The sequence below is a fragment of the Papio anubis genome, chromosome 12, assembly GCF_008728515.1.
Source record: "Papio anubis isolate 15944 chromosome 12, Panubis1.0, whole genome shotgun sequence".
Lineage (NCBI taxonomy): Eukaryota > Metazoa > Chordata > Mammalia > Primates > Cercopithecidae > Papio > Papio anubis.
Window position 1 is genome coordinate 111,497,501 of NC_044987.1, and position 122,717 is coordinate 111,620,217.

General features: G+C 51.0%; 4 protein-coding genes and 2 pseudogenes across 7 annotated transcripts; 2 read left to right on the forward strand and 4 right to left on the reverse strand.

The window, feature by feature from the left end:
• Positions 1 to 4,898: 4,898 nt before the first annotated feature.
• On the forward strand, positions 4,899 to 41,577 carry MYRF (myelin regulatory factor). Its single transcript, XM_017948321.3, is given in 28 exon segments — positions 4,899 to 5,083; positions 18,427 to 18,514; positions 18,773 to 19,036; positions 22,450 to 22,511; positions 23,426 to 23,705; positions 24,700 to 24,742; positions 24,744 to 24,951; positions 25,030 to 25,153; positions 27,146 to 27,341; positions 29,289 to 29,365; positions 29,554 to 29,664; positions 30,020 to 30,110; positions 30,497 to 30,697; positions 30,964 to 31,075; positions 31,589 to 31,698; positions 32,444 to 32,604; positions 32,679 to 32,751; positions 33,037 to 33,125; positions 33,417 to 33,485; positions 33,909 to 33,989; positions 34,157 to 34,242; positions 34,336 to 34,527; positions 34,771 to 35,022; positions 36,616 to 36,718; positions 36,960 to 37,034; positions 37,382 to 37,487; positions 38,882 to 38,956; positions 39,143 to 41,577. Coding segments are annotated over 28 exon segments (3,456 nt in total). The 5' UTR covers positions 4,899 to 5,037; the 3' UTR covers positions 39,224 to 41,577.
• Positions 41,578 to 42,193: 616 nt separating this feature from the next.
• Positions 42,194 to 53,108, reverse strand: TMEM258 (transmembrane protein 258). 2 transcript variants are annotated; one of them, XM_009185864.4, is made up of 4 exons: positions 52,970 to 53,108; positions 43,551 to 43,660; positions 42,838 to 42,974; positions 42,194 to 42,301 (listed from the first exon to the last, which is right to left on the reverse strand). In XM_009185864.4, the coding sequence occupies exons 1-3, from the start codon at positions 52,994 to 52,996 to the stop codon at positions 42,848 to 42,850; spliced, it is 264 nt and encodes an 87-aa protein (XP_009184128.1). In that variant the 5' UTR covers positions 52,997 to 53,108; the 3' UTR covers positions 42,194 to 42,301; positions 42,838 to 42,847. The 2 variants fall into 2 exon arrangements, with proteins under 2 accessions (XP_009184128.1, XP_003909771.1); XM_003909722.4 differs by lacking the exon at positions 52,970 to 53,108 and adding an exon at positions 45,586 to 45,678.
• On the forward strand, positions 45,181 to 50,234 carry FEN1 (flap structure-specific endonuclease 1). 2 transcript variants are annotated; one of them, XM_009185865.4, is made up of 2 exons: positions 45,181 to 45,359; positions 48,342 to 50,234. In XM_009185865.4, exon 2 carries the CDS (start codon positions 48,363 to 48,365, stop codon positions 49,503 to 49,505), a length of 1,143 nt encoding a protein of 380 aa, XP_009184129.1. In that variant the 5' UTR covers positions 45,181 to 45,359; positions 48,342 to 48,362; the 3' UTR covers positions 49,506 to 50,234. The 2 variants fall into 2 exon arrangements, with proteins under 2 accessions (XP_009184129.1, XP_003909769.1); XM_003909720.4 differs by lacking the exon at positions 45,181 to 45,359 and adding an exon at positions 45,672 to 46,059.
• Positions 53,109 to 55,898: 2,790 nt separating the features above from the next.
• Positions 55,899 to 69,778, reverse strand: FADS1 (fatty acid desaturase 1). 2 transcript variants are annotated; one of them, XM_031652725.1, is made up of 12 exons: positions 67,069 to 67,087; positions 66,615 to 66,725; positions 65,853 to 66,050; positions 64,343 to 64,444; positions 64,120 to 64,248; positions 59,989 to 60,049; positions 58,325 to 58,401; positions 57,304 to 57,401; positions 56,999 to 57,095; positions 56,668 to 56,747; positions 56,431 to 56,556; positions 55,899 to 56,092 (listed from the first exon to the last, which is right to left on the reverse strand). In XM_031652725.1, exons 2-12 carry the CDS (start codon positions 66,675 to 66,677, stop codon positions 56,041 to 56,043), a joined length of 1,083 nt encoding a protein of 360 aa, XP_031508585.1. In that variant the 5' UTR covers positions 66,678 to 66,725; positions 67,069 to 67,087; the 3' UTR covers positions 55,899 to 56,040. The 2 variants fall into 2 exon arrangements, with proteins under 2 accessions (XP_031508585.1, NP_001106097.1); NM_001112627.1 differs by lacking the exon at positions 67,069 to 67,087 and adding an exon at positions 69,575 to 69,778 and having other exon boundaries at positions 56,041 to 56,092.
• Positions 69,779 to 70,047: 269 nt separating this feature from the next.
• Positions 70,048 to 88,540, reverse strand: LOC108582115 (annotated as a pseudogene).
• Positions 88,541 to 89,552: 1,012 nt separating this feature from the next.
• On the reverse strand, positions 89,553 to 90,213 carry LOC103877449 (annotated as a pseudogene).
• Positions 90,214 to 122,717: the final 32,504 nt, after the last annotated feature.

A 122,717-nucleotide genomic window follows, 5' to 3' on the forward strand; every position in this document is an offset into this window, starting at 1 on the left:
GCCAGCACAGCCCAGGAACCCCAGCCCAGCCTAGCTTCGGGGCAGTGAGGCCTGGGGAGTGGCTGGAAGGCCCAGGTGGTGGGGCCTGCCCCCTCCACACAGCAGGTGGCGCTGTTCATCCAGTCAGTCCTGCCTTGGCCGCAGAGTCAAGTCACAGGCACTGACCCAGCCAAGCTGACCGGACCTTTCCCTTCCCCCTACCCTGCCCCCATCTCAGCCCCCAGTGTGCAGTGACCCTACTTGGTAAGGGGCTGGGGAGGGTGATAGAAGAATGCCCTCGGCCTTAGAGCCTGTCTTCACCCACAGCCACTGAACAGAAGAAGAAACGGGCCAAACAAGGGTGAAGACCTGCCCAAGGTCGCCTGGGAGGTGGGGACAGACTGGGGACCAGAATCAGGGCCTCCCAGCCTAGGACTCCAGCCTCCACCACACCTGATGATTTTCAGAGGTTCTTTGCCCTCAGTGGTCTCATTGGTCTGCAAATTATCCTGTCCAGTGAGCACAGCACAGGCAGAAGAAACTGAAGGCCAGGGAGGCTCTGTGGCTTGCCCAGGGCTGCAGCCAGGGTGTGGCATGGGGAGGGTCTTGAGAGGTCAGTGCTGGGAAGGGCTAGAGAGGCACTCTGCCTGGAGCTCCACTCAGTACCTGCAGCAGCTGCCTCCTGTCCTGGTGCCGCTGCAGTCAGGAAGGGGATCTACCCCGCAGGTCCCCACACTCAGGTGCACAGTTGGGCCCTAGTCCAGGGAAGCTGGACCCCCAGCCTCATGGCTTGCTGGATTGACACTCACCCCACTTTCAGCCCTCCTCTTCCTCTGTGAAATGGCCTGATGCCAGTGCTGTGTGGGTCCATGGGAGGGCAGGAGAGTCCCGGGGTGGGGAGGACAGGGCTCTACCTTCTCCTGGGCTGGCCTCTACACCCATTACCCATTAACCTTCAGGTCCCAGCATCCCTCTCCCCAGTGCTGCCTTCTGTCTCCCACCTCCTCCTGGCCCTGCTCCCACTCAAGGCCCAGTGATGGGTGCTGGGAGCTGACTGGAACTGGAGAGGGCACCATTTACTCATCACTGACCTGGCACTTTACCTCCACTGTGAGGCAGGGATACTGAGCACCCTTTAGAGATGAGGCCTCTGAGGACAGAGGGCAGGCGTTGGGGACCAGGTGGAGCTGGCCACAGGGGACAGCCATGTCTTCTGGGCCAGGGCTGAAATCTCAGCCCCTCACTCATTGTGGCTCGGTAGGGAAGCCAGGGGCACAGATGGGGACTCATCTCCATTGATGGGCCCCCTAGGTCCTGGTGTGCAAGTCCCCTGGGCCCCTTTCACCAGCCTAGCCACCTTCCTGCCCCAGCGATGCTTGGGCCCCAACTTCATTATGGAGTTGGCAGATGGCAGCCTCGACTCTTGGCTGAGCCCTTGAGTCTGGGACATTTCAGTCACCTCTTTCCTCCAGTCCAGAGATGAAAATCCCTGGGACAGTTGCTCCTTTGCTCAGTGACCTAGTTGAACAGGGGAGATGGCAAGGCCTGAGCTCCCTTGGCCAGATCAGCTCCTATGGGGTTAACAGGAGGCTCCATTCCACCCCTTCCAACTTCAAGGCTACCCCAGAAAATGAATAATCTATAATCTTAATTGATTATAATTCAGTGGAGTTGGAGCGTTAGGGACAAAGTGCGAGTCTTCCCTCCTACCTCCAGCCCTTGCTGACCAGGACAGGGACAATGTGTAGCTCAACGGATGGTGGTGAGAACTTAGATGATGGTCAGTTATGTAGCACGTGGGATATGGAGGAAAGATCCATGGGTGCGTGGAGGCTTATAGAGAAGCTGGTTCTGTGGCTGGTCCCAGGCAACTCATAATGTAAATCCATTTTTAAGAATCGCATGGTGTAGGCGGGTGTCTACTTTGTCCGCAGGCAGGCCTGACCCCGGGTGGAGGAGGGGCAGGGTGGAGAATAACAATTGTCTTAAGGGAGTCTGCGGAGGGAGAAAAACCTCTGGGTGCATCAGCTGGAAAAGAATAGGAGTCTCAGTGTGGCCCCTCTCCCCCCTCTCAGCCCAGCCCCTGCGCAGGCGGTGGGGGAGCTGCGGTCAGCACACACAGCTGGGGCCTCCAGCAAAATCCCATTCTATATATCTAAGAGCAACAGCTCCGAGAGCGGCCCCCAGAGGGACAAAACCTCATTGTGAGGCACCCGCCGGCCTCAGCACCCCCTCCCCCAACCCCAGAACTGTCGTGGCATTGACCCCCCTCGGCGGGCCACCACGGGCCTGCTGACTGGGCCACATCTGGGACTCAGGCACTGGCTGCCCCTCCCCCACGGCTGGCCACTGAGGACTGACAGGGAGGCTGGGGTGGGAGCGGCTTCCAGGCCTCTCACCCCATCCCCACGGGGCGGCCTGGCTTGTGCCCCGCCCTCCCCAGGGATGCTGCAAGGCAGAGGTGAGAGTCCGAGGTGGGCTAGGTTGGCATCTTGATCTGCCAGCAGTCCCCCACACCTCTGGCCTCTGTTTAGTGGCTTGTCAAACAGTGGTTGGGTGAGGTAGGTTTTTCCAGCTTTTACGTGCTGCCTTGAAGGGTCCTGAGAGGCTTCAAGTTGAGCCACTCTGAAGTGGGATGATTCTCTAGGTTGGGGATTCCAGAATTATCTGCTCCCAAGGTTTCAGAGGTCTGGGATTCTGTAGATTTTTGTTTGTTTGTTTGTTTGTGTTTGGAGACAGGATTTTGCTCTGTTGCCCAGGCTGGAGTGCAGTGCTGCAAACATGGCTCACTGCAGCCTCAACCTCCTGGGCTTAAGTGATCCTCCTGCCTCAGCCTCCTGAGTAGCTGGGATCACAAGCATGTGCCACCATGCCTAGTTAATTTTTTTTATTTTTTGTAGAGACAGGATCTTGCCATGTTGCCCAGGCTGGTCTTGAACTCCTGACCTCAAGCGATCCTCCTGCCTCAACCTCCCAAAGTGCTGGGATTACAGGTGTGAGCCACTGGAGCCTGACTGGATTCAGCAGTTTGAAGATGCCACCATCCATTCATTCAACACATTTATTGAGCACCTACTGCGTGCCAGGTCATGTTCTTGGTGTTGAAGTTATAGCAGTGACTGATACAGAAAAATATCTTGCCCTCATAGGGCTTCCGTTCTAGAGCAAGAAGGATAATAACAGAAACTAAATAGGAATCATTTACATGGTGAGCAAGAAATGCCTAGGTAGGGAGAACTGCTTTAGGTAGGGTGGTTGGGGACATGACATTTGAGCTGAGACCAACTGCTGCAAAGAACTAGCCATGTGGAGACAAGCATTGTAAACAGATGGAATAGCATGTGCCAAGGCCCTGTGGCAGATGCGGACCTTGCATGTTTGAGCAATGGCAAGGAGGCCTTAGTAGCTGTTATTCAGTGAGCAATGTAGAGAAGGGAAGAGCTGAGGTCAGTGGTAGAGGTGGGGCCTGAGAAACCAGAGCAAGACATTCAGATGTTGTTTTGAGTGCAAAGGGAAACTTAGTTTTGCAAAGGAATGACATGATTGGATGTATGTTTCAGAAAGGGTGATTTGGGAGGACTGAAGGGGAAATCATTGAGACAAGAGGCTGTGCAAGTTGGGCGGGACAGAGATGCGGAGGCAGTCAGTCATAAGGGTGAAGGCAGGGGCACAAGGACAATGGCTTTATTCTGGACTTACATCGAGTTAGAATCTCCAGGTTTCATTATACCAGACAGGGCCACGGTAAAGGAGAGCTTGGATTCTCGGGGCAGCCAGGATTTGACTCTGAACTTTAATGACCTCGAAACTCTTGGCCAGGGCCGGGAGCCGTGGCTCATGCCTGTAATCCCAGCACTTTGGAAGGCCAAGGTGGGAGGATCACCTGAGGTCAGGAGTTCAAGGCCAGCCTGGCCAACATGAGGAAACCCCGTCTCTACTAAAAATACAAAAATTAGCCAGGCATGGTGGCAGGTGCCTGTAATCCCAGTTACTCAGGAGGCTGAGGCAGGAGAATCGCTTGAACCCAGGAGGCGAAGGTTGCAGTGAGCTGAGATCGCGCCATTGCACTCCAGCCTGGGTGACAGAGCTGAACTCCATCTCAAAAAAAAGAAGCTTTTAGACCTGCATTGTCCAATACCACAGCCACACGTAACTGTTTAATTACAATTAAACAAAATGAAAAAATCAGTTCTTCAGTCTCAGTAGGCACATTTCCAATACTCACTTGTGGCCAGTGACTACCATACTGGACAACCCAGGGAACATTTCCATCATCACAGCCACAGGACAGGACTTCCTGGCAGTCCTTAATGCATTAAGCCTCAGTTTCCACATCTGTAAAATGCAGGTAACAACAACGTCTCCTTGATAGGGTGCCTGTGAGGACTACATGAGATAACGCCTGTGTGGCCTGGCATATAACACACGTTCCCTAAATGCAGGTTGTTATTGTTGCTGAGCTGGGTGGGTGGCTAATGAGAGGGATGGGGGCTGTCTCTGAGGTTTGGATTCAGAATCGTGACATCTTGTCCTGTGCAAGACGAAGGCGAGGACGGCGACAGAAGCCAGGTGGCCCTTCGCCCCCATCCCGACCCGGGAAGGCCCAAAGCCCTGCAAACCTGGGACGGCCCCGCTCCCCCGACCCGAGACGGCCCCGCGCCCCGCAAACCTGGGACTGCCCCGCGCCACCCGGATCCGAGAAGGCCCCTCGACCCGCAAGCCTGGGACAGCCCCGCGCCCCCCAACCCGGGACGGTCCCGCGCCGGGACGGCCCCAGGCCCCGCAAGCCTGGGGCGGCCCAGAGCTGAGCGCCGCCTGCAGGAGTCGGGAGCGTGGTGCCCGCGACCGGGATGGGCGCGGCGCGGGCCGGCAGGGGGCGCTGGGCGCGGCGGGCGGGGCGCGTGGGGCGGGCAGGGGCCGAGCGCAGGCTGCGGACTCGGGTCGGGACCGCAGCCGGAGCCTAGCCGGGACTATCGCGCGGGCCGCGCCGGCGATGCCGCGCCCCCGGGCCGGGCTGTAGCGGGGCCGCGGCTGGAGTGCGCGCCGGGCAGGCGGGACATGGAGGTGGTGGACGAGACGGAGGCGCTGCAGCGCTTCTTCGAAGGTGAGAGACCGCGGGCTGGCGGCGGCGATCCTCTGGCTCTGGGAACCCCCTGCTGATCTCCCCGGGGGCTGGGGCCCCCCGCTGTGCTTCCGCCTCCTCTGGCTGGGACCCTCCTTCAGGCTAGCACCAGCCCGCCAAGACAGGCTGCCGGGGCTGGAAGTCCCCTGGCGGTTACCACCCGCCGCCGCTGAAGTTGGGCTCCCCCTCCCCGCTCCTCAACTCGCAGCTTCCTTGGGACTGTGTCCCCTTCCAGGTCCGGACCTCCTTTGAGCCTTCCAGGACCCGGAACTTTCCCTAAATTGTGACACTCCCGCCCCCAGCAAACTTCCCGAGTCTGGGGACCCTCCACTGTTCTTCCCCAGACCCCAAGCGGGCTAGAACCCCCTTCAAGGCCCAGACCCCCAGCGTGCCTTCTAGGACCTTCCATACCTCTTGAGGCTGGACTCCAGCCTGCTTCCCAGAATCTGTGACCCCCACCTAGAGACCAAGACCCCCTGTGTGCCCTTCAGGTTGGCGCCATCACCCTTGACTTCTAGGAGGAGCTGGGACCTCCCCACTGTGCTTCCATGAGGGTAGGACCACTTTAGAGACTGGGACCCCTTGGAGACTGCCACCTGTTTTCCACAATGCTGCCTCTAGTGACTCCTCTGCTGTTTGGGGCTGGGACCCCCCTCCCTAGCATGCTCTCCTAGGGCTGGAACCTTCTTGAAGCTGACATCCCTGCCACCAGTTACCTCTGCTCTCCGAGACCCTTCTAGTGCTGTGAACTCTGTCCCACCAGCCCTCTGAGGCTCCTCAGCACTGTGTCCCCCCAACCCTGGAGCTGCGCCTCTCTGACCTCACCCCCTCAAAGAGTGACCTCACCCCCCCCCCTTGACCCTGAAAGGAGCCCTCTGGGGTGGAATTGACATACACTCCATAATATCTTCTTCTGCCCCCATCCCTACACTGGTTTTGGAGGTCTGCTCCTACATCTAACCAACTCCCTGTCTTTTCCTGGACGGCCCCTGCCCCTCCTGCGGGGCCGCCACTCCTCCTGGTGGTGGGTTCTGGAGGGATGGGACAGCCATGGGAGGGGGAGGGGAAGTGCAGGCTGGCGCCTCCCAGCTCTCTCCACTTCTCAGAACTTCCCTGGAACATCTAGCCAGACCCTCTGGCCCCCTTTTGTGCCCCTGTCTACCAAGGTAGTGAGCCCAGCCCCTGCCCCGAGCTCCCCCTAGTCCCTAAGGCCACATCCTGCTGCTTGGTGCACTGAGAACATTCCTTCATGTGTGAACCTATCAGGGCTGCAGGGCAGGGAACCAGGGTCGAAGTTTCAAGCCCCAGATTCCTGTGGAGTCCTGTGGAAGAGAGAAGCAGCTCTTCCAGTGCCTCAGTTTCTCTCCCTCTGTGACTTGGGAGGTGGGAACCCTTATTCACGCCTACTGGCTGAGCAGCCCAGGCAGGGGCACCCCCAAGCCTCAGTCATCCCACTTCAGGATTCTGGACACCCCACAGACCCAGACCCCAAGAATTCAGGCTTGGACTAGATGGAACGGTTGACTCTGTGCCAGCTGGGCCATCTGAGGGTCTTAGGCAGCCCCCCATCTGTCCCGGGGCTCTGGCTCTCCCCAGACACTGTTGATCCATAGGAGCTCTCAAGGGGCCTGACGCGGTTTGAGGCCTTCAGGGAAGAGGGGACCAGACATTCGTGCCTGCTTGGGTTACTGTTTGGGGGGCCTTAAGCCTGCTGGGTACCCAGAGGACCCGTAGGCCAGGCTCCCTTGACTTCCACACTGCCTTCCTCAGGACCCTGGACCTGGACAGAGAGCAGAGGGGTGGGCCTGGCTGCCCTGGACTCCCTGGCTCTCTCCTGACCATGGGTTGGGGGGTGGGGGCTGACGCCACGGCTTAGCCATGCAGCGGCCTGGCAGCCTGGCGGGGGGAGGCTGCGCTGCTCCCTCCAGAGAGATAAGAGGAGACTCAAGAATGTCTGTGGGGAGCAGGGGAGGGGTGTGAAGCTGCCCGCCTAGGAGGGCTGGGCTGGAAACAGCTCCCAGCCTCTGCGATGGGGGAAGGTGTGGGTGGGCCCTGAGGGCTAGGGTCTCTGGGCCACTTGGGAGGGGAAGGCCCATGTGGGCCTCACACTGTAGGTGAGAGCGGGCCTGGGAGCGGCAGGGCCTGGTGTGCTTGTGAGTGTGAGTGTAAAGTGCGAGGGAGCGGGAAGTTGTGCTTCTGAGCCGTGGCTGCGTCACTCTTGAGTGCTCTCACACTCGGGACTGGGGCTGGGGACACCTGAGCTCTCCTCCTGGTCCCCACTTGGCCTTGGTCATCCCTCTGGACAGTTGATAGCGGACCCTGTGATCTCGGCTCTGGGCTGGGAGACTGGGAAAGGGTTTTACTGAAGGGGCTGCAGCACAGCGCGCCCCCTCACTTGATGTGGTGCCCCTCCCTGGGCACACCAAGCATAGGTGCTGGGTCCTGCCCTGTGCCGGTGGTGGGCTGGGGGCTAAGGCGCTTTGGACCTCGGGTGGGAGGCCGGGACAGGGCGGCCCCCTCGAGGCTGGTACAGCCGGGCCCCCGTGACCGCCCGGCTAATCCCCTAGAGAGAGGCAAGGCAGCCCAGATTGGCGGGCACAGGGCCTGCAGAGAGGGGACCCACCGGGCAGGATGCACTGGCTCCCAACAGGTAACCGGGCCACAGTGTAAGGGGGCCTTGGACCCCAGAGCCAGGGCAGGCACGGGACAGGGCAGCATCTGAGAATCTGGCCAGGATCTCAGAGTTCTAGTGCAGGCTGGACCACTGAGAGCGGGGTGACTGTCTTTGCCTGGCAGGGAACCCCCAAAGAGCTCTTGCCCTCTCTAGGTCCTTTTTCCTCACCTGCAAGACAGGAGAGGGTGGCAGAGAAGAACCTCAGCTCTGAAGAAGCTCACCACCCAGCCCTGGGGAGGAGGGACATGTTAGAGTATGAATGGCCGAGCCTGGAAGGGGTGGCTGCTGGCCCCAGATTGTAGGGGCACATGAGGCTGGAGTGAGCAGCCCAGTGCCCCCCAGAAAGCAGGTGGGTGTGCAGGGAGCCTTGGAGGATGGAGGGACATCGCCTTCCAGCAGGTGCTGGAGAGACCACTTGGAGTTTAGTGGGGCCTCTGCCTGGCCTCTGGAGCCTCACTAAGGCCAGAGGAGGGAGGCCTGGGATTTCACCCCTTCTGAAGCTGATGGGTGGCCTGGACTAGTGACTTCCTTCTCTGGCCTCATTCCCCTCCCAGGGTAAGTAAGTGTGTTGGACCAGAGCAGGGGCTTCCAATGTAATTTTTTTAACCATCAAACAAACTCATAGTCTCCTGATAGGGCAGATACAGTGGATAAGGGGGGCTGGGCTCCCCACAGCCCCTGGAGCACCAGGATACTGGTTCAAAAGCCACCCTTCCCAGCTGTGGGATGGGTGAGGGGAGGGGAATGGTGCTGGCTGAGGCTCAGAGAGAAGGGAGTTGGCCAGAGTTAGCCAGAGCGGACACCTAGCCCCCAGCTCCCTACCCTGCCACCAGTACCTTGGTGTGGGGGGCTACCTGTCAGGTACAAACATCTCTGCCTCTGGAGGGCAGGAAGAGGTCCCAGGTAGAGACTACCTGACGATTTGGAAGAGAGGACCCCCACCTGGACAGGAATCCGGGGCTGAGCTGGGCTGTGTGATGGAGGTGGCACTGTGGCCCATGTCAGCCTGTCTGTCTCTGTCTGTCCCTGGTGCACCCAGGGAGTAAGTAGATGGGAGGGGTGGCCAGGCACAGGGTTTCCTGACCCCTGACTCCCAGGGAGAGGACCTGCCTCCTGGGTCCATCCAGAGCCCCGCTGAGGACTCCGGTCCTAGCCTCAGTGCATGGAGCTGATTGCCAGACCTGCCCCAGGCCCTGAGCCTGGCAGGAGAGGAAATGGTAGTGGGGGGTCTGACTCATCCCTGTGTCCCCAGCACCCAGTGCAGGGCAGGGGTGGGGAGTGGGCAGGAAGTGTTCTCAGGGTCAGTGGAGGCAACAATGGGTATGTGAACAGAGGCAGTGGGGGTGGGGGACGCACCCCAGAAAGCACCTCTCTGGAGGGCTTGGGGTCAGTGCAGGGGTAAGAAGCAGGCAGTTACTAACCCTTTGGCCTCAGGGACTCTCCTGAGACTGGAAAGCTGGACGGAATGCTCCTTGGGGTCTTAGGTAGAGCCAAGGAGGGCATTTGAGGGCAGAATGGCCTTTTCCCTGGGGGCCTGGCTCCCCACTTACAAACTCCCAAGGGGTTACAGACTGGAGGGCCCTGGTAGCGGAGGCTGCTGGGTAACAGCCCAGCGGGGCTGCTGATTGGCTGTCACCCTTGGACTTTGCCCTCCCTGATAAGGAGCAGGGAGCAGAAATTATTAACTGAATCATTAACCGGGTGGCCCCGCCCTGCCCAGGCAGCCTGCCTTACCTTCCCACCTTCCTCCTTACGGACCTAGCACATTCCTGGGCCTCAGTTTCTCTCATGGCCTTGGGTGCTGGAGTATATGGGGGCCTCCTCTCCTATTTCCAGGGCTTCAGCCCCTGCTGCCACAGGGTGTGGGTACCTCTTGGTTGGGTCTCGGAGTGGGATGATGTAATGGTTCTGTGCATTTGCCAGCGGGGGCAGCTGGGGTCTGTTCCTAGCTCTGCTGCTTACCCACAGTCCTTCTCTTGGCCGTATCAGGGCACCGCTGTGCCTCCGCTTTCTCATCTGTAAAATGGGAATGCAGTTGTAACGGCAGGGCCTCTGTCCCAGGGTTTCTGGGGTGATTAGGTAAGATAGTGCCTGGCCTGCTGAACACTCCATTGGCCCATGGCAGGTGTTCTGCGTCCTACCTTGAAGATTACTGGTCCCCAGGATAGGTCAGTGCCCCTAAGCTTAGGGGGCTTGTTGAGCATGTTCTGTGGTTCTGTGCCCAGGGCCTGCACCATGACAGCTTTGGCCCAGCGTGACCTGGTCCTGGTGCCTGGCACATCCAGTAGGCCCACCCCACCTCCCCCTCTGAGATTTGGGTCCTGTTCTTGCTGCCAGCAAGGGGGAGGGGCTTGACTACATTGTGGCTTCATCTGCCGCACCCAGGCTCTTTGCATGTTGTCTTCCTGGAGTCCTGGGGTGCAGTGGAAGGGTGGGTGATGTCCTCCCATTTCTGAGGCATGCTGTGAGGCAGGAGAGGAAGGCGATGATGTATCAGGCTCCCTCAAGGTGGCCACAGCAGAGCTGGGACTGGAGCCTGGGTCCCAGCTGGGTACCAGCCTGGGGTGGGTAGGGAAGGGGCCTCTCCTCCTGACATGCTGAGGAGTGGCTCCAGCATGGGTGGCCACACCAGATGACATCCATGCAGCCTCCTTGACCTCTCTAAGACCTCAGAGTCCTCACTCACATGGTCAAGGTTGCATGACGTGAGCAGTTAGACCCCATGAGTGCCAGGGCCTGGAGTGCAGGGGGAGGGGCAAAGCCCCTGGATGGGGAGTACAGTTGGGTCTGGAGCCCCCTGCCGGCCTAGATTATGGAGGGGGTTCCCGGGCATTCTGTCCTCCCTGTGCCCCAGGTCACATCAGTGAGGGAAGTTCTCTCTCCAGCTGAACCGGGTCCCTGCAGCCCCCGGAGGGCACACCCACAGCATCTGTCTCTCCTTTGTGGAGTTTGAGGATCCTATCTCCCTCTGGCCTCCCTCACTTCCCCTCTCGTCTCCCTCCGTGGCTGGGGGAAGGGGATCCCCATCCCCTGCCCTGCTAGCTTGGAGGCAGGGGGCTGCCTTTAGGGAGTGGAGCTGCATCTGTGACACTGAGTTCACTGAGTGGGGCCTGGCTTCAGCCGGAGCTGCTTAGGGAGGGTCTGACAGCAGGTCGGGAGGGGGCTTGGAGGGAAGAAGAGGAGGCGGGAGCTCTTCCTGGGTGGCCACTAACCTAACCCACACATGGGATGCTGTGCCTGTGGGCCTGGGCCTGCTGTCGGGTCAGTGAGCACTTGTGTACATGCGTGTCCTGGCATACACGCCTGTGAAGTCTGCTGAGGTGTGAACATGCACAGGCATGCTCGTACCTCAGGGCTTTTGCACCGGCTGTCCCTACCATCTGGAACCTTCTAGAATGCTAGGCATTTTACTGCTCTTGTCATCTGACTCTGCTCCCTAGAATGTCAGCTCCATGTGGGCAAGGCTTTTGTCCCTTTTGCTCACTGCTGTAGCCCCAAAGCTGGGCACTATGCTTGCCTGACACACAACAGGTGCTCAGTAAATAACTGCCGAATGAATGAAGGCACACAGATGAATGTGGGTGTGCGCATGTGTGTGGGTATGTGAGTGGGGCGTGCTGCTGTGTGTGTCAGTACTGTGTATGCGTGAGTAGGGGGCATGTGGTACGTGATCATGTGCATGTCAGTGGATACCTGACTGCAGAGTGTACTCTTATGTACACGTGTGTGTGTTGCAGTGTGCCTGCCTGGGGTCATACCAGTGCGTAGGCACAGATGGGCACAGGTGACCCTGGTGGAGACCTGTGTCCACCCCAAGCTGCAGGGTCTCTACCTGGCACCTGGTGGCCTGCCTGCTCTGGTCCCTGTGGGAGAGAGTAGGAACAGGTCCTAGCCGCTGGCCTTGGTGCTGTTGGACCTGGCTTTGGAGCATGTTGGGGCTGTGAGTTCAGCCTTGTGTTGACCTGAGGACAGGGTGGCAGCTTCGTGGGGACTTGGAGTGGATGTAGCCATAGCCCAAGGGTGGCTAAAGATTTCTGGGACTCGGGCTGGGCGTGGTGGCTCATGCCTGTAATCCCAGCACTTTGGGAGGCCGAGGTGGGTGGATCACAAGGTCAGAAGATTGACAACATCCTGGCTAGCATGGTGAAACCCCATCTCTACTAAAAATATAAAAAATTAGCCGGGCGTGGTGGTGGGCGCCTGCAGTCCCAGCTACTTGGGAGGCTGAGGCAGGAGAATGGTGTGAACCCGGGAGGCAGAGCTTGCAGTGAGCCGAGACTGAGCCACTGCACTCCAGCCTGGAGATGAGACTCTGTCTCAAAAGAAAAAAAAAAAAAAGATTCTGGGTCTCCTAGAAGAGAAGTTTCTCCGGCTGGGCCGGTGGCTCATGCCTGTAATCCCAGCACTTTGGGAGACTGAGGCGGGTGGATCTTGAACACCTGTCAGGAGTTCAAGACCAGCCTGGCCAACATAATGAAATCCCGTCTCTACAAAAAATGCAACAATTAGCCAGCATGGTGGCACGCACCTGTAATCCCAGCTCCTTGCAAGGCTGAGGTGGGAGAATCACTTGAACTCGGGAGGCGGAAGTTGCAGTGAGCCGAGATCGCGCCACTGCATTCCCGCCTGGGCAATAGAGTGAAACTTTGTCTCAAAAAAAAAAAAAAAAAGTAAAAAAAGAGAGGGGTCTCTGTAGGCAGCCTGTGGGGGCTCTTCTGCATTTTTGGTAAGAAGTTGGGAGAGAACAAAGACTACTGTGACTCAGATTGAAGAACCTGATAGAAAAATGGCTCAAGAGCCCCATCTTTGTCAGGTGTGGCTACTGGGCCCAAGCTGACTGAGGATTTGATTCGGAGAGGCAAAGGGTTGCTTACACAAGCAAACATTTGACCTGAAGGCATTTTGACTAAGAAGGCTCTGGTCACAAGTTGAAGCCTAAAGCAGGACAGCTAGCAGTTATAGATCTTTTTTTTTCTTTTTTTTGAGACAAAGTCTCGCTCTGTCACCCAGGCTGGAGTGCAGTGGCACGATCTCGGCTCACTGCAACCTCTGCCTCCCGGGTTCAAGTGATTCTCCTGCCTCAGCCTCCTGAGTAGCTGGGATTACAGGCATGCACCACCACGCCTGTCTTGATTTTTGTATTTTTAGTAGAGACGAGGTTTCACCATGTTGATCAAGCTGGTCTCAAACCCCTGACCTCGTGATCTGCCCACCTTGGCCTCCCAAAGTGCTGGGATTACAGGTGTGAGCCAACGTGCCTGGCTATAGATCATATTAATAAGAAGACAAAGTCCAAACCAAAGGAGCTGAGGCCTACAGTGCCTTGCCCCCATGTAAACTGGTTGGGAGATGAGCCACAGCACTAGGTGCTCTCTGTGACTGGGAGGACAGGAGGGGCTGCCTGGGCAGGCAGGGAGGCAGTCGCAGAAGGCTGACCCACTGGAAGGGATGACTGGGGCCGAGGCCGACAGGCTGGATTATGCTGTGCGTGTGTAAGAATAGCAGCAGAGTGCTGGCCATGCCTCAGAGGGACTTAGGAGAAGGCACGGAGGCCCCTCGGAGGCTCCGGAGCAGGTGTGCAGCAAGGTGGAGGGGCCTGGGAGAGAGGGGACAGCCTGGGTGGAGGCGTGAGGGCAGGAAAGGAGATGGGAGTCCCAAGAGAGATGGAAAGAGGGCGGTTCACCCTGACTGCGGAATGGCCTCGTGGGGGTCACCTCGTTTAAGGCTCACTCCATGGCAGGGATTCGTGCTCCATCTGATGGAGAAGGAAGCCAGGTCTCAGGTCGTTTGCTGAGGGTCATAGCCATGAAGTGGGGAGTCCACATTAGCAACCAGGCCTCTTTGACTCTGGGGATCTCTCTGGGCATCGCAGTTATGCCCAGATGGGCTGTCCACTGACCGCTACCACCCTGGCCCTCAGCTGCTGCCTGAAGCTAGGGCACCCCTCAGGTTCAGATGCCCCGAGTGGACACTCAGAGCAACTGGGGTCTTTGGGAATGCGCCTGGGCCCTGGTGCCCTCTGCACCCCAGGTTCGGATCGACCAGGCCTGGCCAGCATCCTCGGGACCCGGCCCACCCTACCCACAGCCACGTGGCTGACGGGATTTCCGCCATGTTTGGGGCATGAATTGACAAGTGCCCCATTGACGGGGCAGGGGAGGGGGTGGGCAGGGCACAAGCCTCCCACTGTGCCGTGTCCCCACCCTCCCCCGTTCCCTGGGACAATGGCCGAGACTCAGCCAGCGGCCACAGCTGGTGGGGGGCGGAGGGGGCACATGAGCACAAGGAGGGGCGGAAGGGAGGGGTCCTGGGTGGAGGGACCACCTGGGCCCCTGCCTGCTCTCATCCTGCACCTGGCTTGGGTGGCCTCCATTCCTTTCGTGGCCAGCTGGGTGGCCTTAAGGAGAGGAGGAGAGAAGAGGAGAGGAGAGAGGAGGGGGTGCCTTCCCATAGTCTGGATCACAGCCTGCCTGGGAAGGGGCAGCGTCTGCCTCCTGTTCCAGGCAGGTAATAAAGGGCCTAATTAATGAGGAGCAGCTGAGGCGCATAGCTCAGCAGGGCAGGGGCAGGACCTGGAGGAGCCCTGGGTAGCCCCAGCCCTGACCACAGCATGGCCTGGCCGAGGTCCCTCACTGGCCACTTGGCTCATCCACTTCGTGAACATTTCCTAGGTGCCTGTTGTGTGCTGGCATACTATATCCCAGAGAGACAGAACAGGGCAGCGCTCATAGCCCAGCACCTGCCCCTGTAAGCTATGGGCACATGCCTATCCTTTCTGAGCCTCAGTTTCCTCATCTGTAAAATGAAGAAAAAGAAAATCACCTACCTTGTAGGGTTGGGATGAGAATTCAATATGAGCCATGTAAAGTGCATGGCACAGGGCTGGGCACAGAGCAGCCACTGGGCGAGTGAGCTGTGGTTGGTGGGTGGGTGGTGGACAGACGCCCATCCTGCCCATCAGGGTGTGTGTAGGCGGGAGGGTAAAGAGCTGATGAGGAATTACAACGCCCCTGCCCATCCCTTGCTAAAGAGAATGGGAGAGTCAGAGATGGCCTCTTGGGGGAATTTACATTTAAGACAAAACCTAAAGCGTGAATAGGAACAGCATGGAACGGCACGTGTGAAGGCCTTGATGTGGGATGGAGGATGGAAAGGAGGCAGGGGCTGACCGCAGGGGCCAACCACTGAGAGGAGGGGAGGGAGGGGACCTGAGGAAGGAGAAAAGGCAGTCAGGGGCAGGCAGGAGACCATGTCAGGCCTTGGACTGCCAGAGGGCTCCAGATTTCTCCCAAGCAGTGGGAAGCTGTTGAAGGGTTTGAGAAGCGAAGGACAGAGATCCTGGTTTGTGAGCTCATGGTGCTGTTTTTGGGTTATTGGGCCCTGGGCGGTGTCTGGCGGGCCCGGCTTCCCTTCTCTCAGAGAGGTCTTGAGGATCAGAGTGAGCCATGTGGCCCATGTTCCACGTTCTGCCTGGCAGGTACCCCTGGCTGGGCTCCAGTGATGTTCTGGGGCTCTTTTGGGAGCAGTGGGGAGAGGTGCTCCCAAGAGGGTGCCCATGGGACCCTGCCCCCGTCCTGGGTTCTTAGGGGCTGTATCCCAGCCTCAGCAATCCCTGGGCTTTGGCAAGCACCCACCCTCGTCTTGTCCACCTGGAATGTCTGTTAGAAATCTCCAGTGTGGTTCACGGGCGGGCTGGGGGCCGAGCGGCGTGGGGAAGAGACGACGTGGCCTCCAGGGCTTCCAGGAGAAGGTGTGGGGTCAGCGTTCCTCAGGAGGCCCTCCGAGCCCCCAACCCTCAAACTTTTTCCCCACCCACTGGCCTCCCCGCAACGCTGCCCCATCAGTTCCCTCCTCCCACCTCCTTCCTCCGTCCTCCGTCCGCCCGGACCCTGGCACGGGAGGGTCCCTCCTCCCCCAAAGCACATCTGGTTCTCGTTAGGGTCTCCCAGGATGCCTCTGCCTGAGGCCCCCTATCCCGAGGGAGGTGGGCAGGAGGATTAGGGGCGATTAGGAGTGCTCCTGGCCAGGAGAGGAGGGGGCTGGGTCTGTTATAAATAGCAACACTATGGCTGCATCAGCCCATCATTCACTGTAGATTCCAAGTTCAGGCTCAAAAACTTGCAGCTTCAGCGGCCAGAGTGGGGGTGATGCTCCAGGTGGGGTGGGGAAGGCACAGCAACCGCTAGCCACACCCTTCCCCTTGGAGTCAGGCCCCTGCACCTGGCTGGAATCCTCCTTGCTGTGTTGCCTAGGGTAAGAGACTTGACCTCTCTGAACTGTGGGGATGGTGATCATGTACCTATTTGAACATTCCCACTGTTTAGAGAGGGAAAATGCATAAAGCACTTAGAATCGTGCCGGGCCTGGTAGGCAGTCAGTGTGAGCTGCACTCACTGTCACTGTCTTTGTCATCATCACCATGATGAGTTGAGAAGCACTGGGAGATACTCACTGTGAGCCACTGTCAAGTCACTGTCTCTGTCACTATCAAGTCACTGTCTCTGTCATGGTCACCATTCTGGGCTGGGAGGGTTGAGTAACACGCTGCAGGTGAAGAGCCTGCAGGATGCCTTGTGCATAAGAAACTCCTGTGATTAGGCTGGGGACGGTGGCTCATGCCTGTAATCCCAGCACTTTGGGAGGCTGAGGCGGGCAGATCACCTGAAGTCAGGAGTTCCAGACCAGCCTGGCCAACATGGTGAAACCCCATCTCTGCTAAAAATACAAAAAATTAGCCGTGTGTGCTGGCAGGCGCCTGTAATCCCAGCAACTCGGGAGGCTGAGGTGGGAGAATTGCTGGAACCTGGGAGGGAGGCGGAGGTTGCAGTGAACCGAGATTGCGCCACTGCACTTCAGCCCGGGAAACTGAGCAAGACTCCGTCTCAAAAAAAAAAAAAAAAAAAAAAAAGTAAAGACAAGAAACTCCTGTGATTATTAATGTATTTGACTCACAAAGTGCCTGGCACACAGTAGGCACTCAATAAATAGGACCCGTGGTTACGGCAGGGTGGGGCCTGAGCAGAGGCAGGGTCCTGGAACCCAGGCACGCACAGTGGCCACGCCCAGCTGGAGAAGCTGCTCTTGCCCCGGGCCGCACCGCCCTGGACGGCCATTGGTGGTGCGTGGTGGGTGTCCCTTGTTCCTAGCTGGGCGAGCTGGGGGTGGGGGTCAGCAGGAGGGCCCTGGCCTGTCGCAGGCAGCGCGTGACTCCTAGGAGGGCTTAGCCGCTCATTAATCACCTAAGCGGGGCTCAGCATTCTTGAAATGCCGGCTGGGGCCAGGGAGGGGCCTGGGCGGGGGGCTCCCAGGGACCCCAGAGCTCTGGGGCTGGGAAGTGAGGACGGCTATTCTGACCACTGAGCACCCACTAAGTGGCCAGCACTTCACACACCTCATCTCATTTCATACTCAAAACAGCCCCATGAAGCCCTAGCTGTACGTGTCCCCATTGCACGAATGAGGAGACTGAGGCTCAGAGAGTGCGTGTGACCTGCCCAAGATCACTCAGCAGGGAGTGGCTGAGCCAGGATTTGTTCCTGGACCTGTCTGAGCTCAACAGAAGAGGGCAGACCCCAGACTCAGGCTTCAGAGGCCTGTGGGAGGAGCCCTCCTGCCTCAGTGGGGCTGGCCAGCCCGGGTCAACTGTGTAGGTGGGGCTGTCCTCCATTATCGGGGTTGACGCATCTCCCACGTCAGCCCCCTTATCACCCCGCCCTCTGGCTCCCCCCGCAAGGTGACCCTGGGAGGGGAAAGGCCGGCACCTCCCCCGTCCTCCCTCATGATGCCCAAGAGCCCTGGCTGCCTTTCCTCTAGGGGCCCCTCCCCTTGGTGGGGCCGGGGCCAGCGCAGAGGGCCCAGGAGAGGGCAGCAGGCAGAGGAGTGGAGCTCTGGCAGCCATCATTCCCTGCTGGGAGCCCGGGGCAAGCCCTTCCCTCTCTAGGCTTCTGCCTCCTCTGGAAAAAGGGGGCTAAGTTCCCCAGCCCGTGCCCCAGAGGGTGATGGGCATATCCAGTGAGGGTGCAGGGAGCTCTCCTGATCCTGATCCCCACTCCCCGCTGCGGCCAGGGCCTGGGTGCAGGAGGCTCCCACAGCCCTGTGGGCCCCCAGGATATACGGTCCCACTCAGCCAGGCCTCGTGCTCCTGCGTGCCTGGAGCTAGGCCATCTGGACCTGACCCCTGGAGGACAGGGCAGGACAGTGCCTGTTGGGTCCGAGCCATCCCATCGAGGGCAGTGGGCACCCATGGGGCTCTCAACTCAGTAAGCACCTCATTTGTGCCTCACAGCACCCCATAAGACAGACGAATAGTGACCCCATTTGACAGATGAGCGGAAAGGACTTGCTCCCTGTCACACAGCTAGAAAGGGGCGTGGCAGGATCGGCCTCTCTGTACCCAGATCCATGCCCTGGGCCCCTCTCCTCTGAGACTCAAGGGGGCCTTGTGCTGGGGCGGGGGTCATTATCAGCGCTTCCTGCAGGGGTGCCAGGCAGTGGAGGTGAGAGCTGGCCCCCACATGGATACTTGGGTGGAAAGGAGCAGGGGCATCTGTTTTGGATGGCCAGCCTGGGCAGGGATGGAGGGCTGGTCCCAGATGCCCAGGGTCTGCAGGGAGCTGGGCCCCTTCCCTAGCCCACCTCTCCTGCCCTGCAGGCCACGACATCAACGGTGCCCTGGAGCCCTCCAACATAGACACCAGCATCCTGGAGGAGTACATCAGCAAGGAGGATGCCTCCGACCTGTAAGTGGCCCCCTTGCCTGCCCTGCACCTGCCCAGCCCCCAGCCCTTTGTCTCTCTTCTGTCACCAGGGAGGTCTGAGGGCCGGACCTGGGGTCTCCCATGGTCCCACCTGTGGTCCCACCTCTGAAAGCTGCTCCTCGTCCTTTCCCAGCCACTGACTCCTCCGAAATCTCCAGAGTTCCCTGAGGGGAGGGGGCGGCTACTTCCCTGCTGGGGCCGGGGTCCTGGCTGGAGCTGAGCCGCTCCCCTTCCCCGCAGCTGCTTCCCTGACATCTCTGCTCCAGCCAGCTCGGCCTCCTACTCTCACGGGCAGCCTGCGATGCCCGGCTCCAGCGGGGTTCACCACCTGAGCCCCCCTGGGGGTGGACCCTCCCCGGGACGCCATGGTCCCCTCCCACCCCCGAGCTACGGCCCCCCGCTGAACTGCAACAACAACAACGGCATGGGCGCTGCCCCCAAGCCCTTCCCGGGGGGCGCCGGGCCCCCCATCAAGGCCGAGCCCAAGGCTCCCTATGCCCCAGGGTGAGTGAGGGCAGGGAGTAGGGGGATACAGAGGCCTAGGTGCAGGCAGGGAGCAGGGCTGTGGCCATGGCCTGGGAGGTCCTGGACACTGGCCTGGCATAGGATGGGTTGGGTGACCGGCTGTGTGTGGGCAGGTGAGGGAAGGGAGGTTGGGTCCAGGCCGAGGGGGGACTCCTGGGCTTTGTTCTGAGGCACTGGGCAGCCATGAAGCTTCTAAGCAGGGGAGTGATGAGGGCTGACGTAAGTGCTAGAAAAATCTCGGTGCTGTGTGGAGAGTGGACAGGAGGTGGCGGGACTGGAGGCTGTGACTGTTTACCTTCATGGGAACACCTGCATACCCGTGCACACATGCCGGGCCCACTCACTCACGCATCCAGCGGACGTGTACTATGGCCACAGGAGTTGGACCACGGCTCAGATGTGGCACCTTAGCTCCCCCCCTACCAAAGCAAGCCTCATGGAGCCCAGAACCCAGGCCCTTCCCCCCATCTTTCTGAGGAGTCCACACCAGGGGTCTGACCCAGGGCTGAACCTTGGGACTGGCTTTGACCAAAGGTTCCAGGCAGCCACCCGCCCAGCCAGACGCCAGGGCAGCCCCCGGGGCACATGTTCACAGTGGGAGGCTGGGAGCGTGGGTCTGCAGGGGAGCTCAGGGCAAACATAGGGGCCCCTGTCTCTGGGTAGAAAAGCATTAAAACACTAGGTGCATGAACACTGTGTTCAGACAGCCTGGCTCCAACTTCACCTTTCCCATGTACCAGCCATCTAACCCATGGCCTCAGTTTCCTGCGAAGTGAGCCCCCAAATGCTTACCCCTCAAGATTATCGTGGGAAGTAAGCAAGGGCACAGAGGAAGCCCTGGGTGCATGGTGGCCATGGACACATGGCCGGCCGTGCTTCCTGAGCTCCCTGGCTTCTGTGGGGAAGGGAGTGGAGGCCAGGCTTGGGGTGCCAGGGGTGAACCTTTGCTGCAGAAGGCAAACTGTTTGCTTGAGGCGGTGAGGCTGTTCCTAAACTACAGGCCCCTGGGGGCAGAGGGAGAAGAACTAACATTTGGTGAGCGCGTACTGGTGCCCGCTGCTGTATCACGTGCCTATGGTTGTGTGAGCTCATCAGCCTTCCCAGGTATCCAGCTCCTGGGAGACACCACAAGGAGCCCTGGCCACTGCTCCTGTCAGGATTTTAATGGCACACTGAGGCTCAGAGAGGGAAAGTGGCTTGTCCAGAGCCACACAGGGACTCTGTGGCCAGGGCCACTCTAGGGAGGGACCCAGGGCCAGGCCTGGGTCTAGGTGATAAACAAGAGAGACATGAGGCTGGGCGTGGTGGCGCACACCTGTAATCCCAGCACTTTGGAAGGCCAAGGTAGGCAGATTGCTTGAGCCCAGGAGTTCAAGACCAGCCTGCAACATGATGAAACCCCATCTCTACAAAAATTACAAAAATTATCTGGGTGTGATGGCATGTGCCTGTAGTCCCAGTTACTCCTGAGGCTGAGGTGAGATAATAGTTTCAGCCAGCGAGGTAGAGGCTATAGTGAGCTGTGATCTCGCCTGCCACTGCTGGGGACAGAGTAAGACCCTGTCTCAAAAAAAAAAAAAAAAAAAAAAAAAAGGCCGAGCACGGTGGCTCACGCCTATAATCCTAGCACTTTGGGAGACCGAGGCAGGCGGATCACCTGAGGTCAGGAGTTCGAGACCAGCCTCAACATGGAGAAACCCCACCTCTACTAAAAATACAAAATGATCCAGGTGTGGTGGTGCATGCCTGTAATCCCAGCTACTCGGGAGGCTAAGGCAGGAGAATTACTTGAACCTGGGAGGTGGAGGTTGCGGTGAGCTGAGATCACGATCCAGGTGTGGTGGTAAGTGCCTGTAATCCCAGCTATGCAGGAGGCTGAGGCAGGAGAATTACTTGAACCTGGGAGGCGGAGGTTGCAGTGAGCCGAGATCGCGCCATTGCACTCTAGCCCGGGCAAAAAGAGAGAAAGTCCCTCTCAAAAAAAGAAAAAAAAAAAAAAAAAAGGCTGGGCACGGTGGCTCACGCATCCCAGCACTTTGGGAGGCTGAGGTGGGCAGATCACTTGAGGCCTGGAGTTCGAGACTGGCCTGGGCAACATGGCGAAACCCAGTCTGTGTTAAAAATACAAAAATTAGCCGGGTGTGGTGGTGCATGCCTGTAATCCCAGCTACTTGGGAGGCTGAGGCACAAGGATCGCTTGAACCCGGGAGGTGGAGGTTGCAGTGAGCAGTGATTGCGTCACTGAACTCCAGCCTGGGCACAGAGCAAGACTCTGTCTCAAAAAAAAAAAAAAAAAAAATACAGACACACGGCTCTGCAGTGGATCCTGAAGCCTAAGTAGGGAGAGGTATTCACCACTATGTCCCCAAGTAGAGTAATAATCAGATGCCAGAGGAACTTAACAGGAGAGACACAAGGTGCTGTGGACTTGGGGCATGGGACTGCAGGGACTGCAGGGTGCGAAAGCCCTTCACACATTACAGAAGGCCCGGGCATTGTCAGGGAAGTGCAGGATGGAGTGGCAGCGCAGGGTGCCTGAGGCTGTGGCAAGGAGTATGGGTTTGAGTCCCATCCATGTTTTTGTATCATTCACACAAAACCTGCAGAGTCTGTCTTCTTGAATAGTTGCATAGGTCTCTACACGAGGCCCCGAAGGTGGGTGGGTGGCTGGCACAGGGTGCAAGGGGACTCTGGAACCAGTCCTGGGGCTGTGTCCACAACAGGGCCATAGCCTCTGGCAGTTCCCTGGGCATGGGAATGGGGAGTTGTCCAGATGTGGGGACCAGGGATGGCCAAAGAGCTGGATCCCATATGGCCACAGCCTCCCACTTGCTGGGCGAGCTCAGGGTTCACGCAGGACGTGTTGACCTCTTAGGTTGAGTTTGTTCTTTTTCCTGAACACTGATAAAGTGAAACCTGCAAGAAAAAAATAAACCCAGGCCTGGTGGTGCTGGCTCCCTTCCCAGTTCACACCTGCCTCTGGTGGGGCAGCCCCCCGCGACCTGCTGAATGCCCCAAGGCCCAGCCCCCTAGGGCCCTGCGTTTCCAGGAAGCTGTGGGGCTTCAGTGGGTGCAGGAAGAGAGAAGAAGGCCTGGCCCTCGGTCTGGGGCGGGAGTCGTTGAGTCCCTGTGCCATCATCAAGGACACTAGTAACTGCCCCCTAAGTGCCTTGTAGGTCTAAGGGGCAGCCCCCTACCCACAATTCGGCCCCAGGCCCTGCCAGGCACCCCTATGTGGGTGGTGCAGAGAAATGCCCCTAAGGGTGGATGTGAGGAAACCTGTGTCCCCAGCTTCTGGGGGGCTCTGGGACCCTAACATGCAGAGGAGCTGCCCAGCTGGAAGGCGGGGGCTCGGCTGCTCACCCCCCGGCCCCTTCCCCTGGCTCTCACAGCACACTGCCGGACTCTCCCCCAGACTCGGGCTCCGAGGCCTACTCCCCCCAGCAGGTGAATGGTGAGTCCAGCGGGCACCGCCCTCCTGCTTCAGGGTTCGGGCAAGTGGTTGGGGCGGCCTTATCAGGGAGGTAGGGGAGGAGGGAGGGGGCCAGCGGCTGCACAACGGGCTGAGATTATCGCTGGTCAAATACTCCCTGGCGCTTGGCTATTGTTTCCCCACGGGCGGGTGGGGAGCCTGGCCCTGCCTCTGAGCAAGTATCCCCGCGGTGATGCCACCCGCCTGGCCGCCTGCGCCATCATGGACGCACCCTTCAGCGGTAAGTGGGTGGCTGGGGAAGGCCGTGGCCACGGGTGCAGCCTGGGCGCAGGCTTCCCAGGCCGGGCCCACCTCACCTTGGAGGGTGCTCAGGGGTGCCCCGGCCCCCAGGTGGCCAAGAGCAGAACCACCGCGGGAGCAGGCTCCTCGCAGTCCGGATTGGGGTCAAGAGTTCTGTTTATCTTACCAAAAACATCCCTGGAATGCCTCCTGGGGAACAAAGGGAGCTGGGGCCTCCCCACTCAGGCCGGGGGGCTGGCCCCTGAGAGCCCAGAAGAGGGGCTGCCTGCCGGAGGGAGGAGCACTGGGCAGGCTTGGGCTGGGGGTCTCCAGAGACTCCTTCCTGAGGCCCAGAGGAGGAGCAGGCCTCAGAGGAGATGGGGATGGAGGGGGACCTTTGGATTTGACTTGGATCCTCCTGGCCCAGCCTGGGGGCAGGAGGTGGCTAGGATGGGGTGAAGAGCTGCCCCTCCTTGGACAGGGTCGTGCCTCCCTGCTCAGGCCTCTAGTAGGTGGCTGACCAATGGCCCTCCCACCTAGGGTAGGTGGGGGGCAGTCCCCGGGCTTGGCTCAGGACGCAGTAGAAGCAGGAGACTCTGCCTTGGGGAGGACGGTTCGGTTGGTCTCAGATGTCCGCTCCCCCATCTCTCCTGCAGAACCCCATCTCCTGCGCACGATAACCCCTGAGACGTTGTGCCACGTGGGAGTGCCCTCCCGCCTGGAGCATCCGCCCCCACCTCCAGCCCACTTGCCAGGCCCCCCGCCACCCCCACCACCTCCACCTCATTACCCTGTCCTGCAGCGGGACCTGTACATGAAGGCCGAGCCCCCGGTCCCCCCCTACGCTGCCATGGGGCAGGGGCTGGTGCCCACTGATCTCCACCACACCCAGCAGTCCCAGATGCTGCACCAGCTCCTGCAGCAGCATGGAGCTGAGTAAGACGTGGGCGGCTGGCTCCCTGGGGTGGGAAGGTGGGGTGCAGGAACCAGGGTGGGCAGGGCGACGGGCAGGCCAGAGAGGGAGGCAGGGACCGGGATGTGCCCAGGGAGGGCAGAAGGCTCTGCAGGGCAGATGGGGGTCAACATATTTACACACGTTTGCCCAGCAATACCTTGAGGGGTTTACAGCCATGGCTAATTGCTCACAACTACCTTATCTGGTGGGCACAGGTAGGTAAACTGAGGTTCTGATGGGGGAAACGTCCCGCCCAGATCATGAGCTAGGACTGGGCCCGGGACTGTGCTCTTACCCACAGCCCAGTGATTCTGCAGCTGTCTCATGGAACCCTCAGGTTTCTGAGGAGTCTTCTTCCTAGACCCAAGCCCAAGCCCCCCACTCTGATTCAACCTGCATGATTGTCTTTTCTTCTGTTTTACACATGGAGTTTCCATGAAAGATTTAGTTCAAAGGAAGGTTCTGCTGTCAAAGCATTTTGTAAACCAGAAGGGGAAGGAGTGCTGTGCAGTCCCCTTTAAATTCCTTGCCCCAGGAAGCTCCCCTTTCCTGGCTTTTGTCGCCCAGGCCCTCTGTGGCTTGTTTCTGATCACGGGGCCTGCTCTCCGTAGAGCCCCTACTATAAAGGGTGACCTTGAGTGTGACACTGCAGGCAGGGACAAACTCATTCATTCCTCAAGCGATTGCTGTGATTCCGTGAGCCAGCCCAGTTGCTGGGCATGATGGAGACACCAAGTCAGGTGTGGCTCCTGTCCACAGTCTAGGGGAAGCAAAGAGTGATGGAAGCAGAAAATGACGGTACAGAGCAATGGGGAGTAGGAGGAGGCAAAGCCTGAGGGCTTCCTGCAGGAGGTGTCCTCTGGGCGGGGCATATCCTGGCCCAAACAGGCTAGAGAGGGGAGAGAGGTGGATACTACCCAGTGGGAGGGGCTCAGAGAAAGCCAGCCCCCATGGTGCACACTTCTGTCCCCCCAGGCTCCCCACACACCCCTCCAAGAAGAGGAAGCACTCCGAATCCCCCCCCCAGCACCCTCAATGCCCAGATGCTGAATGGAATGATCAAACAGGAGCCCGGGACGGTGACAGCCCTGCCTCTGCACCCCACTCGAGCCCCATCCCCACCCTGGCCTCCCCAGGGTCCGCTCTCCCCAGGCCCTGGTTCTTTGCCTCTCAGCATTGCCCGTGTCCAGACACCACCTTGGCACCCGCCAGGTGCCCCCTCCCCAGGTACATGGCTGGCCAGCCCTTCAAGGTGGGGTGTGGGGCCCAATGTGCAGGGCCCACATGGGCGTTCCCTCCCTCCAGGCCTCCTGCAGGACAGTGACAGCCTCAGTGGCTCCTACCTGGACCCCAACTACCAGTCCATCAAGTGGCAGCCCCATCAGCAGAACAAGTGGGCGACCCTGTACGACGCTAACTACAAGGAGCTGTGAGTGCCTCGCGACATTGCCCACTCCTCCAGCGCCCCCCATCTTGGGATGCCCCAGCCCAGGACCCCATCAAGGTCCTAGAGCAGGGCCTGGGAGCACTCATTTCACAGAAGAGCAAACAGGCTCAGGGAAGAGCCAGGACTGGCACTCAGGGCTCCTGACTCCTAGGCCAGCCCCAGGCCTCCCTGAGAAGGTGATGACTGCCAGGGAGGGGCAGCTGGGAACCAAGTCAGGGAGAAGTGGGCAGATGGGTGCTTTTTCCCGGCTCCTCCTTCCCCGCCTCCTCCCCCTGCATTCCAGGAAGGTAGCCAGAAGCTGAGCCCAAGCGGGACCCTCCCGGCAGCCCCTCCCTAGAGGGAGGGAGGAGGGGCTGGGGAGGATCAGGTCAGAGGCTGCCTGAGCATTCCTAGTGCCCCCTCAACACCAGATGGCTCCATCTTTCCAGGCCCCAGGCCGGGAGCCCTGTGGGGACTACTCCCGTGGCTCCCCCAGAAGGCCAGTGGGCCGGTGACAGGGTAACGTGGATATGGCCAGGCCAGGGCCAGCAGATGAGAACAGCTGCATGGAGTTGGGTGCTGCAGGCTTTGGGGGAATTCTTAGCCAGCAGCCCCAGGGCTGGGGGCATCTGGCTGCTGGGTGGCTGGAGGGTCCCGTGAAGTCCTGCCAGGTGGGGCTGCAGTCGTATGGCACTCCAGCCTCTCTGGCATGGGGAGGAAGCCCCCTACTCTCACCCCCATACTCTTTGGGCCACCCTTGCCACCCAAGGCCCTAAGGCCAGGAAGCTTGGCAGCTGCAGCCCCGGAAGTGGCCCAGGCACTTCCTGGGTGCTTTGCTAGGTCAGGCAGGTGGGTGGAGCTCCGGGAGGGAAGAGGTGGTGAGCCCAGGCCTTTGACAACAATGGCCAGGCCCAGAGGCCTCTTCCCACAAGTTTGGAAGCATTCTCCCTGCCCAGCTTCCTCCGGGCTGGCACTGGGCATCCTGTGACCACTCTTGTGCCTGGTGACCTGAGTGAGGGTGCGCTAAGCCACAGGCCAACAGTTGCTGTTTTTTTTGAGACGGGGTCTTGCTCTGTTGCCCAGGCTGGAGTGCAGTGGTGTGATCTCGGCTCATTGCAACCTCCGCCTCCTGGGCTCAAGAGATTTTCCTGCCTCAGCCTCCTGAGTAGCTGGGATTACAGACGGCTAATTTTTGTATTTTTAGTAGAGGCGGGGTTTCACCATGTTGGCCAGGCTAGTCTCGAACTCTTGACCTCGTGATTTGCCTGTCTCGGCCTCCCAAAGTGCTGGGATTACAGGCGTGAGCCCGAGCCTGGCCCAGTTGCTCTTTTTACTGTCAACTAGAGGTGTCCCAAAGGGGCCAAACGTGGGACACTAAACCCAACAACAGATGGGCAAACTGAGGCTGAGTCTGAGGGAGAGTCCAGGAGTGCCCCTTCCCTCCCCGGGCAGATGGAGGGAGTAGGAATGAGGAGGGAGTGCGAATGAGGGTGTCTGGGGACTTGAGCAAGCTGGTGGGCAGGGGCTGGGTCTGCAGCAGAGCAGGCGCCTGGTTCCACCGTTTCCAGGGCAACTAGCTGTCAGGCTCTGTGAGGCTCTGCAGACACAGTCCCTCTTGGGTGAGTGAGGGGGCTTCAGGCAGCCTTCTGGGAAGGAGCCAAGTGTGGAGAGGGCAGTCAAGCCCTCCCTGGCTCAGGAGTTCCCTCCCATCTGGTGGGCCTCAGGGTCTGGCCCTGCTTCCCCCATCACCAGGACAGGGCGGTGGCCTGAGGCATGGGGTAGAGGAGAGAATGTTGTCTAAGGAGTTTGCAACCCTGTACTAGAATCCTTTCCGGGACTCAGTTTCCATTTCTCAGGAGTAGGGGCAGCTGCAATGGTGGTTTGAGGATGCAGGGGTATGGGGTGGGAAACGGTTTTGCAACCTAGCAGGTGGGAGGCACCGATGTTCCAGGCCTGGCTCTGGGGCTTCAGGGGAGTGCCCTTACCCGTCCCCAGGCCCATGCTCACCTACCGTGTGGACGCGGACAAGGGCTTCAACTTTTCGGTGGGCGATGATGCCTTTGTGTGCCAGAAGAAGAACCACTTCCAGGTGACGGTGTACATCGGCATGCTGGGCGAGCCCAAGTTCGTCAAGACGCCTGAGGGCCTCAAGCCCCTCGACTGCTTCTATCTGAAGCTGCATGGAGTGAAGGCAAGTTTGGGGCTTGGCAAGGAAGGGAGGGCAGGAGGGCCCTTTGGGGGGCACTGAAAGACCCCAGAAAAAGCAAGGGTTGGCTGGGTGCTGTGGCTCACGCCTGTAATCCCAGCACTTTGGGAGGCGGGTAGATCACTTGAGGTCAGGAGTTCAAGACCAGCCTGGCCAACATGGTGAAACCCTATCTCTGCTAAAAATACAAAAATTAGCTGGGCGTGGTGGTGCGGGCCTGTAATCTCAGCTACTTGGGAGGCTGAGGCAGGCAGGAAAATCGTTTGAACCCGGGAGGCGGAGGTTGTAGGGTGCTGAGATCGTGCCACTGCACTCCAGCCTGGCAACAGAGTGAGACTTCAACTCAAAAAAAAAAAAAAAAAAAAAAAAGGCAAGCATGTGTGCGAATGTGTGTGTGTGTTTGTGTGTGTAAACTAGATCCTGCCCTGCCACTGCCACCCCGCCCTCCCTCCTTTTCTCCCTGTGCCTGCCCCTCAGCCTGCCTCCCTCTCGCCCTGCGCCTGCCTCTTAAACGTTGGGTTCCTGAGCCTGCCTCCCTCTCGTTGGGCTCCTCAACCTGCCTTCCTGCCTCCCTGCCTCCCTTTTGCCCTGTGCCTGCCCCTTAAACGTTAGGCTTCTCAGCCTGCTTCCCTCTCGTTGGGCTCCTTAGCCTGCCTCCCTGCCTCTCTGCCTCCCTGCCTCCCTCTCACCCCGTTTCCTGCTCCAGCCTGTGATTCCCAAGTCTGCAATCCCAGTCAAGACCCATCACCTGAGCCCTCTACCAGGTGCCTCAGCTCCAGGTCCCAAACTAAACTCCCGGCACACTTGCCTCCCACGCTGGGCTCCCCTCTCAGGGAATGGGGTGCAGGGCCTTAGTTACCTGAGCCACAAATCTGGGTCAGGGCCCTCTTTCCCCTCTCATCATGCATCTGGCCCTGCTATTGCCCTGGAAGATCCCTGTACCTGGTCCGGTCCTTGCCTCTTTCCTGTCCATCCCCTGGTCTGGGTTACCTCCCTTCCTTGTCAGAATGTCCATGGCAGCTGGGACCCCCAACTCCTGGCCCACTTGAGACTCAGGGGGCCACGGCACTCCCTATCCTTCCAAGGCCCCCAGTGTCTTCCCATCAAAGCCCCGGCTTCCAAGCTGCACCACGGGGGCCTTGGGGGCCCTGCTCTCCAATCCAGCTCTGCCACGTGTGGTACCCCAAACCTCTCGTGCCCATCACAGCCCCTGCCCTCCACCCTGCGGCTCCCTTTGCCTTGGATGCCCTTCCCAACACACATCCCTCCTCTCCGGGCAGACTCCATGCTGGTCCTCTCCCCAGGGCCCCTCCCCTGAGGCCTATTGGGAGGCACCACAGCACAACCCCAGTAGTGGCTGATTTTGAGTCTATGAGCTCCCTGGGAACACGGCTGGGTCTGTCGACTTCGGTGTCATAAGTGAGCCAGGCATGGCACCTTGGCATGGCTTTGCCAGTGCACATGGAGGAGTAGAGGAGACGTGGGTATGGAGAGGATCTGGGGAGTGAGTGGGCCTGGGTGCAAGTGGATGGGCTTGGAGGCTGCTGTGAGGTGTGTAGGTATGGACGTGAGGGAGGGTGGGGCTGTGAGTGTGTGTGTGTGTGTGTGTGCACACATGCAGAGGTGGGGGGAGTGTGTGGGTGTGGAATGGGGGTGTGGGTGTTTGGGGAGTGACTGTGCATGTGCAGCTGTGCAGAAGTTGGGGGAGTATTATGCTGTGAGGGGGTGAGGAGGGTGTGGGTGTGAAGTAGGGTGTGAGGGGGTGTGACCATGCAGAAGGCATCTGAGCTTGTGGGAAACACGGCTGAGGGCTGGGTGCTGCCCTGTTTCCTGGTGAGCTCTAGCTGGGCCAGGCCTGGCTGAGAGGGGGCAGCAGGGCAGGACCACCTGGGTAGCCCCATCCTGAGGTGCCACTGGCTTCACTCCCCGCAGCTGGAGGCCCTGAACCAGTCCATTAACATCGAGCAGTCCCAGTCAGACCGGAGCAAGCGGCCCTTCAACCCGGTCACGTGAGTGTTTGACCCTGTTGGGGGTGGTACCTAGAAGGACCCACACTAAAGCTGGTTTGGGAATGGAGGGGCCAGGGAGGCACCCAGGGTGTCCGCCTTGCCTACGTTGCTGGCCTGGGTGCCCCTGAGCGGCGTGGCTCTTGCAGCCTCCCTCCATGCCCCCTGAGCACCCTGCCTCTCCTCTGCAGGGTCAATCTGCCCCCTGAGCAGGTCACGAAGGTGACTGTGGGGCGGCTGCACTTCAGCGAGACCACCGCTAACAACATGCGTAAGAAGGGCAAGCCCAACCCTGACCAGAGGTGAGCAGGTGGGAGCCTGCCCCGAGCCCTCCATTTCTGAGGCAGGAAGACACCGCCCTGTGTGGCACACCAGGCACACAGCCCTACAGGCTGAGCCATTTCATAGATGAGAGACCTGAGATTTGGAACCCTTCATTGACTTAAGGGTGGGAAGAGCAGAAGCCTGGCTTCTGTGTTGAGAAACAGCCCTGGCTTCTTGCTGTGGGCCCTGGGGAATTTCTGCCCCCTGGTGGAGGCTCGGGTTCCTCCTCTGTAGGATGGGGTGAGATGAACATGCATCTGGCCAGGGAAAGGGTAGGCCAGCCCTGGGGAGGGGGCAGGCCCTGAGTACTTCTGAGACCCCTGTGTGTCCCAGGTACTTCATGCTGGTGGTGGCCCTCCAGGCCCACGCACAGAACCAGAACTACACGCTGGCTGCCCAGATCTCAGAGCGCATCATCGTGCGGGTGAGGGCCACCTCCTCCCAGGGCGTAGACAGCCCTCCCTAGGGCTGGGAGAAACAGCAAGCAGAAGTACCCGGGTCCTGAGAGTCAAGAGTGGGCATGCTCATCCTGCTAGGCACTGGCTGTGTGGCCTTGGGCAAGGCTCCCACCCTCTCTGGGCTGCAGGGTCTCCACAGTAAAGCAGGGAGGTGGACAAAGACTTGGTAGCTTCTGGGATCCCACAAGTGAGAAAAAGTTGTCACAATGGGAGGGACAGTTCACGTTGGGCTTGGTGCAGTGAGAAACCCTGGCTGGAAGGGGAGGGGCTGCTGTGGAGTTTCCCCTGCTCCCAGGGCCCTGCAGGTCCCCTCCCTATCCCCCAGGACTGATCCAGCCCCAACTCGCGGTAGGCCTCCAACCCAGGCCAATTCGAGAGCGACAGCGATGTGTTGTGGCAGCGGGCACAGGTGCCCGACACCGTCTTCCACCACGGCCGCGTGGGCATCAACACAGACCGGCCGGACGAGGCGCTGGTTGTGCACGGGAATGTCAAGGTCATGGGCTCACTTATGCACCCCTCCGACCTGCGCGCCAAGGAACACGTGCAGGAGGTGGGGACAGGGCTGTGGGGGCCGGGCGGGGCTAGAGGCTGGGGCGGGTCGCGGGGGCGGGGCTGCTGGGGAGGGGGCGTGACCACGCGGAAAGGCGGGGCTGCCGGGGAAGGAAGACTGGCCTCGAATCCCGATCTAACGACTCCAGTAGTAGGATCTCCTCTCCACACTGCAGCCTCCAGGTTGCCGCCCTCCTGGGCTCCGGGGCCTGCTCCGGGACCGCCGCAGGAGGGGAGGGGTTCATTCCCGGGCCTGGCTCCCCGCAGGTGGACACCACTGAGCAATTGAAGAGGATCTCGCGCATGCGGCTGGTGCACTACAGATACAAGCCCGAGTTCGCCGCCAGCGCGGGCATCGAGGCCACTGCGCCAGAGACAGGTAGGGACCGGGCTGGCGCGGACTGGGGTCCGGGAACCCAGAAACCTCGGGTCTCAGTGACCTCGCCCCCTGTCACCTGGAAATCCTACTCCCAGAAACCCCTCCTCTTGACTCCTGGAACTGCGCCCCTGGGAATCATGCCTTCTAGAAGTCCCGCCCCTCAGACCTTGGAAAATCGCACCTCTCCAGGTCCCCGGAACCTCGCCCCATTGTCAGTGGAAATCCGAGAATCGCGGCCCAGGGACCCTCGCCCTTCGCTAGATGAATCCTACCTTTAACCTGCCGGAATACTACCCACTCCCCCTGGGATCCTTACCCCCAGGAATCCGCCCCACACCAGCCCGGGAACCTTACACCTGACCCCTGGAATTGCAATTCTGTGAACACTTGTTCGGGGATCCCCCTGCTCCAGGGCTCCTTGGAATCCAAATCTCTGGGTTCCAGAACTTTACCCTCTCCAATCCTGCCCTTTCCCACCCCCCCACCCATCTTTGGCTTGTCCCCCACCTCCAGGTGTCATCGCTCAGGAGGTGAAGGAGATCTTGCCTGAGGCTGTGAAAGACACCGGAGACATGGTCTTTGCCAATGGGAAAACCATAGAGAACTTCCTGGTGGTGAACAAGGTCTGTGGGTGAGGCAATGGGAAGGAGCCCAGAGGCAAGGGGGGAGCCAGCTGGGGGACACTTATCACCTCCATAGATACTGGGGGGGCACTGCAGGAGCAACCTCAGCTCTCATGCTGCTTCCAGAGTGCCCTCTGCACCCCACAGGGAAGGGGTGAGTGTTCAAGGAGATGAGTGGGTAGGGATTTGGCCCCTGGAGCCTGTGTGATCAAGGGCAAGAGAAACCCTGTGGAGGGCCATGGCCTTCCACCCCCAGTAAAATGAGGGCAGTAATAGAACTGCAAAGACATCCTCGTATGGTTACCTCCACGCTGAAATACGTGATTTCTTGTGAGGATGACTTTTGTCCTGTCCTGAGTCTGGGCGCCAAGGAGGCATGTAATGGGTCTCCACCCCAGTTGAATAGTGAAATGCTGACATCTGAGACAGCAGTCATCAGAGGGGGCAGATCCCGGGGCTGCAGCCTTCAGGCTTAGGGGAGGAGAGCTCTGGCAGGGAGTGGGGAGGGCCATTCAGGCAGGTGGGACAGCCCAGGTGAAGGTGCAAAGGTGGGGGTGTTGCTTGGAGACAGGCACAGGAGCTGTGGGTGCTGAGGCTGGACTGGAAGGGCCCGCCCAGGTAGGGAGGCTTTGAGGGCCTCCCAGTGGCCAAGGACAGTGGCCGCCCCTCCTGCCCCCTGAGGTCTGACAGTCTGGGGCTCCCAGGCCTGACTGGGCCCTCTGTGTTGGCCTATGGCCCATGGCAGGAGCGCATCTTCATGGAGAACGTGGGGGCTGTGAAGGAGTTGTGCAAGCTGACGGACAACCTGGAGACGCGCATTGATGAGCTGGAGCGCTGGAGCCACAAGCTGGCCAAGCTTCGGCGGCTCGACAGCCTCAAATCCACCGGCAGCTCGGGCGCCTTCAGGTAGGGGTGCGGGGTGGGGGAAGGTGAGACCCTTCTTCCCGGGGACACCCCTGATCCTGGCCCTCTTGCTGCAGTCATGCAGGGAGCCAGTTCAGCCGGGCAGGCAGTGTCCCCCACAAGAAGAGGCCCCCCAAGGTGGCCAGCAAGGTAAGGGTGAGCAGGCATGGCAGGTGGGTTGGATGGGGAGTTCCCCACCCCTTGTGGCCTCCCTTTCCAGGTTGCAGTTCTCCAGCCTCACGGCCTCTGGTGCTTCCCTCTCCTTGTGACTCTGTAGCCCTCCTAGTCCCCAGTTTCTCTTTCTTCTCCCTTTGCCTCCTGGGGGAATGGGGCACCCCCTTAACCACCACCCCCCGCCCGACCTCCAGCAGAGCCCACTGCGGGCAGCCTCAGCCTGGCCCTCTTTGCATTTGCACTTTTCCTCTTGGTCCTCAGTCATCGTCCGTGGTTCCGGACCAGGCCTGCATCAGCCAGCGCTTCCTGCAGGGAACCATCATTGCCCTGGTGGTGGTCATGGCCTTCAGGTGACTTGTCCCCTGGGCTCTCAGGGTGGCTGACTAGGGGAGTGGAGCTACCCAGTGGAGTCAGCTGCCCATGGGCTCAGGCCTAGGGGAAGAGGAGGATGTAGCTTGGGAGATCAGGCAACTGAGGTCTCAGTGAGGTGGGCCTTTCTGCCTCCTCCCCTCTGGGGTGACCCATTTTGCAGGCATCACCTGGGAGCCCAGCTTCAGGAGCAAGGACCACAGCCTTGTCCTGGAGAGAGGGCACTGGCTGGTGGCTCCAGCTCTAACGGTCACCCTTTTCCGTGGCTCCAGCGTGGTGTCCATGTCCACACTGTACGTGCTGAGCCTGCGCACAGAGGAGGACCTGGTAGACACTGACGGGTAGGTTCCTGGATGCCACGCCAAGCCTCCAGGCCAGGTGGGGCTTTGGTGGGCAGGCCCAGGTCAGAGAGCCATGAGACTGTCTTCTCTAAAGGAGTTCACCCTTAGCCTTTCGGCCTGCTGGGGTGCTGTGGGGGTCCAGGGAGGGCCTCCTTGGAGGGTGGGCAGCCTTTGCCAGTCCCTGCTGACCCCGATATTTGTGTCTGGCCTGTTTAGTGCCCCTCCAGGTAGCTGGGACTGCCAGTCAGGGCTGTCTGAGGGGCTGGGGTTGGAACATGGGGTAGGCAGAAGGAGGGCCAGGGCAGGGCCTTGGGCTCTGTGAGCCCACTGTCACCCCCAGCTCCTGGGGCCACCTCTGACTGTGTCTTCTCTTCTCTCTTCCCCTTTGCCTGTCTCACCCTTTGCCTCTTTGCTGCCCCTTAGCTCTTTTGCCGTGTCCACTTCCTGTCTCCTGGCCCTGCTCCGGCCCCAGCCCCCTGGGGGGAGTGAGGCCTTGTGCCCATGGTACGTGCTGACCGGCACCCCTCTTCTCTGGCTCCTGCTGCCCCTCTTCCTGCCTCCCTCCCCTCCCTCTCTGCCTTCTCCTGCCCTCCTGCCTCTCCAGGACTGCCAGGCCCTCTCCCCTTAGGCTCTCCCAGCCCCTCTGAGCTCAGCTCATCCTTCCCCAGCAGGTCCAGCCAGAGCTTTGGGACCACGCAGCTCCGACAGTCCCCCATAACCACTGGGCTACCAGGCATACAGCCCACTTTGCTGCTGGGTGCGTGTCTGGGCAGGTCTGGGGTGGGACGGGGAGGTTGCTATGTTCTCTCTTGGGGGCTCCTCCGGCTCACACAGCCTCTGGCCTCCTCAGTGACCACCAGCCTCACCAGCTCGGCCCCAGGTTCTGCCGTCCGCACCCTGGACCTATGTTCCAGCCACCCCTGCCCTGTCGTCTGCTGTTCCTCACCCACCACCAACCCTACCACTGGTCCTAGTCTTGGCCCCAGCTTTAACCCTGGCCATGTTCTCAGCCCAAGTCCCAGCCCCAGCACCAACCATTCAGGTAAGGCTTTCTCTGGGCTGGAGCTTGGGGCGAGGGCTACCTGAGTAGAGAGAAAGGCCCAAATACTCATTGGTGGGAGGGTCTCCTGGAGCCCAGAAAGGGGCTCTGGACAATGACTGGGAAGTTCCCCTGAGAGGACCAAGAGACACATGGGGTTCACTCAGTCTTATGGGGCCCTAGAGACAGCTGGACAGGAAGCAGCCAGCTCCCTGCTTCTCAGCCTGTCCCTGGTTCTATCCACAGGCCCCAGCCAGATGGCCCTTCTGCCAGTCACCAACATCAGAGCCAAGTCCTGGGGTCTTTCAGTCAATGGCATTGGCCACTCCAAACATCACAAGAGCCTGGAGCCTCTGGCCAGCCCTGCAGTCCCCTTCCCTGGGGGGCAGGGCAAAGCCAAGAACAGTCCCAGCCTTGGTTTCCATGGCCGGGCCCGCCGAGGGGCCCCCCAGTCCAGCGTGGGCCCTGCTCAGCCCACCTGGGCCCAGGGCCAGTCAGGTACTTGCTGCACCCCTGATAATACCCAGCCCAGCCTGGCAAGGCTCACTGGCCAGGGCCCACCTCAGCCCAGTCTTGTGACTGTCTGGGTTCAGACTTGTCAGTCAATAGACGTTTGCTGAGCATAGAGTAAGGGTCAGGAATCAGGCCCGCAGCCTTACATAAATCATCTCGTTTAGTCCTCACAGCACTCCTGCAAGGAAGGAATTGTTGTTCCTATTGTTCAGCTGAAGAAATGGGATGGAGACTAAGGTGAAGTGACCTGCCCAGGGTTATACAGCCCCTCTGAGGCGGGGCTTATATTTGATCCCGAGCCTGATGCCTCCTTCACCATGCCAGCACCAGGAGGGTGCTATACTGGGTCTTGCCTATTATTTCCCAAACCTCATATCTTTGGTTTTAACAAAGCTACAGAACCTTTTATTCAGTTTTCAAACTGGGTTCCTCTGAGGCACCCTGGGGGCTGCCCTGGGGGTTGAAGGGGAGGGTGGGAGGCTTCCTGGCTTCAACCAGGCAGCTCTGCTCTCACTAACTTTCATTTGATGGGCTTTATGGCTTCAAGAAAAAGAAACCCTGGAACATAATGTGGCTTACAGAGATGGAAATTCAAAGTGATGGGGGAACCCCATGGGGGAGATGTTTACCAGGCACCCATTTACTGAGCTGCCTGCCACTCTGTGGCCGGCTCTGTACAGGGGACTGGGGGTGATGAAGACGGATACGCTCCTGTCCCCAAAGACTTCACAGAGATGAAAACACAGCAGTGTGATGAGGCTCTGAGGGGACATGCCGGTAGCTTTGGGACTGGGGAGGACACTTAATCTGGACACAGGTGGGGAGGATCAGGGAAAACTTCTCTGGAGTTGGTGACATTTGAGCTGACTCTTTAAAGGATCTTTGGAATTTGCCCAGAAGGGATGTGGGAAGGGCACCTTCCATCTCGTCTGTATCTGATACCTGTCCTGGCCACACAGGGTGTCCTGGATCCTGTTGGGGTCCTTGGGTCCCTGGGTCATGCCTCAGAGCTAAAAACATACCAGGTCCAGCAAATGTTGAGTGGCCCCAGCTTCCCCCTTCCTGGGTGGATAGTCAGGCAGCAGCAAGACTGTACGTGAACTGGATGAGCAAGAAGGCCTGTCTCCCCATCTGGCTTGTCACACTTCAGTCCCACCCCTACCCAGCCTCCTCGGGGCGGGGGGGAGCCTCATTTGTGTGATGCTGTCACAGCCGCCGATTTCAAGCTACCAATGTAACTGATGTTTCTGAACCCAGAATTGGGAGAGATGCCCGCAGTCAGGAACGGAGGCCTTGAGCGGGCTCCTGCATACCTGGCAAGGGATGTGAAGACCCATCCCTCCTACTGGGTGTTTCAGTTCTTTTGAGGAGGCAGATGTCAGGTTCATGGGAACTGGGTAGTCCTAGGGCTGCTGAGGGAACGGTGTAGTGTGATTCTGGCCATTGTGGAGGTCTGGAAAAAAATAACTTGGAACTGATTCATACTAAGGTGTGAGTGACTGATCCAAGTCTGGCAAGGAAAGACTTGCCTGCTTCTCACTTGTGTCCTGCCTTGTCACCTTACTCCTGTCCCAACAGCCTCTCTCCTTGCAGAGCCAGTGCCCTCCCTGACCTCCATCCAGGTGCTGGAGAATTCGATGCCCATCACCTCCCAGTACTGTGCTCCAGGGGATGCCTGCAGGTGGGCTGGGCTCCCGGGCTGGGCTCCCTCCCTTCACCCAGGGAGGTCCCTTCAGGTGACATGAGCCCAGGTGGTACAGATTGCCCAGAACTTGCCCCCTCAGTGAGAAGCCTCTCCCATAAGGCAGGGCAGCCCCTTTCCAGGCCTCTGCAGGGCTCCCCAGATTGGGGGCTGAGGAGTCCACGGGTGGGGGGTGGTGGCAGGGTGCCCTCAGGCTAAGGTGCCAGTTTTGCCCCTGCAGGCCTGGGAACTTCACCTACCACATCCCTGTCAGCAGCAGCACCCCACTGCACCTCAGCTTGACTCTGCAGATGAAGTGAGTGCCAGCACGGGGAAGTGGGAGGCAGGAGGGGAGCCAGGGAGAATCTCCTGCAGAGCCTCAGAACAGCCAAGTCTGAGGATAGCTGGAGAGTTTCTAGTATTTCCTACATGGTGGGATGAGTGCTGACTTCATTGCCTGCTTCGTGGTTAATTGGCTAAATGACCTGATCTCATGGCCTGAGGACCACGTGGGATGGTCGATGGGAAAGGTTTTGTTCGAGGGCCCTGGTTATTATGTGGTGTTTCAGGCTGGGTGGAGATTCAGAGGCAGGCTGGCTGGAAGGGGGCTGAGGTTGAGGGACTCCAAAACCTCATTTCTCTGCTATCTGGGCCTGTCTCCAGTTCCTCCTCCCCCGTGTCTGTGATGCTGTGCAGCCTGAGGTCAAAGGAGGAGCCGTGTGAGGAAGGGAGCCTTCCACAGAGTCTCCACACCCACCAGGACACCCAGGTAGGTGGGACTGGGAAGCTGTGAGCTGGCCAGGCCCAAGCTGCTTCTCTCCTGGCACAACTGGGCCCCCAAATGGGCAAGGAGCAGGAGCTGGGAGTTACAGAGTGAAGCCATCTCCACAAGGGACACTCTGGGGCCTGGGCCTCTGTGTCCCAGGGAGGGGCACGCGTGCCCGTGTTTGTTCCTTTCACTCTGCTGAGCATCTCCTGGCCCTGCCATGCTGGAGACCTGGGGAAGAAAGCAGATCACAGGGGCTAATGTGGATGAGTGCAATGATGGAAACAGGTGGGTGTCTGGAAGCCCATGGCGGGGAGGGCTGTGGCTCACTGGAGGTGTCTGCAGAAGCAGGAAGGAGCTGACCTCATGCTCAGGTTGGGGAAGTGGCACAGCTAGATGTGCAGCATTACAGGACCCCTCAGGCTCCATGTTTGGCCACCTCTTCTGGGAGAACTGGATGGCCAGCTCCTCCCTGGCCAAGTAACCGGAAGTTATAGCTGTCCCTGGGGCCGATGGACCCCCAGTTTCTCCTTGGGCCTAAGAGGCCATGGGAGAAGACTCTCAGGCCAAATTAAGGGAAGTAGTGATTTTTTGTTCTCGCCCATTCATGTGTTTACTCAGAAAATATTGACTGGGGCCCCATCTGTCCCAGGCCCTGTGCTGGGTGGGCCCAGCTGCAGGGGAGAGAGGTGGAACAGACACAGGTTTTGATTTCTAAGAACGTACTCTATAGTGAGGGAGAAAAGACGTACAGGAAGCTCCTGCAACAGAGGAGGGGGTGCTTCTCGGGGAGGCTCGAGCCCTGTGGCCCTGCAGAAGAGCCAGTGTCTGAGAGAGACGGAGAGCCCAGCTAGACATGCAGCAGACATGGTGCTTGGGCCTGAAACCACATCACAGACGCACAGCCAAAGCCTCAGGTAGATGGGCAGGCTGCATGCCACCCTGAGGGAGACAGCCAGACAGACCTGGGTTTGAATCCCAGCTGTGTGATTTTGCCACACTGTGATTTTTAGGCAAGTGGCTCAGTTTCCTCATCCAGAAGATGGGGCTAGTAGCAGCACTGTGTCATTGGATTGTCCTGAGGATGGGGCTAATGAAATACTTTGATGTGCCCAGAGCATAGCGGGTGAGGGAACCCAGCACAACAGGACTGGGAAGGAGGCAGGGGCCAGGCGGAGGTGGCCGTGGACCTGCCAGTCCCAGGGACAGTCTGCATGGAGTAGCTGCCATTGCTCCTTCTGCCAAAGCAGAACATGCTCCTTCCCATTTCTTCAAAGTTCTCTGCTTTTTTCCTTCATAAAACTCCCCACAGACCCCAGAACTGTGACGGCTGTGGTGAGAGATGCTGGTTGGGATAGGGGCAGCCGTCTGTCCTGACCCGTCTCTCTTCTCTCCAGGGCACCTCTCACCAGTGGCCAATAACCATCCTGTCCTTCCGCGAATTCACCTACCACTTCCGGGTGGCACTGCTGGTGAGCAGGGGCATCCCACCTACCCCGGAGGTCTGGGTACCCGTCTGCGACGTGGGGCTTGAGGAATGGGGGATTTGCACAGTATGTGGTAGCACTGGGGGCACAGTGTTAAGCAACGTCAGCAGGGAGTGCCGTCTGTCTCGCACCCCCAGAGCTGCCTCACCTTCCCACTGCCCTTCCACCCAGGGTCAGGCCAACTGCAGTTCGGAGGCTCTCGTCCAGCCAGCCACAGACTACTACTTCCACTTCTACCGCCTGTGTAACTGAGCTGCCCTCCTGAGGCAGCACCGCACCAGGGACTGGGGTGCCCAGGCACCCCCCAATACTGGATGTAATGGTGTTACACTGGAGCCTGCTGTAGGCCAGCTCTGCTGTTCACTGGCCCTACCCAAGACTGGTGAAACTGGAAGTCTTCACACTGGAGTTACTGTTCCAGCTGGTCGCCCCTCACAGCACAGAGGGAACCTGAGAGCCGGAGACTTCCTGGGCCTTCCTGCCTGCCACCCCCTAGGGGCCAGGACAGGACCAGTTTACCTCTTTCCAGATACGGTGGTTGGAGGGCTGGTTCAGGTACCCTGGAGGGAAGGGGAAGCCTGTGGCCCTGATTTGTTCAGAGCCCACTCTCCCTGCTTCCCCTTTTGAGACTGGAGCCAACCGTCTTGGAGAGAGGACCTGCCCACCTTTGAGATCAGCAGGGGACTTGGATCCAGCCCTAAGAGACTTGGGTGGACTCCCATGAGTCAATGGAGGGCAGACGGCTCTCCCCCTTAAAGCTGTTCCCTGGGGGATGGCTTGGTAGTGGACTTTCTGGGGTTTGCCTGTTACGCCAGACTCGGATTTCTAAGCTTTAAGTGTGGCCCAGGAGGTTTCTTCTCCCTGGGAGAGTTTGGCTCCCAAGAAGTCCCAGGGCAGCCAAGGCCAGCCCTGGATGGGTTGGAGAAACTGACTTTGTGCCTTAAGTCTACTCAGTGCCTGATGAAGCCACCCTCAGCCCTTCACAGGCCTGAACCAGTAGGGGCCAGTGGGCCAGGTAAGCCCTAGAGCCTTGAACCAGGAATATCCGGGAAGAGGAAATTCCCTTTTGAGCACCCAGATGGTGTTGCAGCTTCATTGCCTGCGTTCCTGGGAGCGTCCAGAGCTCACAGTGATCAGTGACCACATCATTCTCTCTGAGCAGAGGAGCAGGAATCCCTCAAGCAGCAGCCTGGTCTTGGCTGGTGGGCAAATGCAAATAGCTTTTGCTGTTATTAATGAAGTAATTACTAAATGCACTTAAACCAGGGCAGGAAGGAGTGGAAGGATGGAGCTAGAAATCTCCGAGTGGGCCAGAGCAGGGGTGTGACACTTGCAAAGACAGGGCTCTGACTCTGATCCCTCCCAGGGAGCCTCAGACACCCATCCCACTCCCAACCACCAAGACCCTGGGTTAGGGAAGAAGTTGTATCTTAAGTGCCAACTTCAAGTTTCTTAGTGGTGCCTGGTACATTCTGAGGCTACATCCAGGCTCATGGAAGGAGTGTGGTATTCATTTAGCCATGTCTGCCATGGGTCCAGAAATGGGAAAGGGAATTGCTGTCCTTGCCCTGTGGTATGCTGCCACCTCTTTGGGAAGCAGGCCTTGCCCCTGTCCCACCACTCATTCTCAGCTTTGAATGGGAGGCCTTTCTATAGTGGAGCCGAGTCCTTGAAGCCTATGAACTGCAGGCCCCCTTTTGCCACTGATCTCAAAGCACTTGTCCTCAGGATAGGGAACAGCAGGGGGAATGCAGGAATAGCAGGGATAGCTTCCTCCCAGCCCCCTCCCCAATTTGGTTCCGCTGACATAGGAATTTTATGATTCCCATACCATGCAGGGGCTGAGCCTTCTTTAGGATGACTTTGTTCTCCCTCCCACTAGGGGAATCCTCCCTATGCCTTAAAACTGCCGAGCCCCACTCCATGTAATAGGATTCCTGGGCTTCCTCAACGGGACTGCGGCCCCTCAGTCCTTAACTGGAAAGTGACCGTCCACTGCCCCCTGGAGCCCATCTGGACACAGCACAGTCCCAAACCTGTTAGCAGCTGGCTCTGTTTCCATGCCTGGGGAGGGGTTCCTCAGTGCAGGAGTTGGGGCCAGGCTGGGGCTCCGAGCTGCTTGAGGGGGTCAACCTTGGACCAAAGTTGCCTTAAGCCTGTGGTAAAACGGCTTCAGGGAAGGTCAGTGGGCCACCTGCTAGAAGCTGCCAGCTGCCCGGCTGGCAATGGTGTGTCTTGGCCCCAACCCTGCCCTGGGGTCCAGCAGGTCATCCCTCCCTTCTCCTCTCTCCTTTGGTGTTTGTTCCTGTAGCCACTGGGCTAATCTCCCCCTAGCTTCAAGCTGTACATAGGGCCTCCCAGTGCAAATCCTCCTGCCCATTCTGTGCCCCCTTAGAAGCCTGCGTGTGCATAGAGCGCCCCCTACCTTCCAGTTAACTCCCAGTTCTCCTTGAGCTTGGTATTTATCGTGTGCCAACTCTGACTCTGAGGTGGGCAGTTGAGGGAAGCAGCCCCGGGCCTGCTTGCTTCCTGTCCCCGAAATGTTCTTTTCTTCTGAAGTAAATATACATATATAAATAAATGTATAAATACTGCTTTGTATCTGAGCTTGCCTCCTTGTCTCTTCTTGGGATTGGTCTGGTGGGAGAGGAGTCACCTATGAGGCGAGGGCCAACTGGAATTCAAAGTTCTTCCTGAGAAGCCTGGAATCTCTGAGCTCCTGAGCCAGAGGGCCAAATGGATGCTTCATACCCCTTATCCTCTTAGCTTCATACTGGAGTTAGGAGTGGATTCAGCAGCCCCTCCCGTGGCCACACCTTCCCCTCCCGCACACCCGCTGCTGCCCACCTGTGTTAAAAGTAGCCACCGAGGGGAAAAGCCTTCTTAGGGGGACAAGCCGAGCCTGGTGAGGATGCCCCAGCACAGAGAAGGGTGGCTATGTTTATGGCAGGGACTGGCCTAGGGCAGAAAGGACTGATGCGGGTTCCTAGAGAAGTCTGTCCTAGAAACAACAGAAAAGGGTAGGCCCAGACCCTTCCTATCCTCAAGTGAGCCTTAAATTCCAATGACAAAACACCCGTGCCACACAAATCTCATCCCCCTGAAGTAGATCAGCAGCAGGAACTGCGAAAGGCAGATGAGAAATGGGAAAGGGAAGAGATTGGGGAAGGAATGTAGGTCCCAGCACCCCGCCACCCCCGCAGAATGGACCCCAGACAGAACTGCCATACATCTGCCTTTATTATGAGCAGCAGGTGGGACACTTCCAGCAACAGTAAAAAAAAAGTAATTTACAAAAGCAGGGGTTCAGTGAAGCCATCTGGTTGTTACCTAAAAGAGGAGAGGGGTATCAAAATGAGACCAATGGCCCTTCTTTCTACCTTCTCTCCCTGCACCCCTGTGCTCCTGGGGCAAAGGCTGTCGAGCACATGCCTTTGAGGATGAGCCACCAGAGCTGATTCCCAGTGGCCTGTTTGGTGGATTGTCTGCAGCAAGTTTTAAGCCCCGGATCTTGACCCCCTTTCAGCCAGCCAACTTCCCAGCAGCCTCTCCAAGTCACTGGGGTCTGACTTCTAAGAGCATAAATGTACAACCATGGGAAGCCTGCGTTCACACTCCTACGTGGTACATCCCAAAGGCAGATCGAGGCCTTGGGCCATGTGAGCTCAGAATTGACAAAGTCACATTTGGCTCAAGTCTGTATGAGGGGCAGGGAAAGAGGCACAAATGTCTAGTGTCCCTACCCATTCCACTGAGTCTGTCTCCATCAACCAAGGGGTCATGCTGGCAAGAGCTTTAAGGACCCTACTGACCTGCCTATGGGGAGGCTTCCCTGGCTCATGCATCCATCCCATTGCAGCTCTTACCTTTGGGCGCTCACACGTAGATGCCAACCCAGAGCAGCAGGAAAAGGACTCCAAAGCCCATGAAGAGTGAGGCCACCAAAGAGATGAGGAGCTCTTTATAGATATCACGAGTGTACTTGGTAGAGGTGACCTCGTAACTGGGCACAGCAGTTAAGGCAAAGTGAAGGGATGGACTGTGGAGTGCAGAGAGCCCAGCCAGTGGCACTCTGAGGAGAAAGGTATTGGCTCAATGCCTTCTGGGAGGCATATCCAGCCCAGAGCAGCCAGGCAGAGGGGCCTAAGAGATGCTTTGGACTCTGGTGCTCCACTGCCATGAAGAAAATAAGACCCAGAGGAGTTAGGTCACTTGCCCCACGTCACATAGCTCATGAGGGCCGGAGCTGGGACTATCCCTCAGACCTCCCGACACCTGAGTGCACCCTTCCTTATGCCACCTTTCCAACTGTAGCACCCCTATTCCCCACCTCCACTCCAGCCAGGCCCCCTCCCTGCTCACTGTCCTGAAAATCCAAAGGACAAACTGAGCTCACCTGAACTTTGGAAATAAGGCCATAACCTGCTCCTGGGCATAACCAGCCCTCCTCCCCTCCTTACCTTCTCCCAGCCCCAATCCAATGTACAAAACTGGCGGGGTCCATGTACTTAGCATGGTTTCTCCCTTAGCCTCCCAAATCACTAATCACTGGTCCTCTGGCTGCTCAGTGAAAGGATACACGAAGAACCAGGCGGTGAAGAACATGCCGATGGCCAAAAGCACCACGGTCAGATGGGGGAAGACAGCCGGGTTCACTGGGCTGGTGTATCTGCTCATGGCCTCGAGCTCCTAGGGGAAGGCAAGAGATCAGAATTATCAAAGAATTCCATGATTTCAGCCTGGAGAGAACATGGGGTTATCAAGGAGCCTGGTGCTGCTGTGAAACAGAGGCTGATTTTGGCCTGGAAATGTAGCTGCAGATCAATGGTCCTTATCATTTTCTGAGGCCAATGATCTGACCACTATGAATATGTGACTAAAGGTACGAACTCTCTGCCTGAGAAAAACCACATACAAGAAAAAGTTTGCCTACAATTTCTGGAGCTTTGCGGACCAGTGTCTATAGACACCAAGCTGAGAACGCCTGCTATAAGTCACTGGTGGTACCCAGATCTCAATTTTTTTTTTTTTTTTTTTGACGGAGTCTCACTGTCACCCAGGCTGGAGGGCAGGGGCACGATCTCGGCTTACTGTAACCTCTGCCTCCTGGGTTCTAGAGATTCTCATACCTCGGCCTCTTGAGTAGCTGGGACTATAGGATTACAGGTGCGCACCACCACACCTGGCTAATTTTTGTATTTTTACTAGAGATGCGTTTTGCTGTTGGCCAGGATGGTCTCAAACTCCTGACCTCAGGTGACCTGCCTGCCTCAGCCTCCTAAAGTAGTGAGATTACAGGTGTGAATTGCCACACACAGCCTCAATTTCTTTCTTTTTTTTTTGAGACAGAGTCTTGCTCTATCGCCCAGGCTGAAGTGCCTGGAGTGCAGTGGTACGAACTCGGCTCACTGCAAGCTCTGCCTTCTGGGTTCAAGTGATTCTCCTGCCTTAGCCTCCGGAGCAGCTGGGATTACAGGCGTGAACCACCATGCCCGGCTAATTTTTTGTATTTTTGGTAGACACGGGGTTCCACCATGCTGGCCAGGCTGGTCTCGAACTTCTGACCTCATGATCCGCCCGCCTCAGCTTCCCAAAGTGCTGGGATTACAGGCGTGAGCCACCGAGCCTGGTCCTCAATTTCTAATTCAGTATTTTCCTCACTACCTATACTATTATGGAATCTTGTGATCTACAGGGAAGGCATTCAAGTTCTGGTTCTACTGAGTAATCTGAGTCTGAGTAAAGTGATTGTATTATCTATTTCACAGGACTGATGTATAAGAAAGATGATGAATCAAAACTCTAGTGCCTGGCAGGGAAGATTTTGCTCCATAGGTATTTGCTTCCTTCCTAAGATTGTAGGGAACATGATGACATAATGCCTATGAAAGAGGGCTGTAAACGTAAAGATCTCTACAAATGTTAACTTCATTGTCACCCGTCAGCCAACGCTTCTAAAATCCAGAACATAACAACTCTAGAGAAGTAAACTGCTCCCATTGTTCTGAGACACTGGAATTCAATTCAGTAAACAATCACGGCCCCCTTCCCCCAAAATGATAAAGACAATCACTGCCATTTATTGAGCTTCCAATTACAGCCCCTCTGTTTGGCACTGGGAACACAAAGATGAATAGACATCATCCCAGAGCTAGATGCGCGTCAGACGGTGGTCACTAGGAGAAGCGGCCGCAAACAAAGGAGTCCATGGAACGTGTACAGAGGCTGTGGGCGCTCCTAGGAGAGTCTGGCCAAGTGCCTCAGAGTTGGAAGTGCCTCACCAAGAAACAACATTTGCCCAGGGCATTGTAGCATGGGCACGGGTTCGGCAGAAGAACTTTCCAGATAAAGATAACACACCACAGATAACAGATATACAAACTGGAAGGTATTCAAAATACGCCCCACGCCTCTCATTCTTAGAAATCGCGAGCTCAGAAACCTAAGGAGTTCATGACAAGGGGTTTCCCCCTTCCCCACCCTTCAGCCCAAGCCGGAGTTTCCAAGAGCGTCTAGCCCTCTGGATCTCTGGCGTCTGAGAAGAGAAGCGCGGTGTGGGTCAGATCCCGAGGGGTCCTCGCATCTCCGTCGGGAACTCCCCTTAACCCTCTCACCATTTTGCCCCGCGCAGGCTAATCCGCCGCTCCGCCACCGGAAGCACACGTCCGCAGGAGCAGGCGCCTAGCACAACGGGAAAAGGAAGTGCCTCCGGCGCAAGTGGCATTGGGGGACTTGTAGTCCCGCGATTTCGGGTGTAGCGGGAGCAGGGGCCTGCGGGGACCTGGTGTGGGTGGAGTAGGGACAAGCGGTGGAGAAGAGTACGCCACGGTCGCTGAGAGACTCTGTTCTCCCTGGAGGGACTGGTTGCCATGAGAGTAGCCGTCTGAGGGGACGCAGCCTGCACTACACTCCCCAAGAGGCTGTGCGTGGCGGGCAGGTCACGTGATGGGAGCGCGGGCTTTGGAAGGCGGCTGAGCGTCAGGCGACCCGCCGCTAAGCTGAGGAGGGAAATCAGGTTTAGGAACCGCCTGCCCGGGCCAACCCCGAACAAAGCTTTAGCTGCCGAGGCCTCGTGTCTCAAAGGCCAGGTGAGACCCCATGGGAAGCGCCTCCGGGAGCGACGGGGTCCGCTTGGCGCTGGGGCCGTGGGGAGCCGGGGTCTGGAGTGCGCGTGATATGCAGTCAAGCGGTCTGGCCACTTTTCCCCCTGTGAGCCGTGGGCCAGTCGCGTAAGCTCCGAGCCTCTCTTTCCTCCATTGTAGAAAGGCGGTAATAAGTTCCACCTTATGGGGTCGTGTTGTATTTTTCCTAAGACCTTGGACGAGAAAGAGTTCTGACACTTGAGTTGTTTAGCCCTTTTCCTGCCTGCCTGCCTGTCTGTGGGACGCCGCAAGGGGATCAAGGGCTACACGGCCTGGTCCTCAGTCAACATTCCAGCAGGGCCGCCGGCTTGAGGCAAGAGCCGAAGGGTTGAACAGGCCTGGAGAGGGGACATTAGGGGTTTCCGTCTGTTGTCTCAGTTAACCCTGGTAGCAGCCCTGAGAGACAATCATGGTAATCGTTCTTCATAAACCTCAGTGGCTTGGTAATGTCACACGGATGGAAAATGCCGCGCCTGGATTCAAGGCCAGAGCTTTCGCCGTTGCAATTCGCAGGGGAATTATTCATATTAATCAAATGAATAATTCATTATCAATTAATTATTAATTGATTAATAATCCAGGGATGGACCTGGAAGGACGCGTGAGAGGATGGCGAGAGGAGGGCACAGCTAAGGAAAAGTGGAAAAAGGCGGGCCTTATTCCAGCTTTCTGTTGAGATCCCAGAATGTAAGGTTAGGTTGGGAACCAGAACATGAAAGATCGTGACGCCATGCTGAAGTGTTTGGACTGAATTAGAAGGAAGAATTGAACAGTCATTGATGCTCTAGAAAGAACCCTGTGAAGGAAGAATGGGAACAATGAAAAGTCCTGGTGGAGTCTTCCATTTCTTTCTCTTTTGTTTTGTTTTGTCTTTTCTTCTTTTCTTGACAAGGTCTTGCTCTGTTGCCCAGGCTGGAGTGTGGTGGCACAATCATAGCTCACTGCAGCTTGTTACTCCTAGGCTTATGTGATTCTCCCATGATGGCCTCCCAAAGTGCTGGGATTACTGGCCAGCGCCTCTTTGCCTGGCCCTGGTAGAATATTTCTTGGAGTATTGGACACATACCGCCAGTGGGTACAGGATGAGTTTTTATTTTTTGAGACGGAGTCTCACTATGTCACTAGGCTGGAGTGCAGTGGCACAATCTCGGCTCACTGCAGTCTGTGCCTCCTGGGTTCAAGTGATTCTCCTGCTTCAGCCTCCCTAGTAGCTGGGATTACAGGTGTGCGCCACAACACCCAGCTAATTTTTTTTTTTTTTGTATTTTTAGTAGAGAGGGGGTTTCACCGTGTTGGCCAGGATGGCAAGATGATTTTAAATTGCACCTCCTAAAATCCTTTTTAATAGTTATATATTTAACACATATTAAAATATAACTAATAGAACACAAATATTATTGCTTATGAGTTTTCCAGTTTAGTTTTTAAAAAAAAATTCTAAGTGAATGAAAGTACAGGTTTTAGTTGGAAGTGGCAAAAATCGTGAGGGTGATTTGGGAAACACTGCTATCTGGGAAACACTGAACTCTGAAGTGCAATACTTTTTTGAGCCCAGTGACTATAGCATGCCAGACCCCTAAATCAGGACCTGGGGAGGAGCCATGGAGTTAACATTTCAGACTGAGTAGTGGAGGGAAAACGCAAAGGGAAAGACTTGAAACTCTAGTAACATCATAATAAAAGTAGAAACTCTTATGTGCTGAGGCGATGATGAAGAGAGTTTAGAGAAGCTTGTGAGAAAGCCACATCACCTCCATTCAGATATGTTTGCAATCCTTTTTCAAGACTGCCTTATCAGTCAGGGTTCTCCAGAGACTCAAAACAAATCAGATCTATTTGTTTAGCTGGTATTTGCCTTTCAGGTCTGCCATTATGGTCCCTGGACTCCTCAAGCTGGGCTGGGCACCCTGGCCTTCTGTGGTCCTTGATAGAGACCCATGTTGTAGGGTTTTTTTGTATAATAAATAATGCTGCTACCTTAGAATATCAACAATATCTTATTTCTCTAAGCACCTGGTTCTATTTCTGGTACTCATTAAGCCTTACTATTGAGTAAATTCTGCTAGACTGAGTTTTTTGAGAATGAGGACTTTGTCTTGTTCGTCTTTAGCAGTGCTGACTTGTCCTTTTTGTTGTGTGGAATTTAGTTGAAGGCATGAAGTTGGTGAGATAACACCAATTATAACCCTTCTCCTTTCCTCCGTCTCTGACTTGCCTTTCTTTTTTAGTCATTCCTCCTCTGTGTTGCCATGGGAATTCAAGGCCTGGCCAAACTAATTGCTGATGTGGCCCCCAGTGCCATCCGGGAGAATGACATCAAGAGCTACTTTGGCCGTAAGGTGGCCATTGATGCCTCTATGAGCATTTATCAGTTCCTGATTGCTGTTCGTCAGGGTGGTGATGTGCTGCAGAACGAGGAGGGTGAGACCACCAGCCACCTGATGGGCATGTTCTACCGCACCATTCGCATGATGGAGAATGGCATCAAGCCTGTGTATGTCTTTGATGGCAAGCCGCCACAGCTCAAGTCAGGTGAGCTGGCGAAACGCAGTGAGCGGCGGGCTGAGGCAGAGAAGCAGCTGCAGCAGGCTCAGGCTGCTGGGGCCGAGCAGGAGGTGGAAAAATTCACTAAGCGACTGGTGAAGGTCACTAAGCAGCACAACGATGAGTGCAAACATCTGCTGAGCCTCATGGGCATCCCTTATCTTGATGCACCCAGCGAGGCAGAGGCCAGCTGTGCTGCCCTGGTGAAGGCTGGCAAAGTCTATGCTGCGGCTACCGAGGACATGGACTGCCTCACCTTCGGCAGCCCTGTGCTAATGCGACACCTGACTGCCAGTGAAGCCAAAAAGCTGCCAATCCAGGAATTCCACCTGAGCCGGATTCTTCAGGAGCTGGGCCTGAACCAGGAACAGTTTGTGGATCTGTGCATCCTGCTAGGCAGTGACTACTGTGAGAGTATCCGGGGTATTGGGCCCAAGCGGGCTGTGGACCTCATCCAGAAGCACAAGAGCATCGAGGAGATTGTGCGGCGACTTGACCCCAGCAAGTACCCTGTGCCAGAAAATTGGCTCCACAAGGAGGCTCACCAGCTCTTCTTGAAACCTGAGGTGCTGGACCCAGAGTCTGTGGAGCTGAAGTGGAGCGAGCCAAATGAAGAAGAGCTGGTTAAGTTCATGTGTGGTGAAAAGCAGTTCTCTGAGGAGCGAATCCGCAGTGGGGTCAAGAGGCTGAGTAAGAGCCGCCAAGGCAGCACCCAGGGCCGCCTGGATGATTTCTTCAAGGTGACCGGCTCACTCTCTTCAGCTAAGCGCAAGGAGCCAGAACCCAAGGGATCCACTAAGAAGAAGGCAAAGACTGGGGCAGCAGGGAAGTTTAAAAGGGGAAAATAAATGTTTCCCCATTATACCTCCTTGACCCCAGAATATTTGCCCTCTTGTACCCTTAAGAGCTACAACTAGAGAAACCTTCACAGGAGTGGAGAGAGGATTCTAAGGCTTTTCTAGTGTGACCCTTTTCAGTAGTGCTAGTCCCTTTTTTACTTGATCTTAATGGCAAGAAGGCCACAGAGGTACTTTTCCTTTTTTAGCTCAGGAAAATATATCAGGCTCAAACCACTTCTCAGGCAGTTTAATGGACACTAAGTCCATTGTTACATGAAAGTGATAGATAGCAACAAGTTTTGCAGAAGAGAGGAGATAAAAGGGGGAGACAAAAGATGTACAGAAATGATTTCCTGGCTGGCCAACTGGTGGCCAGTGGGAGGTGATGGTGGACCTAGACTGTGCTTTTCTGTCTTGTTCAGCCTTGACTTACCTTGAGAGAGAGCCATCAGGAAGGTGCTTCTTAGCAGATGGGAGGAACTGCTGAGAGAAGATAGGCAGAGAGCTGGAGCCCCTGGAGTTGACTGTGTCTGTGTTTGTGACTGATTATTGGCTATGTCTTGGGTGGGCAGAAACTCGAACTTGCTATGTAATTTGTGTCTGGTTATTCAGAGGAGTAAGATGGTGATGTTCATCTGGCAATCAGCTGAGTTGAGACTGGGATAAGACACTGGTTTTCATGCGCTGTTTTTGTTTTAAAGTTATGAAGAAAAAAGGTCAATAAAATTATAAAAGTGACCAAAATGTCATGTTCTTTGAGAACATTTGAAAATATCCCAAGTGACCATGACTCCAAATAGTTTTCCTTTTCACTCAACATGCTGTGTAATTGCACCCGATTAACAATGGGTGGTTTGAGAGTGTCCACAAGATGGCACCATGCTCCATAAAATGGCCATAGCAGATGGAACTTCAGCCATTAGGAGGAGGATGCTTTATTTCATCTTGCTGGGAGAGGAGTTTTAATACCTTGAATAGATTTCTAGATCTCTCATGTGAGATCAAAGGAGTGCCTTTAAGAAAGTCTCACAAGTTAGATCATCTACGTCATAACATCCAAGCATTTACTTTGCCACTACTTGTAAACTGAAAGCTGCCATTCAGAAACCATTTTCTTGTTCCTTTTGTAAACTGAAATCCAAGGTATTGTTTCCCATAGAGATCGCATGTTTTTGAACTTTGAAAGTTTTATAATTCTGAGAAAGCTTGGTGGGGAACTGGCCCATTTGAATGTCCGATGTTTTAGCATTCCTGTCAGGGCCATTTGAAGTTAACATGGACACTTATGTAACTGTCCGAAATTTAAGCTGGCAATGTCTTGACAGATTAAACAGTTAGGGAGCCTGAAGACCAGTAGTTTTCAAGTTTTTTAATGGAGAAACCTATTCTTCAAGTGTAATCTTATGTGAAATTTCAGGATATACAAGTGCCTCTGGTTGAAGCTGGAATGGGATAAAGTTTACCCAACAATGGCTTCATAACTAGGGTACTTTTTGAAAACTCTGATGCTGACAAAAAGTTCTATCCCAAGGGCAGGTAACTTTTGAAACTGATTTTCCCAGATTATACCAAGCCACACAACTTATTTGAGCTCTGTTTTCTGATTCAGGTAGATTGCTTCTAAGTCTGCAGTAGTAGTGATAGGAACTAAAGATGTAAAGATGGTGCCGGGCGCGGTGGCTCAAGCCTGTAATCCCAGCACTTTGGGAGGCCGAGGCGGGTGGATCACGAGGTCAGGAGATCGAGACTATCCTGGCTAACATGGTGAAACCCCGTCTCTACTAAAAATACAAAAAACTAGCCGGGCGTGGTGGCGGGCGCCTGTAGTCTCAGCTACTTGGGAGGCTGAGGCGGGAGAATGGCGTGAACCCAGGAGGCGGAGCTTGCAGTGAGCCGAGATCACGCCACTGCACTCCAGCCTGGGAGCACAGCGAGACTCCGTCTCAAAAAAAAAAAAAAAAAAAAAGATGGTAAGATTTCTTTTTTTTTTTTTTTTTGAGACGGAGTCTCACTCTGTCGCCCAGGCTGGAGTGCAGTGGCGCGATCTCCGCTCACTGCAAACTCCGCCTCCTGGGTTAAAGCGATTCTCCTGCCTCAGCCTACCGAGTATCTGGGACGACAGGCTCCTGCTACCACACCTGGCTAATTTTTTTGTATTTTTAGTAGAGACAGGGTTTCACTGTGTTAGCCAGGACGGTCTCGAACTCCTGACCTCGTGATCTGCTCACCTTGGCCTTCCAAAGTGCTGGGATTACAGGCGTGAGCCACCGTGCCTGGCCCTTTTTTTTTTTTTTTGAGACAGAGTCTCTCTTGTCACCCAGGCTGGAGTTCAGTAGTGTGATCTTGGCCTTAACCTCCTGGGCTCAAGCGATTCTCCCACCTCAGCCTCCCAAGCAGCTGTGATTACAGTCTCAGGCCACCATGTCTAGATAATTTTTCAATTTTTTGTAGAGATGGGATCTCACTGTTGCCCAGGCTGGTCTTGAACTCCTGGGCTCAAGCAATCCTCCTGCCTCGGCCTCCTAAAGGCTAGGATTGCGTGTGCCATCCTCTCCCAGTGCTGGGATTACAGGATGAGCCACCTTGCCTGGCGAAATGTTAAGATTTCTTAGGAGTTATTGCCTCAGTGCAGTAACTCTTGATAATTAAGGGCTTATACCCTGTGGTAGTCAAGATTGTAGTGGTTTTCTTTTGTCTTTTGAAGGTAAGTTTGTCTCCTATAGAATTTTGCTATCTAACTTTCTGTGTGCACACTGCAGGGAAGATTAATGATGCCTACAAATGTTTTTGCTCAGGAGAGCTGTCTTAGTTGGATGGTTAAGAGGCATTGCTCTGCAGTCCAGCTCTGAGGGATCACACTTGCAGAGAAAGAATTTAGGCAGATAGGACTTAGGGAGACTATTTGGAAACTAGAAATGAGTTTAAAAGTAAAGAGAGGCCAGGCACAGTGGCTCACGCCTGTAATCCCAGCACTTTGGGAGGCTGAGGTGGGTGGATCACCTGAGGTCAGGAGTTCAAGACCAGCCTGGCCACCATGGTGAAACCCTATCTCTACCAAAAATAAAAAATTAGCTGGGCGTGGTGGTACATGCTTGTAATCCCAACTACCCGGGAGGCTGAAGCAGAATTGCTTGGACCCAGGAGGCGGAGGCTGCAATCAGCTGAGATCATGCCACTGCACTCCAGCCTGGGCAACAAGAGTGAAACTCTGGTCTCAAAAACAAAACAAAACAAAAACGATTAGCCTGAGGTAGGAAGATGACTTGAGGCTGGGAGGCAGAGATTGCAGTGAACTGAGATGGCAGCACCACTGCACTCCAGCCTGGGTCATAGAGCTAGACCTTGTCTCAAAACAAGTAAGTAAAAATAAAGAGAAAATAATTCAGAATGGAAAGTTGAAGGACAAAAGGGCAAGGGCATTGCCTCATGAATAGGAGGAATTGATACATGTGAAACTTGGTGAGATTACTCACAATCTCACATTTGAACACGGGAGTCATCAGAAGGAGTTTGCCTTCCTCTTCCTTGCCATACTCCACCCTTGTCTTGGTGTTTTCTCGAGGGTCCTGATGTTCCTTCCTCTGCCCAAGGAGCTTATACAAAGGGGAGTCTAGTGATTAAAGAGCACAGAGAGGTGAACAGTAACTTGTAGCAGAGGCACTCAGGAATCCTGCACACACACAGGAACATCATGGGTTGCAAATGAAGTCTTTTGGTCAAAATTAACTTTATTTTTCAACTTCACAGGGATATGATAACAAAATTGGCACACACAAAAAGGATACTGATATTGGGCCTGATTTACAACCTCTGGCCAGGTTGTAAAAAAAATGAACCAAGATAAACATAGGAGTTGGAGTTGTAAAAACGTGAGTTGGAATTCGTTCTGCCATGATCTATTTGACCAGAGGCAGCTTTTCCTCTCTAAGCCTATTTTACGTCTGTCAGTAGATTTGAGATCACTCATTTTACACTGTAACATTCTGAGCCTTTTGTCACTGTGTGTCCCTTTGTGGCCATGTGAAAGACCACCGTGCTGTAGGCTGAGAAGGCCACAGTGGTTCAGGTGCTTTGAGGACCTGGTCTTGGCTCGATAGAGCCTCACTGGTGTTTGCTCAGATTGGGCAGCCTGGGCCCAAAGCCATTTGGCTAAACAGGCTGGTGACACCACACACAAACTTTAGGCGGCAAATAGGAAGGATCAGCACCTATTTTGGAGTCAGGAAGCCAATGAGGTACAGCTCCTCAATTCTGCTTCTATTTTTTTTTGAGACAGGGTCTTGTTCTGTCACCCTAGGCTGGAGTGCAGTGGTGATCTCAGCTCACTGCAGGCTTGACCTCCTGGGCCCAAGTGATCCTCCTGCCTGGACCTCCCAAAAGTGTTGGGATTACAGGCATGAGCCACTGCACCCAGCTTGCTTCTAATTTTCCTACCCAGGCTGTTTTAAACCAAGTTATCCAGCTAAGTTAAATGTGCCCAAATGGAAAACATCTAAATCTTCTGCTGCCCATTCTTCCTGTGTCTTTGTGTTGACAAACCTCTAACCTTCCACGTCTTTGTGTTGACAAACCTCTCCATGGGTGGTGCCTCTGACCCTATCCCAGCATGCCTTAGGATGCTCATCTCCTTGCTGTCTGCCATCCCCTCCCAAAACTAAATGTAGGCTCTGTCTTTTCTTCCTAGTTTGAGGTTCTTCTCCCAGTGTCCAAAGTGATCAATACGCCTAGAGTAGATGCTGCTGAAGAGGCAAAGAAGTAATCCCCCCATCAGGAAGCAAAGGCTGTGGGTTGGAGGGGGAAACAGGTATGAGGGCTGATGATAAACCCAGGGAGTAAAGGCTCCTGAGGCATATTCCTATGTTTGCTCTCTGGAGAGATGGGCTAAATTGTTTATCTTTTAAAAACCAGGTGATTAAAAAGTTATATTTTAGTATTACACTGATAGGAATTTAGGATAATCTCTTCTAAAGCCTATTTGGTCTCCAGAAGAGTTAGATACTTGAACAAGAGTGGACAGAGTAAGATACCTAGCTATAGCCAACGGCAGTCACAAACTGTTCTGTGGTTTTAATCTTCCTATCTCTGATTTAGAAGTATGAAGTGATCATATTTAATCTTTCTGCTCCTGCTAAAAAATACTAATGCTATAACATCATTTAGGTTATAGAAAGTTTGTGCTTATAGCCCTTACATTCTTTATGACTGAAATGTGTATCTTTCCTCATGACTGATAATTATCTCCCAATTTGGTCACTTATGCTAACTGCTATTTTATTAAACTTGAAATTTTAGGTTGGGAAGCAAAGGGAAACCACCAGGCATCCCCTTTGTTTCTAGGGAGAAAAGACTAACTTGTCCCATCTGCTCATTTGCTTATGGAACTAAAAGTAAGACTCCCAGTCCTAGGAGTGTTCTGTTCCTGTTGGATGGTTAAGACGTGAAAAGAAGTGAATTAAAAGATGAAAGGGCTTTTAAATAGCCAGCAACTCTCTACCATCTGTTTTGGTAAGAGCTAGCACCTCTTGTTCTCTTTAGACCCTGGAGGGAATAAAACAGAATCAGTGGTTCCAGGATCCTTCAGAGCCAAAAGACTCCAATACCACAGTCTTGACCTTTGCCCTTCCTGCTTCTGAAACTGGAGAATGGCTTCTACCAGCAGCCTAAGGCAGACGTAGGTCATACCTATCCCTAGGCAGTGAGCTGAGCTCCTAGAGACTGAGTTGTGCTGGACCTCAGAATTCTAAGCATTAATGATTCCTTGCTGTTATAATTCTTGCTCATCAGGTTCAACTGCTTTATCCCTCTGAGGTTTGCAAATGAGGATGGAGAAGGCACTGAGAAGTGGACCAGTGAGCTGAGCTCACCCTTTGTATGAGTGGATTTTTGGTTTCTTTTTTTTTTTGAGATGGAGTCTTGCTGTGTCGCCCAGGCTGGGGTACAATGGCGTGATCTCAGCTCACTGCAACCTCCACCTCCTCGGTTCAAGAGATGATCCTGCCTCAGCCTCCTGGGTAGCTGGGATTACAGGCGTGCGCCACCACACCCGGCTAATTTTTCTCTTTTTAGTAGAGACAGGGTTTCACTACGTCAGGCTGGTCTCGAACTCCTGACCTTGTGATCTGCCTGCCTCGGCCTCCCGAAGTGCTGGGATTACAGGTGTGAGCCGCCATGCCTGGCATGAGTGGAATTTTAGTGTTAAATCTCTTCCTGACTCTGGGTTCAGTAGGTCCCTCCTCTTCTGTTACCCTCCTGGTTCTCTCTGCTCACCAACCACCTGTGTGTGCCAAACTAGAAAAAGGAAATAATTTACACCCCTGCCCCAACAGCTCCTTCCCTCCTTCTGGGGGCTTCTGTGTCCACCAAACTTTGGGTCTTAGAACTGTGGCTAGAAGATAAAAGGGAGGAGTTTGAGTCAGAGCCTTTATGTCCCCAAACCCACCCCCCTCTGAGTATTAAACTACAGTGGCATTGTCCCTCAAACTCCCCTCTGCTTTGGCTCCAGAGTCTTCCTCCTCTTCTTTCAGACTGGACAGGGTGGCTGCTGTTATTGGTGAAGATAGGCATCTAGCCAGAGCTGCCCTGACTCCTTTAGTGAGCTGCAGGAACAAAATGGGGGCAGACAGTGAGGGAGGCAAGCGGAGCTGAACCCACCAGAGATGCAGCAGTGAGGTTAAGGCCTTCTTCCAGCTGGAGGCTTTCCTCCCCTCTACTTTAGAGAAAGCTAGCTTGGGCCATGGTACTGAGGGGAACCCCAGTGAGGGCAAAGGCCTGACCTGGCCACAGGACCAATAAAGAATCCTGCCTTTGCCATGGTGAACTCCATCCCACACGACTGGGAATACCTTCTGTTCACTCCCCACCCTACATGTCATCATTTCCATTGCCCTGCCCTCTTCCCTCCCTACCGGCCATCTTCTTGGGCTCAGATACTCACTGGATGATGTCGGCGAAGGCTGATAGCAGGGGCTTGGACTGGTACTCTATGCCATGCTTGGCACACAAGGACTGCACCAGGGGAGCCACTTTGTGGTAATTGTGTCGAGGCATCATGGGAAAAAGACTTCAGGGAGAACGAACAGCAGGGAGTCAGTGGTTCCTGCTTCTCTGCTCCCACCTGTACCCTACACTTATACCCTCCCCAGGACCCTGCTTCCCCAGGCTCCCTACTCACTGGTGCTCAATCTGGAAGTTGAGGTGTCCACTGAACCAGTCATTGAAGGCAGACTTGTGGACATTGCATGTGGCCTGGAGCTGGAGGAAAAGGTCAGGGGAGAGCATGTTGAGTATCAGATGGAAAGGCCAGCCCAGCATTCTACAGGTAAAGCTGGGTGAGGCAGGGACGTGAGACTGTCTTGGTCACTCCCTTCACATGGTAGCAGAACAAGAGCCTCAGGCTAATGAGAAAATGCTGTTTGGGGGACTTTTTGTTTTTGCTATTTTCACCTACCCACCCTTTTCAATAGTTATGTTATGCTCCAGTCTTCTGAGTGACTGTCCCTTACCTGGGTGGAAACCCAGTCCATGTTCCGGTCATGATCAATGTGCATGGGTATATGGTTCATCTGTGTCACCCACACAAACCAGTTGCTTTCCAGGAACCTGTTGAATGTTACACAGACAAAAACAGTATACACAGAGCCCAGAATTCGGATTTCCCCCTCAGATAACTGCTCCAGCCTATCTACTTTCCCAAGCCAACTCCTGAAACACCCACTGTTACCCAAAGCCCCAGCACGGCCCCTAGACCAGACTGGTCACTCCCCAACATTTCTTTCACCAGTCCCTACCCGCCCCCACCAAATACTACCTGACTATGAAGTAAAGGCCCAGGAAGGCTTTCAGTCCCAATAGTGGCACATAAGTGAGGAGTAAGCGGATGTAGAAGGTGATCATCCAGGCCAAGTCCTATAGTGAGGAAAGCAGTGAGCATAACAGTCACGAACAGCTCTTCTCTTCCTGTCACCAGCTCTTTCTTTGTATGGTGCAGCCATTCTCCTGGGTATCCAGACTCAGTCGTCTTCAGCTTCTCAGGGGTCCAATCCTGCAATATCTAGTGCCACTGCTCCTTTCTTCCATTCCCATTGGCACCCCCCAGCTCTTCTTGCTGTCCCCTTCAAAAGTACCAAGGCCTACAAGGTCTCCTTGCCTCTAGCTCTTCCCAGCCAATTTAAATCCTTCAGCATGCTGCCAAATGAATCTTCCAGGACCATGGCTCAGTCCATGCCAGTGCCCTGATGAAATCTCTCATTGCTTTTCTGTACACTGAACCAAGCACCATACTCTTCCCCTGACACTAGTCCTCCACAATATGTCTGGTTGTCAAACTTACCCCTCATTTCCAGCTTTTCTGCTTGAAGTTCATCCCCACTGCCCCACCTCTGCCTGTCAGAAACCCCGCCCAGCCTCAAGGCCAGCTAGAAAAGTGACTTTACAAAGCCAGGTGCAGTCAGGCCCCTTTTGGAGTCCCCAGAACCTATTGCCTGTACCTCTTTTCTGATTTAACAACCACATTCTGCTTCATCAGAAGTTTCCTTGAAAGTAGGTATTATCATTCATCTTGCCCATTCCCAACTCAGCCCCCTGGCATTATGCCCAGTACAAGAACCTCTGGAGACACTGGCTGCATGAAATTGCACATTGGGAATCAGGCTGCCTGCTAAGCTCAAATCATTTTGTCCCACTTAGAGAAGGCAAGGATCTGTGTCTGCTTCTATTAGTTTGCTCTAAATTAGGCCTGGAGTCAGCCTCAGTTTCCCCTGGGGAATCCCTATGCCCTACTCTGGGTGCTGGAGACAAGGATGTGGGCTTCTTGGGTCATGGATACTCACCACCCACTTCTTTCGCTGGATAACAAAATAGAAAACATACCACTGGAAGAAGAAAGGCACCAAGGCTGGGGGCCCAACTGGGGAGGAAACCAAGACAAAGAGGAGGCGTGAGCACAAGATGGTCATGAAAGGGCCAGTTGATGCTGGAGAGATGGCCTCTAGCAGGGGACTGCCTCTTCCGATCATCCCTTCTGTCTCCCCTCCAGCTGCTTGAGTGCTCTGCAATCCACTGGAACCAGCAGGCACCGAAGGTGGGCATAAATCCAAGTATGGGGAGGGCAAAAACTCTTAAGAGGATGCCAGGGAAGGTGAGGGGCGTGAGTGGCACTCTTCAGTGACAGGCAGCCTGGGAACTCAGGCCTCACGCATGGGACTTGCTCTGCTCCCACACCTTTATTATTTTTCATTTTTCTTCACTTCCCTATATACACACTTCATGGATCCCACACCTTTAAAAGGGTGCCAATACTCACTTACCTTGGCCACAGTCCTGTCCCTACAGTCATCTGCCCTTTGTTTCTGGCAGCTCCACCATGCAGGTGAAGGGGCAGGAGCAGGAAAGTGTGTGTGTGTTGGGAAGGACCCTATGGATCCTTCACAGGCTGTGAAGCTCACTTCCTTAGACTAGGGAGATGGGCTTGTGCCACCCCAATCTGAAGCCCTGGAGGTCAGTCGTGGGAAGGAACTGAGGGGTCTCTCTTGAAAGAAAACTGGGAGTTGAAGAAGTGTTGCATTCTACATGCTGCCTCATTTCCTTTTCTGTAGCCCTTCTCTGTGGCACCTGATGCTACCCATAACTCCTAGTATGACAATGACCACCCACGGCTCCTCCATCTTGATGTGCCATGGATTCTAAAATCATTTCTTCCAGAGGTCTCTGCTCTACCCTTCTGCCCCATCCACCTTTCTCTATTAGTGATAGTTGGTGATAGGCAGTTAGGATGAATTCCTTCAAACTAAAATAAGATCAGTGGACTCCTTCCCTTCCTTCTTTAAAAAATTTGAAAATTTAAAGGCGTTTAAAGCTCATTTTAGGCATTATGGAGCAGAGTTGTTGTTTTAAGAAACAGGATCTCACTCCATTGCCCAGGCTGGAGTGCAGTGGCACAATCAGAGCTTACTGCAGCCTCAAACTCCTGGGCTCAAAGGATGCTCCCACGTCAGTTTCCCTAGTAGCTGGGACAGACTTTTAAAGCTGGGAATATATGGAATCATCAGAAAGATCTCTCACTTCTAACAGCAATTCCTGTCTCCTCCAGACCCATCCTTCCAGAACTATCCGTACCTTTGTTCCTCTGGGGGTTGGACTGGGCTCTACCAGGTTACCTTGGCCCATCTTGACAAAGTTTAAGATAAGGTTGAGGGTAAAGCAAAAGGCCTCTCTACACTCCAAACACCCAGCTTCCTAGTGGAAACTGGGGTTGGATGGGAGGAACTAGTTTGCCCCCAACCAAATAACCTTCAGCCAATCATCAGCCTAACTTCACTTCACTCAGTTGAAATGGCAAACTGCTCTCAAGCAGGGAGTAACTGGGGGTGGGGGTGGGGTACTTCCTGTAGCCTCTTTCCTTAAAATACCATAATCTCTTGGAGAGCCACATCCTCCTCATTCCCTCAGCATTCCCTCCTGAGGCAGCTCCCCTGTGTTGGATGGGGACACTCACTCAGGAAGAAGTATTTGTGCTGGTGGTTGTACGGCATGTATTTTTTCTTCTGTTTCCCAAGCTGTGAAGAAAAGCAAACACATGAGCATTCAGAGACCAGTGATTCCTCCCTCTGTGACCTTGACCTTTCCCTGCTTGGAAGTTTAGGCCTCCTCCAGGGCTGACAGTTTGTTGGTGCTATTGGAAAGCTCCAAGAGGCCCAGCCTTACCTGCAGCACATGGAACATGAAGCCCTAGGCTGTAATCTGCAGAGCGTGTCACACCATGGCCTGCAGCTGGATGGCCCATGCTCACATGAGGGATGTGCCCAGCACAGTCTACAGGACCACAGGCCCTCTTGTGTTCATTCTCTTTGTCATAAGGTTTCCAGGCCCCACAACCCTCTCCCCTTTCTCCCATCGTGCTTATTTATTTATTTATTTTTTAGACAGAGTCTCACTCTTGTTGCCCAGGCTCGAGAGCAATGGCACGATCTTGGCTCACCACAACTTCCGCCTCCCTGGGTTCAAGTGATTCTCCTGCCTCAGCCTCCCGAGTAGCTAGGATTACAGGCATTTGCCACCACACCCAGCTAATTTTGTATTTTTAGTAGAGATGGGGTTTCTCCATGTTGTTCAGGCTGGTCTCGAAGTCCTGACCTCAGGTGATCCACCCACCTCGGCCTCCCAAAGTGCTGGGATTACAGGTGTGAGCCACTGTGCCCAGCCGCCATCGTACTTTTTGACATCAGAATGTCCATGGACAACCATATCTGCCCCTATACAGGTTAAATATTCCCTCTATATCCAGCCCCTAACCCTCCCCATCAAAATCTTTTGGTCTCTTGACTTCAACATGGTCTCTTGACTTCAGGGGATTTTATCAAATCCCCTGAAGGCTAGTTTGGCAAATATTTCTGGAAAAGACACCAAGAACAATTTGGCAATCTGAAGGTTCCAGCAGTTTTCCCCAGTAGGTGGTGGTTATTTTTTATAAGCCGAGCTGCTGAAGAGACGGGCTGGGGCCACCATGTCAACCAGCCAGCCTAGAACCCCTGGTGTGGGCTCACAAACCAGACAGCAAAGTTCTGCTGTCTCACTCCATGACTGTCTGTATCGCACTCCAATTAGTTCAGGTAACCAGACAACCACAAGGGTATAAGAGGAGCACTCAACCCCTGAGCAGAGCTCTAGCTCACCCTTCCATGTGTCCACAGTTCATTTATTGAGAGCTTATTCTGTGCAAGGCACTTCAGCTAGATGAAGCATGCTTTCTACATTAACAGATTCAAGTACTTGAGCACCTACTGTGTGCCAAGCTATGTTTTAGATGCTCAGGATACAGAGGTGAACAATATAGACTTCCCACCCTCTTGGAGCTTATAACCTTAGGGGATGAAGCTAGTGATAAATTTGTAAACAGAGACCGGGTGCAGTGGCTCACACCTGTAATCCCAGCACTTTGGGAGGCTGAGGTGGGTGGACTGCATGAGCCCAGAAGTTCGAGACCAGCCTGGGCAACATGGCAAAACCACATCTCTACTAAAAACACAAAAATTAGCTAGGCTTGGTGGCACACACCTGTAGTCCCAGCTAGTCAGGAAGCTGAGGCAGGAGAATCTCTTGAACTTGGGAGGTGGAGGTTGTAGTGAGCTGAGGCCGCACCATTGCACTCCAACCTGGGTGACAGAGCGAGACTCTGTCTCAAAAAAAAAAAAAAAAAAAAAAAAAAAAAAAATTGGGACTCAAAGTAGCCTTTCTTCACCCCTGCCAGCTATGAGGCTGAGGATGGGCTGCCTGTTAGTGAATGCCTGGGCAATAGGCTGCTTGGTTCCATCCCTTTGGGGATGTTGATGCCTGTGCTGACCCCATGACATCCACATCAGTGCCTCTCAAAAATTCCTGGAGGACAAGGAGGGGCAGGGGACACTGACCTAAATAGAACCCTTCTGACCACCAAGGGTCTAAACATAATGGGGCAAGTTATAGGGGTCATAAAGGCATTTGCCATTCAAGGAGGAAGCAATGGATGGGGCTCCTTTCCGTAACAGTTCCACAATAGGAGGCCACCCTGGTGGGGTGGGGCTCTGCCCCACTCATCCCACCAAACAAGGGTGCCCCTCTTTCAATTTTCCCTCAGTTAATGTTGCTGAAGATGGGGTGATTCTCACCACCACATCCAGGTCCTCAGCAAGCCTTGTTTACACTGCCTCCAAAACATATCCCAAATCCATTGGCTTCACCTGCTCCTCCCTGGTCTGGTCTGGACTCGCTCCAGCCTCCTCTCTGAGGTTATATCTGTGATTATACCTACCTTCTATAATTCATCCTCTCCACCTCCAGCCAGAGCAAGCCTTTTAAAGTGCAAAGCAGATTGCTATACCCACCAGAAACCCTCCAGTGACTTCCCATTGCTATTGGAATAAAACCCAAACTTCTTACCACACCATTTCCATGGCTTTCTAAGGCCCTACATGATCTGGCCCCTCCCTAGTTTTCTGGTCTTCTCATTTTCTCATTGCTTACTGTCTCTGAACATCCAGGAGCCTTTGTACTTGACTGTTCTCTCTGTTCCAAATGTTCCTTCCCTGAATTTTTGCAGTGCTGGCCCTTTTCATCATTCAGGTCTCAATTCAGATGTCAGCACCTGAAGGAGGCCATATCTGGTCATGACTACCTCTCAGTTTCTGTCATATTTTACTTTTTTAAATCTGTAAGTCACCTTGAGCTCTGCTTACAATATTTTTTGGTTTTAATCTTTTTTAAAAATTATTATTTTTTTTACACACAGGGTCACGCTGTTATCCAGGCTGGAGTGCAGTGGCGTGATCATACTGCAGCCTTCACCTCCTGGGCTCAAGCGATGCTCCCACCTCAGCCTCCCAAGTAGCTGGGACCACTGGCACGTGCCAGTCGCGTCCCTTCATTCTCTATTTTTTATGTCTGCTGATAGGAATTTCCTGAAAACCCAAGTACCAGGAAGCAGTAAAGGTGGTGGTGTGAGACGGTTCCCCTCCACTTAACCTGCCCGTGTCTTTTTTTAAACCCTCTGTAGTGACAGTAGAAATGCACAAGCCCCATGCTACTGCCCAGCAAATAACCACACTGCCCTTGAAGCAGCCACGGGAGTCAGACGGTGGGCAGGGCTGCTTCATCATCCACACAGTACTGACCGTAATGGTATCGGACATATAACAAGCCCAAGTCCATGCTCATGAGATGGGAAAATAAGAGCATTATGGACAGGTGGGGCATGAGCCTCAAGCTATGAGCTCCTCATGCCTGGCCAGCCAGTGCTGCCAAAGCCCTTTCAAAGTTCTCACGGTGAGATGAGAGCCAGGCTACCTTGGACTCATGCCTAGAACTGAAATGTTTTAACGACAAATTAATTCCTGGCAAGCTGAAACATCATAAAGTGGAGGAGGGGACCTGGAAGAACTCTGCAGCCTAGAGGCTTGGGACAAAGGGCTTTAAATTAACTTTCCAAAGATCTCTGCTGGCCTTTCAGAACCTTCCATTGCCTAATGCTCACTAAAAGTTCACCAGATCTCCACCCCCAGGCATTATTCCTTCAGCGGCTACATTATTTCTGCTTACAATCTCAGATGACAACTCAAACCCAATGCTGACCACCCAGGAAGTCAGGCTGGGGATCAGCAGGGTGAGAAGAAGTACTCAGTGAATGAATGTTCCAGATAACTGGACATCAAAGAAGAGTCAGACAGTCCAACCCTAGACAGAGAAGACTGACAAGAAGGCTACCTAAGTGTGGGAGAGAAATACATAGTGCAAGGGAAATGCTTGCCTGGGACAAGAGTCAAAAAATCACCTCCAGGAGGTGCCATCAGCACCTTCAAGGATAGGCCATCTCATCCTTTGGATGCTTCTGGTCATCCTCTGGATCCTTTGCAAAATGAGGTGCCTTTTATGCAGTAACGGTTTGCTGACTGAACGGTCTAGGGAAGATGGTGATTCCCTTCTGGGCAGCCCCCATTTATTGCCTGTTGCCTTCTAGAACTTCCAAAATCGCAAAAGCCCCAGCTAGCCCAGCTCCAGTGTCTTGCCCACATTGACATTGTGGGCACCTTCCACAACCCCCCTATGTTGGCTGCCTCCTATTCCCCAAGACCTTTCCACTGATACCTCCACTTACCTCTACAGACAGGATCTTCCCCAAGGCAAAGAAGAAGGGATGCATGTTGATGTCTGGGTCTTTGCCGAAGCAGTTGGGCTTGGCATGGTGCTGGAAGTGCATGTGGTTCCACCAACTGGCAGGGACCCCCTACAGAAAAGCAGGGACACGAGTATGAAAACCTTCCCCCAAGGCAGCCCTTCATTGCCTGGAGTTTCAGAGAGCCCCTCCCCATCCCACTGACCTTCAGGTGGCCAATCACAAAATGATGTACCAGATGGTTCCACTTTGAGGTGCTGAAGACCGACAGGTGCCCCAAGTCATGCTGCAGCCAGCCAGCCTGGATCTAGGTGAGAAGAGTCAATGCTGAGAGCAGCCCACCAGACCCAGTGTCCCCTTCACTGACCTCTGTGCCTCCTTCAGCCTTTCCCACTTCCTTCATCTGCTAAGGCCTATGATGCACCTCAGGAGTCAGGAAACATGGGGCCTAGTTCTGCCTCTGCCACTGACTCACACGTGAGTTGGGGCAAATCACCATCCCTTCTCTGTTCTTCAGTTTCGCCAGCTCCAAAGCTCATGACTTTTTTTCTTTTTTTCTTTTTTTTTTTGTTGAGACAGTTTTGTTCTTGTTGCCCAGGCCGGAGTGCAGTGGTGCAGTTTCAGATCACTGCAACCTCCACCTCTTGGATTCAAGTAATTCTCCTGCCTCAGCCTCCCAAGTAGCTGGGATTACAGGTGCCCGTCACCATGCCTGGCTAATTTTTTTGTATTTTTAGTAGAGTTGGGGGTTTCACCATGTTCGCCAGACTGGTCTCGAACTCCCAACCTCAGGTAATCTGCCCACCTCGGCCTCCCAAACTGCTGGGATAACAGGCGTGAGCCACCACACCTGGCCTGTTTTGAGAGCGAGTCCCGCTCTGTTGCCCAGGCTGGAGTGCAGTGGTGCCATCTTGGCTCACTGCAACCTCTGCTTCTCAGGTTCAAGCAATTCTCCTGCCTCGGCCTCCTGTGTAACTGGGATTACAGGCACCCGCCACCACTCCCAACTACTTGTTGTATTTTAATAGAGATGGGGTTTCACCATGTTGGCCAGGTGGTCTCAAACTCCTCACCGCAAATGATCTGCCCGCCTTGGCCTCCCAAGGTACTGGTATTACAGGCGTGAGCCACCGCGCCTTTTTGTATGTTTAGTAGAGGTGGAGTTTCACCACGTTGGCCAGGCTGGTCTTGAACTGGTCTCAAGTGATCCGACCACCTTGGCCTCTGAAAGTGCTGGGATTACAGGCATGAACCACCACGCCCGGCCTGAAGCCCAGGAGCTATGATGGACTGACATCTGGAATACAGAAAGGACTCAAACATGAGCAGAAGGCTTGCCAAATGGGTCCTGACAGTCAAGAATTAGTGCTCAATCATTATTAACATGTTGGGCAATGTCAGTGGTGGGGAGGGAGCCAGGCTTTGCTAAAAAACCAGAAATTTGGTTCTTGGCACAGGTGGGCTGTGGCAGAGGACAAACCATGTAGAAATAAGGGAACCCTCGGAGAAGCAGCTAAAAAGGCAGTGAGAGAAATGAAGATGCCCATGTGGCTAAAGAGCAGACAGGCCAAGACAGTGGAATGCATGTTCCTGCACTCTCCCGCATACCTTCAGATCTACCCTACTTGGAGGGCAGGAATTCTTGGCCTTCCTCAAACACCGAAGGAGCTTTCCCCAGGGATACTGAGTGCACTTGACAAGCCAAAGGCTCTCACCTGAGCTGCAGTGAGCAGCACGGCACAGAGAAGGAAGGGCAAAAAGGATGTCCCAAAGATCCAAAGGGTGAGCCAGGCTGCACCATCCAGCAGCAAGATGTGCAGCAGGTACAGCAGGAAGAACACATGGTTGGCCTTCATGAGCCCCATCTGCTCCACTGTGGCCCGCAGCTCCCGGAACTCATCAGTCAGCTCTTTCTGCAGAAGAGGAGGAGGAGCTGTTATTCTCATCTGCACCCCAACGCTACTGGAGACAAGGGCCCTCTCAGGCTCAAGGACCTCCCACTGAGGTAGCTGTAGGAAGTCCACAGTCCTAGGCAAAGATACCACGACAATGAGGATGACAGAAGGAGGTGCTATGGGATAGTGCCTAAGAGTTCAGAGGACTTAAGTCCTTGCTCTGCCATTTACTAACTGTGTGATCCTTGGCTGTGTTGCTTAACCTCCCTGAGCCTGTTATCTCATCTGTAAATGTGTGAGAGTTATGAGTTTATGCTTGGCGCATAGTAAGTGCTCATACTGATGATGATGATAACGATGGAAGCCATGGTAGTGGCAGCCTTGGGGGAGCCATAGGTTGCAAAGTCATGCTCCCTTGGCCCTGTGACCTCAGGACTATGCAAAAGAAGCAGGGACCTCAAGATTCCCCAGAGCTACTACTGACTATGACTACTATGACTGTGATCCCATCTAGACTGTCCTATCTCCTCTCTGTCCCTCTCAACAACCAAGAGTTGCCACATAGCAAACACAGGGTCTCACATTCTTGGTGGGCTCAAAGCTGGGCTGCTCCGGAGACAGTTCTCCAATCAGGAGAGAGTTCATATACTTCTTCACAAGGCCCTTGTTGCTGTGGAAGGCCACAAAGGGATCCTGCAAGTGCGGGGAGAAGATGAAAGGTGAGGGAGCCAGCCCCCTGGACTCCGGCAGTGTTCACACCAAAGGCCATTCTCCTGCCTGCCAGAAGGCTGTACCCAAGTTGAAGTGAGAGGTGAAGCCAGATGGACTTCCTGGGTCGAGTGGGGACTTGAAGAACTTTTCTGTAGCTAGAGTTTTATAAAATGCACCAATCAGTGCTCTGTAAAAACACACCAATCCATGCTCCATAGCTAGCTAGAGGTTTAGTAAAATGGACCAATCAGTAGGACATGGGCGGGGACAAATAAAGGAATAAAAGCTGCTCCCACCCACCCCCCCCACCCCCAGCAGCGGCAACCTGCTGTGGTCCCCTTCCACGCTGTGGAATCTTTGTTCTTTGCTCTTCACAGTAAATCTTGCTGCTGCTCACTCTTTGGGTCTGTGCCACCTGTAAGAGCAGTAACACTCACCACGAAGGTCTGTGGCTTCATTCTTGAAGTCAGCGAGACCACGAACCCACCCGAAGGAACCAACTCCCGACACAGAAGCACAGGCCATCTCCCTTGGCCCAGCTGCCTTTTGAGGGTGCTCATACCCTTCCCAGGTGTCCACAGTTTAAGATCACCCAGCATCTGCTCTAGTTAGAAGGGTGCATCAAGGAATGGGAAGCACTGGCTGAGGGGGACCACCAAGGAACACCTGCCTGGGCTGGCCTTTCTCCTGGGTGTGTCCACAGAGAGTTTTTGCCCAAGAATTTCGGTATAGGTGAGAAACAGGAGGGATGGGTGGGGCTGTATCGGGAGTTGGTTCCTTCAGGTGGGTTCCTCTCACTGACCAAGAATGAAGCCGTGGACCTTTGCGGTGTTACAGCTCTTAAAGGTGGCACAGACCCAAAGAGTGAGCAGCAGCAAAATTTAGTGTGAAGAACAAAAGAACAAAGCTTCCACGGTGCTGAAGGGGACCCAGCGGGTTGCCGCAGCTGGCCGGGGGGGCCAGCTTTTATTCTCTTAGTTGCCCCTGCCCATGTCCTGCTGATTGGCCCATTTTACAAATCTCTAGCTAGCTACAGAGCGTCGATTGGTGCGATTTTACAGAGCACTGATTGGTGCATTTTACAAACCTCTAGCTAGCTACAGAAAAGTTCTCTAGGTCCCTACTAGACCCAGGAAGTTCGGCTGGTTTCACCTCTCAGGGCTATGAGACTTCCGTCTCTTCTTGCGGGTCTTTTAATAAGTCCCTTTCCTCTCTTAGCTAGAGTTCTCCAAAAACCACAAAGAGAAAGACTGCCCTATGTCCGAACTGGGGCACTTGCATTTCTTCCTTTTCCCTCCACCGTTGTTCTGGGTAGGGCTCCACATTTCCCTAAGCACTGTGGCCACCTCCTGCCCCAAGGCAGCTAATTTGGGTTGTGCAAGGTAAGGTCCATAGCGGTAAGATTCACGTCCACCGGTCAAGCAGCCCCAGGTCCTGTAAGCGATTCAGCGTGTGGGGCGGAGCCGGCGGCCGGTGGCACCACACATCCGGACCAATCGCCGTCCCCGCCGCGGCATCCCGCGCCCCAAATCACACTGCGGGAAGCCCCAGCGTTGGTGCCTGTTTCGTCTGCGCATGCGCTGGCCCACGCCTGCGCCCTCAGCCGCCGTCAGTGTTCCCGAGTGGTCGCTCTGGTTGAGCCGCGCAAGCTCTGGCCTCGCCTTGTAGGCTGGTCGCGTCAGAGGGTGGGGCGGGTCTTCGCCCCGCAGCGTCTAAGCTCTGCTGCGACGTTATGGGCACCCTGGTGACCCGCGGCACACTCTGGGACGCCAGGGTAGTGGATAGGGACAGTGGAGGGCGTCACGCTGCAGGGCACGAGATCAGAAAGGGATGCAAGAGGAGGGGACGCCATTCTGGCCGCCAAGGGGGAAACGTGGTGAAGCGAACGCCCGGACTTTCGAGTTCCCAGGGCTGAGTCCCCAGCACTCCAACCCAGCAGAGGCGCCGGGGCCTTAGCTCTGAGGGCTATGGTCTAGAAAGAGAAGCAGCAGACCCGGGGCTGGGGCGCGCGCCGACCCCACAGTGAGACCAAGGGAAGAAGGGACGGGACCCCGCGAAGGGCCTACGGCCCCAGAGCGTAAACAGCGGCCCGCTCCGCGGAATAGCTGAAGACCTCTCTAGCCTGCGGCTCAGTGGCCTCCCCGGCGAATCGAGGACAGCTCTGGGGGTCCTCGCTAAGTGTATGCCATTCCCAATCCCTTCTGTGCGCCTGCCGACGCTTGCCCTCCCCTAACAGTACTGTCCCTTTCGCGTCCTCCAGTCTTCACACGACGCAGCGGTCCCCAAGGCAGCGGTCTCCCCAAGCTTCCCGTTTCAGCCCCATCCTCGAGAATGGGCTCCTTTCCTGCTCCCTTTCCGCTCCTGCTGGCGAGTGGAGACCCGCATCTAGGTCCAGACGCGGCTGCGCTGCACCTCCTAGCCATCGAGACAGGATATGACTCCCTCCCCTGGCCACTGACTCCCTCCCTCCCCAGGCGGCCTGCATCCTTGCTCTCCTTCCTCCTAGCCCACCCAGCTCGGGGTCCTGTCCTCGCCCGGAGGCCTGAGGCTCGGGGCTGCAGACGGAATGCACGACTGGGCGGCGGGGCCCTTTGTGTGTGCGTGTTGCTGGCCTCCATCCCCACTCCCCAGACTCCACTTCTCAGGGCCTCTCTCCCGCCTTTGCATCCCGCATCCGCAGGACACCCAATCACCGGGCAACAGGTATGTTCAGGCGCCTCCGGGCTTTCCTCCGAATTAGTCGGTGTTTGGCTCGGGGTGCGTAACTCTGTCTCGCCTGCACTCTGCCTCCGGTCCCGCCCTCTCCTGTGCCCCCGCCTGGCTGCGCTCACCGTGGCATCCTGCCCGGCGTAGTGGCTGATGACCCGGGAGCCCCCTGGATGCCGGCGGGTGAACTCGCTGATGTCGTACACCTTACGGTCGATCACTAGCCACCGCTCTTCGCACCCCGAGCGCTGCGCCACCTCGTCCCAGGTGAAGTAGCGCGGGGTAGGTCCCTGAACCGGGGTCTTGGCGGCCACCGGGTCGGGGGCCATGGCTGGCCTGGCGACGTCGGGCGCCGGCTCAGCAGGGGCTGTCAAGCGCGTGCTCGGGGTCCGCGGGCTCCGGGAGTGGGTTTGCTGGCGCGCGCCCAGCGCCAGCCGCTTGCGCGCGGGGTTTTCAGCACCGCGGCGCGGACCTCCGGTCCTCGCAGCGCGCGTTCCCATTGGCCGAGCCTCGTGGCGCGGGGAGCGAGACCCCGCCCCCCGGCGGGTCTTGGGCAACTCACAGCGGGGCGGCCAACACGCGCCCCCTCGCGGGCTCCCTAAAGGCGTCGCCGCCGGATTCCACTTCCTGACGTCAGGCGGGCGTCGCGGCGTTGGCTCCCAGAGGCGCCGCGGTGGGAATCGCGGTTCCCGTGCAGGCCTTCGGTGCGGGGCCTGGCCGGACCGGGTCTGGCGGGACCGCGCTCCAGGAGTGGATGGACGGAGGGTCCAGGGCTGCGGGGTGGCCGCAGGAAGGGTGGTCGGGGCCGGGGCCGAGGCTTTTCTGTGCACGAGGCTGCCCGGGCGGTCGCGGACATCATCTTTAGGCTGTGGATGCCGTCGCCGGGGTCTCCAGACGCTGACCCTCCAGGGATGGAAACTATTGCCTGCTCGCCACGTCGTCCCGCCAATTGTGCCGCCCGAAGTAGAAGCCTGAGAGCCCTTGAAAGTTGCAGTTATCTTGTGAACAACATATTTAGGGTTTCTTGGGCTTGGTGGTGGTTGGGGGAGGGCTGTTAAATACCCCACAATTTTTATAACCCTGTTGGCCTTTTTTTAAAATATATATTTTGAAAAAAAACACTGAGATCCTTCAGTGATGATCCTAGCATCTCCTGACCCTTAGGTGTTTCACCTGAAAAACCTGGGTCTTCAAGCTGAGGCGTTTCTGTTCTAGCCTGGAGGTGCCTTGGAGGCCTGGGAGACATTTTAAGCAAAGAGATTTGGCATTTAGATATCTGAGTTTTAGAAAGAGGAGTGGGAACGCACCCAAAAGTGGGGATGCCAGTTACGAAGCTGTTGCAGTTCTAAAGAGACCCAGAGTTTAGGTCTAAAATTTTATTTATTTCAACAAACACTATAAAGCACTTACTGCGTTTTGCAAACCTTAAGTCCATTTAATTCTCCTAACAACCCTATGAGGTAGGAACTATTAACCTCATTTACAGTGAAGAAACTGAGCCGGAGAGAGGTTATTTTGTCACACAGCTTGTAAGTGGAGGGCTGAGATTTGACCCTGGCCTGTGCTCTGAACTCCCAGGCTCTGCCATCTTTCTGATTACACTGGTATTTGGGCACTTGAAAGGGAAAGGAAACATAACTGTCCCAAGCACTGAGCTAGATTCTGAGCCCCTAGGAGTCAGGAGAGGGTGATACAAAACAGACTAGGTGAAATATGGCTAGATTTCTAGTAGAAAAGGATTTAATTCATTCCATCCAAATTCTTCGTTTTATAGATAAGAAAACTGAGGTTCGAAATGGGGAAGGGACTTCCCAAGTTCCCATAGGGAAGTTTAGATGTCCTGACTTCCAGGTAAGATGCCAGGCTATTGGACCCTGCTCAAGAATGATGGTCCACACAGCTGCACTTCTGTACAGCCAGTACTCCTTTTTAAAACACCTTGCCCAACAACTTGGCAATGTCTAATGAGAGCTACAAAACATTTTCTATTCTTTGATCAAGCAGTTTCACTCTTGATAAAGTTGGGGAGACTGTGCAAAGTTGCAGAAATAGCCAATTTAATAGCAAAAACTGGAAACAACCCTGAGTTCTGACAATAAGAAAATCACCAAGCTTATTGGGATCTGTTAGCACAATGAAGAATTAAAGAATGATTTTGAATGGCCAGAATGTGAACTATATTGATAGATACAGAATCCTTCCCCGTGAAATAAGCAGAACCCAAAGTAGTATGGGTTCACTGATTACAACTATGTAAGAAATTCAGGGGTATTAAATAACAGAAGAGAGGTCCTTTACATAAACCATTTTCCCTATAGTGATGGTGCAGTGGGATAAAAGGTGTCATACTGCTGGTAGAAGTCTAAGTTGATTAATCTGGAAAAAAATAGTTTTGACAACTTTATATCAAAATTTTAAGTTTTTTTTTGTTTTTGTTTTTTTTGAGATGGAGTCTCACTCTGTAGCCCAGGCTGGAGTGCAGTGGCGCGATCTCAGCTCCCTGCAAGCTCCACCTCCCAGGTTCATGCCATTCTCCTGCCTCAGCCTCCCAGGTAGCTGGGACTACAGGCGCCCGACACCCCACCAGGCTAATTTTGTTTTTGTATTTTTAGTAGAGATGGGGTTTCACCATGTTAGCCAGGATGGTCTCAATCTCCTGACCTCGTGATCCGTCCGCCTCGGCCTCCCAAAGTGCTGGGATTACAGGCGTGAGCCACCGTGCCTGGCCTGAATTTAGGAATGTTTTGAATACTGAAGAGATGAAAAAAAATTAGAAAGAAAATATTCCCAATAATTCCATGTTTAGGAATATAGCCTAAAGAAATGTTCTTAGAAAAATATTTATAGATCAGGCAGGGTGCCTCAGGATTGCCTGAGCTCAGGAGTTCAAGACTAGCCTGAACAAAACAAATGAGCCAGGTGTGGCGGTGTGCGCCTGTAGTCACAGCTACTCGGGAGGCTGAGACAGGAGAATTGCTTGAACCTGGGAGGCAGAGGTTGCATTGAGCCGAGATTGTGCCACTGCACTCCAGCCTGGGCGACAGAGCAAGATTCTGTCTCTACAAAAAAAAAAAAAAAAAAAAAAAAAACTATTTATAAAGAAAAAATATTCATTAAAGCAGTATCTATGATAGCAGGAAATGGAAACACTGTAAATGCCCATCAGTGAAATACTTTGCAGACATTAAAAATAATATCATCTTTCCTTTAATACAGAATCAAGGAAAATTAAATAAAATAATGTGATGTAAGTTTGACTGCAGAGATAACTGTTCATTAAAAAAGACTAGGTTGGGTGCGGTGGCTCACACTTGTAATCCCAGAACTTTGGGAGGCAGAGGCAGGTGGACCACCTGAGGCCAGGAGCTCGACACCCACCTGGCCAACATGGTGAAACCCTGTCTCTACTAAAATATAAAAATTAATGCCTGTAATCCCAGCTACTTGGGAGGTAGAGGCAGGAGAATCGCCTGGGCAACATGGTGAGACCACATCTCAGAAAAAGCCAAAAAACCCGTACCAGTTGTAGGATAATTCCTTGATTAACCCCACCTACCTAGAACCATTCATTAAGTGTTTTATTCAGCATTTGTGGGGTGTCTTCTCTTTGTATTCCCAGCAGCTACTTTGGTAAGGTGCTGGGAATCCAAAGTTCAGTACTATATCGGTCATGCCTAGCCATGTCTGTGGGAGGAGAGAGACAAGAGAATCATGGATAATAGGTCAGTAGGATAGATGCAAATTAAATGCATCTTGCTCAGGATTTAAACAGCTTATATGACATGAATTTGCATTCATGTTTCTTGGCTATTCATGTTCTTAGGTCAGTGTTATGTATTTTGCCACCTCCCTAACGAGGTTATAATTCAGGATAGGACTGTGGATTCTGTTTATACTACCGATACATGTTCAGAGCACCTTGGTTTGGAGTTCTAGGTGGAATCCCACATAAATTTGTGGAGTTGGCCAGGCGTGGTAGCTCATGCCTGTAATCCCAGCATTTTGGGAGGCCGAGGAGGGCAGATCACCTGAGGTCAGGAGCTCTAGACCCACCTGGCCAACATGGTGAAACCCTCTCTCTACTAAAATACAAAAATGAGCCAGGCGTCGTGGGGGGTGCCTGTAATCTCAGCTACTTGGGAGGCTGAGGCAGGAGAATTGCTTGAACCCAGGAGGCAGAGGTTGCATTGAACCGAGATTGAGCCACTGCACTCCAGTTTGGGCGACAGAGCCAGATTCTGTCTCAAAATTGAATGAATGAATGAATGAATGAATGAATGAATAAATAATTTGCTGAATTAACTGATGATTTCAACCTGAAAAAATACAGGTGAGTAAGCATATAGGCTACTAGGCAAATGTTGTATTGCCCTCTCATCTCCTTATCCACCTACACATGTGGTCATGCAGACTGCAATAAACCCATATCCAGGCCAACTAAAGGAAACGTTTGCCTTGTGGGCCCTGTTGATCCTAAGAGAACTTGCCTTATCCTGGATATGAATCACATGCTTAATTTTAGGTTGCCACTTATGAATACTACTTGTTCTAGCCAAATTAATCCTCAAGGAAGAGAACGAAATGAGCTTAAGATCCTAATGCCAGGTCAGGCACAGTGACTCGTGCCTATAATCCCAGTGCTTTGGGAAGCTGAGGTGGGAGGATTACTGGAGCCCAGGAGTTGAAGACCAGCCTAGATAACAGTGAGACCCCTTCCCCACTGCCCCACCATTTTCTCTCTAAAGAAGAAAAAAAAAAGACCTTAATGCCAATTGTAGTGAAGCCATAATTGAATAACCTAACTGCCAGTGGCTGTTGGAATAGCCTGAGTTGTGAGTTCAAATTTTGATTCATTTTAACAAAAGATCCTAAACATAATAGTTTTTCCAATAGCCTGTATCCTTTACAAAGTCAACACGCATAGGAGGAGCAATACTGGTTGTGCTCTGCCTCTGCTGCAGCCTCCCCTCAGTCGCAATCCCTCAGGCCATTAAAGACCAAAACCATTTTTGAAAAATCTGGATTTCTGTGAAATTGGATAACTTATGGGGGTGTAGTGACTACAACACAGTAGGCACACAGTAGGCACTAAAGTTAACCGAACCAGTCTTTGTTTTAAGAAAAGTCATCTATAATAATTCTGCAGATTAATGTCAAGTAATATTACAAATAATTTATGACATACAGTGCTTAAACTAAAGGGAGAATCCCAGTCATACCTCTATTAGAGGCAGAGCGAGAGCTAGAAACAGGACTCTTTCATTTTGCTGCATTCTAAGAATGGAGATTGGGATGGGGCGGAGGTAGGCTCATAGAGGAATTCATGGGATTTCGTTAATGCAGTCTTGCTCTGTCGCCCAGGCTGGAGTGCAGTGGCGCGATCTCAGCTCACTGCAAGCCCCGCCTCCCAGGTTTACGCCATTCTCCTGCCTCAGCCTCCCGAGTAGCTGGGACTACAGCCGCCCGCCACCACGCCCAGCTAGTTTTTTTTTGTATTTTTTAGTAGAGACGGGGTTTCACCGTGTTAGCCAGGATGGTCTCGATCTCCTGATCTCGTGATCCACCCGTCTCGGCCTCCCAAAGTGCTAGGATTACAGGCTTGAGCCACTGCGCCTGGCCTGCTGCCAAATTATTTCACAGATATTCCTCGAGCACTTAGTATGCATTCCTTAGTTTTACTGCACTTCTCGTCACCAGAACAGGAAAGGAATTGTGTCCTACAGCTCCTTGACCAAGTACCTCTCCACTAATACTGTGCACACTAAAGATGCAGGAACAAAGCACTAGACTCTGGGATATGAAGATCTCAAATTCTATTCTCTGTGCACTTCAGAGTTGGAGAAGGATCCATCAAGTTTCAGTAGAATGTACCAAGGAAGGGACGCAATGTGGTAGAATAGAAAGAATAAGGATTGTAGTTGAGACACCTGCAACCTGGACCTGCTAGTCCACCTACTGCTGTGTAATCTTGGACAATTATGTCCACCTCTATGGGTTTTGGATCCTTTATCTGTAAAATGAAGAGATTGGCCAGATGCTTTCCAGCACTAGGAATCTGTGCTTTAAATTAAAGTTTTACCTAACATACCATACTTTTTATCAATGTCCACCTACAGATAACAACCCACCTTATTTTATTTGAGTTTTGAGACAGGGTCTTGCTCTGTCTTGCATTCCAGGCTGGAGTGCAGTGGCACAATCATGGATCACTGAAGTCTCCACCTCTGCGGTTCAAGCGTTCCTCCCACCTCAGCCTCCCAAGTAGCTGGGACTATAGGCATGCACCATTGTATCCAGCTAATTTTTTATTTTTTGTAGAGACAGGGTCTCACTGTGTTGCCCAGGCTGGTCTCAAATTCCTAGGCTCAAGTGATCCTCCCACCTTGGCTTCCCAAAGGGTTGGGATTACAGGCGTGAGCCACCATGCCTGGCCTAACCCAGTTTCTTAGATAGGTTCCCCAGCCTGTCATTTAAGTCATCTAAATTTGATGCACTTACTAAGTTGATGCCATTTTTGCTGTAGAAAATTATTTATTTAAAAAAATAGTTATGACTTTCACCACATATTAATAAATCATTATCTAGTGAGCTTGGTTAAAGTTTGACCTCACCAATATTGCTAGCTAAGAAAATACATGTATGGCACTTTAACATACCTGGTGTCCTTTAAGCCTCGTTATTAAAATAGATGAGATAGGTTAGAAATCACTATTTCTGCTGGGTGCAGTGGCTCATGCCTGTAATCCCAGCACTTTCGGAGGCTGAGGTGGGCAGATCACCTGAGGTCGGGAGTTCGAGACCAACCTGACCAACATGGAGAAACCCTGTCTCTACTAAAAATACAAAATTAGCCGGGCGTGATGGCGCATGCGATGTAATCCCAGCTACTCGGGAGGCTGAGGCAGAAGTATCGCTTGAACCTGGGAGGCAGAGGCTGCGGTAAGCCAAGATTGCACCACTGCACTCTAGCCTGGGGGACAGAGTGAGACTCCGTCTCATGAAAGAGAAAGAAAGAAAGAGAGAGAGAGAAAGAGAGAGGGAGAGAGGGAGGGAAAGAGGGAGGGAGGGAAAGAGGGAGGGAGGGAGGAAGGAAGAAAGGAAGGAAGGAATAAAGGGAGGGAGGGAGGAAGGGGAGGAAGGAAAAGAAGTCACTATTTCCTTTTTATCATGAGGAAACGGAAGGTCAGAGACAGAGGTCTAACATCACGTGGTAGGTATGGAAAAGGAATACTGTAGAGGTCTGTGATTGCTTTTGGTTTGTGACTTCCTACAAAAAGGAACAGACCCTGTTTCCCAAAGCCCAGGTCTGCTGCCTGGCTTATGACCTACACCGAATAGAGTAACTCAACCCTCTGATAACAATGACCCAATGATTAGCAGCTGCCGCAGAGCCCATTAAACTGGAATTAATCCTTGGGAGTAGGGAATGGGGGAGAGTTATTTCTGCTAATGTTGCTTAGCAAATACAGTCATATTTTTTTGTCACATGGAGGAGACCCTTCTGCAGTAAGAGAGAATCAGGCCTTGGCTGGGTGCGGTGGCTCACGCCTGTAATCCCAGCACTGTGGGAGGCCAAGGTGGGCAGATCATGAGGTCGGGAGATCGAAACCATCCCGGCCAACATGGTGAAACCCTGTCTCTACTAAAAATACAAAAATTATCTGGGCATGGTGCCGTCCACCACGGCCTCCTAAAGTGCTGGGATTATAAGCATAAGCCACTGCTCCCAGCTGAGGTGTTTCAAACATAACATTAAAATAGAATTTTTAATTTTTCACCCCTGTACTCACTCTGTTCCCTCATCTTGGTAAATGGTACCATTATCTATTTATTTGCTCAACTCAAATGCTAGAATCAGATTTATTTCTCTTATTCCTTCATCTCTACCATCACCCCTGCCCCTGTACCTCCAACTAATGAGGTCTTTATTCTACTTCCAAAGGATATTCTAGGCTGGGCACAGTGGCTCACACCTGTAATCCCAGCACTCTGGGAGGCAAAGGTGGGCAGATCACCTGAGGTGAGGAGTTCGAGACCAGCCTGGCCAACATGGTGAAACACTATCTGTACTAAAAATATAAAAATTAGCTGGGCATGGTGGCGGGCGCTTGTAATCCCAGCTACGCAGGAGGCTGAGGCAGGAGAATTGCTTGAACACAGGAGATGAAAGTTGCGGTGAGCCGAGACTGCACCATTGCACTCCAGCCTGGGCGACAAGAGCGAAACTCGGTCAGAAGGAAGGAAGGGAGGGAGGAAGGGAGGGAGGGAGGGAAGAAAGAGAAAGAAAGAAAAGAAAAAGAAAAAGAAAGAAAGAAAGACAAAGAAAGAAAGGGAAAGAAAGAAAAGAGAAAGAGAAAGGAAAGGGGAAGGAAGGAAAGAAGGAGAAAAAGGAAAGAAAGAAAGAAAAAGAAAGGGAAGAAGGAAAGAAGGAAAGAAAGAAAAGACATTCTAAAAGTATCTGCTTCTCTCAATCTCCATCACTTTTGCCACTGATTGAAGCGACATCTATCTTTGCCTGGACTGCTACAATAGTCGCCTAACTGGGCTCTGTGTTTTCCTTCTTTCCCCTTTACAACAGATTCTTTACAAATAAACTAATCTTTTAAAAAATATGTCAGATAATTTCTTTCTCTTGCTCAGAACTTACAGGAGTTCTGAGTGTACTTAAAAATACCTTACCAAGACCTTCAAGATCTCTGGTGATCTGGCCACTGCTTCCCTCTCAAACCACAAACCTCATTTCTACTGGTGCCCCCTCAGGCACTACATACTTTAGCCACACCACCTCTCATTCTATGCTTTGAACATGCCAAATTCACCACTCTCTTGTTCTGCCTTCTTGTAGTACTTTTCCTTCAGATCTTTGTTAGCCTGGCTCCTTAGGGTTCAGTTAGTTTTTGTTTTTGAGACAGAGTCTTACTGTGTTGCCCACGCTGAAATGCAGTGGCACCATCATGGCTCACGGCAGCCTTGACCTCCTGGGCTCAAGTGATCCTCCCACCTCAGCCTCCTGAGTAGCTTGAACTACAGGCATGCACCCCCAGGCCTGGCTAATTTTTTTTAGTAGAGATGCAGTCTCGCCATAATGCCCAGATTGGTCCAGAACTTCTGGCCTCAAGCCATCCTCCTGCCTTAGCCTCCCGAAGTGCTGGGATTACAGGAGTAATCAGTTCTTAGCTTCAATAAATATCCTTCTCTCAGAGAGGCCTTTCTTGCCTTCCTGCAGTGTCAGATTAGGTTAGAGATTGGCAAGAAGAGAACACGCATACAAAAACACAGAGACACGCACTCCTACTCTAAGTTCCGACTTTACATAGCCAATGGTACCGGACTTGCAGGAAGAGAGATGGCTATGAGCAAGGCTACACATCTGTCTCAGCTTTTCCCTTGCTCCTAATCCTTTTGCACAAGAAAGCTCCTGCCAGAACTGAGAAGGAAACCAGATTCTTGCCACGTTACTGCTTTTTAAAACTCAGGCTTACATCACTAAGTGGGAAGACTACACTAACAATCTGTATGCTTCCATTTAAGGGCAGCTTTTATAAATACTGGGATCTGCTAGTCCTTAACTGTACTCAGCACTGACAAGACTCCATCTTCATCTAGGAGACGAACCATGTCTTTCCTTCTAGCTCTTCAATATTCCTCATAACCTGTCTCCCGTGGTGCCCCATCTCTTCCTGCTGTCTATCAGTTTCTATCTATTATTTTTGTTTCCTCCCAGCACACTGACGACTCTCGGAAATTATTTGGTGGTTATCTGTCTCCCCGACTAAAATACGAGTAGCGTGGGAGCAAATGCTTGCACACAGCTGTACTTCCATTTCTTAGAACAGTGCTTGGCATAGGGTAGATACTCCATAAATATTTGTTGAATGAGTGAGTAGATTACCTCCTACCTCCAGTCTTGCCACCCTCTACTTTCCTCTCCATCTGTAGCCAGTCAATCTCCTGGCTTCTCCCTAACCTGAAGATAAAGTCCAGCTCCTCAGTGTGTCCTGCCAGGCCCTTGCAGCCTGAGCCTGCCTGCCCCTCCAGCCTTGTCTCTCAATTTTCCTCTTGCCTGAAACTCTCCCTTCCACTTCCCCATCCCTTGGCTGCTTCTGTGTTCCAGACCTACTGAACTTCTTTCAGATGCTCAAAACTGGAGTCAGGGCTGGGTGCGGTGGCTCACGCCTGTAATCCCAGCACTTTGGGAGGCTGAAGCGGTTGGATCACCAGGTCAGGAGTTTGAGACCAGCCTCACCAACATGGTGAAACCCCATCTCTACTAAAAATACAAAAATTAGCCAGGCGTGGTGGCGCGAGCCTGTAGTCCCAGCTACTCATGAGGCTGAGGCAGGAGAATCGCTTGAATCCAGGAGGTGGAGGTTGCGGTGATCCAAGATCTTGCCACTGTACTCCAGCCTGGGCTACACAGTGAGACTCCATTTCAAAAAAAAAAATAATAATAATAATAATGAAAGAGACTTTAAAGATAGAAAACCACCTGTTCTTGCAGATGTAATCCCACCTTGAGTCAAAATGCTGGGTGACCTCTGTAGCAGCGACTTGCTAACTCTAGGACTTTCAGCAAGTCATGTAACTAATCTAGGGCTTGATTTTCTTTTTTTTCCCACTTGAAAAAGAAGAGCTGGGCTAGATCAGTGGTTCTTGTACTTTTGGGTTTCTCATGAAGAAGTAAAAATAGAAATCAATGTAGGGTTGCCAACTTTTCATTTTGCCATATAAACATTTTTTAAAACTCACCAACTGTCATCATTTCATTATAAAAACATTTTGAGGCCGGGCGCGGTGGCTCAATCCTGTAATCCCAGCACTTTGGGAGGCCGAGACGGGCGGATCACGAGGTCAGGAGATCGAGACCAGCCTGGCTAACATGGTGAAACCCCGTCTCTACTAAAAAATACAAAAAAAAAACTAGCCGGGCGAGGTGGCGGGCGCCTGTAGTCCCAGTTACTCGGGAGGCTAAGGCAGGAGAATGGCGTGAACCCGGGAGGCGGAGCTTGCTGTGAGCCGAGATCCGGCCACTGCACTCCAGCCTGGGTGACAGAGCGAGACTCCGTCTCAAAAAAAAAAGAATTAAAAAAAAAAAAAAAAAAAAAACATTTTGATACAAAACATTGTAAAAATTATCCAGGCGTGGTAGTGTGTGCCTGTAGTCCCAGCTTCTCAGGGGGCTGAAGTGGGAGGATTGCTTGAGCCTAGGAGGTCGAGGCTTCAGTGAGCTGTGTTTGTGCCACTGCACTCTAACCTGGGTGACAGAGCAAGATCCTATCTCAAAAAACAAACAGAAAATCCCCAGAAAAACACACAGCACAAAATAAAAAAACAAAAACCATTTTAGTACCAAAAAATTAGGACATAATTTTTTCATAAAAGGCCAACATTTAAATGGAATAACCTTAATTTTATGGAATACTCTACATTCTTTTTTATTTTTCTAGTGTTTTCATTAGCTGTTGAAAACTCTGTCATATCTCGGACCAGTTTGTGGACCAGCTCTCGGGGATGACTGAATGATATCTCAGGTCTCTTCCGACCTAATATTCTGAGACTTTATTCACAAGTAGTTTCCATGTTGCAGAAGGGTCCCCAGTAGGTCTATTTGGTGCTGGGGCTGAGCAGACACAGTGAAGAGTTTTTACCTGTGCGGACGCCCGTACTATGTGCACCGGGCATGCTATCGTCAACACCTAAGGCAATCCTATGGGGTAGGTATTACTGATGGCAAAACTGAGGCTTGGAAAGATTAAACTACCCAAAGTCACACTGTAGTGGAGTGGCCACCACCACAGTGTGACTTTGGGTGGCTTACTTAATCTTGACTCCAAAGCCCATAGTTTTCTGCACCCAGATTCTAGTATTATGTCTAGCAGTTACTTTTCTCCTGGAAGCAGCCACCTCTTCTGAAAATGGCTTCTTCTCCTACTCTAGCGTGTAGACTGAGCTCAAGGGAGGTTGATTTCCAGGCCATGGTTGATCCATCCAGTCATGGGAACTTGACCCAAGGAGGGAGTACCGGTCAGAGATCTTCCTCGGGTGTCTGACCTTATACCTCCAGAGATTAGAAGGTGTTACGTTCTAATGCAGCAAGCCATAAATGCTGACTCAGTTGTTTTCAGAACCGTCTTGTTGCCAGAAAACAAGAGTTGTTGCCAGAAACTGTCTTCAGGAAGAGGGAATGAGGCCACCTCAAGGTGAAACAGGAGAGAGAACCTGGCAGCATTCAAGTCCCGGGATCCAATTGTTCCCGAGGCTGCCCCATCCCCACATTTCCCATGGTTAGATTATTCAACCTTTCCCTGAATTGAGCAAGGGAATAAATCCTTCTCTTTTCTTGTTCTCTTTTTCGTTTGAGACAAGGTCTCACTCTGTAGCCCAGGTTAGAGGGCAGCGGCGTGGTCATGGCCCATTGCGGCCTCAACCTCTCAGACTCAAGCAATCTTCCCACCCCAGGCTCCCGAGTTGCTGGTACTACAGGCACGTGCCAACACACCTGGCTAATTTTTTAAGTTTTTAGTAGGGATGGGGCCTCACTATGTTGCCCAGTTGGATCTCAAACTGCTGAGCTCAAGCAATCCTCCCACCTTGGCCTCCCAAAGTGCTGGGATTACAGGCGTGAGCCACTGCGCCCAGCCCCCTCCTATTTTCTAAGCCAATTCAAGTTTAATCAGATGCAACCAGTTTAGCTCAGGTCCCAGTGCTCTCATCCTTCTTCCCCAGTAAGGAGGTAGCACACTACAGTGGAAAGAAAGTGGACCTCGGAATAAGAACTTTGGCAAGATGTGAACAAAACAATACTACATGGTGTTACAGGCTTAGAAACTGTCAGAAGCACTCACATTCAGCCACTGCAGCCTGGGCTATTGTCTGGAACACCAGATAGTACGCTGAGGCTTGTGTTGAGGACAAAGGTCTTAGATGCATCTGAGAAAGGGAAACAAAAGAAAAAGCCGTGCATGTTCGTTTTCAGTTCAGTTACAGCGGGTCCTCGATTAACGTCATTTCATTGTAACGCTGCTGAGAGGAAAAATCGATTCCCTGCCGGGGCCACTTTCTGAGTGAAGTTTGCACGTTCTCCTTGGGTGTCTGAGCTTGTGTTGCAGGGTTTTCTCCAGGTCCCCCGACTTCCTCCCACATCCCAAAGATGTGCAAAGATGTGAATTGCACATCTAAATTGTCTACACTGTGTTTAGACTGTCCCAGTTTGAGTGAGTGTGGATATGTGAGTGAGCGTAGGTGTGTGTGAGGGTGTGGGTAAGTGTGGGATGTGAGTGGGTACGTGACTGTGCATGTATGAGTGTGGGGAGGTGAGTGTGTGTGTGGGAGTGTGGGTGTGTGTTAGTGTGGGTGTATGTGTGGATGTGAGTGTGAGCGTGTGAGGGAGAGTGAGGATGTGAGTGTGGGGATATGTGTGTGTGTGAGAGAGTGTGAGAGGCTGTGTGAGAGTGTGTGTGAGACAGTGTGAGTGTGTGTGTTAAAATGTGTGAGTGTGAGTGTGTGAGCGTATGAGTGTGTCTGTGTGAGTTTGTGTGAGAGTGTGTGTGTGTTTGTGTGTGTGAGAGTGTGTGTGGGAGAGAGTGAGTGTAAATGTGTAAGAGTGTGTGTCACTGTATATGTGTGTGAGTGCGTGTGTGTGAGTGTGTGTGTGGGAGAGAGACAGAGGTGTGTGTGTGTGTGTGTGGTGTGAATGTGTGCCCTGCGACAGGATGGTGTCCTGCCCGGGGTTGGATCCCACCTTATGCCCTGAGTTGCAGAGATAGACTCCGGCCACTTGAACTGAAACAATTGGGTAACTAATTATCTTATTTGTTTTTACCAATCTTTCATAAATGTATGTGTAGTTCACATTTATTTCAATGTTAATATATTGGGAGTGTTCTGGTCTTTATCTAGAAGTTTGGTGATGCTTTTGTGACAGAAATATGCTGTAGGAACCTAACTCTTGTTTCTGTCAATTAGCCTGTGGTCAAATTGGTTTTGTTATACGTCGTTTCATTTAAAGTTGCAGTTCCCAAGAACCTATCAGCATCCTTAAATGATGACCTACTGTATTTTTGAAGTAACAGCAAAATGTACAATTTATGGATGAAAACTCTCTTCTCCATCAGTCATGTTTTATGACTGTAACATTTTACAATTGTGTGTGTGTTTTTTAGGACAGGTTAATACATAGGGTTCAAAATTCAAAAGATACAAAAGAAAGTATAATGCAGTGAACGAAGTTTCCCTGTGATCCCTGCCTCTGACCACACCCACCTTTCCCAGCAGCCAACCAATGTCAGCAGTTAAGAAAATCTTTCCAGAGATATTCTCTGCACATATATGTTGGCTTTTGCTGCATGACAAGACACTTCAAAGCTTAGTGAGTTAAGAAAAAAACAAGCTTGGGAGTCTATGGGCCCTTGGAGCACTTCTAGTCTGGGCTTGCTCAGCAAGGCTAGGTGGTAGAGGATACCCTCAGTCACGTGTCTGGAATTGTCAGGCTGGGTGGACCAGAAGATCCTTGCATGTCTGGAAGTTGGCTTATGTCAACTGAAGTGATGGCCACATGCCTCCCATCATCTGGGAGACTAGCTCCGACTCATGTGATGACAGAAGAGTTCCCAGCAGCGAAAGGGGTTATACTCCAACACACAAGCCGTATCAAGTTTCTGCTTTCATTATATTTGCTAATGAACCTCATATGGCCACGTCCAGGATCAAGGGATGGAGAAATAGACCCCACATCATGGTGGAAAGAAGTGTAAAGTCTCATTGCAAGAGGGCACACATTTAGAGAGGAGAAGAATTAAGGGCATTCTCTGCTGTCTATGACAGCACATGTGTGTGAAGATGAGTGCATGTATGTACTCATGTGTGTGCATATGCACCTTTTCCTGTTTTTTACATAAGTGGTGGCATACCGTCTTATGGCTTCTTATAGCTAAAACCTGATTCACAATCCTTGATGTCTACCAAACATGAAAGTTTATATTTTAGGTAGTAAAGGCATATTACAATCAAACAGTTTGATGGGAGAGTTCTTATCTCTTTATGTCAAATAGTAGGAAGATAAAGTGGAGGAACCTGTAACCTATGATAGAGAACAGAGCAGAGCTCACTGAGACCTTCACCTGAGCTCCTACCTCAGCTCATCCAGTATCTTTATGTAGTCGTTTACGGTGGAGGAACCTGTAACCTATGATAGAGAACAGAGCAGAGCTCACTGGGACCTTCACCTGAGCTCCTACCTCAGCTCATCCAGTATCTTTATGTAGTCATTTACAGTTGGAAAGTCAGCTTCCCAGAGAAATGCCTGTATAGTACCCAAATAAAGTACCTTGCTTTATAGTCTCCATTTGTTTATTTATTTTTGAAGAGACAGAGGTCTCATTGCGTTGTCCAAGCTGGTCTTGAACTCCTTGGTTCAAGAGATCCTCTTGCCTCGGCCTCCCGAGTAGCTGGGACTACAGACGTGAGCCACCGCACCCGGGCCTCATGGTCTCTATTTAATTAGAGTTGATTCCCTTCTTGAAAAAAGACTCATTTTGTGGTTGTCATTTATCAGAGAGGGAGCTTGTATTGTCCCCATTTGGGTCTTGACGCTACCTTTTCAGTGAGGCCTTCTCATCTAGTCTAAGAGGGTGCCCTACTTCAATTCCTGTCCCCGCTCCCTTTCCTGCCTTGTTCTTCTCCATAGCACAATCACCACCTGACACGCCATATATTTGTTTGTTTGTTAGTTCCTGTATTGTCCATCTCTGCCAACTAGAATATAAGCTCTGGGGGGCAGACTTTGTCTTGTTTACTTCTCTATCCCCAGCACCTAGAATAGTGACTGCCACATAGAAGGCTTTTGGTAAATATTTCTTGAATAAATGAATATTGTAAAAATTCTCACACAAGTTAGTTTCCTTTCTAAGCCCCAATTACCTCATCTTTAAGGTGGGGATTGTAATACCCGCTTCACTGGGTTCCCATGAGGAGTAAGCGAGTTATGCATGCACAGCAACTCCTACGGTGCATGACATCTAGACTGATCCATCGAGGTGGATCAGAAGGTGTGCTCACAGCCCGCATTTACGTAAGGGCATCAATGTTCATAACAGCAAGTAGTACCTCTTCTGGGACATGGGAACTTTGGCGTGGATCAAAACCTTCAAATGAAAAGAAGTCAGAAAAGAAGTCAGCCTTTTAAAAGGCTAGTCCGGACTTCTTTGCAGTGTAGCAAACCAAACACGTGTTTGTCTTTCTCCCCTCCTGATTTGCCATTAAAATTAAGCAAAGAAACAATGGGAAGCTGAGGCTGAAGGATCACTTAAGCCCAGGAATTCAAGGCTGCAGTGAGCTGTGATTGCACCACTGCACTCCGGTCTGGGTGACAGAGCAAGATCCTGGAAAGAAAAGAAGAAAAGAAAAGAGAAAAGACAGAAGAGAAGAGAAGAAAAAGGAGAAGAGGAAAGAGAGAGCAAAAGAAAGAAAAATGGAAGGATAGAAGAAAAAGGGAGGAAGGAAGGGAGGAAGGGAGGGAGGGAGAGAGGGAGGGAGGGAGGGAGGGAGGGAGGAAGGAAGGAAGGAAGGAAGGAAGGAAGGAAGGAAAGAAGGAAGGAAGGAAAACTAAGCTCATAAAACTGAAGAAAATAGGATGGCCCTTCAGTGGACAAGGGAGTTAAATGAATTTCAGTGGAATGTAGAAAACCACAGCCAAGAATGAGCGTGGGCGGGCACTTTGGGAGACCAAGGCAGGCGGATCATCTGAGGTCAGGAGTTCTAGGCCAGCCTGGCGAACATTGCGAAACCCTGTCTCTACTAAAAACACAAAAATTTGCCAGGTGAAGTGGTGGGCGCCTGTAATCCCAGCTACTTGGGAGTCTGAGGCAGGACAATCGCTTGAACCCAGGAGGCAGAGGTTGCAGTAAACTGAGACCGTGCCATTGTACTCCAGCCTGGGTGACAGAGCTGAAACTCCATCTCAAAAAAAATAAATAAAGAAAGAATGTGGGAGGATACAGCTATCCCATTGCGCAGTGTCAGTCCTGGACAGGAGGATGGCAGGGGATGGGAGTGAGCCAGCGGGGCCATGCCAGGGATTCCTGAAAGTCTATCTACTAAACAGCTCCATCTGTCAGCTGCTTACACTCTTTAACACTCTCGCACCCTCTCCCTGTCCCCTCACCCTGTGCTGGTAGACACCAGCCATTTAGCTCTAGATGAAGGAACTGCTAAAGGAGAGCTTTGACAGTTACGGTGAGTTGGCAACCCAGAGGAGAGCCCCTCCGTTCTGCCACTTCAGTTTCCCACAATCCAAAGGCCAGCTCCCAACCCATTCGTCCTAATGTGACACACACAAATCAGCAAGCCCTACCCAGGTACACAGATGGGCCAAGCCAGAAGGAGACTCTGGGGAAACAGGACATGCCCACTGGCTACTAGAATAGTCAACCTCGCCGTCGTTAATAAACACAAAATGACAATCCAAGGATGAAAACCAGCGACATGGAAGAGAAAGACAAACTGTTCCTGTACAGAGAACCAAAATTGGCCATTCACTCAAGACTAACGTCCTAGGGGGACAGAACATGGCTACAGGGATAGAAGGAGTAAAGAAGAGAGAGGGGATCATTTATTAGGCACGGACATCGGCTAAGTCCTGTGCTCAAGTGTTCACATATATTTCCTCATTTAACTCTGCCAATGACTTTCTGAAATTGACAATATTCTTGTTGACCATTTTACAAATGAAGAAGCTGTGAGTCAGAGAAGTCAATAACTTATCCTGAGGTCATACAGCTGCTAAAGGAAACACACTGCATTCTTTGTTTTGTTTGTTTTATATTTGTTTTTGTTCTTAGCGTGGACACATTTATTAACCAAAGGGATGATCCTAACCAAATCAACACTTTGAAATAGTTGCATGTAAAATGTTTGTGATAAGATAATTGAACACAGTAATGAAGAAAAAAAAACAAACCCAGCAGTATGGAGATCTGCTCATTGAACTGAGCCTGTTTATTTTCGTAGCTAATTCCTGTCCAAAGTGATGGTGGAATTTTTATTCTACTTTTTTTTTTCATTTCCTTTTTTCTTAAATTATACGTTAAGTTCTGGGGTACATGTGCAGAATGTACAGGTTTCTTACATAGGTATACACGTGCCATGGTGGTTTGTTGCACCCATCAACCTATCATCTACATTAAGTATTTCTCCTAATGCTATCCCTCCCCTTGCCCCCAACCCCTCGACAGTCCCCGGTGTGTGATGTTCCCCTCCCTGTGTCCATGTGTTCTCATTGTTTAACTCCCAATTATGAGTGAGAACATGCAGTGTTTGGTTTTCTGTTCCTGTGTTAGCTTGCTAAGAATGATGATTTCTAGCTTCATCCATGTCCCTGCAAAGGACATGAACTCATCCTTTTTTATGGCTGCATAGTATTCCATGGTGTAATATTCTACTTTTTCCTAGATCTGAGTACAGGTGACATTGTTCATGACACAGTCCATCACTAATTTCCCATCTTTTGATTTTCTTGTTGTTGTGTTTTTCCTTCCCATCCCTCTCCCAATGTTGAACCAATGCGCCATCTGTAAGTGCAGACAGTCAGAGTTTTTCTGCCATCAGCTGTAGTTTCTTCTAACTTCTCTAACCAGGGTGTAAGAAGAAAACTGTTGTCTTCAAAGTGCTCTCAGTTTTTATGGTGAGGTTGTTGCTATCATGAGAGATGATACAATCTGGTCTGGCCATTGCACCCATGTTTTGCAGAGCTATTCCCACTGCCAGTTCTTTCATGTCTTCATCAAAGCCTTTGGTGTCCATCAGGCACCATCTTCCTTCCAGCTGCTCAGCAGTGACCTGGGTCGGCATGCAGAGTGCACAGAGCGGGGTCAGGCATGGAGAGTGGGCTGTGCGACTCCTGGCACCTATAGGCACTTTAGAAGGGACCTGCCCCAGATGCCCATTTGTTGTTAAAGTCTTGATTGCTTTTATTTTATTATGAAGATGGTATGCAGGATGCATGCTTATTCTAACAAATTTAAACAAACCAGAGTAAAAGCATCCCCAGAAAGAGCTTCTATTTCTGTTTCTCCAGACTTTTTCTACACGTATGCCAGTAGATATGTATCTTATTTTTTCTTAAGTCTTCCAACAGTTTATTAGAAAGAATGTAGATGTTTTTAAAAATCCCCACTGTCATGAACTTAACTTGAGGTTTTCAGCTCTGGTATAAGCTGAATCAAAAAAAGAAATTTAAAAAAAAGTATTAAACATTTTTTTCACTCATTTGTCATATTGACAGTGCAACTACAAATCTGGTCTAAATGTACACACTCTCATACAACAACGTACAGCTTTCTTTGTCCTCCATGCTAAGAGATGTAAAAGCTTAAGGGTCAAACAATACCAAATGTATAATTTTTTTTTTTTTTTTTTTTTTAGATAGAGTCTCACTCTGTTACCCAGGCTGGAGTACAATGGCGCGATCTCGGCTCACTGCAACCTCCGCCTCCCGGGTTCAAGTGATTCTCCTGCCTCAGCCTCCTGAGCAGCTGGTATTACAGGTGCCTGCCAACACGCCCAGCTAATTTTTGTACTTTAGTAGAGATAGGGTTTCCCCATGTTGGCCAGACTGGTCTCGAACTTCTGACCTCAGGTGATCCACCCGCCTTGGCCCCCCAGAGTGCTGGGATTACAGGTGTGAGCCACCGCAACCGGCCCAAATGAAGAATTTTAAAAAACCATCTAAGTTAAGGCATTCACTAGTTTTAGCTAAGATACATCTGGAACACTGACAAGAATCATGTGAAGTAAATTTTTTGAAAAATAAACTTTAGTGAAAAGTCCTGAAGGATAATACCAGAAGAATAGTAGGTTACCAGTAAGGTGTCAGCCAATTTGTTCCAGCCACTTCTGAATCCATGTTCTATAACCTAAAATTTAGTTCTGTTTCCCTAAGCTGAGAGCTTTCTATCATGTCAGTATCTATGTTATGAAGAAAAGGAGACTTAGGTGAGATGTTTGTATTTATTCCAACTGCTGCATCCATTGCCTAGGACCTCAACAGCTTCCTGGAAATCTGGGATGTCTTCATACATCAGGTTATTGCCTTAGCTGACCTTAAAATTGCCCCTTACAATGGTACATATCAACCCTCTGTGAAGCCTTTTCAAAAACAAAACAGGTTGAAAAATGGGTTAAAGTAGGCAAATAGAGCATGCCTTTTGAGCAATCAATTCAGGAGTTCTCTCCGTTCTGAAATCTTGCAGAGCAGTTATTTTTCTTTCTCAAAATCCAAGTAATGACAATATTCTTTAGCTCTAGCATTTTTTCATCATCACTTTCTCATGAGTCATCATCTGCTCCATCTACTTCTGGTAAATCTACATCCACACCACCACCCATGCTGTTTATCACCTCAGAGAAATGATCAAAATTAGGCATATCTTCATCTGAATCATCTTCCGTCTTTCCAATTGTTGAAGTCCACACTAAGCCAGTTAAGCTTTGCCCTTTTTTTTTGTTTGTTAACCTTGGCCATGACTGCCAGATTCTCCTTTTCATAAACAACATAAAATTGATCTGTCCATTCTTTTAGGCTCAGAATCATTTGGATCAATACAGTGAAAAAGATCAATTTCATTTAAATGCTTAAAATGATCATTTCCTCCAAGTAAGTTTGGATTTTTCAAAATGTACATGAGCAGCTTTACTGTCTTCAACAGAAAATTCAGTGAAGACATGGTCCCTTCGATTGATTGTACCACTTTGCAGAAGCAGGTGGCATTGTAAAGGGGACAGGGGGATGGGGAAATGGGTGCATGGGCCTCTCTGGCAGTGGCTGCGGCTAGGGAGTTGACTCCTCTCCTGTGTTTTCTCCCTGGTTGCAACCTCTTCTTGCTCCCTTCAGGCGATGGTGGCAGCGACAGGCTCGACATATTTATCTTATTTATTTATTTATTATTATTATTTTTTGAGATGGAGTTTTGCTCTTGTTGCCCAGGCTTCACTGCAATGGCGCAAACTCAGCTCACCACAACCTCTGCCTCCTGGGCTCAAGCGATTCTCCTGCCTCAGCCTCCCAAGTAGCTGGGATTACAGGCACCCACCACCACACCCAGCTAATTTTTTGTATTGTTAGTAGAGATGGAGTTTCACCACATTGGCTAGGCTGGTCTTGAACTCCTGACCTCAGGTGATCCGCCCACTTCGGTCTCCCAAAGTGCTGGGATTACAGGCATGAGCCACTGTGCCCAGCCTTATCTTAAATTTTTAAACAAAGATTAGATTACATGTTTTGTAACTTGCTTGTGGTCACTTATATAATTGTATATCATTTTAGATTAGAGCATATGGCTCTGTGCCATTTAAAAAATAGCTGCATATATCACTTTATGAGTATTTTTAAATTATATGTACTCAAAACTGGTACTTCTTTGAACATACTTATAGGCATATCTTTGCTAATTTCTATAGAATAAGTTCCTAGAAGTGGACTTACTCATTCAAAGGGTATACACATTTCATTGATGCTCCTCTGTGCAGGGTTTTTTGTTTCCTTACAACTTACAGCTCGCCCAACATTGTATATTATCATTCTTTTATATCTCTGTTCATCTCTTAAATGAAAAGTTGTGTCCTGCTTAATATATATTTCTTTAATTACTAATGAAATCAAGCATATTTTTGGCTGTTTGACTTACATTCCTTAGCCATTGTTCCATTGTATCATTCGTCTTTCTCTGTCTTTTTTTTTTTTTTTTAAGATAGAAACTGGTATTCAACTCCTATTATGTGGACTCCAAAGCCCGTGCCCTGTGTCTATTGCCTTATGGTGAAGGCTTGTGTCCTTAATCATGGAATCAGTGAAGCAGGGATTAATGAGTGTCTCCATCAGCTGTTAAGGCCCCAAAGCCAGTTGGGGTTGGTTGGGCAGGTGTGTTTTGTTGTGGGCAGGTTTATGCAAGCCTACCCCCAAAAGTCTGAGGGAGCTGAGAGGCCAAAGAAAGAGGCTAACAGATCCAGTTTTTTAGAAAGATTTAATAGACACTTAGGAACAGAAGCCATGTTTGTGTCTCTGGCGGCAGCAAGACAATATGGTGGATCCTGTGCCATTACTCCCAGATCCAGGGCTTATATACCACAGGGGAACAGTACGTGTGATTCAGAAGGAATGTGTAAGATAATCAAAGTACAATAACATTAAGGTTTAGACCTAAGGTCAGGATTCATGGAAAGTATGTGCTCTTACACAAGGAACTGGAAATCTTAGAGGCCTTCCCAGAGATGGGGTTAATCAGAAGTCAACATGGCAAATCAGCATCCACCACAGAGTAGCTTCAGCCTCCACAAGGCATTGTAAGGGGTCTGGACCCAGCTCTCCAGCCTCACCTGGCTCCTTTGCCTTCCCTTTGCTTCTCCAGGTAAATGTGAGCCCTGAGTTTAGGTTGGCGAGTTTAGAAAGAGCTCCTCTAAGCATGTTCCCTGATGTTAATTCATGCCATTCAACTTAGCAAGTGTTTGCCTGTGTAGACAAGTGTCTACTGTGAGTCAGATACCAAGAAAAGCCTTTGGGGACACAGAAATGAGTAAGATTGACCCCTCACTCCATTTGCATAGAGGGAGACAGATGCAAGTAGAGTATAATTTCCATAACAAAGGCCCAAAGTGTTTTGGGAGAATTCATGGGAATGGGAGAGGTTGCCCAGGCAGGGTATGTCTGAAGCATTCGTTCTCTCTCTTTTTTTTTTTTTCCTGAATGTATAAAGCTAACATAAAGCAGTCCTCACTCTAATTTTTTTTTAAATTTTACTTTAAGTTCTGGGATACATGTGCAGAACGTGCAGGTTTGTTACATAGGTATACATGTGCCATGGTGGTTTGCTGCACCTATCAACCTATCATCTAGGTTTTAAGCCCTGCATGCATTTGGTATTTGTCCTAATGCTCTCCCTCCCTTTGCTCCCCAATCCCTGACAGACCCTGGTGTGTGATGTTCCCCTCCCTGTGTCCATGTGTTCTCATTTTTCAACCCTCACTTATAAGTGAGAACATGCAGTGTTTGCTTTTCCGTTCCTGTGTTAGTTTGCTGAGAATGATGGCTTCCACCTTCAACCATGTCCCTGCAAAGGACATGAACTCATTCTTTTTTATGGCTGCATAGTATTCCATGGTGTATATATGCCACATTTTCTTTATCCAGTCTGTCATTGATGGGCATTTGGGTTAGTTCCATGCCTTTGTTATTGTGAATAGTGCTGCAATAAACATACGTGTGCACGAGTCTTTATAGTAGAATGATTTATAATCCTTTGGGTACATACCCAGTAATGGGATTGCTGGGTCAAATAGTATTTCTGGTTCTAGATCCTTGAGGAATCGCTACACTGTCTTCCACAATGGTTGAACTAATTTACACTCCCACCAACACTGTAAAAGCATTCCTATTTCTCCACAGCCCTGCCAACATCTGTTGTTTCTTGACTTTTTAATAATTGCCATTCTAACTGGCGTGAGATGGTATCTCATTGTGGTTTTGATTTGCATTTCTCTAATGACCAGTGATGATGAGCTTTTTTTCATGTGTTTATTGGCCTCATAAATTGTCTTCTTTTGAGAAGTATCTGTTCATATCCTTCTCCCACTTTTTGATGGGGTTGTTTTTTTCTTGTAAATTTGCTTAAATTCCTTGTAGATTCTGGATATAAGACCTTTGTCAGATGGGTAGATTGCAAAAATGTTCACCTATTCTGTATGTTGTCTGTACATGCTGATGATAGTTTCCTTTCCTTGCAGAGAAGCGTCCATTCTTAAATGGTATGAGGGTTAATTTTATGTGTCAGTTTTGCTGGGTCGCAGTGCCCAAGACATCAGGTCAAACATTATTCTGAATGTTTCCATAAAGGTGTTTTTTGGATGAATTAATATTTAGGCTAGTGGTATTTGAGTAAAGCAGATTGCCCTCTATTAAGGAGATACCCCTCATCCAATCAGTTGAAGGTCTTAATAGAACAAAGACTGACCTCCCCTGAGCAGGAAGGAATTCTGTCAGCAGAGAGGACCTCAGACTTGAACAGCAACATCAGCCCCTCCCTGGGTCTCCAGCCTGTCCACCCTGCAGACTTTTTTTTTTTTTTTTTTTTTGAGATGGAGTTTCGCTCTTATTGCCCAGGCTGGAGTGCAGTGGCGCGATCTGGGCTCACTGCAACCTCCACCTCCTGGGTTCAAGCAATTCTCCTGCCTCAGACTCCCGAGTAGCTGAGATTACAGGCACCTGCCACCACGCCTGGCTAATTTTTGTATTTTTAGTAGTTAACGGGTTTCACCATGTTAGCCAGGCTGGTCTTGAACTCCTGACCTCAGGTGGTCAGCCAGTCTTAGCCTCCCAAAGTGTTGGGATTACAGGCGTGAGCCACTGCGCCCAGCCATCACCCTGCAGACTTTGAACTTGTCAGCCTCTATAATGCTGTGAGCCAATTTTCCCCCCCTGCCCCCCCAATCCCATTGGTTCCGTTTTACCTGGAGAGCTCTTACTAATACAGATGGATATCTGTGGCCCTCTCCAAGGGCTGCCCTGGCCCATTTGCTCATAGAAAAGACAGTATTTGCCAGCAGATAGAAGAGGGGCTACCATAGACTGCATTGAGACAGCCACTCCATGCTGAGGAGGCAGAAGTCCCACCAGGTAATTGCTTGCCACTGCAAACGTAATTTAGAGAGAGACAAACCAAGGAAAAGAAGTTTCATCTCTTTCACTTTCTAGCTAGAGGGCTGGGGCACTAGGCTAAGCACTGAGAATATGGCCATGAACAAGTCTCTAAGGAAGAAGAGAGTAAAACCGTAATTAATTCATCTGAAAGGTACCAAATGCTGCCATGGAGAAGTGTGGGTGTTAAGGGTGCTGAGAGGACCATGTCTGGTTGGGAAGTCAGGGAGTGCTTCTCTGAGGAAGTGGTATTTAGCTGAAATCCAAAGGAGGGGTATAAGTCAACTGAGAGTCAGGAGAGCCTGCTGGTAGAGGGAACAGCATGTGGGAAAGCCCAGGAGAGGAGGAATTTCACAGAGTCAAGAGAAGCCTGGCATGGCTGGAGTGAAGTGAGTGAAGGAGTGAGTGGTGGAGCTCAGATTGGAGAGGCAGCAGGGAGGCTAGTAGGATCTTGCGGGTCAACGTAAGGACTGTGGGCACTGCTTTAAGGCACACGGAAAATTATTGAAGGGTTTTCAGCAAAAAGTGGCCTGATTATTTCTTCAGCTATTTTTCTATTTTGCCCCTCTTCTCTCCTCTCCTTCTGTGACTCTAATAGCACGTATGTTAGAATGGTTCACTGATGATCTGTTCATATTTTGTCAGTCTTTTTTCTCTCCATTCTTCATTTTGGATAGTTTCTATTGCTATGCCTTCAAGCTCGCTGATCTTTTCTTCTACAATGTCTAGTCTGCTGTTTATCCCATCCAATCTAGTGTTCATCTCAGATGTTGTAGTTTCCATTCTAGAAGTTCCATTTGGATCTTTAAAAACATATCTTTCATTTCTTTCATCTTGTTCCCATTTTCCTCTAACTTCTTGAAAATATGGAGCATATTTTTGATAGCTCTTTCAATACCCTTGTCTGCTAATTCCATTATTTGTCAACACTGAGTCTGTTTCTATTCATCAGTTTTTCTCCAGGAAGGTAGAGGTTCCTAGGAATGAGATACTGTGGTTCGTGAAAGTTTTTTAAGTATGGCCCAGGATATGAGCCATACTTGCTGACTCTTTGCATGTGTAGTAATACTTGATTGGCTGCCAGACAGTGTCAGTTTTATACTGTTGGATGATGGATTTGTTGTATTCACTTAAATGATGTTGGCCTTTGTTCTGGCATGCAGTAAGTGACTTGGAATCTGATTGATGCTTTTGAGACTTGTTTTTAAACTTTGTTATGGTGGATCCATAGCAGCCTTTAATCCAGGGTTAACTCATTCCCACTACTATGGCACTGCCCTGTGTGTTTGTAAGGTCTTTCCACTCAGCTACTAGAACCATCTTGGCTTTATGTGTGCTCCAGAAATCATTTGGTTTCCAGCTGGCTGGTGGTTCTTCCCCTGGCCTTGAGTCATTTCCGCTCGTGTGTGTTCATACCACCACTTAGCCAGAGACTTGAGCAGATCCTCCTGCAGTTCTCTGTGCAGTCCTCCTGACTTGAGACTCTCCTGTGTCTTGTTCAGTGCTATGGCCTGAATGTGTGTGTCCCCCCAAAATTTGTATATTGAAAGCTTAACCCTCAAGGTGATAGTACTTGGAGGTGGGGACTTTAGGGGGGTGATTAGGTCTTGGGAGCTGAGTCCTCAGGAATGGTCCTCATGAGGACCTCATTCCTTATGAGGACAGGAAGTGTCCTCATAAAAGAGGCCAGAGAGAGCTTCCTGTCCCTTCCGCCACATGAGGCTACAATGAAAAGATATCATCTATGAACCAGGAAATGGGCTGTCCGACATTGAATCTGATGGTGACTTGCACTTCCCCGCCATCAGGACTTAGAAGCACATGTTTGTTGTTTAGAAGCCACCCAGTCTATAGTATTTTGTCATAGCAGCCCAAATGGACTAAGACAGTCAAGATGAGCTAAGGATGGAAATGGTGTTGCTGGCTGCCCTTCTGCTCAGAGGCCTTGGCCTGACCCAGGCACACTGGCTCTTATCCCTGGTCCTCTGCTCATGCTCTCATTTCAGCAAGAAGGTAAGGGTTTCTAGGAATGAGATACTGTGGTTCATGAAAGCTTTTTAAAAAATGGAGTAATATTGCTAAGGTGTAACAACAACAACAACAACAACAACAAAAGGCCTATGTAATCCTGGTCTAATGGGTGACCTCTGCAGTTTTGTCCTGGAATTATTCCCTGAGCCTGAACCCACAAGTCGACTTTTGACTTCTGATCCTTGGTGCCTGTAAGAACAATGGAATCAGCTTTTCTCACTTGCCCTGAATAAAATCTGTGGAATTCAGTCATGTGTGAGCATATGTGAACTTCATGCTGGATGTTCTGGAACACTAAGACTTAGGGAAAATACGATGAATAGAAACACACTCAGTGTTGACAACTAATGGAATTAGCAGACAAGGGTATTGAAAAGTGGTTCAGGGCCGGGCGCGGTGGCTCAAGCCTGTAATCCCAGCACTTTGGGAGGCCGAGACGGGTGGATCACAAGGTCAGGAGATCGAGACCATCCTGGCTAACCCGGGTGAAACCCCCGCCTCTACTAAAAATACAAAAACTAGTCACAGGTGGCGGAGCCTGTAGTCCCGCTACCGGGAGGCTGGAGGCAGGAATGGCTGAACCCGGGAGGCGGAGCTTGCAGTGAGCGAGATCCGCCACTGCACTCCAGCCTGGGCAGGACACAGAGCTGAGACCCCCGCTCTCAAAAAAAAAAAAAAAAGAAAAGTGGTTCAGATTGATGTGTCAGAAATGTCTAGAGCCTGATTATTGAGGAAAATTAACAGGAAGGCTGTCTGTACTCAAAAGCCAAATCCCTTGCTGTCTTAGCAGAGGTGGGAGCCACGATACCCATCCTGTTAAAGAGAAGCCTTTTTATTTACAATTTCTTCTTTAAATTGAGATAAAAATTCCTGCAACAGAAAATTAACCATTTTTAAAGTGCACAGTTCATGGTGTTTAGAACATTCACAATGTTGTGCAACAATGCCTCTATCTAGTTCCAAAACATTTTTATCACCCTGAAAGGAAATCTTGTACTCAGAGGCAGTCGTTCCCCATCTTCCCCAGCCCCTGGGAGAAGTCTTTTTTTTTTTTTTTTCACATAAGGTTTCTAAGTGCCAGGGTTGGCACTAAGAATATCTTCTCTAAAGGCCTTTGAGGCATGGGGCAAAGAGCATGCATAGGCTTTAGGGGCAGACAGGGCCAGGATCGAAAGCCAGCCTTGAAACTTACCTGTGTGATCCTGGAGCAGTCTCTTAATCTCTCCAAGTCTCAAGTTGGGCTACTGTCACTTCCTTCCAAGCTTTTCTGGAACTCCTGTGAATGCTGTAAGTGGATTCTGAAGGTTAAGGACAATCTGGTCCCAGGATTCCAGGCTTCCAGGCTTCCAGGCTGGAAGAATAAACTGACAAGGGCTTTGGGGTCCCTGGCAAGTGAGCAACTTCCCAGAAGGCCTAGCAGCTAGCTAAATCTTAGCAAGCGCAGGTGTCTCAGGGTGAATACAGAACTGGCTGTTTTCCAAGGCTTTTCTGGGCATAGCTGAGTCAGGGGGAGGGACTGTGGGCCTCTTGAACTCCTGGGCATGATGGAATCTGGCTTCCTGCATCCAGACAAGGGAGTTGTTTCCAGTCCCAATGGCCAGTGAGACACAACCTGACCTGCTAATGTGAGTCCTAATAAGGGGAGGGCTCCTGGAGTTGGAGTGAGATGGAGCCTGTTCGTCTAATGCTGGTAGAGTCTCAAGAATGTAGTTCTTGGGGTTGGGTGCAGTGGCTTACGCCTGTAATTCCAGCACTCTGAGAGGCTGATGCGGGAGGATCTCCTGAGCCCAGGAGTTCAAGACCAGCCTGGGCAACATGGCGAAACCTCACCTCTACAAAAAAAAAAAAAAAAAAAAAAAAATTAGCCAGGTGTAGTGGTGTGTACCTGTGGTCCCAGCTACTGGGGAGGCTGAGGTGGGAGGATGGCTTGAGCCGGGAGGCTAAGGATGCAGTGAGTCGTGATTGCACCACTGTACTCCAGCCTGGGTAACAAGAGTGAGACCCTGTCTCTAAATAAATAAATAAATAGAATGTAGTTCTCAGGGACCCAGGACTCAGAGGAGCTGTGACTTATTCAGAGGACAGGGTTTGCTGGATTTTATAGGTTCAGGGAGAGCAGACCTAGGTTTCTTAGGGGTCAGGGAAGAGGAAGTGGATCCGCTTGGCTAGATCCAGGGTGAGCAACTTCCAGTGTGAGTTTTGGAGTTCTCCCTTTCATTGCGGTTTCTTGAAATCTTGTCAAAATTCTATAATAACTTCCCCACTATTTTTTGACAGGTAGGCCCACAGCCCACTGATGGCTCTTTTTTTTTTTTTTTTTTTTTTTTTTTGAGACGGAGTCTTACTCTGTCGCCCAGGCTGGAGTGCAGTGGCCGGATCTCAGCTCACTGCAAACTCCGCCTCCCGGGTTTACGCCATTCTCCTGCCTCAGCCTCCGGAGTAGCTGGGACTACAGGCGCCCACCACCTCGCCCGGCTGTTTTTTTGTATTTTTTAGTAGAGACGGGGTTTCACTGTGTTAGCCAGGATGGTCTCGATCTCCTGACCTCGTGATCCGCCCGTCTCGGCCTCCCAAAGTGCTGGGATTACAGGCTTGAGCCACCACGCCCGGCCCACTGATGGCTCTTAACCAGAAGACTAAGCAAGGCACCCCCATTAGTCTCCCTGAAAGGCAGCAGATCCTTGCCTTACAGAATAAACAAGGTCTGCAGGTGGGTGTCATCAGTGACTGATGAACCACTTCCCAAGCCTTGGGTCCATCTCTGGAGCTCACCCCCACAAGGGAAGGGGAGCCGGGAGCCCTGATGCCCAGTGGGTCTCTGTTTGCCTACCTCCATGAATGAATAGCCCTGGACCTCCTGCCATGGAGGAGGTCTCTCTCTCTCTGTCTTTTGTTCTTTCTCTCTCTCTTTTCCTGTCTCTCTCTTCCCTCTCTCTTTCGCTTTTTGCTGTGTCAATGAACTTCTGGAGAAATGTGGGTCTTTTTTGTCCATCTAGGGGTGCACGGGACTCAGCGCTTGTCCTGGCAGTTTTCCCATCTTCTGGAAAGCAGGATGGGGCACAGGACCGCGAGGGTGGGAGAAGGGGAGGACCCTGGAGAACCTAGAGGGAAGGCTCTGGGATAGCATGTGTAGTAGAGAGGGCTGGAGGTGAGATGGGGAGTGGTAAGAAGGAAGCTAGACACACAGATAGGGGCCTGGGCGTGGAGGCCATGGTCAGCGGTTTGGACTTAGATATTCTAAGGGAGTGAGGAACCTGGACCCATTTTAAATAGCAAAGGGGCATGAGCGGGTTTGCCATGCAGTGTGGTCTGGGTGGGGTGGCATCAAATTGATAGACCGGCCTTATGTGGATTGAACATGGTGAGGCAACGGGAAACCAATAGCGATTGCTGTTTTGGGCAAACAGTGGTACCACTGGCCAAGAGAAAGAAGGAGGGGTGCAGGGGCAGGTGGAGGGAACAGGAGCTTAGGTTTGTGTGTTCTGAGTCTGAGAAACGTGTGTGACACCGGCAAAGCTGTCCACTCAGCCGCTGGAGAGAGAGGTCTGGAGAGACTCAGGTCTGGGGGGCCCTGGGCCCTTAGGTGGTGATGGAAGCCACTTGGGGAGAGTGAGAAGGGAGTCCTGGGAAAGGGCCCTGAGGAACGTCCATAGCGGGGTGCTGGGCAGTGGAAAGGAGGTGGCCTGGGAGCCTGGAAAGAGCATCCGGGATGGGAGAGGGAACAGGAGAAGACAGGCTCATGGCCGCCAGGGCAAAAGTGTGGTTCAAGAAGGAGAAAGTGTGCAACTGTCAAAAGCTTCTGAGAGGCCGGGCACGGTGGCTTACGCCTGTAATCCCAGCACTTTGGGAGGCAAGGTAGATGGATCACTTGAGGTCAGGAGTTTGAGACCTGCCTGGCCAACATGATGATACCCTGTCTCTACTAAAAAAATTAAAAATTAGCTAAGCATAGTGGTCCGTGCCTGTAATCCCAGCTACTTGGGAGGCTGAGGCAGGAGAATCACTTGAACCTGGGAGGTGGAGGTTGCAGTGAGTGAGACCACACCATTGCACTCCAGCCTGGGCAACAGAGCGAGACTCTGTCTCAAAACAACAACAACAAAAAGCTTCTGAGAGGCCGTGGACAGAGGCCAGGTTACTGGGGGCCATGAGGATGACCTTAGTAAGAGCAGTGGCATGGAAGAGATGGATTAAAGACTTAAATGTAAAACCTAAAACCATAAAAACCCTGGAAGACAACGTAGGCAATACCGTCCTGGACACAGGAATGAACAAAGATTTAATAATGAAGACACCAAAATCAATTGCAACAAAAGCAGAAATTGATAAATGGAATCTAATTAAACTTAACGGCTTTGGCACAGTAAAAGAAATTGTCAACAACATAAACAGACAGCTACAGAATTAGAGAAAATATTTTCAAACTGTGCATCTGACAGAGGTCTAATATCCAGCATCTATAAGGAACTTGAACAACTTTCCAAAAAAAAAAAAAAAAAAAGGGAAACCAAACAACCCCATTAAAAAGTGGGCAAAGGAAATAAACAGACACATATAAAACGAAGACCTACATGTGGCCAATAAGCATATGAAAAAAAGTTCGATATCACTGATCTTTAGAGAAATGCAAATGAAAACCACAATGAGATACAATCTCAAGCCAGTCAGAATGACTATTATTAAAAAGTCAAAAAATAACTGTTGCTGGCGAGGTTATGGAGAAAAGGGAACACTTATACGCTGTTGGTAGGAGTGTTAATTAGTTCGACCATTGTGGAAGGCAGTGTGGTGATTCCTTAAAGAACTAAAAACAGACTACCATTCGACTCAGCAATCCCATTACTGGGTATATACCCAGAGGAATAGATATCATTCTACCATAAAGACACATGCACATGAATGTTTATTGCAGCACTATTCACAATTGTAAAGACATGGAATCAACCTAAATCCCCATCAATGAGAGACTGGATGAAGAAAATGTGGTACATATACACCATGGAATATTATGCAGCCGTAAGGAAGAATAAGATAATGTCTTTCCTGGGAACGTGGATGGCACTGGAGGCCATTATCCTTAGCAAACTAACCCAGGAACAGAAAACCAAATACCACATGTTCTCATTTATAAGTGGAAGTTAAATGATAAGAACTGTTGGACACAAAGAAGAGAACAACAGATACTAGGGCCTAATCAAGGGTAGAGGGTGGGAGGAGGGAGTAGAGCAGGAAAAAATAACTATTAGGTACTAGGTTTAGTACCTGGAATATGAAACAATAAACCCCCATGACATGCATTTACCTATATAACAAACCTGCACATGAACCTTAAACATAAAATAAAAGTTGAAAAAACAAAAGAACAGTGTCTTTGACATTTAATAGAGGTTTCTACTTTATCTGACATTAATTTTTGCTTCTTTTGTGTGTGCATTTGCCATAGCCTTAACTTTTAACTGTTTGGGGTCATTTTGTTTTTAGTGAGTCTCTGTAAACAACCTATAATTTAACTCTCATCTTTAGTCTGAGTCTTTGACTTTTTATTGGAGAAACTTAAGCCATTGCTAATTATTGCCATAACTGATCTATATGTGGTCTTCCTCTCCAGAAGTCATAGCCCGGATCTAATCATGAGAAAAACATCACATAAATCCCAATTGAGGGATCTCTGACAATTATCAAACCAGTAGTTCTCAAAACTGCCAAGGTCATCAAAAACAAGGAAAGTTTACAACCACTATGGAGAACAGTTTGGAGGTTCCTCAAAAACTAAAAATAGAGCTACCATATGATCCAGCAATCCCATTGGTAGGCGTATACCCAAGAGAAAGGAAATCAGTATATTAAGGAGATATCTGCACTCCCGTATTTGTTGCCCCTCTGTTCACAGTAGCCAAGATTTGGGAGCAACCTAAGTGTCCATCAACAGATGAATGGATAAAGAAAATGTGGTACATACACACAATAGAGCACTATTCAGCCACATTAATCTCTTAAAAAAGTCATTTTCTTAGGGTGAATACTGCACCCTGGAAGAGGGCACCTCATCCTTGAAATCCATGGTCTCCGTGCTGGTACCTTCAAAAAAGAATGAGATCCTGTCATTTGCAACAACCTGGATGGAACTGGAGGTCATTATATTAAGTGAAATAAGCCAGGCACAGAAAGACAACCATTGCATGCTCTCTTATTTGTTGGATCTAAAAATCAAAACAGTTGAACTCGTGGAGATAGAGCGTAGAAGGATGGTTAGCAGAGGCAAGGAAGGGTAGTTGCGGGTGGGGGTGGAGGGGAGTTAGGGACAGTTAATGGGTACAAAACAATAGTAAGAATGAATGAATAAGACCTAGTATTTGATAGCACAATAGGGTGACTATAGTTAATAATGATTTACTGGAACATTTTAAAATAACTAAGAGAGTATATAATTAGATTGTCTGTAACACAAAGAATAAATGCTTGAGGGGATGGATACCCCATTCTGCAGGATGTGATTATTATGCATTGGATGCCTGTATCCAAACATCTCATGTACCCCAAAATATATATACCTATCATGTGCCCACATAAAAATAAAACATTATTTAAAAATATAAGGAAAGTTTGAGAAACTGTCACAGACAAGAGGAACCTAAGGAGACATGATGACTAAATGCAATGTGGCTCCTGGGTTAGATTCTGGAGCAGAAAATGGACACTAGGTTGAAACTAGGGAAAGCTCAACAAAGTATAAACTTAAAAAACAAACAAACAAAAAATCCCACAAAGAAAACTCTGGGTCCAAATGGCTTCTCTGGTGAATTCTACCAAACATTTAAGGAAAAAATAGCATCAGTTCTACATAAATCTTCCAAAATTAGAAGAAGAAATAATTCCCATATAAAAATAACTCTGAAAAAATCATAAACCTAAATGTAAGAAATTTAGAAGCTAAAATGATAAAATCCTGGAACAAAACCTAAGAAAAAAATCATAGTGGCCTTGAGTTAGGAAAAGATTTCTTGAATACACAAAAGTAGCAAAAACTCTAAAAGAAAAAATTAATAAATTGCATTTCATTAAAATTAAAAATGTTTTCTTCCCCAGATAATAAAATAATAAAATAAGTCAAGCCACAGACTGAGAAAAAATATTTGTGAAACAAAAATCCATCAAAGGGCTTGTACACATAATATGTAAAGACCTCTGACTTATGGGAAAGCAAAAACCCCATAAAAGGTGGCAAAATATTTCAACAGTCACTTCCTCAATATATATGGGTGGCAAATAAGGCACTTCACTAAGTATTTTATATATATCTACCTCTATAAACATATATCACAACATCATTAGTCATTAGTGAAATTCAAATTAAAACCACAATGAGATCACTGCAAGGTACCACTGCACCCAATAGAATGACTAAAATTTAAAACACTGAAAACACCAAGTATTGGCAAGGCTATTGAGCAACTGGGAACTCTTATGCATTGTTGGTGGGAACCCAAAATGGTCCAGCTGCTTTGGAAAATAGTTTAGAGTTTATTTTAAAGTTAGGCATACACTTACTATGTGAGCCAGCAATTCCACTCCTAGGCATTTACCCAAGAGAGAAGGAAATATTTGGTCAAAGACTTGTAATGTGCATAGCAGTTTTATTCATAATAGCTGAAAACTGGAAACAACTCAAATGTCCATCAACTGGTGAATGGAGAAACAAATTGTGGTATATCCATAAAATGGAATACTATGCAGCAGTAAAAAGGAAAAAACTACTGCTACATGCAACAACATGGATGAATCTTGAAAGCATTAAGCTAAATGAAAAAAGCCAGACACCTAAAACTACATGCTGTGTGAGTCCACTTCTAATGCACTCTAGGAAAGGCAAAACTATAATGACAGGAAAAGCACCTCAGCAGTTGCCAGGGACTACGGTGTAGGAAAAGAAATTTTACTGCAAAGGGGCACAAGATACTTTCTGGGAAGTAATGTAACCACTCCCACAATCATATTACAGAAATGTTCTGTAATATGGTCAAAATATCTCATGTACCCCAAAATATATACACCTACTGTGTACCCACATAAAAATTAAAAAACTACTTAAAAATATAAGGAAAGTTTGAGAAACTGTCACATACCAGAGGAGCCTAAGGAGACATGATGACTAAATGCAATGTGGCTCCTGGGTTAGGTTTTTTTTTTGTTTTTGTTTTTGTTTTTTTTTTTTGAGAGAGAAAGAAATGATACAATGAGAGAGAGAAATATTCTGTAATATGATTGTGGGAGTGGTTATATTGCTTCTATGTGTTTGCCAAAACTTATTAAATTGGTCACTTATTAATAGGGAAGTTTATTGTATGTCAGTTTTATCTCAATAAAGCTGACACAGACAACTGGCTATGAAAAGATGCCCTCCATGGATTACTTACATGCCAGACATATTCTTCCCTGCCCTTATTGTATAACAGAAATCCTACCTGTTCATGATGATCAGAGAGCAATTAACCCTGCCACCAGGAGTAATGGCGAGCAGGGCCTCTCATACATACTTCTGCCCTTTGGTTCTTAGAGACAGGCATGGATTCTACCTACTGAAGACATGGTATCTTATAAAAGTCATTGTCTTAGAGTGAATACTGCATCCTGGAAGATGCCACCTCATCCTGAAAGCTATGGTCTCCATGTTGGTGCCTTCAAAAGGTTATTCCATCACTCTGCCAGGCTGTCAGCATCTAAGTGGAGCCCTGTGAGATAGGGCCAGTGGATTTCATGGTCACATACCCACTGCCACACCTCCTTTGCTCTTGAGTGTGTGCTTAGTCCGATGCTAGACAATGTGGGGTCTCATGTTGTCATATTGAGTACCGCAAGCCCTCAGTGCTGGCTGAGGCTCTGTGGGCAGGAAAGACTGATATGCGTATCAATCACAGTGAAGAGGAATTGCTGACCTTTTCCAGTTTGAACAAGGCTAATGTAATCAGCTTGTCACCAAGGGGTACAACCAAAAGCAGTCAGCTGTAATTCCAGGCTGGCTCCTATATAAAACAAGTTCCGAAGAACAAGATCCTGGTCGGCAGAGACATGAGACCAGCCCTGGCCCACAATGGGACAGTCACATCATCTCAGGCAAAGCATTCCTCTCATCTCTGCCCTCAACCTTGCCACTGGCAAATGGAGGAGGTTGGACTATATGAGGTTATGAATATGTGCTATTATTTTTAAATGCAGAAGTCATAAATTCATATTCATTTAATACCTTCAGCTATTGCAGAAATATGTAAATTGTGAACACCCCCCTCACCATTTTCTCTGCAGAGACGACCACAGTTACCAATCTAGCATGCCCCTTCCAGGTCTTTTTCCACCATAGCCCTGCTCAAATTTTCACTCCTTCCTAAGGCCTTCCCACATCCCACATCCTTGCTCAGGATCCCTCTTTTTCTTCTGTTTTTGCCCCTGGGGACACTTTATATAGGAACTGATATGGTGCGGCTGTGTCCCTGCCCAAATCTCATCTTGAATTGTAGTTCCCATAATCTCCACATGTCATGGGAGGGATCTGGTGGGAGGTAATTGAATCAAGGGGGGGCAGTTTTCCCCCTGCTAGTCTCATAATAGTAAGTTCTCATAAGAGCTGATGGTTTTATAAGGGACTTCCCCTTTGCTTGGCTCTCATTCTCTCTCGACATCCTGTGAGGAGGTGCCTTCTGCCATGATTGTAAGTTTCCTGAGGCTTCCCCAGCCACACGGAACTGTGAGTCAATTAAACCTCTTTTCTTTATAAATTACCCAGTCTTGGGTATGTCTTTATTAACATCGTGAGAACGAACTAATACAGGAACATAAAGGGTTAGGAGACAAATGGCAAAGAGAAGAAGCTGCTTATGTAGGCAGGTCCTGGGGGCAGCAGGTCACAGTGTTCCACACTTCAGAGCTGAAACCTCTGAAGAGCCACTTATGGAAGCAGCTAATCCAGTAGCCAGCTGACGGAGACAGCAAGTATTCCTGGGATGCTTCAGCTGGTTGGAAAAGAGAGTAGGAATGTATAACTTTTTTTTTTTTTTTTTAAAGACAGGGTCTCATTCTGTTGCCCAGGCCAGAATGCAGTAGTGCAATCATAGCTCACTAGAGCCTTGGCCTTCTGGGCTCAAGTGGTCCTCCCACCTCAGCCTTCTGAGTAGCTGGGACCACAAGCATATGCCACCACAAGCATCTGCCACCACGCCTGGCTAACATTTTTTTTTTTTTTTGAGATGGAGTCTCACTCTGTCGCCCAGGCTGGAGTGCAGTGGTGCGATCTTGGTTCACTGCAACCTCCACCTCCCAGGTTCAAGTGATTCTCCTGCCTCAGCCTCCCAAATAGCTTGGACTACAGGTGCGTGCCACCACACCCAGCGAATTTTTGTATTTTTAGGAGAGACAGGGTTTCACCATGTTGGCCAGGCTGGTCTCAAACTCCTGACCTCAGGTGATCCACCTGCCTTGGCCTCCCAAAGTGCTAGGATTACAGGTGTAAGCCACCGTGCCCGACCCGCCCTGCTAACTTTCATATTTTTTGTAGAGATGGGGTCTCTCTATGTTGCCCAGGCCAGTCTTGAACTCCTGCGGTCAAGCAACCCTCCTACCTTGGCCTCCCAAAGTGTTAGGGTTACAGGCATAAGCCGCTGCACCTGGCCAGGAATGTATATTTCAAAGGACAAATTTTGAATGTGTTTGGTCAGTTTTTTATTGAGGCATAACATGCATACAGTATAGTGCACAAATCTCAAGTGTACAACTTGAAGAATTTTTACACACCTGTATGCATACACTCAAACCTTATGCAACCACCACTCAGACCAAGAATGTTTCCAGCACCCTGAAAATTCCCTATTCCCCTTCCCATACAGTACCTCCCTGACCCTGCCCCAACGTAACTACTCTTCTGACTTGTAGCACCATCGAGTAGTTTTGCCTGTTCTTGAACTTCATCTAAATGGAATCATACACAGGGGGCATTTTATGTCTACCGTCTTTGCTTATCATAGAGTCTGTGAGAGTCCTCCAAGCTGTTGCATGTAGCTTGTTCTTTTTTGCTGCTGAGTAGTATTTCCTTGTTTGAATATGCTTATCCTTTCTTACTACTAATGGACATTTGGTGTGCTTCCAATTTAGGACTGTTATGAGTGAAGCTCCCCTGATGGATCTTGCACGTGTTTTTGGTGGGCAGATGTACTCGTTTCTCTTGTGGTTACACCTAGCAGTGGAGCTGCAGGCTCATGATTTGTTTGTTAAGGAAACAGAAAGATCTGCAGGGATTTGTCTTGGCCATGAATGACATTACAGAAGGAGCTCTAGTGATGTGGGATGGTGAAAAGCGCATGTGCCTGACAACCTCATCCCTCTCTGGAAGGGGCAGCAGCCAGAGGCTGACCTGAAGAGCCTCAAGACTGCAGAAAGTTTACCTTGCTTAATCCCCATAACCCAGAGCACGGCTGGGCAGCTTGTTTCAAGGCAGGCATTTCAGGAACCTCCCTGGCTGTTTACCTATGCTTCTTGATGCGGCCCTATAGCTGAATGAGTGACTGGGGGAATAAGCTCACATCCTTGTGGCTGCAGAGAGGCTCACTGGCTCAGGCCAGGGTCCCAGGGTTCATGCCTGCCAAGAGGAGGATTTTGAGTTTTTTAGAATCAGTCCTAATTAGTGAGAAGCCAAGGAACAAACCAACATGCCCCTGTCACAGCAGGACAGTGCCCCTGAGGAACTCAGCCTGTGGCACCACCAGGGCCAGCAAATCAATGTCCTAAGGCAGAGAGGCAGCAATCCCCAAGCAAACAGACTGAGATAGCCTTAAATGCTCAGCGCTCCGTGTGCACACTCTGGGCGCAGCCTGGAATGCCGGAGACCAGCAGCTGCAAATGACTCATAGCAAGCCCTTCCTACAACCAGACACATCATAACATCATTGGAAGCAGACCGTAAACAGTTTAAGACTGTTCCATTTGCGTCATCAGCCTGGTAGCATCCAGCATAGCCTCTGGGTCTCTGGCAGAGCCCCTGGGGCTCACATAAAAGGAGTGGGCGGAAGTGAAAGGCCTGGGCCAAAGTGTCATAAAAACCCAGGCCACAGAGTTCAAGCCCCAGCCCTGCGTGCAACATGTTGAGTGCTGGGTAAACCACTCTCCCTCCACACCACAGCGTGCTCTTCAGCACAGTGCGGTTGACACTGCCTGATGGGGGTGTTCGCCCCACTGTGGAGCAATCCTCCTGCCTCAGCCTCCTGAGTAGCTAGGACTATAGGTATGTACCATGCCCACCTAATTTTTTTTTTTCAGTAGAGATGGGGGTCTCACTTTGTTGCCCAGGCTTGTCTTGAACTTCTGGGCTCAAGCGATTCTCCTGCCTTGGCCTCCAAAAGTGTTGGGATTACAAGTGTGAGCCACTGTGGCTGGCCAGGTTTTTTTTTTTTAAAGAAATAACATAGGTTAGAGGTTTATTTAACTCATTAACGAGGGACTCAGCAGGTATAAAGATGGCGCTAGGGAGAATTTGAGGAAGAAAGTATAGAGATTTTAAAAAATGAATGTTAGAATAAAATTGATAGGTCAGATACAAAACTGGCATTGTCCTCTAGGACAAAAATCCTTTGGAATGATCTTTCCTACCTGAGATAAATTATTTTCACTCTGCCTGACAAAAATCTACAAGTTAACATGGAGTTTCACAGACCCAGAAGTCTTTAATCAGTAGTCAACAGAAAGTCACATAGAGGTGCAGACCCCTAGATCAAGTTCGCAAACCATAGCCCACAGCCCCAATATGGGCCCCTTATTTGTTTCTGATAATAAAGCTTTATTAAAACCCAGCCATACTCATTTGTGTATTTATTGTCTATGGCTGCTTGCATGCTAAACTGGCAGAGTTGAGTAGTTGTGTAGCTGCAACAGAGGCTTGATACCATTAAATGGCGCTCAAACCAGAGTCAATTCTGGTTGGAGCAGTATATACACACAGGAACACTGGGACATAAGCCTAGAAACGTGGAGTGCACGTTTGTTGCCCAGGCTGGAGTGCAGTGGCATGATCTCAGCTCACTGTAACCTCTGCCTCCCGGGTTCAAGCAATTCTCCTGCCTCAGCCTCCCGAGTAGCTGGGATTACAGGCGTGCACCACCATGCCTGGCTAATTTTTGTATTTTTAGTAGGAATGTGATTTCACTGTGTTGGCCAGGCTGGTCTCGAACTCCTGACCTCAGGTGGTCTGTCTGCTTTGGCTTCTCAAAGTGCTGAAATTACAGGCCTGAGCCACTGTGCCCTGCCCAGATTTCCATTTCACACTCCTTCCCCTGTTCCAGGCGTGGCAGACACCAGACAGAGGGGACAGAAGGGGCCCACTGGAGCCAGGCCTGGGAGGACCTTCCAGGGAGCTGATACTTTATTTCTGAGCAATGAGGAAGTGAAGAGGCATTGGAGGGTGTTGTGGGAGGACTAGTGATGGCAGGCAGGTGGCAGTCGGAGTCCTGTGTTACATTGTGTGCTCTTCCTGGACAATGATTAGCTGGTCCCAGCTGTTTCTTCCCACTCCTCAGTCCTTCAGTCTTGTTGTTTCTGTCACCTCAAAGTCACTAGCATCCCTGTGTTTGTCATCTTTTCCTCAGCCTTGCAGCCACAGTTGTTTGGTCCTCTCCTTCAGGTCTCTGCCCTTTCCATCACCCCACGCCCCATGTGCCCCAGATGATCTCAAAAACACAGCTCAAATCCCACAACACCCTCCAATGCCTCTTCACGTCCTCATTGCTCAGAAACAAAGTATCAACTCCCTGGAAGGTCCTCCCATGCCTGGCTGCAGTGGGCCCCTTCTATCCCCTTTGTCTCATGGCCACGGGACACATTTCCTGAGCACATACAGTATGGCCTTCCCGCCTTTGACGTCCAGCTCCGGGGTGCCTCGCTCAGACACCACCCAACCAGAAGTCTTCCCACTGTCCTCCCAGTTCCCACAGCCAGTTAAACTTTTCTTCTGTGGTGTCTGCCATGCCTGGTACAGGGAAAGGAGCGTGAAATGGAAATCTGGGCTGGGCGCTGTGGATCACGCCTGTAATCCCAGTACTTTGGGAAGCCAAGGTGGGCGGATCACCTGAGGTCAGGAGTTCGAGACCAGCCTGGCAAACATAGTCAAACCATGTCTCTACTAAAAATACAAAAATTAGCTGGACATGGCAGCATGTGCCTATAATCCCAGCTACTTGGGATGCTGAGGCAGGGAATCACTTGAACCTGGGAGGTGGAGGTTGCAGTGAGCCAAGATTGTGCCACTACACTCCAGCCCAGGCGACAAGAGTGAGACTCTGTCTCAAAAAAACAAAGAAAAAAGAAAAAGAAAAAGAAATGGAAATCTCAAGACCTGAGTCTCATTCAGGCCCTCCTACCAGCACGATTTTTGTCTTGGACATATCGCTCCACCTCTTCTTTCTCTTTTGTTTACAAAAAAAAAAAAAAAAAAATTCAGGCCAAGTCATCTGGAAATTTCCATTGATAGATAAAACTCCATAATCCTCAGCTACTATTTCCCTTTTGTTTCTCCTGCAGACCGGATGTCCTTTAGGGCAGAGACGAGTTTCTTCTTGGATCCATACCCCTGATCACCCAGTGTAGAGCTTTCCACGTGGTGAGGGCTTAGGGTAGGATTCTTGGACAAGTGAAGGAATTTCAGTGTGTTCTCTCCAACAGGCTACTGTCCATGAGGATTCGGGGGTCCCACGATGTTTTCTGTGACTTGCCCATGACATACCCTCTGTCTAGAATGCTGCCTTCTCTCCCCACCCTTTTAGCTAGCAGTATTGTCCTCATCCTCAAAGAGCCAATTTGATTGTCATCTCTGGCCTCCTGCCCTCCTCTGCAGTGCCTGCCCCGAGCTCCTGTAGCCTGATGGCTCTTGCTCCTAGTTTTACAAGGATCTTATCTTCTTTGAGGACTGTGAACATCTGAGGGCACATCTCTGCCTTAGGGCTGGCCCTGCAGTGCGTTTGCATCTACTTGCAGACAGGAGGAGGCAGAGGTGGCACTGAGCCTAGCGCTGTATGTGCCCCTAGGACATTCAGTACGCTTTGCAGCCATTTTGGCTGTTTGGGGGGGGCTCTCAGGATCTAGCATCACAGAGCCCAGGTCCTGTGCCCTTGGCAGTGGGGTGACATTAACCCCAACCTCTTCGTGCCTTCTCTCCTTGTCCTCCTAACCATAGCTGAGAGGTGGCACTTTGTTCTCCTAGCAGAGGCCATGGCCTTCTGGGAGCCCCATCTCAACCATAGCCCTGGGGTTTCCAGATGACTGTGGGAGCTGCTTCCACTGCTCCTGCTGGTCCTTGGCCCTTGGTCCTTCGTGGTGGTGGCTAACCAGGCCTGGGGCTTAGGGAGGGCTGACCAGCCTCTGCGGCTCTGCAGACTATGCCCAGGCAGATGTGGATGTGGAGGATGACTGACACCCTGGAGAGCCTTTGTGGCCCAGCATGGCTTCCGCCTTCTCTAAGCGAGGGAAGGCCAGCACTGCAGACTGAATGATCATGCTGTCCAAGCAGACATATCAGAAAACAGACGATGAGGCAGCCTGCCCCAAAGGGGGCCTGGGCTTCAGGAATTAGGGGACAGAGGGCTGGGTAGTGAGGCACACACTGGAGGCTGTGGAAAGTAGAAGCTGCCGTGGTGGTGGCGCTGGGAGGCAGGCTGGGGGACAATGGCGATGGGACCCTGCCGTTATTTCCACACCTGCCTGGGCGTCAGAGCCACCTGGAGGCCTTCATTTTGTTGTTTATGAAACTTCTTCCAATTTTTTTTTTTTTTTTGAGACGAATTCTCGCTCTGTTGACCAGGCTGGAGTGCAGTGGCGTGATCTCAGCTCACTGCAAGCTCCGCCTCCCGGGTTCACGCCATTCTCCTGTGTCAGCCTCCTGAGTAGCTGGGATTACAGGCGCCTCCCACCACGCCCGGCTTTTGTGTGTGTGTGTGTGTGTGTATGTGTGTGTGTGTGTGTATTTTTAGTAGAGACGAGGTTTCACCATGTTAGCCAGGATAATCTCAATCTCCTGACCTCGTGATTTGCTGGGATTACAGGCTTGAGCCACCGCACCCAACCAAACTACTTCTTTTTTTTAAAGAGGGTTCTCAATATGTTGTCCAGGTTGGACTTGAACTCCTGGCTCAAACGATCCTCCAGCCTCGGCTTCCTGATAAGCAGGCCTACAGGCAGCTGAGATGGTGTATTTTACTATTTGTAATTCATTCCTATTACCTGTTCTATGGAGCCATAAATGAAACAGAGATGGACAGTGATACCTTAAAAACAAACAATAATTAGAAGGCTAGGGAATGAACAAGCAGCCTAACCCCCTACCGGAGGTCCGAGTGAGTTCTGTGTGTGCTTTGCAGGGTAATGCGTCTGGAATTGGTGGGTACTTGGTCTCAGTGACTTAAAAGAATGAAGCTGTGGACCATCGCAGTGAGTGTTACAGTTCTTAAAGATGGTGTGTCCAGAGTTTGTTCCTTCAGATGTTCAGATGTATCTGGAGCTTCTTCCTTCTGGTGGGTTCATGGTCTCTCTGTCAGGACTGAAAGGGCAGACCTTCGTGGTGAGTGTTACAGCTCATAAACGCAGCATAGACCTGAAGACTGAGCAGCAGCATGATTTATTGCAAAGAGCCAAAGAATAACCCTTCTACAACGCAGAATGGAACCCAAGGGCCGCTGGCTGACTCTCGGCCCCACCCACATCCTGCTGATTGGTCCATTATACAGAGAGCTGATTGGTCTATTTTACAGACAGCTGATTGGTCCGTTTTGACAGAGTGCTGATTGGTGTGTTTACAATCCTTGAGCTAGAGACAGAGTCACAGAGTGCTAGTTAGCTAGATACAGAGTTAGCTAGATACAGAGTACCAATTGGTGTATTTACAAACCTTGAGCTAGACACAGAGTGCTGATTGGTGTATTTACAAACCCTGAGCTAGACACAGAATGCTGATTGGTGCATTTACAATCATTGAGCTAGACACAGAGTCACAGAGTGCTAGTCTTCCAAGTCTCCACTAGGTTAGGTAGATACAGAATACCAATTGGTGTATTCACACACCCTGAGTTAGACACAGAGTGCTGATTGGTGTATTTACAAACCCTGAACTAGACACAGAGTGCTGATTGGTGCACATATAATCCTCTGGCTAGATATAAAAGTTCTCCAAGTCCCCATCCAGTTCAGGAGCCCAGCTGGCTTCACCCAGTGGATCCTGCACCAGGGCTGCAGGCAGAGCTGCCCGCCAGTCCCAAGCCCCGCCTGCACGCCTCAGCCCTGGGGCTGTCGATGGGACCGGGCGCCACGGAGCAGGGGGCGGCACCCGTTGGGGAGGCTCAGGCTGCGGGGGAGCCCATCGCAGGGGGGCAGCTCAGACATGCAGATTCCCAATCCTGCCTGGCCGGGAGGCAGCTAAGGCCCAGGGAGAATTTGAGTGCGGCGCCACCGGCGGGCCGGCACTGCTGGGGGACCCGGTGCAACCTCCGCAGCTGCTGGCCCTGGTGCTAAGCCCCTTACTGCCCTGGGCTGGTGGTGCCAGCCGGCCGCTAGGTGTGCGTGGCCCACCCGCGCCTCTCCCTCCACATCTCCCCACAAGCAGAGAGAGGAGGCTCTGGCCTCAGCCAGCCCAGAGAGGGGCTCCCACGGTGTCGTGGCGGGCTGAAGGGCTCCTCAAGCGCCCCCAGAGTGGATGCCGAGGCCGGAGGCTGAAGAGGCACTGAGAGTGAGGGCTGCTAGCACATTGTCACCTGTCAGTAAGGCAAGGAGCAATGATCGAGGAGCATGTTAGGGAGGAAGACCCCCGACCTCGGCAATTCACACAGAGACTGCGGTATGTGGTTGGGGCGTGGCAGTGGACCCTGTGAGACTAATTTACTACATGAGATGGAACTTGGCATAGACATGGACGTCCCCATTGGTGATGGCCAAAGTCGGGGCTGAGGAGAATATAGGGAGCCAGAATCCATATCAAAATGTGGGAGTAGCAGAGAAGTGAAGCCTTTTGTTGCTTTAGACCACAGACTTCCTGTGTTCTTGAATCAGCATCTCTAGAAGCAAGTCCTTAATTCCCAGTGTAGCCAGCCTAGCGTGGCTGCAAGGACAAATGTTGGCATCCACAGGTGTAGACAAGGAATCCTGCTAAAGAAGATATAAGAGCTAAGCCACAGACACAGGTCTACCAAGTATTTGCAGTGTGATCTGGGGCTGTTTATTTCATAGTTCTTGTAATCTATATTTTTTTATCTGATCCAGATAGAGATAATGCCTCCCATAAAGCTTTGATGTGGAGATAAAGTAGGTGGAGGTGCTTTGTGACCAAGTCTGGCCCGCTGCCTCTGGCCTGTGGGTCCAGGGGCTATTGACCCCACCACCTATGCTAATCATTAAGCCTCAGGAGGAGAGATGTGTATGTTTGTGATTGGGGAGTGAGGAGGGGTGGAAGTGGAGTGGTGGCCCAGGCCCAGATGCAGCACCCTCTCAGAGGACACCAGCAAAGCCCACCTGGTTTGGGTCCCCTCGATCACTGGTAGTATGTCTGATTCTCTACCTTGGCAGTCCTGCCCAGAAAAGAGGTGGGGCACGAATGCCCAGGCCGTGGGCATGACCTTCCTGCAGGTGTAGGATGTCAGCACACTTCCTGGGCCTCCCAGCCTCACACACAGAGGCACATGGCTCAGTGCTGACTGCCCTGACACTCTAGCCTGGAGAATTTTGGAGGTAAAGAGGGCCTTGGGTATCTCACTACTCAGATAAAGACACAAAGGGACACAGAAGAAAGGGGCTTGCTAAAGATCACATGACAAATTAGTGTCAGGATCTGTGGTTACTGGAAACCTTTCCCTCACTGAACTCAAGTCTGGCAGGGGGACAGCACAAGTTCAGGCTGGGGAGAGGGCAGGCATTCTTTCCTGGAGGCCACGGGCCCCCCAGCAGAGCACAGATGGGAGTTCTATCTGGGGGGATCTGTAGCTTTTCACCAGTGACCTACTCTCCCACAGCAAAGTCCTTACTTACCTGCAGGTATCAGCTGGATAGCCCTTCCTTATCAACCTTGGATACAAGGTCCCCTCCCGGTTCCCCATTATTCTCTACCAAAGCATGCCAGTTTTTCCTTTAAAATATCAGTCACAATAAGTATTAATTTGCATTTATTTACTTTCGTTGAGGTGAAATTTACATAACATGCAATTAATCATTTTAAGTATATAATTCAGGATCACTTAGTACATTTATAATGTTGTGCAATTATCACTTCTATCTAGTTCCAAAACATTTCATCATCTCATAGGGAAACTCCATATCCTTAAGCAATCACTCCCCAGTGCCCACTTTCCCTCAGCCCAAGGCAACCACCAATTGATCTCTAAAGATTTACCTTGCTGGCCATTTTATGTAAATGGAATAAAAAAAATATGTGCTCTTTTACATCTGGCTTCTTTCACTTAGCATAACTTTTTTTTTTTTTTTTTTTAAGAGTCTCGCTGTGTTGCCCAGGCTGGAGTGCAGTGGCGTGATCTCGACTCACTGCAACCTCTGTCTCCCAGGTTCAAGTGATTCTCCTGCTTTAGCCTCCCAAGTAGCTGGGATTACAGGTATCTGCCACCACATCAGGCTAATTTTTGTGTTTTTAGTAGAGACGTGTCTTCCTCACTAAACTTAATCCTTTCTAGCTTTTGATGTAAGGTCACAGACATGTGACTCTTTCACTTGAACACTTAGAGGGTTATTGGTTGGCCTAATTTTAATATTGTTGTGTCTCAGGGAATAGGGAGGCCTGAGGAGAGGGAGACAGATGGGAGAACAGCTGGTCAGTGGAGCAGTCGGGACACACACGACTTTTTTTTTTTTTGGAGACAGGATCTTGCTTTGTTGCCCAGGCTGGAGTGCAGTGGTGCTCACAGCTCACTGCAACCTTGACGTCTTGGGCTCAAGCAGTCCTCATGCCTCACCCTCCTGAGTAGCTGGGACTACAGACATGCACCACCATGTCTGGCTAATTTTTTAAAATTTTTTTGTAGAGATGAAGTCTCACTATGTTGCCCAGGCTGATCTGAAACTCCAGGGCTCAAGTAAGCACATGACTTTTATCAATTAAATTTGCTGTCTTATACAGGTACAGTTCATGGCACCCCAAAACAATTACAATAGTGACATTAAAGATTACTGGTCACAGATCACTACAACAGAGGCAAGAACTGCCAAAATGTGACAGAGACAGGAGGTGAGTACATGCTGTTGGAAAAATGGTGTAGATAGATTTGCTCGACGCGGGGTTGCCACAAACCTTCAGTTTGTAAAAACTTAATAGCTGCAGGGTGTAATACGGTGAAGCTTAGGAAAACAAGGAATGCCTGTACTTGTTTTCAATCTGGGGGGTACATACCCAGGAGTGAATTGCTGAGTCATAAAGTACGTCTATGTTTAACTTTTTCAGAAATCATTCATGAATTTATTAAACTTTTTAAAATTTCAGTAGCTTTAAGGGTATAAGTAGTTTTTGGTTACAGAGATGAAGTGTGTATTAGTCCATTTTCATACTGCCATAAAGAACTGCCCAAGCTTAGGTAATTGATAAAGGAAAGAGGTTTAATTGACTCACAGTCCAGCATAGCTGGGGAGGCCTCAGGAAACTTACAATCATGATGGCAGAAGGTGAAGAGGAAGCAAGGCATCTTCTGGGTTTTTTTGTTTGTTTGTTTGTTTGTTTGTGTGAGAGAGTCTCGCTCTGTCGTCCAGGCTGGAATGCAGTGGTGAGATCTCGGCTCACTGTAACCTCTACCTCCTGGGTTCAAGCAATTCTCCTGCCTCAGCCTCCTGAGTAGCTGACACTATAGGTGTGTGCCACCATGCCCGGCTAATTTTTGCAGTTTTATAAAAAGAGATGGGGTTTCACCACATTGGCTGTGCTGGTCTCGAACTCCTGACCTCGAGTGATCTGCCCGCCTTGACCTCCCAAAATGTTGGGATTACAGGCATGAGCCACTGTGCCCGGCCTGCAAGGAACCTTCTTTACAAGTTGGCAGAAAGGAGGAGTGCCTTTTGAAGGGGAGAAAGCCCCTTAGAAAACCAGAACAGCATGGGAAACCGCCCCCGTGATTCAATTACCTCCACCTGGTCTTACCCTTGACATGTGGGGATATGGGGATTATGGGGATTACAATTCAAGATGAGATTTGGGTGGGGACACAAAGCCTAGCCATATCAAATTGTATATCGGTGAAGTCTGGGATTTCAGTGTACCGGTCACATGAATACTGTGCATTCTTTTTCATTCCTCCCCCACTTCCCCATGCCTCTCACGCATCTCCAGTGTCCATTGTACCACCCTATATGCCTTTGCATACCCATAGTTTAGTTCCAACTTGTAAATGAGAACATGTGGTATTTAGTTTTTCATGTCTGAGTTACTTCACTTAGGATAATGGCCTCCAGTTCCAAGTTGTACAAAATATATTATTTTGTTATTTTGATGGCTGCATAGTAGTTATATATATGTGTCACATTTTCTTTATCCACTCATCGGTTGATGGGCACTTAGGTTGATTCCATATCTTTGTAATTGTGAATTGTGCTGCAATAAACATACATATGCAGGTGTCTTTTTGATATAATGACTTCTTTTCCTTTGGGTAGATACCCTATAGTGGGATTGCTAGATTGAATGGTGGATCTCCTTTTAGTTCTTTGAGAAATCTCCATACTGTTTTCCACAGGGGTTGTAATAATTTACATTCCCACCAGCAGTGTATAAGCATTCCCTTTCCACCACATCCTTGCCAACATTTTGTTTATTTGTTCGTTTGTTTGTTTTTTGAGGAGGAGTTTCATTCTTATTGCCCAGGCTGAAGTGCAGTGGCACGATCTCAGCTGACTGAAACCTCCGTCTCCTGGGTTCAAGCCATTCTCCTGCCTCAGTCTCCTAAGTAGCTGGGATTACAGGCATGCCCCACCATGCCCGGCTAATTTTGTATTTTTAGTAGAGACAGGGTTTCACTATGTTAGTCAGGCTGGTCCTGACCTCCGGTATGATCCATCCGCCTCGGCCTCCCAAAGTGCTGGGATTACAGGCATAAGCCACTGTGCCCCGCTATTTTTTTTTTTTTTTTTTTGAGTTTTAAATAATGGCCATTCTGGCTGGGGTAAGTTTTCATCTCATTGTGGTTTTAATTGGCATTTCCCTTATGATTAGTGAGGTTGAGCATTTTTCATATGTTTAACATTTGTATATCTTCTTTTGAGAAATGTCTATTCATGTCGTTTGTCCACTTTTTAAATAGGATTATTTGTTTTTCACTTGCTGATTTGAGTTCCTTGTAGATTCTGTATATTAGTCCTTTGTCAGATGCATAGTTTGCAAATACTTTCTCCTACTCTTTAGGTTGTCTGTTTACTCCGTTACTCATTTGTTTTGCTGTGTTTAGTTTGCAGGCTTTTTAGTTTAATTCAGTCCCATTTATTTATTTTTGTTTTTGTTGCATTTGCTTTTGGGGCTTTAGTCACTACTTCTTTGCCTAGGCCAATGTCCAGAGGAGTTTTTCCTGGGGTTTCTTCTAGGATATTTATGATTTCAGGCCTTAGATTTAAGTTTGTAATCCATCTTGAGTTAATTTTTGTATGTGGTGAGAGACCGGAATCCAGTTTCATTTTTCTACATGTGACTGTCCAGTTTTCCCAGCATCACTGATTGAGTAAGATGTCCTTTCCCCAGTCTATATTTTTGTGTGCTTTGTTGAAGATAAGTTGATTGTAAGTATTTCTGGATCCTCTATTCTCTTCCATTGGTCTATGTGTCTACTCTTATACCAGTATCATTCTGTCTTGGTAACTAGAGCCTTGTAGTATAATTTGAAGTCGAGTAATGTGATACCTCCAAATTTGTTCTTTTCGCTTAGGATTGCTTTGGCTGTTCAGGCTTTTTTGTTGTTGTTGTTCTATATGAATTTCAGGGTTTTTTTTTCTAATTCTGTGGAAAATGAAATTGGTATTTTGATAGGAATTGTGTTGAACCTGTGGATTGCTTTGAGTTGAATCTGTAGATTGCTTTGAGGCAGTATGGTCATTTACATGATGTTGATCCTTCCAGTCCATGAACGTGAAATGTTTTTCCATTTGTTTGCGTCATCTGTGGTTTCTTTCAGCAGTGTTTTGTAGTTCTCCTTACAGAGCTCTTTCACCTCCTTGGTTAAGTATATCCCTAGGTACTTTTTTGGTAGCTGTTGTTAAAGCGATTGAGTTCCTGGTTTGATTCTCAGCTTGATTGTTGTGGGTCTATAGTAGTGCTACTGGTTTGTGTACATTGATTTTGTAACCTGAAACTTTACTGAATTCATTTATCAAATCTAAGAACCTTTTGGAGCAGTCTTTAGGATTTTCTATATACAAGATCATATCATCAGCAGACAGATCATTTGACTTCTTCTTTTCCAATTTGGATGCCCTTCGTTTTTTTCTCTTGCCTGATTGCTCTGGCTAGGACTTTCCATTAACTTGTTTTTAATACCTCTTTTACTCACTAAATGTCCAGGCCTGCACCATGCAATATAGCAGGCACTACCCCTGTGTGCTTATTTAAAATGAAATTAGTTAAAAATTAAACGAAGTTGGCCGGGTGTGGTGGCTCATGCCTATAATCCCAGCGCTTTGGGTTTTTTGGGTGGATCACCTGAGGTCAGGAGTTTGAGACCAGCCTGGCCAACATGGCAAAACCCCTTCTCTACTAAAAACACAAAAATTAGCTGGGTGTGGTGGCACGGGCCTGTAATCCCAGCTACTTGGGAGGCTGAGACAGGAGAATTGCTCGAACCTGGGAGGCAGAGATTGTAGTGAGCTGAGATCGTGCCACTGCACTCCAGTCTGGGTGACAGAGCAAGACTCCATCTCAAAAAAATAAATTAAAATAAAATAAAAATAAATAAAGTTAAAGATTCAGACCCTGTCATACTTGCTGTGTTTCAAGTGCTCAGTAGCCACCTGTGATTAGCGGCTACTATATTTCTACCTCCCAGAAAGTGTTATTGGATAGCTCTGGTCTACACTGAAAACTTTTCCTGAGCGCAGAGACCAAATCTGCCCAGTGTACCACAACATACCTAATGCCCAGCAAAGTGCCTGGTGCCTAGCATTAATACTTTTGGAAGGAAAGAAGGAAGTGCTACTTTTATAATCATTCCTTCATTTGATCTTCTCAACAAATCTGTAAAGGAGACAGGAAAAGGATAGCTTTGCCTTTTTCACAGTCGAAGAGATAGGCTCAGGGAGTTAAACACTATATCCAGAATCATAGAACTAGCCCAGATCATGGGCCTAGACCTTCCGTACTCTCTACCAGTCACACTCTCAGTTGCTCCCAAGACATTTCAGACAGAATAGTGAGTAGGCAGGCAAGGGGCTGGAAATGCTAGGGCCAGCTGACAAATGAGAGCCTGGCTATGGTAGAGTTAGGGGATTCTCAATCAAAGGGGACTTTGAGCAGGACTTTATCTACTCTCTGTTTTTTTAGGGACAAGGAAAGAGGCCAGGAGAAGTCACGTTTCCAAGGGACTAGTTAAGAGGGCACCGAGAATGGATTGGGATTAGACCTGGGAGGGATTGGAGGGAAAGGCCATGTCTTCAGAGATGTCACTGAGGGTTTAGAACAGAGAGAACAGTTTTGCAATCTCTTAATAAGCTCAGTCTGGTGGCATCCACAAGCTGGGCCAGAGCTGACACTGAGGGAGAAACCAATTGGAAAGCAATTACAACCTGGACCAGCATGGTGGCGGCAGGAAAGGGGAGGCGGGGTTGGGGGGGGAAGCAGTGAAATCTGAATAACATGAAAGAAAGAATACTGGCTGTGGAGGTAATACTTATTTGCTAGAGAGGGGAATGGGGACCTTGAATTTTCACAATTTGCCCCCAGGAAACACGGTAGAGCCGGTCAGAAAATAATTCAGGAAATATGGTGCTGTGTCCAGGAAGGTTGAATTGAGTCTTAGAGAAGATGAATGATTCACTCACAGAACATTCGAGCAAGAAGAAACTTTGTTAGTGAGATATAGTTCAACCTCTTTGCTTTATTGTTGAAAAAACTGAGGCTCAGAGAGGTGAAGGGGATGGTGAAAGGCACATCATGTGTGAAAAATGAGACTGGACCTAAACTCAGGCCTCCTGGTCCAGTGAAGTTTTCATTCTGTGTCACAGGAAGATCTCTAATCTCACTTCCCTGCAGCCAAGATCTCCCAGTACTCACTTGCTGGCTGATAAACAGATGTTATTTGACTTTGTTAACATTGAATCTTCTCTAAGGAAGTGTCTCTTGATCATAGATTGCGCAGTGGATATATGCATTTAATCCAAATCTTTTATCACACATCCTTAAGACGGAAAAATACAACCTGTTCTTTTGAAAAACTCTTAATGGCTTTTCAGTTAATACCTTTGTGGTTTTGATAAATTACTCATGGTCTCCAAGTCTCTGTTTCCTCTTCTGTACAATGGAAATAATACAACCTACTTCTCAGATAGTGACTGATCAATGAGATAAAATCTGTAAAGCACATTTCTACTCTACGCTAAGTTATTTGACACTCTTTCTATTTTCTTCCCCAGAGCATGGTGTAGATGATGAAGCTAAGTCAATCAGAAAGATTAGAAACATGACAATTCCTTGAAAACATAAACCCACTGGCGTTACAAATAGCACAACGAATTAGCGTGGCTGAGTCAGTGCAAGAGACATTTTTCATGGAAATTGTATAGAAGTCATGACAGTCCCTTGAAAATAAAAGCACCCTAGAAAAATATTGATGTTGCTCACATTGCTGGCACTGTAAGGTTGGTGACTAAGCCTTCTCTTCCTTCCTGTCCAGCCTTTAGAACATATTCACTAGGGCAGGCAGAGGAGGAACCACCCTTCCTACCCGCTTATAGAGCAGGTCTACCAAGGAGGCGGTAGAAACTTGAAAGTTAACCTCAGAGTTAATTTCCAATAGGCCTCGTGGATTAGAAAAAAAATATGAAGTCCCCCAGGGTCCCTCGGGACTATACCTTGGAAGATATTGGGCTGCACCCTCTCTGACCTCAGTCCCCTCTTGTCACAGGCCCCATGTGGATCCTTAATAGCAGTGCTGGGGTTTGGGTGTGGGTGGCAGGCCCAGTGAGGGACAGTCTTCCAGTTCCTTGACCAGTCCCATGTACGTTCACACCAGCCCGCTCCTTCCTGCAGCACAATGTTTGCTCATGCATACATTTACTCATCCAACAACTAATTATTGAATGCCTTCTATGTCCTGGGCTCTCTGCAAGGGGCTGAGTATACAGCAGTGAGCGAGATAGACTGGGTTCTGCCCTCAGGAAGTTTCCAGCCTTTCCAGTGGGAAGAAAGACAATAAATCCATCAGCAAACAAATGTATGTATGAAGAGAACAAACAGGGTGGCAGAAAATAAAAAGTGGTCAGGGCGGTTAGGGAAAACTCACCTGAGATATGACTTTTGAGCCAGATATGAGTTCGAGGAGAGGAGGGACATTTTGGGCAGAGGCAACAGTTTAGGC

Bases quoted from the DNA above. Each gene is read 5' to 3' on its own strand.
- TMEM258 (XM_009185864.4), bottom strand. From the start codon at position 52,996: ATGACTCCCGTGTTCAAATGTGAGATT. The intron at 43,661-52,969 runs GTGAGTAATCTC...GCCTTCCCCTAG, and splicing joins CCGTGTTCAAATGTGAGATT to GAGCTCGAGGCCATGAGCAG. The intron at 42,975-43,550 runs GTATCCTTTCAC...TGCTGTGCCCAG, and splicing joins TTCACCGCCTGGTTCTTCGT to TTACGAGGTCACCTCTACCA.
- FEN1 (XM_009185865.4), top strand. From the start codon at position 48,363: ATGGGAATTCAAGGCCTGGCCAAACTAATTGCTGATGTGGCCCCCAGT.
- FADS1 (NM_001112627.1), bottom strand. From the start codon at position 69,778: ATGGCCCCCGACCCGGTGGCCGCCAAGACCCCGGTTCAGGGACCTACC. The intron at 66,051-66,614 runs GTGAGACCCTGT...CCTCTTCTGCAG, and splicing joins GCTTTGAGCCCACCAAGAAT to AAAGAGCTGACTGATGAGTT. The intron at 57,096-57,303 runs GTAGTATTTGGT...AACATTCAACAG, and splicing joins GGCCTTTACTTCATAGTCAG to GTTCCTGGAAAGCAACTGGT.